Here is a 144,179-nt window from a genome sequence, read left to right as displayed (position 1 = left end):
AGGTCCCCAGCCTATTTAATCTAAGTTGTAGCCATTACTTTGCATTTAGATTTCCCTGTTTGAATAATGGGGTGATCTTGCCAACTTGCAAAAATCCAATTATATACCACAGATAGAGATCACTCCTCCAGAGCCCAGCCAATTAATGCTGGGAAAACTTCGGCACCTGTTTAAATAGCAGGTCATTCGGGCAGCCCAGGGCTGCCGGGACTGCTCAAATGAGGTGAGCTGCTTTAATTCCTTCAGACAAGAGGAGGGAAAGCTGACCAGCAGCAATGCCTCCTGTCAAAGAATTGGGTTGGAATAAGCTTCAGTGCTGTCTGAATGAAGCAAGATAAGCACAGAGTTTTAAAGTAATGCTCAAAACTGGCCTGACCTCGGTTATTATTACATCGGTACCAGCCAATCAGACGTGTCTGCTCACTAGACCTCCTTCACATCAAAGCACATTGTACCTTGGTTGCTGCAAGCTGCTTGGAGAGGTGAACAAATGATATGGTTGTGGGCAGCAAGAAGACCAAGTCAATCTCACTGGAAACCAGCAAGGGAGGGGCAGAGAGGCGCGAAAGGGCCATAGACACAGAGGTGAGAAGGTGGGGAAACAATCTGGGAAAAAATTCTTACACAAAAAAGGATTTTACAATGTTTGCCATGTGCTACAGCTGGTGGGTAGTGGGGCAAAAGTCTGTAGGCTGGACCACTCATGCAGAGGTGAAGTTGAGGTGCACATTTGTGCTATGGAAGAACTGATAAGCCATGTCTGTATGCAGAGTTCATGTATAAATGTTCCTGTCCCCTGTAGGACTTGAACCAAGACAAGACTGGTGAGGACTCATCGCTCTGTGTGATTTGCCTGCAGAAGGGCCCAGGTTCAATCCCTGATGCTTCCAAGTAGGGCTGGGGAAAGCTGCAGCTGGTCAGTCAGTACTGGCAATACTGAGGTAGTGGGCCCAAGGGTCTGACTCAGTCTCAGGTAGTTTCATAGGCAACCCATGCATGTGTAGCCCAGCCTGGTGTATAACTGCAATGTGCTGCAAGGGGTTGGTCAGAATGGGTGCTGGTCAAGGTTTGCCCTGAACCCCAATGCTGGGGGCACTGGTAGCACTTAATGTGCCATCAGAGAGGCTGTGGGGGACCCAGTGAAGGGCTTTGCCCCAGTGCAACCTGGCACAGTGTGCTGTCAGGCACCTGCACCATTCTTTGGAAACCAAGGGTGATTGATGGCTCTCACCACTCTGTCAAGCATCTCAGTTGCTAGTGACGTCTCTTGCAGGATCCCTTTCCACTGGGCGTTATTATGCAATGCAAATTAATTTGCAAGACCCTGTAAAGAATGACTCTTGAGTGTCCCCTTCGATGCGTGTGGATGCTGTAGGGTGTCTTTTCTCACTGCAGACTCATTTTACATTAGCACTTCTAATAGTACATACTCTCAGAAGTGATTCTACGCATTCTGCACTGGAAGGCTGCAGGGCTTTTATTATTCTTGTCCGTTACTGTGGATTGCTGAAGCTCTACCTGCAAATTGGCTCTTGATTAAGATTTTCTGAAACAAGGTCAAGTGACTGGCTAACCAAAGCCTCTATTTTTTTTCCCTGTGGACTTTCTTCCAGCAGCCGTCAGCATTTGAGCCCTCGCTTATTGAATCTGAACTGTGCCCCCTCAATTCTTATCTTCACACTTGCTAAGATTCTACACTTCCTATGACTAAAGGTGTTTGTTTCCAGTAAGATAGGATTACAGCCTCTTACTGAACACAATGGGCTTACTTCTAGTATAATAATATCACCTTTTTCAAACAGCTCTACGTCATTGAATTACCAGCCCTCCTGTTAGGGCCATGCAGCTTCCATGGCACATGGGTGCAGGAGTGGCGTGCTAAGCAGGGGCAAGCAGCCAGGGCCTCTGAGAAGAATTTTACCAGGAGGGACAAAGTTTCTTCTGGGCCCCTTTGCTAAGGGGGAGGGGTGAAACAGATGGGGAGGGTGGTGACAGGCAAGCAGAATGGGGGCAGAGGGGCAAAACAGGGGGGAGGGTAGAGACAGCTGGATAAGTCTTTGGAGCCCAGGCAGGTCTACCCACCATGTGGCACTGGCAGCAAGATACAGTAATACAGAAAACCAAACTCACCCCTAAAATCTCTCTAAAATCACCCCTAAAGTCCTCTAAAATCTTTTAAATATAGGAAATCATCACAGAAAATTATCATCATATTTAAGCTCACATGAGAATGGAAAGTGCCCTGTGCATACAAAAACTTGCTTCTGCAGCAGCTGTAATCTTGCAGCTGTGTCCCTGATATCCTATACACTTCATGGTAAGTACAAGCCAAAGAGCTACTGTAGCAGGCCAGTTTCCTCCCAGATTTGAAACTGTGTTAAGGAGTGTCATGTATGCATTACTCAGCCTAGTATATACAGCTTGCCAGTAGCTGCAGCCACACACTCAGGGTAGTGTCCCCAGCATCATGTGTAGGCAATAAGTCTGAGTAGACAGGAAAATAGAAGATCCCAGGGTGCCCTCATTTGGCTCCTGGGCCCCCTTTTTGACCCTGGGCCTGGGTACAAATTATCCTCTTTACCCCCCCCCCTCCGGCCCTGCAAGCGGCCACCATTTGCACTGTGCATCAACCTCTGCCACTGGAAGCAGGAAGTTCTGTTCAAAAACTGAGGTTTTAGGCAGCCTCGCTCCAGCACCATGTGTGAATGAGTGAGCCACAGAGGAAAAACTCTACCTCTTTGCACTCAGTTTCAGAACAGAATTTCCTGCCTCCAGCTGTGGAGACTGGAGTTTACTATTGGGGCCTAGGAATTCTGTGAACTGAACTGGGTGGCCTACTGCTGGGGCTAGTACCTGGTCTGAAGGTGTAAGATTCACTTTCCCACATTAGAATTGTACTAGTACATTTGATGGTTGTGGAGAAGACCTGGGCTACATTTCCACTACAGCTTTAATCCACTTTCAGTGCACTTCTGTTCCCCCAAAGCATTCTGGGGGGATTGCAGTTTGTTAAGGAATCTGAGAACTGTTAGAGTCACCCTTAACCAACTATAGTCTCCAGAATGCTTTGGGATAACAGAAGAACATTGAAAGTAGATGAAAGCTGTAGTGGAAATGTAGCCCTGGATAGGCTGAGATTGAAGTACCCAAATTTATTTTGTAATAAATGTGTTTTGTAGTATATACTGTAGTTTTTTTGTCATGGCCCAGGCCCCCAGAAGCCCAGGCCCCAGGGATTTCGCCCTCCCCACCCCCTCTCCTCAGGCCTGTCCATGCCCTGGTGGTCTGCCTCACGTTCCCCCACCTCACTCCATAGGACTATCTAGCCTCTAGCCCTTTGCCTCCGAACCAATCAGACTGACTGACCTATTTAGTGCTTTCATTGCCGGGGCTGTTCATAGCCAGCAGTTGTAGACAGTTGTTAATCATGCATGTTCTTAAGCCATTTTCTTCAAAAACAACAAAAAAGCCCCTCTTTTGGGTCAGCATTTTGAGTGTGAAACTTTTCACTATCCCCTTTCCTTTTCTGGTATCAGTCTATAGGTTGCATGCACCACTAGACATGATCCAAAGATCCAAAAACATGCCTATTAGGTGAACTGCATACACATGTCCCCTGGAGCATCCATGACAACCGTTGTGATCGTTGATAATCTTGCTCTATAGATTAGTATTTTTAGTACTTAAAACTGAACTCTATATATTTTCAGTATTTAAAATTTAATCTTTTTGTCCATTATATATCACTGTTGACATGTTGAGGCAGGTGGTTCTCTTCTTCAGTCCCACACTTAACTTCTGTGTGCCAATGTGATGTATTGAAAGAGATCGGAAGCATACATACAACCAAATTCAGCAACCTGCATTAATTCACGGGAGGAACTATTTTGCCAGAGCAACAACTTAGTGATGTTGTAGCTAAGATGCAGTTGAGAGCATCTGTTTGCATTCAATTCAGGTTGATTGAGTGAGCCAGACGGAAGCTCTGTATATACCAGAAAGTCTTGTGCCAGCATGCACCTATTGATTGGATGCCTATTGTGGTTGGTTGTTGAGTAAAGTGTCCTGGAAAGGTAACTAATTTCTGGAACAAGCATGTACAAACAAGCCCTGTAAGGGATGTTATGCATGAGCAAACACCACCCCACGCGCTCCAAAGGGTGGTTAATTAGCAACATAGAGGGGGAGAAATGCACATTAACAGTATCTCAGCTGCTCATTTATATTAAGCTGCTGGTTCAGTCCACGAGCTCAGCTGCCCTAGATTTGTTGAGCCCTACTTGATACAGTGGAGGCCTGAGCCACGACCACCACCACTACTCCAGTAATACAGTATAAACACAAATCGAATGTGTTGCAAGAAACAGCAACCGATAAAAGCACCAGGCTATTTCAGGAAGTTGCTGAACAAAAGCAACCCTCACTTTCCATTTAGCATCTAGCTGCGAGATCACTTTTCTTCTTGCATACTGATCTGGAAGGGGGAAGAAAGGTAAGAGCAGTTTTGTTTTGTTTGTGAGAGCTGTGGGTAGAGAATCAGAGATTAGATGAGACATATGCAGTATCATTCTGAAGGCCTCCCGTAGGGCCATTTTAGAACAGGCCCTACATAGCTTGCTCTGCATTACACTGTCTGTGCCAATGGCTGAGCATTCAAAGGATTTCATCTCTCCTCTCCCCCTGCATTCAAAGCCTGCTGTCTTCAAAATGGGAGCATTCATTTTCCCCAGTTCTGCTTCTCACCCTTTAGAACACGCAAACACACACAGAGAGAAATTCTGAATGAAGAGACTGGAAAGGGTTTGTATAACCTTAAGGCTATTGGGGAATTGGAGGAAGGAACTTTACAAACAGTATGATACTGGAAAGGGCCTATTCAGGACCAATATATTAAAACCCACTTCTGCCCAACCACAGGTGTGCACATTTGATTCCTGTTGCATATATGCAACGTTGGGAAGAAATAGTTTTATTTCATAATCTCAAAACTCTCGTCATATTATGTTAGCTTTGTGACAAGTTAACATGTTTTTCTGGCCCTTTCCGGTCTTGCCATTTTTCCATACTGGTCCATTCTCATCTGCTCTCAGACTAGCACTGGGCATTTGCATGAGCTGCTGCTCTTAGTTCAGCACCTTAGGACTCAACTGGAAGGGCATGAAGCATCCTGGGAAGAGGCAAGGTCATCTTTCCCTGGGACACTCATAGTGTAGGTAGCTGGAAACTGGATGTAGGTGCTGTACAAGTCCACACTGATTGATAGGGGCTGAAGAAGCCCATGTTCACCTGCTCTGTGGAGTTTTGATGCACATCCTTTCGCCTTTCAGGCTGCTGTGTAAACTGGTCCTCTATTTGGGCACTCATAAACCCAGGGAAATTCGTATTAAAAGGACTTTAGACCCTAGTTCTTACAACTGAGCAACTTTTGAGGGGAACAAGTTAACCCACTGACATTGAAAGGCCTTTAAAACCCATATATCCAAAAGAGCCCACTGCCCACAATCTCTAGAAGTGGAGATTAACCTGGCATCTTGTGAACATAGCCCAGGCTATCTGTAATCTGGCTGCACCCATTTTGGCTTCCCTTCCATACGAGGGCTTGTTTAAACATTTAGAACAGCGATTCAAATCAAATTCTCTGTCGTTGGTCTCTACAAGGAAAAAGTAGCCTTCCAGTTTGGAAAGTGGGTAACTAGCAGAAAGAGTGTTCTTAGTGGGAAGCAGGAGAAGGGAAGGTTGAAATTACTCTTTTGGCAGCAAGGCTTGATTACAACATCATTGCCATGACTTTTGCCACCAGCAGATAGGAATAAAGCTAATATCACACTGTAATCCACTGAAACCTCTAATAGGCTTAAAGCATAACAGAGGTTTGCAGTCTCATTAGTGTTCAGTGCTAAGTAGCAGAAGTAAAGTACCAAAAGGAAAGTTTTTAAGAAAAGCATGTACCACGTGACTCTAGCCTATTTCCTTGGTGAGCTTATTTCGTTAGAACTAGGAACAAAATGGAAGAGCAGCTTTCAGCTAAATGAAAGAGAAACTGGTAAGTTCAGATGGCGTAGAAAATTTGGACACAATAAACACAAAAAATTTAGATTCAAAATTCAAGGTTGGTGCTTTTTTTCTGTACTGCAGGAAACTCACATCTACACCGAAACAAAATATCCAATGTTGTGTCTCTTATGTTAGCAAACTCACTAGGTCTCCAATCCTTGACATGGTTTCCTGGGAGTAAGCCCCACTGAACTCCATAGGACTTATTTGAGTAGATATGCATAGGATTGGATTATAGATGATGTTCTCTAAATCAGGGCCTCTGAAATGAATTTTATCAGGGAGTATAAAGTTTCTTTTGGGCCCCTTCCCCTAGGGGGATGGGGGCAATGTGGACAGATAGAGCAGGGGCCAAAATAAGACAGGGGGAGGGTGCTGACAGTCAGAATAATCTTTGAAGTCCTGGTGTATCAGGCTTCTTGACATGGAGCCCAGGTCTACCTGGCCATGCAGCACTGGCATTTAAATAAAGTATTATGGAAAACCAAGCACATTCCCAAGTCTTTCTAAAATCTTTGAAATATAGAAATATAGAAAATCCATTAGCATCACTGTATTTAGGTTCATACTAAGATGGAAAGTGTCCTGAGTGCACCAAAATTAATTTCTGCAGCAGCTATAGCCCCATAGCTGGGTCCCTGAGCTCCTATACCAGGGGTCAGCAACCTGCGGCTCTAGAGCCGCATGTGGCTCTTTCAGCTGTCTGCTGAGACTCCTCCGGGTGAGAGTGGCAAAGGGGGTAACAGGAGGCACCCTGTGTTAGAAGGGCAGGCTGCTTCCCTCCACTCCCTGAGCTCACTGCCCTCCTCTCCCTTCACCCCCACCTGCCCTGCATTGGTTTCGCTTTTCAATTTTGCCCACTCTGCAGGCTGAAGCTCCCTGTTTTTCCCTTCCCCAACTCTCCAGCAGGATGCCCTCCTCCTCAGCCATTGCGAGCCCTTGCAGCCCGCCTTTCCCTGAGCAGGTCCCCACTCAGTGCAAGGAGAGGCTGTGCCTCCACAGCACAGGAGACATCCTGTGTGTCTACTCAGTAGTAAGCCCCAATACAGCGGATGAAGCTTACTCCCAGGAAAGCGTGCCAGGGATGGCAGCCTTGGAGCCTGCTCAAGGCCAAGGCAAGGATGGGTGAGTGGGAGCCCGTGCAGATCTGTTTGAGAGTAAGCCCCGATGTAGTCCCTGGGCTACTCCCAGGAAGGTGTGGAGGGCTGTAGCCTCAGCCTCCTCCTGTGCAGGTCTACTCACAAGTAAGCCCCACTGTAGTCAGTGGGACTTCCTCCCAGCAAGGTGTGGAGTGCTGCAGCCTCAGCCCCCTCCTATGCAGGTCTACTCACAAGTAGTCAGTGAGGCTTCCTCCCAGGAAAGTGTGGAGAGGATTTCAACCTGAGAGCTCCTACCAACTTGTCTGCTCTGAAGTCCCATTGTAGTCAGTGGGGCTTACTCCCAGGATAGTGTGGAAAGGGTTGCAGCCTGAGTGAGGGAGGGCAGGCTGGCAGGGCAGAAGCTGGCCTGTGGCTTCTTCTCTTCCCCACCTCTGGAGTCTGTGTCCTTTTTTCCTTCCAGCAGGGTGCCTCTGGAAGATGGGGGGGGGGGGGTTCTTTAGTATCCATGTAAGATAAGCAGATGTCATAACGGCCATATGTATTGGAATCCTGGAAGATCTGGTGAGGAGGTAGATGTGGTGTCAGCAGTGGCCCCTTTAAGGGTAAGGCCTGGGCATCCAGCAGAGTGTGCTGCACAGCTGCAGCCACTTGAAGGCAATAGGGCCCTCAGGAGCACCTGAGGCAGGAAGGGGTGTGTGGGTTGGAGAAGGAGTGCAGGTTGGAGGGGAGACTGACTTGGCTTATTGACTTTGGACTCTGCCCTGGATACTCTGACTGACTTTGTGTCTAATGGACTGCTGGAGAAACTGGAGTTTGAAGTGTGGCTGCTGTGCCCAAGACCTGCTGAGGACCCAGGGTCTGCTGTAGTGGTGGGAGGCTGCTGGCAGGAGGGAGGACCTCTGCAGGTTGAACAGGCGAGCTACCCTGGAGGTGGGGTCCAGCAGGAGTGCAGGGCAGAACCAGGGTCTTTTGTTGGGGGAAAGAAGGGGAGCTAATTTGCTTAAAGCTAATTTGCAGTGGCCTGTATGGTCACTGGAGCTAGGTGGTTTGACTCTGTCAACCCGCTTCTCCAGGGGCTGCATTGGCTGCCCATTCATTTCTGGGCCCAATTCAAAGTGCTGGTTTTGACCTTTAAAGCCCTATACTGCTCTGGGCCAGGGTATCTCAGAGATCGCCTACTTCCATACAATCCGGCTCATCCTCTTAGGTCATCAGAGAAGGCCTTTTTACAAGTGCCGCCGCCTAAGGAGGTATGTGGGACAGTGGCAAGAAATAGGGCCTTCTCAGTAGTGGCACCAACATTATGGAACTCCCTTCCCCTTGACTTGAGAATGGCTCCCTCTCTTGAGACTTTTCGGCGAGGCCTGAAGACATTTTTGTTTAAAGAAGCCTTTTGAGTGCATGGCCTTTTTAAACATCTTTTCTGTATCTTTTAGTATTTTTACAGGCCTGATTCCTCTGATTTGCTACGTTTTGCTCTTTTTATCTGAATATGGTTTTTATGGGTATATGTTAATGTGTTTTTAATATGTTTTTATTTGTGGTTAAATTATGTTTTTAATATGTTGTGAGCTGCCCTGGGTCCCTTTGGGGAGAAGGGTGGGATATAAATAAAGTTTATTATTATTATTATAAAGTGGACGTAATTCTCCAGGCAGAGAATGGCCTTGGAATCAGGCAAAACACCATAGAGGACCAGGCCTCTGAAAACACAGGACAAGAATGTATGACAAAACTAACTAAAAGCTACAAGAGGGGGCTATATTATAAAAATGGGACCTATAAGAGCATAAAGGTAAAAAAAAAAACTATATACGCAGTATTATCTTCATTTTAGATGTCAAACGTATCGGACATTTTAGATGTCCGACGTATTCTCGGCATCACCTGGCAGGACAAAGTTTCAAACAACACAGTCCTGGAACGTGCTGGAATCCCTAGCACGTATGCACTACTGAAACAGAGACGCCTGCGTTGGCTCGGTCATGTCGTGAGAATGGATGATGGCCGGATCCCAAAGGATCTCCTCTATGGAGAACTCGTGCAAGGAAAGCGCCCTACAGGTAGACCACAGCTGCAATACAAGGACATCTGCAAGAGGGATCTGAAGGCCTTAGGAGTGGACCTCAACAAGTGGGAAACCCTGGCCTCTGAGCGGCCTGCTTGGAGGCAGGCTGTGCAACATGGCCTTTCCCAGTTTGAAGAGACACTTTGCCAACAGTCTGAGGCTAAGAGGCAAAGAAGGAAGGCCCATAGCCAGGGAGACAGGCCAGGGACAGACTGCACTTGCTCCCAGTGTGGAAGGGATTGTCACTCCCGGATTGGCCTTTTCAGCCACACTAGACGCTGTTCCAGAACCACCTTTCAGAGCGCGATACCATAGTCTTTCGAGACTGAAGGTTGCCAACTAACTAACAGATGTCAAAAGGGTTTTGTGGATCCTGAGGTTTTTTTTCCTCTGGAAAATGGGTCCAAATGGCTCTTTGAGTGTTTAAGGTTGCTGACCCCTGTCCTATACACTCCTTCATGGTAAGTGGATCCACAAGCCAAAGAGCTACTGTGGCAGGTCAGTTTCCTCCCAGATGTGACACTGTTAAGGAATGTATGCATTCCTGGCCTGGTGTGTTTGGCTTGTGGCAGTAGTCGTCACCATGTACCCATGGTAATGCCTCCAGCATCCCACGTGGACAGTGAGTCTGGGTGAGATTGGAAAATGGAAGATCCCAGGAAGTTTCTGGGCTGGCCCCCTCCTTTGGCTCCTGTGCCCCCTTTCTGACCCTGGGCCTGGGTACAAATTACCCTCTTTACCCCTCTCTCCTAGGCCCTGCTCTCAATAGCAATACAGCCAGGGTAGCTATGGGCACTTAGGATCCTACAACATATTGCATGTAGAATCCTGTACATGTTTACTTAGAAGGAAATTTAAATCAATAGGACTCCCTCCCAGAAAGTGTGCATACAATTACAGTCTAAGTGAGGTTTTGCTAGCCTTTGGTGGCACTGTGAAATGGGGCAGGGCACAGCAGAAGGAAGAAAAACAAGATATTTGCACGTCCTGCTGCTTTCAGCTGCAGCCTACTTTGGCTTTATGTACACACACACACCTTGCAAACAAGTGCCAAAGTGGTAGAGGCAGAAGCCAAAGTGGTGATGCTTGGTTTTGCTGTAGTGTGTAGCTTGATTTACATTTAATATATTTCAATGATTTTGTGCTTTGTCTATTTCACTTTTATTTAGTGCCTTTTCATGCACCATAAACTCATGAATCTTGCTGTCTCTACCGCCAATCAATAAACTATTTCATGCATTTCAGTTACAACAAGTGTTGCCGTGGTCAGATGGGTGCAGCCATTCTAGGCACAGGCAGGTAAAGTGGAAGAATTATTGAAGCTGGGACATCATGGAACCTTCTTTATTGCAAACCACTTGCTCTACTTCAGCCATTTTCAACCACTGTGCTGGAGCACACTGGTGTGCCATGGGAGTTTGGGGGAGGGTCATTTATTAGTAGGGCCACTGGGGGATGTGGCCCCCCCACCAGCAGCATGGTGTGCCCTGTCAATTGTCAAAAAACTGATGGTGTGTCTTGACAATTTTAGTACCTTGTCAGTGTGCCGTGAGATGAAAAAGATTGAAAATCACTGCTCTACACCATTGGGTCATGGTGCCATGTTCAAACCCTCACATCTCCAGCAATTGGAAAGACCTAGTTCCTAGTCCTAAAAAAGGACTAGGAAAGATCTTCTTTGTAGCCCTGGATAGTCACTACCAGTCAGTGAGGGATTAACGGTCTGACTCCAGAGAAGGCAGCTTCATAATATGATCTTTGGCCCAAAACAAAGTCCTGTACTGCTGCTGTTCCTGGCACCAGTTTCTTAGTCAAACTTTCATCCAATCACCTTTAAAAAATGTGTTTAAGCAACTGTTCAAGCAACTCTTCGGTTGCTTGAACAGGAGTCTTGTGGGACTGCTTTGTGGCTTTGTAGAAGAAAAATACAAAGGCAATTTGGAGCAAAATAAGAAAGCTGCTGACTGGTATACATGTAGAGCAAAGCTTCAGGACAGGCTCATGCCTCCATTTCTACTGGCAACTGACTAGGAACTGCCAGCTGGGATAATGGCCAGAGGACTGATTGCTTTTTCCATTCTAGTCTTTTTACACCAAGTAGTGTGCTTTTTCCTAACAAGCAGGCAGTTGCTTTGGTGGGAGACTCCTGAAAATTTTATGTGATGGGTGAACTACAGATAAATGCCCATTGCTTCTAAAGTTATGCACCAATTCACTGAAAGGGCTAGGAAAGAACACCTCATGTCTTGACCAAAACCTTTGTTTTAATATACAATGACTGTATCTAGCTACCATTATCTTAACAATGCAATCCACAAGGAGTTAATAAACCTATCCTTAAACAAGCACAGTTTCTTTTTTGAAGTCAAATGGCACTGAGTGTGGCTACATCAGCTTAAGCATCCTGAGATACAGATGCATTGAACATGACCAAGGAGGAGCTTTTGACATAGATTGCTTAAGGGGCTAGTTGAAGCCTTGGACATTATAACCATCCTTTGATAAACAACTTTGGCTTAGCATTTGCTTTGACACCATCAGTACACTCATTAACTTGTGTCCATCTATGCTTTATTTTTCCTTAAGGGAATGACCTTGCCAGTGAATCCATACTGTGGAAAACTGCGCTGTGCTTAACTATAGATTTAACACACCAGTTTTCTATGTGTATTTCAGGTATTTCTAACACAAAAGCACATACCGTTTAGTTCCTGAAACTATTAAGACATGCTGATTTGCAGAAAGGAACCTTTACTACTGCTTAGGAAGGCAATCCAAACTTAGCTGACACGGCCTATTCATGGCACAGTATTTTGAGATGGGGGACAATTATGAAATGGTAGGTGTCTGTTTTTCTTCATTTATACATATAGCAAGAACCCCAAGCAAGTCTATTTCAAGGTTCAGCCCCCAATACCTTTGTAAACCAAGTTAGTTGATGGGCAAATTTGTGAGTTCCAGACTCACAAAGAGAATCTGGTCCAACAAGAAGCTGACAGAACATACCAAGATCCAGGTCTACAGAGCTTGTGTCCTGAGTACACTTCTGTACTGCAGCGAGTCATGGACTCTTCACTCACAACAGGAGAGGAAACTGAACGCTTTCCACATGCGCTGCCTCCGACGCATTCTCGGCATCACCTGGCAGGACAAAGTTCCAAACAACACAGTCCTGGAACCCCCAGCTTGTATGCACTGCTGAAACAGATGTCTGCGTTGGCTTCGTCATGATGTGAGAATGGATGATGGCTGGATCCCAAAGGAGTTCTCCTCTATGGAGAACTTGTCCAGGGAAAGCGCCCTACAGGTAGACCACAGCTGCAATACAAGGACATCTGTAAGAGGGATCTGAAGGCCTTAGGAATGGACCTAAGCAGGTGGGAAACCTTGGCCTCTGAGCGGCCCGCATGGAGGCAGGCTGTGCAGCATGGCCTCTTCCAGTTTGAAGAGACACTTGGCCAACAGTCTGAGGCAAAGAAGGAAGGCCCATAGCCAGGGAGACAGACCAGGGACAGACTGCACTTGCTCCCAGTGTGGAAGGATTGTCACTCCCGAATCGGCCTTTTCAGCCACACTAGACGCTGTTCCAGAACCACCATTCAGAGCGCGATACCATAGTCTTTTGAGACTGAAGGTTGCCAACTGACGGGCAAATCCATGTTTTACTGCGAGATGAAATCAAAAGGAAGGTAGGGTCAAATTCATGTAGTCCCTGACTTATGGACCCCCTAACTTTTGGACAGCTGCATTGGCATTTTTGCACAGGTTTTGTCTAGGCCAGGGGTCGGCAACCCGCGGCTCTGGAGGCGCATGCGGCTCTTTCAGCTGTCTGCTGCGGCTCCTCCAGGTGAGAGTGGCAAAGGGGGTGACAGGAGGCACCTGTGTTGGAAGGGCAGGCTGCTTCCCTCCACCCCCTGAGCTCACTGCCCTCCTCTCCCTTCACCCCCACCTGCCCTGCATTGGTTTCCCTTTTCAATTTTGCCCACTCTGCAGGCTGAAGCTCCCTGTTTTTCCCTTCCCCAACTCTCCAGCAGGATGCCCTCCTCCTCAGCCATTGCGAGCCCTTGCAGCCCGCCTTTCCCTGAGCAGGTCCCCACTCAGTGCAAGGAGAGGCTTTTCCTCCACAGCAGAGGAGACATCCTGTGTGTCTACTCAGTAGTAAGCCCCATTACAGTGGATGAAGCTTACTCCCAGGAAAGGGTGCCTGGGATTGCAGCCTTGGAGCCTGCTCCTATGCGTGTCTACTCAGTTGTAAGCCCCATTACAGGGGATGAAGCTTACTCCCAGGAAAGGGTGCCTGGGATGGCAGCCTTGGAGCCTGCTCCTATGCGTGTCTACTCAGTTGTAAGCCTCATTACAGCAGATGAAGTTTACTCCCAGGAAAGCGTGCCTGGGATGGCAGCCTTGGAGCCTGCTCCTGTGCATGTCTACTCAGTTGTAAGCCCCATTACAGCAGATGAGGCTTACTCCCAGGAAAGGGTGCCTGGGATTGCAGCCTTGGAGCCTGCTCAAGGCCAAGGCAAGGACGGGTGAGTGGGAGCCCACTGTAGTCAGTGGGGCTTCCTCCCAGGAAGGTATGGAGGGCTACAGCCTCAGCCCCCTCCTATGCAGGTCTACTCACAAGTAGTCAGTGAGGCTTCCTCCCAGGAAAGTGTGGAGAGGACTGCAACCTGAGAGCTCCAACCAACTTGTCTGCTCAGAAGTCCCATTGTAGTCAATGGGGCTTACTCCCAGGATAGTGTGGAGAGGGTTGTAGCCTAAGTGAGGGAGGGCAGGCAGGGCAGAAGCTGGCCTGTGGCTGCCCCCCCACTGCCCCCCCAGCTGGCTCCTTCTCTTCCCCACCTCTGGAGTCTGTGTCCTTTTTTCCTTCCAGCAGGATGCCTCTGGAAGATGGGGGGGGGGGGAGTTCTTTAGTATCCATGTAAGATAAGCAGATGTCATAATCGCCATATGTATTGGAATCCTGGAAGATCTGGTGAGGAGGTAGATGTGGTGTCAGCAGTGGCCCCTTTGAGGGTAAGGCCTGGGCATCTAGCAGAGTGTGCTGCACAGCTGCAGCCACTTGAAGGCAATAGGGCCCTCAGGGATATAAGGAGCATCTGAGGCAGGAAGGGGGTGTGAGTTGGAGAGGAGACTGACTGACTTGGCTTTGACTTGGATACTCTGACTGGCTTACTTTGGAATCTGACCTTGAATTGTGACTTGGCTTATTGACTTTGGACTCTACCCTGGATACTCTGATTTTGTGACTAAGGGACTGCTGGAGACACTGGAGTTTGAAGTGTGGCTGCTGTGCCCAAGACCTGCTGAGTACCAAGGGGCTGCTGTAGTGGTGGGAGGCTGCGGACAGGAGAGAGGACCTCTGCAGGTTGAACAGGCGAGCTACCCTGGAGGTGGGGTCCAGCGGGACTACAGGGCAGAACCAGGGTCATTTGTTGGGGGAAAGAAGGGGAGCTAATTTGCGTAAAGTGGGCCTAATTCTCCAGGCAGAGAATGGCCTTGGAATCAGGCAAAACACCATAGAGGACCAGGCCTCTGAAAACACAGGACAAGAATGTATGACCAAACTAACTAAAAGCTACAAGAGGGGGCTACATTATAAAAATGGGACCTATAAGAGCATAAAGGTAAAAAAAACTATATATGCAGTGTTATCTTCATTTTAGATGTCAAAAGGGTTTTGTGGTTCCCGAGGTTTTTTTTTCCTCTGGAAAATGGGTCCAAATGGCTCTTTGAGTGTTTAAGGTTGCTGACCCCCAGTCTAGGCTTCTGCTTCTTCACAGGTGCAATACGACTGTTCCGACTTATGTCAGTTCTGACTTCCAGAGTGGAACCAGGAACAGAAGTGATTGTGAGGAGCTCCAGAAGGATCTCTCAAATGGGCAGAATGGGCAGCAAAATGGCAGATGCGCTTCAATGTCAGTAAGTGTAAAGTCATGCACATTGGGGCAAAAAATCAAAACTTTAGATATAGGCTGATGGGTTCTGAGCTGTCTGTGACAGATCAGGAGAGAGATCTTGGGGTGGTGGTGCACAGCTCAATGAAAGTGTTGACCCAATGTGCGGCAGCAGTGAAGAAGGCCAATTCTATGCTTAGGATAGGAGAAAAGGTATTGAGAACAAAACAGCTAATATTCTATTATTCTGTACAAATTCTGTTAGATATATTCTAAATAAAATTAAAATATATTCTATTCTATTCTAAAATCTATTAGAATATATTCTAATATTCTGTACAATATTCTAATATTCTAATAGAATATTCTGTAATATTCTGTACAATATTCTAATATTCTGTACAATATTATAGAATTTGTAATATTCTAATTACATTCTAATTTAGAATAATAGAATTTATAATAGAATATAATAGAATTTATAAATTTATAATAGAATTTAGAATTTATAATATAATTTAATTAATTAGAATATAATTATTATATTGTAATATTCTAATCTGTACAATATTACAGAATTTGTAATTTGTAATATTACAGAATTTGTAATTCTGTACAATTACAAATTACAGAATTTGTAATTCTGTACAAATTAATGGTAAGGCCACACCTGGAGTATTGTGTCCAGTTCTGGTTGCCACATCTCAAAAAGGACATAATGAAAATGGAAAAGGTGCAAAAGAGTGACTAAAATGATTACGGGGCTAGGGCACCTTCTTTATGAGGAAGGTGCCCTACAGCGTTTGGGGCTCTTCAGTCTAGAAAAGAAGCGTCTGATGGGAAACATGATTGAGACATACAAAATTATGCACAGGAAGGATAGAGTGGATAGAGAGATGCTCTTTTCCCTCTCACACAACAGCAGAACCAGGGGACATTCACTAAAGTTGAGTGTTGGGAGAGTTAGGACAGACAAAAGAAAATATTTCTTTACTCAGCATGTAGTTAATCTGTGGAACTCTTTGCCACAGGATGTGGTGATGGCATCAGGCCTAGATGCATTTAAAAGGGGATTGGACAAATTTTTGGAGGAAAAATCCATCACGTGTCACAAGCCATGATGTGTATGTACAGCCTCCTGCTTTTAGAAATGAGCTACATCAGAATGCCAGATGCAAGGGAGGGCACCAGAATGCAGGTCTCTTGTTGCCTTGTGTGCTCCCTGAGGCATTTGGTGGGCCACTGTGAGATACGGGAAACTGGATTAGATGGGCCTATGGCCTGATCCAGCGGGGCTGTTAAATGAAATCATCTAAGGGGGCTCAGTGAATGGTCCTCATGAGATCAGGAATAGCATCGCCTGAAGTCAAGGACTGGATTCCAATAGTTCAGTATCAAGCTCACTGTAAAATACATCACCTATTGTGTTACAAGCATAATGCTGAGCTCAATAGGCAGATTCCTTTTTTAACCCATAGGTTCTCTTTTCATATGGAAAAGCAGCATTCCGCTTAAATTGCACTAGGTCCATAGGCCTGGCTTCAGACTATTGTGTGCATTTGCATGGAAGTGTTTCTATCATAGTCACCATTTAAAACCACTTCAATTTTAAGAGAAAAATAATTAAGATAAATTTTTTTTAAACAAATTAAAAAATTGGTTTTAGAAAAGTAGCCTATTTTGCATCAATCTTGCAAATGTATTGTGTCAGATATCTTTCACCAAAAAGCTATCAAGAGGGCTGCCTTCCCATACTGAAGCACTATTGTCTTCTATCACCAACTGTTAAATGACATTTTCAAGAATTGGTGTATAGTAACTCATCATTGAAAAAGATCTTTTTGAAGTACTTCTCCTGAGGATATGGCTTTTCGTCTCTAACCTACCCATCCCACCCTCAGTTTTGTAATAACTCATGCAGCTCCTGGGATTTGCCTACCTCTTTCAGAGGAGGCAAAGTCAATTCCAATGCAGACTATATAAAATTACAAAAAGAGAAAGTCAATAATCCTCATTGGAACCAGAACTGGGTGTCTGGAGATACATGAAAATGCTGATTCCCCCAACAAAATGCTGGAACAAAGACCCCTATTGCTCATGTTTAAAATGTCATATCTTGGATGGGAGACTGCCTGGGAATACTAGGTGCTGTAGGCTTATACCATAGTCTTTTGTGACTTTTAGCTGCCCTGGGTCCCGTTAGGGAGAAGGGCGGGATAAAAATAAAGTTTTATTATTATTATTTTATTAAGGTTGCCGACCAAAACGTCGTATTTTAATGAGGAGATTCATTCTGTAGTATTTGCTTTTTAAAGAAGTCAGAATCAACTAGGAAGATCATTAAAAAGGACAATGTGCATCCTGCCTGAATAACGTGGTAAATCCACTCCCAACAATTCACTCCCATGTCATCAAACTCGCCATCCATGTCGCATTACAGACTAGAAGCATTTTAAAATGCATATAGAATATTTATATACAACGTAAACCACCTGCAAGACATGTCCAATCTACTTACGATACATATAAAGGGATTCTTACTGCAGTCTCAAACAGGAAACCAAATAAGTAAACCAAAGTTGCACAATTCTAGGGTCATAACCAGCTGAAATGCGCAATGCATGCACACACGATACCTTCGCTTGGTTGCTGCTTGTAGCATTCTGTTCTCATGTCTCTGGTTTTTGGAATGACATTTAGGCAGCCACAGGGGTCAAAGGGAACTCATTACAGTTAGGGCCTCCTCCATTCCAATCAAAGGCTTTGACAAGACGACTCCTTCAGCTTACAGGATGTTATGTAATAACACTGCTGATCACAATATGGTAGGCTTTGCAAAAGCTGTTCATCTTGTTTGTACAATATCCTGGAAGGTCTTATCGAGCACCTTGGAGATATTAGCTCCTTCTCAATTTATTGAAGTTATTTCACTGCTAGAGAAGAGATTGGCAGACAAGCACAGTAACTTTGCACCCATTGTCAATGCTGAGTGAGAGTAGGGATGAAAGGAAGAAGAGATGGTATTTTTGCCAGTAACTGCCAGAGATGCATTGATTTTTCTTAAATGAATTGATTTGACTTAGCAAGCAAAACTATGAAAGCCTGAGTGCTTACAAACAGGCTGAACAAATTCATGGGAAGCAACTGTTCGGTTTCAACATCTTCTCTTCAGTAGATTGGTCTCAGATCCAGGGTGGTGGGGACTTGGCATCAATGGCAGGGAAGAAAGTACAGGTGGAACGTTTTTATGCATGGGGGTTACGTTCCCTGAACCTCCGCAATTGGAAAAATTCGCATGTTGCCAAATCAAAACTGGAAACAATGTGATTTTACACAAATTCCATAGTTACACAAATTGCGTACAGTTAAGCAAACAGCACTATAGCCTGACACTTAGGAATGGAAGAAAACGAAGGCAGTGGTTCTCAATTGCCTCCCCGATCCATACTCATCCCATGCCTGTTGCTTGCTGCCCCTGCTTGTTTCACAGATGGGATACTGAGCCTTTAAGAGCCCAGTCCTATGCCTGCCTATTCAGAAGTAAGCCCCATTGTAGTGATTGGGGCTTACTCCCAGGAAAGTGTGGAGAGGATTGCAGCCTCAGAGCCCACTCCCATGCATACTCATACTTACTCAGAATATTCCACATACATTCTTTTGAACAGATTTCATATATTCTACATCCATCAGTGTACCCAATCAGTAGAGCACTTAAAGCCTTTAGAAGTGGGTCAAGATGCTGGAAAGTCTCTGGAGAACTAGACTTTGCATGCCAGATTCATAGACATGTGTTTAACTGTAGCCTAATGGACATTAAGAGCAACTTCAAAAAGTGGTGATGGAGAAACAATGGGAGGTAGGGGGCATATTCTTTTCCTTGCCCATTCCTCTGCTTCAAGTTGTACCTCCAAGTGACTTCTCTTTCAAGTCACATTTTGGAACCTGCAAGAGAAAGTGCCACTCAGAGGGGGCCAACTTGGAGCTAAGAAATATTGTTGGCAACCTTCAGTCTCGAGAGTCTATGGTATCGCGCTCTGAAAGGTGGTTTTGGAACATCGTCTAGTGTGGCTGAAAAGGCCCATTTGGGAGTGACAATCCCTTCCACAATGGGAGCAAGTGCAGTCTGACCCTGGTCTGTCTCCCTGGCTATGGGCCTTCCTTCTTTGCCTCTTAGCCTCAGACTGTTGGCAAAGTGTCTCTTCAAACTGGGAAAGGCCATGCTGCACAGCCTGCCTCCAAGTGGGCCACTCAGAGGCCAGGGTTTCCCATTTGTTGAGGTCCACTCCTAAGGCCTTCAGATCCCTCTTGCAGATGTCCTTGTATCGCAGCTGTGGTCTACCTGTAGGGCGCTTTCCTTGCACGAGTTCTCCATAGAGGAGATCCTTTGGGATCCGGCCATCATCCATTCTCACAACATGACCGAGCCAACGCAGGCGTCTCTGTTTCAGCAGTGCATACATGCTAGGGATTCCAGCACGTTCCAGGACTGTGTTGTTTGGAACTTTGTCCTGCCAGGTGATGCCGAGAATGCGTTGGAGGCAGCGCATGTGGAAAGCGTTCAGTTTCCTCTCCTGCTGTGAGCGAAGAGTCCATGACTCGCTGCAGTACAGAAGTGTACTCAGGACACAAGCTCTGTAGACCTGGATCTTGGTATGTTCCGTCAGCTTCTTGTTGGACCAGACTCTCTTTGTGAGTCTGGAAAACGTGGTAGCTGCTTTACCTATGCGTTTGTTTAGTTCCGTATCGAGAGAAAGAGTGTCAGAGATCGTTGAGCTAAGGTACACAAAGTCATGGACAACCTCCAGTTCATGCGCAGAGATTGTAATGCAGGGAGGTGAGTCCACATCCTGAACCATGACCTGTGTTTTCTTCAGGCTGATTGTCAGTCCAAAATCTTGGCAGGCCTTGCTAAAACGATCCATGAGCTGCTGGAGATCTTTGGCAGAGTGGGTAGTGACAGCTGCATCGTCGGCAAAGAGGAAGTCACGCAGACATTTCAGCTGGACTTTGCTCTCAGTCTGGAGAGGTTGAAGAGCTTTCCGTCTGATCTGGTCCGGAGATAGATGCCTTCTGTTGCGGTTCCAAAGGCATGCTTCAGCAGGACAGCGAAGAAAATCCCAAACAAGGTTGGTGCAAGAACACAGCCCTGCTTCACTCCGCTTTGGATGTCAAAGGGGTCTGATGTGGAGCCATCGAAGACAACAGTGCCCTTCATGTCCTTGTGGAAGGAGCTGATGATGCTGAGGAGCCTGGGTGGACATCCAATCTTGGGGAGAATCTTGAAGAGGCCGTCCCTGCTGACCAGGTCGAAAGCCTTCGTGAAATCTGTGAAGGCTATAAAGAGTGGCTGTCGTTGTTCCCTGCATTTCTCCTGCAGTTGTCTAAGGGAGAATACCATATCAGTGGTAGACCTGTTGGCTCGGAATCGGCACTGTGATTCTGGATAAATGCTCTCTGCAAGTACCTGGAGCCTCTTTAGTACAACTCGGGCAAACAACTTTCCTACAACGCTAAGGAGAGAGATGCCACGGTAGTTGTTGCAGTCACCCCTGTCGCCCTTGTTCTTGTACAGCGTGATGATGTTTGCATCCCTCATGTCTTGAGGTACTCCACCTTCTCTCCAGCAGAGACAGAGGATTTCATGCAGCTCAGTGACGATGATCTCTTTGCAGCACTTTAGGACTTCAGCAGGGATGCTGTCTTTTCCAGGTGCCTTGCCAAAGGCAAGGGAGTCCAGGGCCACGTGAAGTTCTTCTAGGGTTGGTTCACTGTCAAGCTCCTCCAGCACAGGCAGGCACTCAATGTTGTTCAGCGCTTCTTCGGTGACTACATTTTCTCTGGAATATAGCTCAGAGTAGTGCTGCACCCAGCGTTCCATCTGCTGCATCCGATCCTGGATGACCTCGCCTGTGGCAGACTTCAGAGGGGCAATTTTCTTCTGTGTTGGACCTAGGGCCTGCTTGATACCATCAAGAAACCTTAGAAATAGCAAACTGCTTTTTCCATTTCCTTCTAAAGAAGCTTTTTGATGCAATTTTAAAACAGACTACAGTTAGATGTGCAACACATACTTGGACTCCTAATCACTAGGTCACTTTGACTTGCTTGGTATCAAGTGCTGAAAAGGTAATAGCATATCATGGATTAAGTACCAGCTGATAAGTTGATCCACTTATTCATCCCTTAAGTGCTCAGTGTCATGGGAAGAATACTTGCCCAGAGTGGTCAGCTTCTGGTTTTAATCTGCAGAAAACACACCTTGCCTACAGCCAGTCTATGCTACCTGTAGAGCCAATCATATGACAGGGAGCATCTGAATAGACTTCAATGATTTATCCTGATTGGAGAAGGGAAGAGAGTGGTTGTCAAGTGAAAATAAAAACATAGTCAAAGAACAGAGATCATTACACTCAACTTTTCAGAGACAAAAATGCAAGTTGCACCTCACAAGAGCCAAAACCTCTGAGGGATGCTTTAAGCAAAAAGAGAAGATTGTCTCCCAAAGTTTATTTGTTCTCATGATCTAGCTTTTGGCACTGGGGCAAGGCAAAGAAACTATCAAGACACCCAAGGTGACAAAGCAGCTGTAATTGAATCACTTTAATCAAGTGAACATACAGGGATGCAGAGACTCAAAGCAGGTTCCATGGTGCTAGCTGCCTGCACCACTCACTCCTGGGATGCTATAAAACATACATTAACTCATATGAAGAGATACAGAACTAAAGATGGTGTTATACCTGTGCAATGAAAAACTCATGCATTAATTGGTGCCTGTCTGTACTCTGCATAAGAGATGTGCACTGGGATGAGTCTATAGAGGGAGTGCTTCCTATTTGCAAAGTCCTTTGCTTTCATTGCAGTGACACAGATTTCATGACAGATTCTTGCAAAGCATGGAAAACTTGTTAGCCCATGTAAACTACACAAGCACTGTTCTCTCTGAGCTCAGAATAACCAATTTCTGCCCAGCTCACAGGTGTACGTATTTAATCCCTGTTGTGTATATGCAACATTGGGCAGAAATGGCTTAAGATAGCCTATGGGGCAGATTCCAAGAAAGAAGCCTAAGGGAAGAAGATCCTCTCAGGTATAACTAATTTTCTTCTTTTATAATTTATGTATGCTCCATTTTGTCACATGATTTAGTGAGATCAGGACACTGTATGCATCATCCATTCCCTGTTACATTATTCTTGTTACTTCACCACTCAAGCTAGTAGCAGTTATGTCTAAATGACAACTACAAAAATCTGTAGGTTAAAACATGATCAAGCCAATCTAAACACAGCCACAACCCCCCAGTATGTGGCTAAGATGGATTCACCTTTGAAAAAGAACTGTCAGGACTGTGTGATGGGAGATACAACCAACTCTAATTCACATCTAACTCAGAAGTCACAGCAGATTTACAAACTCATTCATTGTTTTACGGCCTGTGCTAAAGGAACTAAGAATTGTTGGACTGTCCTGTTTACCATGCTGCAGACCAAGTTGAATGTCCAATGCTTCCCTAAAATTCTACCCTAGAGGAGGACATCATTTTGGAAGGGGCAGCAGAGACAAGAGTGTTTTGCTTCCCTAGAAAAGGTGGATTAGTCCCAGCTCAAACTGGGACTCCCAATGCTCAAACGTTATGCTCCCAATAAAGAATTCTAGGGCATTCTATCCACATACACTGGAGACTGGCCATGCCAAATGGAAGAGTGCCAGAAACTGTTAACAGCCCAGGTGCAACTGGAATGCCTGGGAATTGTGCCACCCTAAGCAATAAGCTTACCCACTCATATCTCCAAGCTGGCCTGAGGTAGGGAGCAGTCAAAGGAGGTACAGGGAAAGAAGGCTTTGAGGTCAACGGCTTTATGTAGTTTCAGGTACCAACTCCTGCATCATATGTCCCAAAGTTACAACAGGTGAGCTGTGTAAAACAGCAATCTAGTGTTTTGCTGTATACTCTGACCTTTCATAAAGCACACTCACCGGCAGAAAGACACTGAACACAGAAATGCTGCCAAACAGAAACAGTGGTTCTCCAAGGACTACATTTATTTCACACTATGAAAATACAAATCCCTTTCCAATTATTTTTTTAAACATTTTGTTTAAAAACAGGGCTGTTCACTAGTCCCAGACAGTGACTCCCAAATAATGTTTTGCTCATCTGCCTGAAACCGCTGGGCCAATGCCAAGGGTTCCCTGCATGGATCTGGTTCACATTATGCTCAGAGGCTATACAAATATTTCCAGTTTTTATTTAAGCTACTTCTACACCAGAGGTTGCAAAGCTCTTGTTTACCTATTGCAAAGCACTTTTGCAGCGTGCATGCTTATTAAGATATTACAGACCCGTATTAGTACGTAAGCCTGTCTGAAAGATCCACATGGGAAAGTGGGCAAACTCATTTTGCTAGAGGCCTGAAGGAATTAGACAAAAAAAAAAAAGGTGTTCTCCCAACTTGTGCATATTAAGGAGCAGAACTATCAGACATTGGGCTTAAAGCAGCCTTCAGGACATGAAAAAGGTAAAGCTAGGCAAAACCAATTGCTGCTAAGCTCAAGGCAAGTAACACCCCGAGGCTGAAAAAGGGTATTGTGAGCTGCTTTCTACAAATGCGCAAGTCTTTGTCTGTGCAGTGCCAGAGGCAACAAGGCCAGCACACAGCCAACAACAGCTTTCATAGAGGACACCATAGCGATGAGTCTAAGCAGCAGGTCTTTTAAAGGATCCTCATTCTTCTGCTGGTGCAATGTGCAAGAAATTCAAGTTTAAATGCCACTACGAAAAGCAGTTACAAAGCAGGTGTTGGCTTACTTAGACTACTTCTTTGAAAGGTGGGTTAGCTATAACCCACATTATCAAGCAGTGGGTGAAAAAGGACCAAACATCTCACTGGACAGAGTATTAAGAGCAGCAAGCACCTTTCTTGCTAGGACTTAGCATATTGGCACTAGATGCAGCAGACAAGTTGTTACAAAAAGCTTCTACCAAACACTAGCCTACTCCACTTGGTAGCTGCAGGGCAAGAAATGGATGCTTATGACAGAGACCTCTTGCTTTGGGTTCCTAGACATAGCTCAAAGACACTCAGATCCAAGCTCTGTCTTCTTTCAGTGCAAAGGGACCAGAGACATGATAAATGGATTCTCCTACTCTTGTCAAAACATGTAATCTGCACATGACTGACAATTTCCCCTTCCTCTGCAACCTTTTTTTTCCTTCCCTAGGAGTAGACACATACAGGACGTCTTTAAATGTTCCTTTCATTGGCTTGCATTAACTGCTGAAACTTCTGTAGGGCCTCCTAGTACACCACTTAAACCTTAGGCCTCACTTGAAGGGATAACAAGATATGAGCAGTACTGTAAAGGGATGGGAAGGAGACATCCAAAGGAGGCATTTTGATTCCAAACAGTTCTCTCCCTGGGCCAGTTAGCTGGCTCCAGGAGATATTTCTGGGAACTCTTTGTAGATCTCACAGATGATCACTCTGTCCATCTGGCACTGCTGACCCTCCTCCTCTTCCATCATAATGCGCTGCAAGGTGCCCTGCAAGTCAGTGAAACGGTGCTTATGCTGCAAGTAGGGTGTGGACCGAATAATGGCATGCATCAGAGACAAGTACTCCATCCGCAGCTGGAGAAACAGAACACATGGAAATAGCATTAAACATTAGGTAATGCAACAGTAGCTGCTTTCTGGAAACATACACTCTGGAACACAACAACTATTTGGCAAGTGCAACAAATAGTGCAACAACTTTGTCCAGAAGCTGCACAAAACCTGCTTTGGTTTCAGAAGGCTTTTAACACTGCAGAGAACTGATTTTACATGTCTTATGTCTGTTACTGCAGCGTCACTTTTAATGTGCTGTTCCACCGTCCCTTGTTTTTGTGTTAACTTTCTCTCTAAATTGCTTTGTTTTACAACATGAAAAGCAGGGTATAAATATGGTGAATACATACATTCCTGAACAATTCCTAAACAGCTTGAACCCTAGTTATCCAAGAGATACCTGCTCCTGTGTGCGGGGGGGGGGGGGGGAGATGTGGGGAGAAGAGGAGGAAAAGAAGCTCACTGAGTGTTTGCATTCATTTATGGTTTTATATTTTGCTTTTTGCTATATTGTTAGCCACTTCAGGGCTTTGAAGCACTTGGTCTCCAAATTAAAAAAGGAAGATTTAAACATGTGCGCGCACACCGCCCCCTCATATTCCCACAGGAGCCCCCCCTTCAGAGTAGTTTTTGGAAGCCATTTGGCCAACCAATTGAATGGAATGACTTTCAAATAGTCACCTGTACACCCAGCTGCCTTGGGTGCCCTTCCGGGAGAAAGGCGGAACACAAATCTAATAAATAAATAAAATACTCTGAGCTGAGCAACAAGCACCCCAAAGCTAGATAGCCTCTTTTACTACAAGCAGATATAAGGCTATCCATGCACACAGTTATTACCTGCTACAAAAAGATGAATGCAAGCTCCAGAACAAAGTGTCAGCAAGATCTTGTTTTATATTGTGGAGAGTATATTATGACACTGGAGTTAAATGTATAGAGTCAAGCTGTAAGTGTTATACTAGAGTCAAGCTGTAAGTGTAAGTTTCAAGCTCAGTATGATAGCCAAAGGGAAAGATGCTATAAAACCCAACCTTTCTTTGCCACAGGCCGATTACCACATGAACTGGGAAGAGCTCCCCTCAAAAGAAGGCCAAGATATTTATTAGGTTCTGACCTACAAAATTTGAGACTGGTAATAGCATTACTAACAAATACTCTCAGCAGATATACAACATTAAAAATACTTATCCAAAAATAATCTTATTATGCTCGTATAGTGCAGTCAATTGCTTGCTTCTGGAAAGTGTTCAGGAACTGGTTGATCGGCAGGATCAGCATCTCAACAACTGAGAGACTGGAACCAAAACACATTCCTCTGCACTACCCATGCCACACTAGCTATTGATAAACAGGTGTTCTCAAGTAATTTCAAAATGCAGTACTGTAAATTTTTTAGGGCCCAGGCTCCTTAGGGGTGTAGCCTGTAGAATGGAAACCAGGAAGCAGTGCAGGCTCCAGACAGAGCACTGACACTACATGCTTCTAGTATAACATTACTACCAGGAAATGCACCCCTATGTTAGGACAGCAAAATATACACAGGATAGTAAAATTCCATGGGGCACAGGAAAAGGTGCCAAATAGGATAATGGCTGCAGAAGTCAGCTGAGAATCTCAGTTTTTCTAGAGCTTATGGATGAGAGGGTACACTTCTCAGAAGCCAAGGCAACATCCAGCCCTCTCAGACAGAGTCCAGGAAACCTCCACCTCCTCGCTTACACTAAGTTCTCCTCTCTTTTTCAAACTCCCAAAAATTTCTTTCCAAACTCCCAAAAAGTTCAAAAAACGTTCTTTCAGTACCTTTTCTCCAGGGGAGAGATCTGCAATCTGCCGCACAATTATGTCGATCATTACCATCATGTCTGTGTGGTAAAAGATATTTGCTGTATCCTTGCTAGCAAAGATGTCCTGCAGAAATTTCAACACTGAATGTGGTGGCTGAGGCTGGTGCTTGAAAATGCACACTGGATCGTCTAGTCACAGGGTAGAGAGGGAATGATGCTGTGTTTAGCAATATATAGGTCTAGCTCACTTGATCTGAAAGCAACAATTTACATACATTCATATAAATTAGCACACACACTTTCGCAGCATTTGTTCACATCAAAGTAGGAATGTGCAGATGCATAATGTCATATGCATGAGGTTCACTGTGCGCAAAGTAAATGCCAAATGAAGATTTAAGGGCGATTTAGAGGAAAGCTGTTTCAGACAGTTGGAATCTCTATGTAGAGTTAAACATTGTGTGCTTACTGGATTCACACACGCAAACACAATGACTGCAAATTCACAATTTGGGTTTCTGGATCAATATGGGGCAGATTCTGTGTGTTATTACTTGAAGTTCACGTGTAATTTAGAAGGTGATGCAGCTCTTCCATCTCCAGGGTTCTCTAACGGAAGAAGTGACATTTAACCAAAGTATCCTCCTTTTACATAGTTTTTTTTTGGTGGCATGGCTATGCCTTCTACTGAGAAAGCCCGCTGTCAAGCATACAGATGGTCATCCTCTACAGCAGGGTTTCTCAACCTTTTTCACTCATGGTCCCTTTCTGAGTCTTGCTTTTGCGGCTCCTCTCACAGATGCTGGCTGTTGCAAAAACAAAAGGTACTGACCATTTGCGTTGTTTATTCTAATAAGTGGTACTTTATTTCCAAACCAAGAAAATTCTTAAGACATAAAAGGTGTAGCAGCAGCAGCAATAAAGCCTACATAACAAAAATATTCTAATAATTGACACTTTATTCAGTATGATACTTGGGACAAATTCATCATGTGCCTGGCAGTTGAGTCTGGAGGGCCCCTTAGAAACTTGGTGTGCCCCCCTAATGTTTTTGTTTTTTTCCTACGTGGCCCCTAGAAGTATGAGGTTGCCCTCTGGAGGCCATATTGCTGATGGTGAGAACCACTGCCCAAGAGCATACAACTGAGTAATAGGAGACAGCATTGCCCACCATCATTTCCAGCATTGGTGAACTGGAGGCTATGACTACAAGAATCCTCAAATATGTATGAAATCAGGCAAGGCACAACATGAGATCTAGTTCAAGGTTCTGCAACATGACCCGGTCACTTAAAGCACATAGGGAGAGCAAAAATAACAAATAGTACATTATAGTGGACCCTTAAGCTTAAAGGAACATCTAAAAAGTGAAGCATGAACGTAAAAATCACGTTTGCAAACACCTGTGTAAGCAGGTGGGCTTGCCAAGCAACAGTGATTGGCTGAAGCTCCTGGTTAAGTCTATACTCTGTGGATATGCACTATATCCATGTTTCCTCATGTAAAACAGAGACATGACGTGGTCTACTAAAGTGTCGGGGGAAGGGCTCTGCAGCCTCCTCTCCTCAGTGCTTTACTCTAGATCTTCCTGCTCCCCCAGTTTATGCAAAAATTGGCATGAGCTGTATTCTGACAGGTGGGTGATGCTGCTGTCAACATTTTGTCTTTTCAAGTTTTCCACTTTTGAGCAGGCCACTTGGTTCCTGCTCTCCATGTGAAAACATGTGGATGCCGTGCCTGTACCCTATGGGGCTCTGTAAGGAACAGTGGCCCTCTTTTTCCTAGGGGAAGGAGAGAAGGGCTGTAGGTAAGCCCATGAGGATGGCCTTGCTTAAGGGTTACTGTTTGAAACAGTCCCTGAAAGCAAGGGACTATCAGTAGGCATTCTGGCAATGAGTGAGTTAAGGGGTTTGGAAGGCAGCCAAGCTGAAGAATACAAAAGCTATAAGCAGTTCTTGGCTTGTTAAGACCACAATTTTCAGTCTTGAAAAGGACTTAAACCAAGAGTAAAGAACTACAAGTACCAAACACAGGAAGAGTTATTTAACAGCAAATCAACAAACTAAAGCAGAGGGGGAGAAAGAAGGGCCCTCATGTTCCAAAAGGCATTATCCAGCATAACACTTTGTTAGAAAGCACAGGTGGAATACTTTGGCATTAGAATGTCTGGGAATACAGCTCTCCAGCTTTAAAAATGAAGTGCTTTACAAATATAGCAGGCTTAACATGATGCTCAAGGCTGGCAAAAGTAATCCTCAGGTTGATTGCGCAAACAGGGTGGTGAGTAGTGGTGCATGGAAATAACAGGATTCTCTACAAAGTTCGACTCTGGAGGACCCAATGAGTAATAAGTGCCACTGGGGTGAAAAGACAATGCTGAGCAACACATGCACACAAAAACTGGGAGTTCAGAATTCCAGGAAGGTTGGGCACAAAGACTCAGCCGTAGCTTCAAAGCCAGTGGCAAGACCACTCTGCTGAGCCATAAGTCTTTAGGAAAGAGGAAAGCAAAATGCAAAAAAAGAGGTGGTACTCCCTTGGGTTTGCTACAACAACCGTGAAGGCTAGAGGCATGCTTTTCATGGAAAAAAGGGGGAGGATATCAGGATTTATCAGTAGGTTCTTTATTCAAAACCGTATTCCCTGGCTATGTAGATTATCAAGACCCTAGGAAGTTGTTGCACAGAGACTTGCACTAAATATTTATTATACTTTTATCCTGTTTTGCAACCAAAACGGTTCTCAAGCAGCTACAGATATCTATTAAAATTTCATTTACAGAAACAGTTCTGAAGACGTCCTCCTCTCAGCCATCTGCCTGAGGAACTGCAGTACAAAATGTGGATACCTCTTATGTATCCTGAATATGGCTCCAAGATCAAATAGTCCTGGCATGTGATACTGCCACTAACCTACTGCTCACATTTTAGCAGGTTATTGAAAAGATCACTGCATTTGTGAGCAACTGTCCAGCTTCTCACACATTTCAGTAGGTCAGTCTTTGTATTACAAATGCAGAACTGATTTGCTCGGCCCAGAAATTTTAAAAGGCAGAAAACAGCATTTGAAGAGTTAGTGCTTGTCTCTCAAATACTGCCTCTCCACCATGACAGCAGGCACCTCTCCTCAAATCTACTCTAGCATTAGCTCTGCTACATTCTGGGAAAGTAATAGAACTGCCAGCAAACTCACCTCCCCGATTCAGAAGTAGCAGCACCTTTTCAGTGAAGGTTTTGACATTGGGATGCTTGCTCATAGTTACCATGATCACATTATGCTCAGGAACTAAGAAATAAGAATAGGCTTTATTAAAAATGACTGACTGCCTCATAATTATAATTTATAAACATCACAAATTAATGACAAGAGAGTATTATTCGGCTAAAAGAGCATATTGTAAATGTAATATCAAAACCCACCTTGATCCCTGAGTGACTTAACAGCTCTGAGCAATCTCAGTTCTTCATCTGCAAAATGGTTCTGATCTACCAACACAGGGTTGTTGTGAACAACAAACTACTGTAAAGCACCTGAACTTCAGGAGTGTGCAGTGTTATATATATAAAAAAGTATATATAATTTATATATATTTTTCTTTTGCAGAGAACAAATCACGTTAGTAACCTTTGCACTCGTTCATTTTGGATAACTCTTTCCTGACTGCAAAAACCATTAGTACCTCTTTAAAAAGAAGTATGCTTTGAAGGATACAAGACTTCTGGATTTGCTATTAAGTATTATCAGGTAAGCCTGTATGGAAATCAAATCAAGGATCACAAAACAAGCCCTCCTTTTGAATAATGTGCACATTGGTATTTCTGGAACCAGGTTTGTGTCTCATCTCCAAGTCACAACCAGCTCTCTGTTGAGAGTTTATGCCATGGAAGTCCATAGGAAGATTTAGGCTGTGCAACATGAATCACCCCTGTCCTCCAGCCAGCAGATACCTTGGATGTAACTCAGAAGGAAAGGAAAGAACATTCAGGTGAACTATATTTTTCAACCAGTGTACCATGAATGGTCTGCAGATGTGGAGCAGAAATTTGGGGAAGGGTCATTTATTAGTAAGGCCATCGGGGAATGTTAGCCCTCCACCAGCAGCACGGTGTGCCTTGTAAATTACAAAAAAACCTGATGGTGTGCCTTGACAATTTTAGCACATTGTTAGTGTGCCCTGCAATGAAAAAGGTTGAAAATCGCTGATAATTGGGAGTGGCAAGAAGTGAAACCAAGGTTGACCCAATATCACACAAGGATGGCCCACTGGCATCCATGCACATCCTGTAATCAATGACACTGTGCCACACAATATGGAAATGATGAGGTTACAGTCAAAGTTAGTAGGACTACCACAACGGCCCTATCTTCCCTATGCATTCATTCATTTTATTGATTTATTTATATTACTCTTTGGAAAAATTTTTGGGACATCAACATATGAATATTTCATTTGAGTGAAACATGCTCAAACCAAGATGCTATTGTCCCTGCCTGGCCAGGGCTACAACTGGACCAGCACAGACAACTGACTTTGCTCCATATCTTCCCTGATTCACGGTTTTTATCACCGGGAAAATGAAGGTTTTGGGGGGTTTTGTTTGAAAAGTATACATAAAGAAGAAATGTCCTTACCTGGCCATGGCTAATAGCAAGGAATGCAAAGACAGCAATAGTGCAGGAACACTTAAAACATAGGAGGGCCCCTGTATCCACAGATTAGGTTCGCAGCCCTCCCACACACATGCTCTCCGGAGTCAAGCGGAGCTATGCTGCTCTCACCTCCAGTGGGTTGTCTGAGCCCAGCAGAGGCCACTGACACCTGTCCATGGCATCTGACAGGCTCAGACAGAACCTTTGAGGCAAAAACACATGACTTCTGGTTTTTCCAAAAAACCAGAATTTATATGCTTTTGCCTCTGAGGCTCAGTGTGAGCCCAGCAGAGGCCGCAGATAGACATCAGCGGTCTTTGTGGGATCAAACGACCCTCCGGAGGCAAGGGCAGCAGAGTTCCCCTCCTCCCTGGAGGGGGTGCGCGTTTGTCCATATCCGCAGTTTCACTTAACCATGGGGGGTTCCAGAACGGAACCCTCATACATTTGGGGGCATACCTGTATACTGGTAAAATATTTACTCTGCTTCCACCAATGCCTCAGCAACACCTACTGCTTGCTCCACTGAAGGTGGTGGGTGCTCTTAGGACCATCAGAGAGCAAAATTCACATTTCAAGAAAGAGCACAGACACCCTGTACATGAAGGGAAATTTATAAAGCATTTCAGAAAGCACATGCTAAAATGAAATGTTACATTCAGTTTCTGGTTCTTTCTGCAATAGAGACAGATATTTCAATAACTTGAAAAATTTGGGAATAAAAATTACAAAATGCCACCCCATACAGAGACTATTATTTAATGAATTCTTGAACAGAAGTTCCAGCATCCCACTCTACCCCAGGTGGGCAGACATAATTCACAGAAATGCAGTGCCCATTAGGCACAATTGTGAAATTCCTGCAGCCAGTCAGCACAGCAAGGAAGATGAAAAAAGAAGTGAATGGCAGGGTAGAGTAAATCAACTTAATCAGCTTCTGTGAGATTCTGTGCAGAAAGTAAAAAAAAATCACCACATCCTGCCTATTAATGACATTCTTCCCCTTCTTTTCTATGTGGCATGGTACTGCAAGTATTCAAAGCTGCTTTAGCCACATAACTCTTCCCCCCCCCACCCCAGAAGCCACATGGAATGACATCACAAGTTAAAGCAGCAAGCAATTAAGACACAATACCTACATTGTGGTAGCACAAGAACTTGTCAAGATATTCAGAATTAACAAGACGTACCCTGATACCACAGTGTGTTCTGACCCGCCTATGACTGCGTGTCTGCAATCATCATCAGCAAAAATAAGTTAATCTGCTTCCCAGAAGGCTCAGCATGGCAAATATTCCAGGCAAAAATGCTGCCCAGCAGAATACCCTTATCAGACATGACTTCCAATGCTTCCACAACTAATGAGATTCACAAAGCACAGAAAGGGATAAGCAGAAGATCTGCCAGTCACTGGAAGAAGAAAGATGCCCAATAAACTGAAGAATTGTACTGATAAGGGCCCAAGTGAAGAACCATCTCCCTCAAATTAGGTGTTCTTAAAGGACTGAAACCCATGTAGCCAAGAAACTCTTGACACTAAGTCAGCATCCATAAGTGGTATATGAAATGGAAAGTGGTTCTGTTAAGTGTTGGTTGGTGTTGGATTAGAATTTTCCCCAGCAACTTCCCTTTCAAAACAAAAGGAATGAATTGTCACAAAAGCACTTGGAAATACACTAAGGCTGCGGTTTTCAAACTCGCCAGGAGTTTGAAAACCGCAGTAAGTCCTTGAAGGGGAGGGAGGCAGCAACGTGAAACCCAGGATCATGTTGCTCAGGGGGCTGCACGGACTGGGATTTGCTCACCAGTCCCTGCAGCAGCCTTCCTGGATTGCAGGGAACCCTGCACGCGCGTCTGTAGGGCTCCCTAGGCTTCGAAAAGTGGAAGTGGAGCAATTGCGCTTCACCTTCACTTTTCGAAGCCTGGGGAGCTGTGCAGGGCTCCCCGCACCCCGGGAGGCTGCTGCAGGCACTGGTGAGTGCATCCTAGTCCCTGCAGCCCCCTGATCCTGGGGACTACGTCATGCCTCCCCCCCTGCCCCTTAAGGGGGCAGAGGCCAGGGCCTTCAAGCTGGGGCATCATGATGTCCCAGTCTGAATACCACTGCACCAGGGATTTTTTTAAAACAGGATCTTCTCTATCTTTGTTGTTCATCAAATAATGGTGAAAAACAGTTTCTACTTTCCTGCCACCAATTCAGTGGCTAAAGATCAGGCCTGGCCAAGGAAAAATCTCCCCTGGAATGTTATAATGCTGCCCACATTCATGAAGGTGGCAGAACATCCCTTCTCCTTCAGTCCTGGGGGCATAAGGGAGAACAAAACAGCAGGAGATCAGAAAGGAGAACAAAACTGCAAGTCAGAAAGGATCTCTTTCAAGCATCCTTCCTAAGCATCCTTCGCAAAATCTGGCCTTGCACTTTCAGAACTGTGACCCTTTATCCATAGAATTTTCCTTCACCTGCAAAGAATGGCAAGTGTTCCATTTAAATCTCTGTCCTGCCCATCCCAAAAGCAGGTACTGCATTTTTTTTTTATCATCTCACTTAGGAAAAAAAAAAAAAAACATTCACCACTGACCTGGAATGTGAAGATTAAAAGCCAGAAGAACATTAATGAACAAGTCAGGTAGCTGGTCTGTGGTATCTGATGGCAACCCATCTTCAATTACATCCAACAGAAACTGCACAAACTGGGAATTGAGATGCTCTGAGTGAAATGAAAGGTGGTTAGAAATAGTAACTTTTGAAAATTACTCCACAATGGATTCTTCCTCTCCAATATCTAGAGCAAAAGGGAGCTGTAAATGCAGCTTCTAAATTTACAAACATGGGAAACGTCACATGAGGTTAATGCTACATGACTAATAGGACTGGTTAAGAAAAGCTACACTTGGATCATAGACATTGTTAGATTGAGGGACATCCACCCCCCAGGGCCAAATTTAACATCTGGCAGCAGACCAGGGTCTGTGAACCTACTGAAGAGCTGCAAAATAGCAGAGGACATGGCACAATTTGTATAAGAGAGGCCCTTAATATTTTCTCCAACTATCACTTTTACCTGGCCATCCTTGTTCTCAGCCAAATTTCTGGCAATGGATTTGCTGAGTTGCAGAGGAAAAACAGCTTGAGAAAGGTTAAGCACCCCACCCCTGCTACTTTTCCAATGCAAGCTGCATCTTCTCCACTTTATAGCTGTTTGGCAGAGACATGGGTTCCTAGGCACAGGTCTAGCCACAAATGTGTAGTCTCACCCAAAGTCACTGCTACTGAGGTCTTTCCCTTGAATCTTGTTCTTGTTCTTGGGAACAAGAACACAGCAGGCAGAAGGAGACAGACACTGCTATCTCCAATAGGTCGTTTAGTTAAAATTAACCCTGAATGAATTCAAGTAAAAGACCAAACAACTGCCCATTTTTTAGAAAAGAGTAATCAAGTTGCTCTTTTTCTACTTATTTTATAGGTTCCTTTGCTTGGGCTGATTTCTATAAAATCTAATGAAACAAGTTCAGAAAATTTTCCACTTTTGTCCTGTGGAAAAACCAACAGGAAAAACTTTCCAGAAGTTAAAATGCAAATCATATGCCATGAGCTATATTTAAACATTTACAAAAAACCCCAAACAGATGTGATTTCAGAGCTGCAGTAATATGACAATATCAAAGAATTTCAAGAGATGTCTGGAAGATCTTTTGTATACATTTGGTACTGTTCTGCTGCATGGATAATTTATGACCATATTTATAGTTATTCAGAGTGTGAAAAATCTGGTTGTCACAGACCTAAAACTATTACTGAAGGTTAAATCATGAGTTTATTGAAACCAGAAGGTCTGTATCCAACATGCATTAAATGAATCGCATTATAGCCATATTAATAGGTGCAAGGTTTTTATCAGATGCATGGTTCATTTATTGTCTTGTATTGGCATTTAAAGATCACCACTAATTGACAGGCTCGCTCAGGATAAGGCAGAAAGAACATAGGCTTGCAATAATATATAGGGTAATATTATAAAGTCTGTTACAGGTTTCTGGTCTAATATTATCCTATACTTTATTACAAGCCTATGTTCTGCCTTATCCTGAGCAAGGGCCTCATTTAGTGGTGATCTTTAGATTTGTTGATTATTATTATTATTATTAAATAATAGATTAAATAGATTTGTTGCAAAAGTGAGAACACTGGGTTCTGCTGCTGAGGGATATCCCACTCTTAAAAATCCTGAATTTCTGTGAAAAGATGCCTCTTATTTCCACAACCCTGCCACAAACCTATGGTCTTATTATTATTATATTATTATTATTATTATTATTATTAACAGTATTTATATACCACTTTTCAACAAAAAGTTCACAAAGCGTTTACAGAGAAAATCAAACAACTAATGACTCCCTGTCCCAAAAGGGCTCACAATATAAAAGGATGTAAAAGAACACCGGCAGACAGCCACTAGAAAAGACAGTGCTGGGGTGAGGAGGGCCAGTTACTCTCCCCCCGCTAAATAAAAGAAGAGCACCCAGTGGCGTAGCTAATGATCATGTAGCCCAGTGCCAAGCTCAAAATGTTACCCCAGAAGTGATGTCACAACCGGAAGTGACATCATGCCCGGGCTTTTTAAAAAGTGAAAATTGGGAGGAACCCACCTCCTCCCCCCAGCAGCTCATCACCCACTTGCTCTGCTGCCTCCCCCTGTCAGTGGCATAGCTAAAGCATCTATCTGCTACCCAGGGTCAAAGAAGATTTTGTAGCCCCACCTGCATGATAAAATCAAATATAAGTAAATAAGTAAAAAGTTATTGGTTTCATGCTGTATCATAATAACATTTCACTGGCACTCATAGGTCTCATAGGTCAGTTTGAAGTTAAGCAAATTCACTTTTTGTTACACAAAACAGTTATGTTTTCATTTTCTGGTTAATTGGCCATAACTTTTGATTGTTGGCAACCTTCAGTCTCAAAAGACTATGGTATCGCACTCTGAATGGTGGTTCTGGAACAGTGTCTAGTGTGGCTGAAAAGGCCGATTCGGGAGTGACAATCCCTTCCACACTGGGAGCAAGTGCAGTCTGTCCCTGGTCTGTCTCCCTGGCTACGGGCCTTCCTTCTTTGCCTCTTTGCCTCAGACTGTTGGCCAAGTGTCTCTTCAAACTGGGAAAGGCCATGCTGCACAGCCTGTCTCCAAGCGGGCCGCTCAGAGGCCAGGGTTTCCCACCTGTTGAGGTCCACTTCTAAGGCCTTCAGATCCCTCTTGCAGATGTCCTTGTATCGCAGTTGTGGTCTACCTGTAGGGCGCTTTCCCTACACTTTTGATAGAATACAGATATTCCAGTGCAGTTTCATTGCACTCTGCATTAAATTATCATTTCATTGCACTCTGCATTAAATTATCTTTCCAATGATATATAACATGATGGTATTATTCATACACACCAAGATTTTCACAATTTTGGTCACTAGTGTCGAGCCCAGCTCGTTGCCCCCCTAAAGCTTGATGCCCGGTGCAACTGCTACCCCCTGCATCCCCATAGCTACGCCACTGAGAGCACTGACTTAAAAAGTGCCTCTTACCCAGTTAGCAGGGGTTTATAATGGTAAAAGTTTTTTTTGTCATTAAGAATTGAATTTTGGTGAACTAGAGAAGTGTTTAAGGTAGGCACAATTTAGGGAAGATGAAGGCACTTTTCCAACTGGTAAAAAATATTTGGCAATTTTAGTAGATGATCCAACTGGTCTTAAGAAAAGTTAAATGGAACAGATTGTCCTGAAGAGATGGACAAGATAGATTTCACTGACCTTGACTCCCATCCAGTTACACCCATCTCTCTTAAGCATTTTGGTTAGTCATTTCTCCTGATTGTGGAAGACCAGTTTCTGAGCAGGCTGTCTCTCCTTAATTACATGGTGAATATATTTGCAAAAAGCCCCTACCCAGAACCAGTTGCCATCTACCTTCCCCTCCCCTGTGGTTGCATTTATTCTTACCATAGTGATGATATGGCAGTGGTTCTCCCATAGAGAATATCATGGCCAGCACCAATGCAGAGTAGCACATCTTCTGATGGTCTGAAAAAGAAATCCATTGCTTAAGTCACACAAATGCCAAAATGCAATCCTACATCATCTCTGTGTAAAAAGTCATCTAGGGAAACCAAAAATAAAGATAGTAAACACATGGCAATTTAAAGAAATATAAATTATGCCAATTAAAAAGGTGATTATATAATAAACGCAGCTGATCTAAATGCAGGTGGAGCCTACTTATCTGTGTTAGTTCCATTCCATGACTCATTGCAATTAACAAAAAATGCATTGTGCTAAATTCCATAGAGTTACGCAAATACACTGCAGCCTGAAACTTCCGGATGTAAGGAAACTAAGGCAGCTGTTATCAATCCGCTCCCCTCCGTACTCAGCCCACCCTGTTGCCAGCTGCCCGGCTTCTTTCACATGGGATGTAGATCTTTTAAGAGTCCAGCCCTATGCATTTCTACTCAGAAGTAAGCCCCATTGTGGGGCTTACTCCCAGAAAAGTGTGGACAGGATTGTAGGCTAAATCTCATGCTCTGCTTGGCGGGAAGGTTTGCTTGCGTTAGTGATTGCCTGCACCATGGGGGGGGGGGGTTGCTTGTGTCTGTGCTTGCCTGCACTGTCTCAATGGAGGGGGAAATTTGGCAAACACTCCCTGGGTTTTTTAAAGCAATCCCCTCTGTTGCTACCACACCTGCCCGTGTGAGTGAGTGAGTGAGTTCCACCTTGCTGCACGTGCTCTGGCTACAGAGATTTTCAGCTCCCCCATCCCCTCTTCAGCCTCTTTGCTGGCTCAGGGGCTCCAGGAGTGTTACTATTCCTTTGCAAGGAGAACCTCTTCAGGTCTCCAGGGCTATTTCCCTGCCTGGGCAAGGCAGAGCCTTTCTGCAGTGTTTTGGGCTGCCTGGAAATGGAGCGAGATGCCAGTGCAGGGCAAAGGAGGCAAAGGTGTGTGTAACTTTCAGTACCCCCACCTATACATGCTACATCTAATTTGACATCCTGCATGCCAGTTTTTGAGCACAGACTCATTTCTCTTTATTTAACAGCACCGACCACAAGGAGACACTGAGTCCACATTTGCAACACTTGAAGAGTACTATGCTGCTGAACTGAATAAGTCAAGGTTCAAGTCACTGTTTCTATAGAGATGGCCATCTGGTGAAGGCTCAGCACAGAATATTTCTGGAAAGCAACATAAATGACTTACGCACTGCTAGTAACAAGAGAAACTTTTAAGGCCAACTCTTTTAAAAAGAAAAAGTTCTTGTAAGTTCTAGAGAGGAAGAGCAAATACTGTTGAGATGTAATTGGATTTTGAAAAATAAGAAATTATTGGAACAGCAGGGAACTGCTATAGAGAAATAGTAACCCAAACTCTGCAGGAAGCCTGTTTTGGTAATTATCTACATGTCTTGAGAAATATGCAAGCTATCTGTAAAGGCATTCTAGAACCAATTCCTCAGTATAATGGGAACAGGTATGCTTTTACTACTGCTAATATTTTCTGAAGGATTTTGGAGCAAGACTGAATGCAATTGTAAGCAGTATGGTCCAATTTTTCAGATTATGGCACTAGGTTCTTTTACTTCATCAAGGCATATCAGTAAGACACAACTCTTGCTCCTATTTCTAATGAATCCATGTTGCATACTCAGTTCAGTATTTTACAATAACGAAAGCTGGATTAAAACTTTTTTCATTAAATATTGAAAAATCATATCCTTTAACAAATTGTTGTTCCTATACAACAAATTTTTTTTTCCTGATAGATCAACAATGGTTCAGTCTGATTGTAAATCCTCTGAGATTCAGAAACTTTCCAGGTGTGAATTTTTGTTGCCTTTCCAGTGCACATTTGTAGCTCATGCATCAATCTGTCCCACAGCCTGCTAGTACAGCACAATTTTCACTGGCAGCTTCCTTACATGAATGCACCACAGAACCACAGCAGCTACCTTTTCTGCATCTTAATTAGTTGACATGTTTCAACAGGGGCTTACATAAGAAATACCACATGACAGGGCATATGGCTGCAATGAAATGCTTTATACTATTTAATACAGATCACTAAAGCACAGCAAGACTCAAAGCTTAGATATTGTATGTAGTGATGAACAGAAGATGAATAAGGTTCTCTTGAACCCAAGAGAAACTGGCTCATTCTTTTCTATATAGGCTTTAATACAGGCTACATATTTTATGAGATGATTAGGAGAGAAGTACTTGGTCTTCAAAAGGATTGATTTGTCAATTTCTCTCCCCAGTGTATTTTTACTGATTAGGGTCAGTGCTAGTACATTGCTCTGATCTAGTACAACTATTCTCCTTTCAGAGTCTGTTGCTACCAGTCAAGCAGATAAACTTTACAGCTTCTAATATGGTTGCGTCCATGTTCTTTTGAAGCCCTCAAGTGTGAAGACACTCCATGCTTCAGGTGCATCCCCCTCCACTCTCCTATTGGCAGATACATCAACACAGGGTAAAACCTAGTGGTGAGCCTAGATCACCTCAGCTATGCTTATGGTTTAGTTGACTAAGGCAGTGCCTTTGTCTGGAAAAGGTGCCAGTATGGAAACCCCAAATAGCGGGGAAAAGATATAGTGATATGTAAGCTGCTGCTTGGGACAGACTGGATCTCTGGACCCTATCAAACCACTGCTGTAGCAGATAGATTTATGGATGTGAGACTTTGGTGAGTGATAGTGTTAGTGCTAGGAGTTAGCTTTTATTGTTTTAAGTTGTGTGTTCTATGCTCCCTAAAAGTCACTTCAAATGACTTTTGAAGTGCCTGTCCTTTTGCTGTCTAATTTACTTCAATCCTACAGTAAACTTTTATCTATTTATAGCTTTGTGGATTATTGGGTCAACTAGAAGGGATCTGGTTGTATCTGAATTCAGTGACTCAGTTCTGCTCTGCTAAGTTTGGTGCCTTACCCCCTGTGTAAAGCCGAGTGGAGATTCAGACTGGGAGGATGACTATTCTGGGCCCTACAAACTGACCTGTTGTATGGTCTGAGGACTTCTGGTGTTAAGAGAGCAATTTGGAAAGTAAACAGAAGCCTGCCAGGCTTAGTGAGGACTGATGGGTTTATGGTCATGCAAATTCCTGACTGAGATGTTCTTCAACACACTGCTCAAAGGACTGGCACCTTTCTGTAATGTGCCAGTGGTCTCAAGCTAGGGACACATTTTTATACTGCCCTTCCTCCAAAGAGCTCAGGGCGGTGTACACAGCTACTCCCCTCCTTTTGTCCTCACCCTGTGAGGTAGGTGAAGCTGAGAGAAAGTGACTGGCCCAAGGTCACTCAGGAAGCTTCATGGATGAGAGGGGATTTGAACCTGGATCTTCCAGGTCTAAGTTCACCTCCCAAACCACTACACCACCCTGGCTCTCTCTTATTCTCTGCACTACAGCTCCATTTATAATGGCCAACACCAGTATTGCCACTCTTTGGCCCAGGTACCTTAAGGAATAGTAGGAGCCTGACTCGTCCCATATAAAGGTTCTCTGGGTTTGGTCCCCTAGTCTGAGCAAGGTCACCTGGCAGAGCTTTGCCCTGCCTCCATTACTGGTACTTGATCACCTTCCCACCCCGATCACACTGTCTCTGGCCTTTTTGACCCACATTCATCTAGCCTGGCACTTGCCAACAGGCTGCCCTGACATCTGCTTCCTTTGGTCCTTTTGATCATCATATGCTTGCTCTGTGCCTGAACCCTTCCCCAAATTCAGTCTGCATTGAAGCCAGAGCCAGACTTGGGCCTGAAATTTCCCAAAGTAATTTTACTAAAGTGGTGCTGGCTGCTCTTCTTCTTGCTGGTCTGGCAGTTCCCAGAAGAATGGAGTTCACTTACCAAAAGCAGCATGAGAGGCACCACCTTCTCACTTGAGTTGTGGGAACCTCTCCCATCAGGAGAACAGAGGCTTCACAGACAGTCTCCTACTTTTAGTTTGATAAGTGACCAGCCTTAGCCAATGGAGTCAAATTTTCCCAGGCTAAGCTGCTTGGTCTTAGTGATCTTGTCATAACTGGAAGGGAGGCTGCTTCTAGCAGCATTGGTAGGGATAATCAAACCACACAAACTAAAAGGAGCTAGACCTTAGCGGTAGTTTCAGGCATACTGTCATTAACAAAAAATAGATCACTCCAGTGGATAATACACTAACTTAAATGGCTTGGAGGATGTTCTGTTGCAATGTTTCATCTACAAGAGATCTTACTTGCTACAGAGAGTAATGGCAATTCATGATTTGTAAGAAATCTTTCCAGAATGCTAAAATTTAGAGAAATGAAATCTAAAATGAAATATGTTTTTACCTTGTTTTAAATTATGTTTTAAATGTGTTTTTAATTATTGTTGCAAGCCGCCTTAGGTCCCTTCGAGGAGAAAGGCGGGATATAAAGTAAATAATAATAATAAGCCAACATAATTATTCATATTACATTAATTTAATTAACACTAAATTGAGAGTTGTTTCATTTGACTAGTTTCTTCCTCTCAAGTACTGCTGAAGTGGTGGTATTTTCTTAGCAAACACTTCTATGATGCAATAGTCTACCTTTGTAACACAAATATATTAAAAAACAAGGGTGGGGAAGAGGTTACTAGAAGTTCTAGGAAGAATAAAAAGCCAGGAGAAACCCAATTCATTTTGAAGGTACATCCCTGTGATTCACTAGGGGGACTTGGCTGATAACTGACAATATACACACACAGCCGAGTCCTGTTTATGAAGGGCAGAGGTGTCTAAAAACTGCATTTTCTACAATTTTGAGTTAACAAGAACATTTTCTGAGCTGAACCGTAAAACTAGTTCTCTTGACCAAGAATGCAGCAAAGAAAGACTCTGAAAAAAACAGGATGAAAAGACATGACTGGGCAGGAGGTCTGGTCTAGAGGGTAGAGCCTCCGTCTGCCTGAAGATAACATCCACAAGGTCGCCAGTTCGAGGCCACCGGTACCGTGCGACCTTGGAGCAGCTGACAAGCTGAAGCCAAGCAATTCCATCTGCTCTGAGCGTGGGAGGATGGAGGCCAGAATGTGAAGCCAGATCGGAATGAAACACCTTGAATGTAGTCATTCTTGAAAGAAAGAACCTTCTTTGAAATTGTAAAAATCCCTATTTAATAGGGATTTAATAAAGCCTGCCTATGTAAACCGCCTTGAATAAAGTCTTGAATAAAGACCAAGAAAGGCAGTATATAAATACCTGTTATTATTATTATTATTATGACTGGCAGTGGAGTTATGGCTATGTTTAACAGGAACCTGGGACAGTTGATTACAGAGTGAATTATAACAGAACTGTTCTAGTTAATTCCGTCTTGCAACATCTTATAATAAGTTTCCCTAAAAAAACACCATGTTGAAAAGATTTGCAGGCCAGAAGCATCACAGGAAAGTTACTATCTGTCCATGGGTAGTAAAAAACAAAGCATCTAGCAAAAAAAGCTGGATAGCAGCCAAGGTGTCTGCATCAACACAAGGGTAAAGCATTAGTATTTCATCAAAAGAATCCAGAATTCATGCAGAGAGTGTTATCTCCCAGTGTTCCTCTTTAACGTCAGGCATGATCCCGAGGAAGGCTTGCATCTGGTCCGACAACAATTCCCAGTCATCTGACAGTTGGCATGGATTGCTCTGGTCTCTGCCATCCGCAAAAGGGATTAGATACTTTGCAGCCTATCAGAAGATGGATCAGCCTCAACTCCCAAGTTCCTAGCACCAAAATAAGCTGCTATCACTTCAAGACTCAAGGTCATTTTTCATGAGAGATTCTGTTTACAGTTCTGTGACAGCAACAGAAAAAAAAATTCAAGCACTGCATTACAAAATGGCCCTTAGAAAGCAAGAGAAGGCTAAAAGCCAGAGCAGTGGCAAGGTGCAAACAGCTCCCTGCCACTTAATCACCATCTCTAGGGCAGCAGTTCCTCACTTTCTTGTGAGCAGTTTCTTTCAAATGAACTGCCTCACTGACACAAATAGTAGGCCACATGCACTGGGCATTTTGGGACTACCAGAAAAACACACGCCTGTCAAGGTTCATGTGTTTATTAAGTGGTCCAGATGTGGGGGAAGTCAAAGTTAAATGCAGTATCTTTACTCAGAACTAAAAAGCAAACAAAAGGCACACAACTGTAATGCTTCATAGTTGCCTCTGCTAACACAACTTATGGTGTACATACCAGTTGAAGGAATCTCAACATAAAAGAAAGATTCCATTTGAAATAGGGCAGACATACCTTTTCATGCATGCAACAAGCTAATGAAAGGTTCCAGTATATTTACACTGACTTTATGGCTCCCTCCCCTAACACTTTTATTCTATTTGAATTCATCTGAGCTGCACAGTACTTAATATCACACTGAATGAAAGCAATTACCAGTCGCAGGGCTGCTGTGAAATGTTCTATGCTGTTCCAAAGCACTGAAATGTTCTATTAACAGAGAGATCATGAAAGGCAATCCTAAGGACTACTCCCACCACAACTTGACCTGCACATTGAGAGTGCTAGACTATACTTCCAGGTTTCGGAAGTATCACATAGATCTTGTGGGGAGAGATGGAAGAAAGGCAAGACTGAAGTTAAACCTTTCTAAAGTCATCCAATAGAATTTTTTTTTTTGAAAAGGGCATCTACGTTATTGTTGATCATCCAAAGCAAGGGGTGAAGGAAGGAATTCCCTTTGTGAGAAGTATTGACTACAAGATGAAAATATCTGCCTGGAGACCAACATACACATTAATGATGGGATGCAACTTTCCATTTAATTTTAGATGGCAGAAAGTCAGAACTAATCTTGAAATTCAGGCAAGCGTCCTGCTAGAACTACCATCTTAATCAGCAGAAAGAAACTGCCTACAGAGACTTCAGATGCCAAGATAAAAATGCTAACGCTTCAGACACTGTGGACAATCGATAAACCACTGAGATAAAGCCCATACGTATATAAGCATAACAAATCACAACTACTGTATTTGCATTGTAAGTATGACAGGGAAGAAAGGAATGCCCCACAGAGTACAGCCAGGTGGTTGCGTGAGAAACCAAACACCATCTCCCACATTACAATGCCATCTACTCAAGCAGACTCCTATGCAAGCTCTGTTCCACAGTACAGTTGTTTTCCCACCTCATTTGTGGGAAGTGAGGCTGCCAGTTATTTTGGCTTTCAGGGAAAAACAATCTGATTCATCTGCATACAGATAACCACTGCTTGGCATTCTCTGCCATTCCCTTGCAGCTCAGCAGGGCTTTTGAGTTGTATTTGATCTAAGGCAGAACCTTGTTGTTTTCTAGCTTGGCCGACACTTCTGTCAACTTCAATTAATCCCCTCCATGTCTGCTGTGTCTTGCTGCTTGCTCTTAGGAAAGGCCACCTAATTGTAAGTTCATCCCAATCCATAGCACCGACAGTGATCCTAGGCACCTTTGAGTAAGACAAGTATTACAAAACAGAATTGTGGTTTTCTATAGGAAAGCAAATGAATTCTCTTGGAAGACATCCATCTTCATCCTTCAAGAAACTGAATGGATAGCAGCTTAATCAGATTTATACAGATTGTTTTGCATCCTATGCAGAAACGCCACTCATTGCCACAACTATGTTGTATCTTTTTGGTAAATGTACACCTACGTCTTTTAAAAGTAGTAATAAGAACTATCACCGACTTAGCTCCACAGGGCAATGCAAGCTCCAAAGAAAGGCTGTGTATGGTAGAAGACAGCGGATTTTGGTTTAAAAGATTATGGAGTACAGTGTAGACCTTTTAATATGGCTGTATTAAAATTCAGATTTAATTTTGAATGTAGTTATTTTTTAGGGATACTTCCAATAATTGAATTTTTTTTTAATATTTTGACTTCAAAATTTTTTTTTTTTAATCCTTTCACCTGGTTGCAATATGGCAACAACAGGTGGAATAGTTAACTCAAGAATGGCAATTCTTTCTCACCTTTCCATGTCTTCCTTAATTACTGTACATGCACATCAGAAGCAGAACACAATGTACCATGGGATTCTTTCTCCTGGATATGTATCCATTGCCCATCAAAGTTAGAGAATTGATAGGAAGCCAAGAGATTTAAAATCAGCACTTTGCAGCAATAAACAAACTGCAGAATTAATTTATTCAGTCTACTCTACTGCATATTTTATATACCGGAGAGCAAAACTGGCTAGCTCTGCTAAGTTTATTTAAGAAAAAATTCCTTCCAAACTTTTCCTTCTATAGAATTTTGTTTTCAAAATTAATGTCTCACAAGAGGTCACCCAGGAGATAGGGATCTACTGTTTTGTGTTAAAACTGCCTCAGGCTTTCCCACACATCCCCTATACCAAAACCTTGGCTTCCTTTTCTTTATTAATTGCCTGAACCCAGCAAGTTCCCTTCTTGCCACATGCACACTTCTTGCCCTCCCTTCCTCTTTTGATCACAAGTATAGACTACTCTCCAGAGACACACATACTTCCCTCAAAATTACTATCTTTTGCCTCTACCAAAAAGCTTTATGAACTGTTTCCAAAGTTGCCCTGGTCTGTGTAATCTTGGACACTCGGGACTTACCGGGAGTCAGTAAACCCACTTGAAGAAATGCTGGTTAAGTAAAATGCTTGGAACAAATGTCAGCTTTAAAATATACAATTTAGCTACAACTTGCATCCATGAGAGCTGCTGAGTTGACAAATCACAATGAGCAAGTACTACAAAGTTAGGCTGACAAACTGGGAAACAGGAGCTATTTAAAGGACTTCTTAGAACTAAGCAGGTTGAATTCAAGACCAACAACCCCTACACAGTTTTATCCAGGAGACGTTCATCAAATGAAAGCTAAAACTCAGCACTGACCATCACTGTTTCCCCTCAACAGTGAAGCTTAGTACAAGACCCTTGAGAAAGTAGAAGCATGCAAGATACTGGACAACCAAAAGAGTACACACCCAGATTTACTCCCTTCTTCCTCTCCCCTTTTCTCATTTATATTCCAGCACTGACCATGGCCCACTTCTACTTCCTGGCATGTCTCCACCCTGCTCAATGATCTCAATTTCTTCCTGCAACAATGGATCAGATCACTGTTCAAGTATCAACCTCCACTCTCTGGCAGTGACTTTGAATACCAAACTTTAAGCATTCACAACTTCTTGACACATCCATGGCAATAATCAGAAGAGCTGTACCTCAGACAAGGTCTCTCTTATAAACATGTCTCACCTTGTGTATGAGTCTGCATGTCTCGGGCTAGCTCCATTGGCAAGACAGAATTCACCAGAGCAGATATAATGGCAGCATCCAAATTGCACATTGCTCCAAAACACTTCAAAAGCAGCAGTCGTAATGGGACTCTGTGCTCCTAAGCAGAAAGAATTATTTTAAGTGACAAAACACTGAATATTTTCAGTTCTGTTGGTTACAGATAATTGCGTTCACATAACTAAGTACTGGTTTACTATTGTCTTATTATGTAAGCCAGCTTGAGCTCTTGAAAAGGTGGAAATACCTTATTTAAATAAATTAAGTATTCAGTTCAAGAAATGAGCTCAGTATATTACACGTAACTGTATGAACTAATTGCTTTAAGTGAACAAGCCAACATACGAGCAGTTTCAGGATACAGTAATATTGCTTAACAGTGTGGGTATGTTCCTGGAAATGGAGTACTGTGTGAAACAGAACAGTATTTCATTATTTTCTATAGCACTAGTGTAGAAGTGTTCACAGTACTTTATTCAAAAGTGCTTAAAATCAGAGCCTGAATGGTGTCCAAAATGGAACACAGTATTCTAAATGAGGTCTGACCAGTGCAGAATAGAGTGAAATGCTTACTTCTTGTGATCTGGACAGTGTGCCTATGCTAATGCGGCCCAGCAAATAGCTGATCTTTGTTCATGAATTTCAGTGCCTAAACCCAAGTATTTCCCAAAGGATTTTTTGACACAGTTGAGAAGGGCAATACTAGCATTTTCCAACTGGGTATGATGGTCCCCTTAATAAAACCTAAAATGATATTGGCCTTTTGTATAACAGTATCACATTCTTAGGTCATGCTTAGATTGTTACCCAACATCAGTGCCTTTTTCCTTCTTAGTGTAACATTCTCAGTTTTTATCTGTGAATTTGATATACTCTCTCAATTCCTGTACTTAAATCGTTAATGAAAATGGCACTGAAACTAGCTGACTGCTACAGAACATAGTTGGACATTTCCATCTAACATTATGCTGAGATCACTACCCTCTGCACTAATTCACAGCACCTCAAGTCATGCAATAGACTTACATGACACCACAAAAATGCAAAATCAATGCCTGGTTTGGGATACAGGGAAAGGAGAACTATGCCTCCCAAAGAGAGGCACCTAATTCAAACTCGCAAGAAACAGATTCCTTCAGACTGATGCATCTGAAAACCAATTTTCTTAAAAGAAATATTAGCATGATCGGCCACATTAACACTGTCTTGCAGAAAGCTGAACATGTCTGCTTCCATTAACATTCTGTCAGAGCCCAAGTCACCTTTTCAAGCTTCTTCACAAACAAGACAAGTAATCCACATCTTTATATTACCACCTTTCTGTACCATTCTTCTCGAACTCTGCATCAGAGACACACCAAGTCATACTTGGAAAAACCTGCTAATTTCTTCCTCACCCAAGTGGGCTCTCAAACACACTGCCAGCCCTTCCACCATTCCCATTCTGGATGTTTAATGAAGAAATACTTAAGTAAAGGGTAAAAATTTCTGGGAGCCAGGGTATCTAATTGCAAGGGGGAGGAAGATCATGGAAGAGAAGATTTTCTAGGCCAAACTGCTACAGAAAAGAATGCAGCAGAGAAGTATTTCTGTAGGCACCAAAGGCAACTCCCACATGTTCCTCTGCATACTTGATTTCCTTCCTTTGTCCCAGGGAAGTCTCTTCATAACCTAATTTTCAACCAAAAGCTGTTTACCAATGCACAGATGTGGCTCAATTAAAAGAAGAGCAGGAACAGCCTGTCTCTGCTCCCAAGGCATTCCCGGAAATCCTTCCTCTAGATGACAGCAAAGCTGCTACTGCTATTCCTCCGTGAAGTATTTTTTATGAAGGGCAGCTAGCTTTACCCTTCAAAGGCTAGCTGACGCTTATTCCTTATTTCTTCTATGCAAGTAAGTGCCTGTGACCCAGATAAAAGCATTGTTTTCATGCAGCCTTTTCTGAGCTACGATGTTCAAAGAATACACTTTTTGGGGGTGGAGCAGTGGATTGCTTTGGATTTATTTATGCCTTTCTAGTTTTACCTCAACAAGCTCATAGTCCCCACATCTCTCCCCCCTCTGGTCAATTTGATCACACTGTAGAATGTTGCTGTCCTTGGTTGCCTGCTTGTGTCACCAGCAAGACAGACCAAAAGGAAAAGGAATTTGGGGGTTGGGGAATCAGAACTTCCTGGTAGAATTCTGTCACACTCTTGTCCAGAAAAATTATTCAAACGTTTGTGAAAAGTTATGCTAATTATTAGGATTTTTTTATTTGAATCCAACTTTTCTTCCATCACAGAACTCAAGGCACGTACATAGAGATCTCTGGCAGTTTCCATCCAGGCAATGACAACAGCTAGACTTGCTTACCCACAGTAAGGTAGCAGGTACCCTCAGACTATTCCCTGGGACAATCTTAATAAGACCTGAGTATTCCAACACTTAGTTCCTTGAGTTCAAAGAACATGGAATTGGGTCTCATACCATCTGATAATATGCAACAAGGGACAAAACCGATTCAAATTCGTTCTTCCGGCACATCTTCTTGCAAACTTCAGGATCTGCATCTGACTGGAAATACAAATGGAAATGTTTATTTTCTGTAGTGCCAGGAGTGAGGAATTCTTTCCGATAGTAACAAAGACTAAGTGTGAACTTTAAATTCCAAATCTCAGCCTCTCTTTTCCTAAAACTAATGATCCAATAGCACTGAGAAGATATTCGCATCAAACATCAAAAGACATCAAAACAAGACTCTATCCATAGGAACATATGTTCTAGAAATATACCTAACAATGAACATATGCAGCTCCTCAAGAGCTTCTTAAACCACTGAAAGACCAATGACTACCATAAATGATTACTGAAAAACATGTTTCAGAAAACTGTACATCTAAGCCCATGTCATATGAAAAAAATGTTACATCTAAGAGTCCTACAGTAACTACCATGCCTTTATTACATTAAAAATAAGACTGAACCAAATGTAAGATGAAATTATTTACCACTGAGTGCATTAGGAAAATGGTACAACACATTTTACAATTCTTATCCTATGTATTTTTCCAGGTCTTAGAGAAGACAATTTAGACAGAAACACAATAATTACCATTTTGGTTACTTAAAAGGTAGTAGAGCTGGAGTACAACAGAAGTTTTGGGATCTAAGTTAAGACACATGCATGAACATGCAACGTCATCTGATCTGGTGTTACCAAGTGTGGGGGAGGACTGTGAAACTTCAATGGGGCATGGGGGCTTCAATAGTTTGTTGCCGATTCTACAAAATTACCAGAATACGAAGCAGTTCCTCCAAGTAACAACAAATGACATTTTCATCTTCATAGAGGGCCCAGCTACGTTGCTGAGCATCATCCTTATGCCTGGCCAGATCTGCAAATATCACCTTCAACCTCTGTTCATCATGGCAGATCTGCCCGGATGGCAGCCCTGAACACAAATCCTGCAAGAACAAAACAATGCATGACTTTTAATGGCAACCAATTAAAGAGCTCTAGTTTTCCACTATAATCTGCCTTCTAGTAGGCAAGCTGCTTTGGCAACACCTAGTTCGTACTGACATACACAGTATATCATCTTCTTGGAAGAACTAGTTTACTTTGTGTTTAAAAAATATATATATCTAGATTTCTCATTGAATAGAGTTTCCAAACATTGATCTGAGAGAAGAAAGGACACAAGGCCTTTTGACTTTTAGCAAGTGGCTCTTGCTTTTAAAGACCGGGCAAATTCATGATGGATAGGTTTATCAATAGCTATCAGTCAGGAGAGCCAGGGCTGGAACTTTCAGAGGCAGTACTTCTTAAGTTTATTTATTAAGGCATTTTCATTCTGCTTTAACCCAAACAGGTCTCTAAAGTGGCTTACAAGATATAAAAACCAATCACCAGATAATCAATAAAACAGAATAAAAAAGCTGATCACAAAAAATCCTAAATATAACACATCTGAAATAAAACTTAATGTCTAAAAACTAAGAGGAAGGGTAAGATGAACCTTTTGAATTTCTATAAACCTCAGTGCTGCCACCAAGGAATCTCTGCCCCCTGCCCCTCACCCCAGTAAGCAGAACTTCTGTGCCTGGTGTATGAACAAGTATGCATTGAAGCCTCTAACCATGGTTGGCACTAAAGTCCAGGGCATCAAAAAATTTTGGACTCCTGTGCATGCATCCCCCACTGGTTGTGCCCCCCAACTCACACCCTCCCCCCACGCTTAGAGGGCAGGCAGGTACAGCAGCTGAAGGTATGCAATTCCTCCCCACCCCCCAAATATGAGACCAGTATCTGGTCTTCCTCCTACCTTGCACATCAATAAGGATATTCCCAGGGGCAATTAGAGGGTTCATGGAAAAGTCCCACTAGTTGTTGCAGGAATTGCAACAGCCTCAGAGTTCAATTAGGAAAATCTACTTCAAGGCGACTGTGACTGCTGTAGAGGGGTGGGGCCCTATGGGAGCTGTTGACATGTGCCGAGGTAGGCCTGGAGGTGAATGATCATGAACATCCATAGTGCACCATTTTTCTTCTGCTGGTTCCCATACCATTCCTTTTAAATCAGTTGACACCACAGAAGATATCCAGATGCTATGCTTTTGATAGTGTTTACAGTTAACACATTTATTTCAGCAAAGGTTTTTGCTAGTTACAGTTCACCAGAGGTAAGAAGTAGAATACAGCCCACCAGTACTTATGCTACAACAAGTCTTTAAAGATGGTACAGAATATTTCTGTATTTTCTGCAATTAACTGCATTCTCTACCTTTCTGGAAACTGATGCTTATCCAGGTCAAGACTTGTCAGGTCAAGACTTGACCAAAATTAGCACCATCAAGCTTTAAAAAGCTAAAGTAAATCCACCTTCCAAAGTGGGCCATCAAATAAATGGTCTTTTCTACATCATGTGGTCATCCACAGGGACTAAATGAGGTTGATATATATAAGAATCTTCTCAAAAGCATCAATTAGTACTCTGAAAACTGAAACACCTTTTCCATGTCATTGTCTTAGGGAACTGAAGGCAAACAGCTTTAACAATTAGCTAATTCAGTTGATACACAGAAAATCATATTCCTCAACGATGCATATATTCTGGGGAGCATTAGTGTCAACACTAACCAACACTGTTTACTGAGCACAATCACACCTGTAAAGAGGCTATTTGGGACTCTTACAAGCAGTAGGGTTTTGCACCTGTCAGTTATGTCATTAACTTGATTATACCTTCTCTACAAATGAAATTTCATCTGTTTAAAAGTCATTGTCAATCCCTTCTGGACTAGAACATACAGAAATCCATTCCTCCTCATTTGTGCAACTTCTGTTATCTCTACATTATCTCCACCCCATTTGATGAGAATGAGATCTTGCACAACTGGAATGGCAACAAAAATAGCTCAGGTTTTGTGCCAAAGATAAATGCTCTATTGTCCCTTGTTTAAACCTGATCAGGCAAACAGGCCCTGAAAAGATAGATGCTTGATCTAGTCAGGAGTTCCTTAGTTGGCTAATTGGCACCCTGGACAGTGATCACCTCAGAAGAATCATTCAAGTTAGAAAGCACCACTGGGCTGCAGTTAAGACAATTTGTTTCTGCACGGTCCAATGAACACTCGAGACAACAGATATGGGAGAAAGGGAAACTTTATTTCATGTTACCAAGAGAAGCAGAGGCTGAGACCTGCAGCATCCGAGGCAGCAAAAGCCCCTGTGGTGCGGGGAGGGACCTCTGGGCGGTACCAGAAACCTCTGCCCCCAGGCGGGCATGCACCCGACTCAAAGTTGCGCCCTGCTGCTGGGACAGCGCGTCTCATCCATGTCTATCCCTTAAGGGGAAGGCAGCCGGACCGCAGACTGCACCACCTCGAGCCGCTGAGCCTCTGAGGTGTGCCTCGCGGTCCCGGCCAGGGCCCCGTCTACGTCCTCGTGCCGCCAAGCCCCTGAGGACTGAAATAGGGTTCTGCCCTGCCTATGCCGCCTGAAGGTGCATGCCAAAGTCCCATTCACGCCTCCTAACCCGCACCACCTGCCACAAGGAGGGGTCAGCCTAGCGCTTGACCCCCCCGCTCCCAAACAGGGGCAGAAGTGACTTAAGGCCGTCCTGCAGGTCCTTAAGAAAGATGCCTGCGCCTTTCTCCGACAAATGAACACACATCGCCCTTGTACAGGTAAGGTAGTGACAACACAATTGCAAGATGCATTACCACGCTGCCACCAGCGCGAGACACCAAGCCACCAATGCCCTTGGTGATTTTCCTGCGCATCCTTTCAATCTTAGTGCAGCAGAAGGCCCTTCACCATCCACAACGCTGCAAGAGGTCCGACCAGACCAAGGCGGTACCAGGCAGCCAATGCATAAGGGTGCTGATGTCCTCACAGGCTCTGCTCATCAGAGCCAGACCAGACCTCCTGAAAAGGTCATTCTCGCCCAGGTGGAGCACAGGCAGCTTTCAAAGCGGCTCCCACATAGATGGAGTGTATGCTGTAAGCAATCCGAGATGGCCAGGGGCTCCCCATATGCCTCTAAATATCCTCCAAAACGGATGAAGTATTAACAAGGAGGAGGTCAGGTGCCTGGAAGGAGATTGTTGCAGGTGGTTGGGCTGGTGTATCTGTACTGGCTTGCACTCATTGGAGCTCATTTTATGCCTGTATACTCATCATTAAGTCCCATTAAAATCAATGGAATACACTCCCAGGAAAGTGTGTACAGGATTGTAGCCTTAAGTCCAGCTATGTCTACCCGGATACAAGACCCCTTATACTCCTGGGAATTATTCCTTGGAAGCTGGAGCCAGGATCTGAGCCCTATGCTCCAAGCTTCTGCATGCCCCATCAGAAGCAAGCCCCCATTATCACCCAGGGGCTTACTCCCCATAAAGTGGGCGAGGACTGCAACCCTATGACCGAGTCTCTGTGTGCCTGTTCAGAATTGTCATGAATATGTACAGTCATGAATATGTACAGTTTAGGCCTAGTAGCATTGCAAAGCCTGAACCACAGTAACCTAGTAACAAAGAAGGGGCTTGCAGTCCTAGCTGCCAGGATTTACAATTCAATGGAAGGTGATAATGTAGCACCTAGGCAGCCAGAAAGATGCCCATCAAGGATGGAATGCAGCTGTAGATCTGGGGGGGGGGGAGAAGAGCTGAGAGGGCGAGCTTCAGGGTTTTTGTTCCTTGTCTCTAGTGAGAGAGGTGGTGGGAGCACATCCTGCCCCACCAGGACCATGTGGCCTCTTAGGTAACTGAGGATCTACAAAAGAAGCTGACACAGGTGAGAGTCAGAGATTAATAGAGTTAGCCAGTTAGCTTTGTTGTTTTATGCTTATGTTTCCTAGAAGTTTTTATGCCTCTAGCATTTACCGCCTTTGTAACCTTTTTGTAACCCTATGTATTTAATAAAGTAGAAAATCTTTTTACCATGTTGGTTCATTGTCTGTTGGGGACAAAGGTTCAGAATCCTGCCTAGCCGTTCAGCAAGCTACCAAAAATCCTCATTGTGGACTAGAAACTTGAGGACTGAGACTTTAAGTAAAGGAAGTGCTCAGTGCCTACAAGGGATATAGTTAAGCCTAGAGGGTCTCGGTTTCCCCGGACTGAGGCACTGGCTCTTACAGGGTGGTGGCAGTACTACCGAACAGAGATCTTTGAGGGCTCTAGGGTTCAGAACCAACAACTCTGAGCACCCAAAACCCTGGGAGTGAGACCCAAATGTATGACAAGAATCAAGCTCCCTTATAGCCCAAGGAGCTTACTCCTTGGAAAGTGGGGCGAGAACTGCGGCCCTATGATCCGGAAGCAAGGCCCATTATAGACTATGGGGCTTACTCTCAGCAAAGTTTGTCTAGGATTGCAGCCAGAGTCCAAGGCTCTGCCTGCCTCCTCAGAAGCAAGGCCCATTATAGTGCAAAGGGCTTACTCCCTGGAAAGTGGGGCGAGGACTGCAGTTCTATGGTCCAAGCCTCTGCATGCCTACTCAGAAGCAAGTCCCATTATAGTCCAAGGGGCTTCCTCCCTGGAAATTGTGGTTGGGGTTGCAGCCCCAGCATTTAAGCCTCTGCCTGGCTCCTCAGAGGCAAGCCCCATTATGGTCTCTGGGGCTTACTCGCATGAAAGTGGGTGATGTGGAGGTGCTGAGCTGGCGCCCGCCTCCCATGGCGACTCCCCATGTGTGTGATCCTGCATGCAGCAGGGATCCGGGCTCGGCGGGACACCTCCTGGAGCCCCATGCTGGCCTGCAGCCGCATGCAGGGAGCTGCAGCAGTCCTGCAGCTTGAGCCACGTGCGGCCAGGTGCCTGCTCCTTGCCATGCAGATCCTGCTCCCACGTGGAGCGCACTGGGAGCCCTGGGCTTGCCTTCCCCCTCCGCCCACCAGGCCAGGGACTGAGCGCACACTCCAAGCATGTCTGCTTGGAGCAAGTCCCCCGCACTCCCTGGGGCTTACTCCCAGAAAAGCAAGACCCTCTGCCCTCCCCAGGGCTTACTCCCAGGAAGGTGTGCCTGGACTGCACCTGATCCTTCCTTGGGCAGAGCCTGTCCAAACCCCCATCCCCACCTTACAGATCAAAGACGCTGCACATGAGATCCAGCGCAGGAGTCCTCCTTGGGAGTTGCACTGGTCCTAAGGTGGCTGGATGGGGTCAGGTCCACTCTGTTCCCATGGTGCCCACGTGCACAAGGAGGAAGAGGGCTGGGTCTTGTCCCCTTTTACAAGGTCCACCATGGCTGCCAGATCCCGCCCCCTTCACCTCCCCCTTGGGGAGGGGCTGGACTCTCGTGTCCCGGCCAGGCCAAACAAACTCCGACCACCTCTTTAATTGGGTGATCGGGATTTTCTGAAAACCTCAATTCTTTGCAAAACATGCCCTAGAATCTGCATGTACATGATCTAAAGACCTGAAATATCATCAAACGACCTAACTACTTGCAATGACACATAATCCGTATAACAATGGATTCCAAATTTATTCAAGCAAGTTTTTCAAAATACTACTGGCTCATTATTTGTTTGATGTTCAAAGAAAGGGCTAAAGATCAGTAGTAGAACCCTGCTCCACATATAGAAGGTCCTAGGCTCAATCCTTGGCATCTCAACATAGGCCACAGCAAAATTCCTGCCTGAATTCATGGAGAGTCACTGTCAGTCAGTGATCTCAATATTGAGATAGATTGAAGAATATTCTGAAAGTTAAATCAAAAATAGACACATATCCAAGTAAATTACAAAGTGCACTGGTATTGCATAGAGTCAGTCCCCTTAACACAATTTATTTACACAGTCACTGTGGGATTATTTAGAGAATCAGACTTCTTGCCTATGTTTAATCCTAATGCTCCTACAGCTTCATTTCCTTTAGAATTCTTCTGGGGTGCTTGACACTCAGTAAACAAAGCAAATGATCAGGCTTTGATGAAGTTATATGAAAAAGAATATCCTGATAGAGCTTATTTCAAAGCTCATTTGTCTTCATTTGCACATGCTCAAAGTGGTCTTCTGCTCAATCACACATGTGTCGAAGATAGCTCTGAAGACTGCAGAGTCAATTCAGGTTAGGTTAGGTATACCTAACTCCTTGCTGTCAGCATGGGGGTATTGCACAGGACAAGTATTGTTTTTCACCCAAGGTCTCCTCTTGGCCCAAGGATTAAAAGAACACAAGACTGTCTAAGGGTGCTAAGCACCTCACTATATCACTTGAGCTCTGCAGACTTGATTCAGCTGGGCCTTGCCCACCACAAAGTTTGTGAAGGCTGTGTTCACATTAGCAGTTCTTCACACAATTTGTGGCTGGTACTGCTGTAAGGAGATAGTGGTGCAATAAACTGTCACCATTTCCATTTCAAATCCGGCTCCTTCATGCACCTCATTTTAACACAAGCATTTTGTACAACTGGGAAGGCCAAATGGTATTCGGCTACACTCATTATTGCCCTTTCCTCCTCCATTGGTGCCTTCGCACCTTTCTGAATGAACTTTTGCCACTGTATCCACTCACCTCCACAAGACAGAAATTTCTATACTTTCTCCTAGCCAAAAACCATGTACAACTACCAAATCATCAGAACAGTTAAAATAATTATAAATATAAAAATATGAAAGCGCTTGTATTGGAATCTGGAAGAACTGGTGAGGAGGTAGATGTGGTGTCAGCAGTGGCCCCTTTAAGGGTAAGGCCTGGGCATCCAGCAGAGTGTGCTGCACAGCTGCAGCCACTGGAAGGCAATAGGGCCCTCAGGGATATAAGGAGCACCTGAGGCAGAAAGGGTTGGTGGGTTTTGAAGGAGTGCAGGTTGGAGAGGAGACTGACTTGGCTTATTGAATTTGGAATCTGACTGGACTTTGGCTTTGGACTTAGATACCCTACAGATTTGACTGACCTACCTGGAACCTGACCTTGGACTGTAACTTGGCTTAATGGCTCTGGACTCTGATTTGGCAACTCTAATTGATTGGACTGGTTTACTTGGCATCTGTGGACTAGAACTGGACTCTGACTTTCGCTTACTGCACTGGTGAGTTGCACAAGGGGGACTGAACAGCCTTAAGCGGGCACGAGGCCCAGTGGATTGGGATTTGGCAGAACAGCACTACAGAGGGATAAACACAAAAATGTGAAAATTTAAGAATGAAACTGTTAGAATTCACAAGTTGCTGAAGGTGGACAAAAACAAATTAGCTGAATCCTTTAAAACAGAAGATAAGAGACTGCCAGGCATCTCTTAGAAAAGTGTTTAAAAACAGTGCTGCCACCATGGGAGAGTCACTGTTCTGTATGTCTACTAATTGGATCTTGGTTGTGGGAAGCTCAACGGCACAGAGCCAAAGTTTGCTAAGGCCCTTTTAAGGGAGTGGCAAAAGCAAATCCTTTAAGGACATGGCCACTTCATAATCCTGCTTCACAATCTAGCTAAAGGTTCCCTACCACCACCTCACTACACAAAACATACTGAACAGTGTTTGGGTACACAAATTAAACATTATTAAAATCAAACATCCCAGCATGAAATTGCAGGAATGGAAACCATGCATGTACAAGAAAAGCATAAAATTTGGTGTCAACAAGGGTCAAAGAAAAAACTAAATTGGCACAAAGTCTTTAAAAAGCCTCATTCTTTATAGTCTTTATCAATTACTCCCAAGTTCTTTTTTCATGACTGAACACTCAAATAATTTTCTTACCATCCCCCCCAGCATCCAGAAGCTTCCCACCATGCACCAAGCTGCTAATGGACCTGAACAAGATCAATCTATTAGCCAGGCTCTCTAATCTGACTAACTTCTTGACATATCATGTGGTATCTTAATGTAATTTCAGCACCAGCTCCATTTCTTTCACTCCCACTGCCAGGGTCAGATCAGTGGTTATTAAGAAAACTGGCAGCTATTACAACTGTACAGTCACCCCATACTGCTGTTTCCAGGAACCAGACAATGCCTCCGGAAGGCAGCAGACACTATAATATTTGCAAGGTTTGCCTTAAGCTCATTTGTGCTTGTCATTCTGCATTTGGAGGACAAAATTATATTCAGGAAACAACATCCACAGTGTTTTTATTTCTGCTGGAGAGAACATGATTATTTTGGGAAGCTTCTCTCCTATCACTTCGCCTCCACTGCTAACAGATGGGTTGCTGATTCTGGTGAGCAAACTTGGCTGCATTTCTGCAAGAGCTGTTCTTCCCTCACCCCCTTTTACTAGATGCTCTGCAGAGACAATGGTACCCTGAACACAGGCACCCTTCCAGTTTTCTTTAAGTATACACAAAATTTAGAACTGGGGCAGGGTATTAAAAAAGGAAACATGATATGTTACCGTCTGCTGAGGAGCACCAAATAAACCCCAGTACAGGCCTACCATTAATGCAAGAGAAGGGGCCGTCCTCTCAACAACATACCCCAGGAGAATCTAGCCCAGATTAACAGTGCCGAGCAAGACAGACACTTAATTCAATTTACTGAGCCACTCTCTAGGGTAGCCCATTTGAAAACTTGGTGTTTCATTTAGGAGCAAGCTCAGCTCCCTGGCTGAGTGTGTAGTAATTACAGGGTTTTTTCCCATCCCTAAAGCTGTAATTCTGTTATAAAGAGCAGGCCTGTTTTCACAGAGCCATGAAGGCAGGCAGTTGCAGATGTGCAATAGTGTCAAACAGGAAGAGGGGTGTCTTGGACTTTGCTGTTGCATAATTTATGCTTCTTAGTCTTCACCCATCAGGTATACCAGCTATTTGAAGGCTAGCAAACCAAGCACGCCCTCCACAAATTTATTAGGCAGTAAATGATCCTGGTTGACTAATCTCTCATCAAGGGCTTAAGGAATACCTAACTGTCCTCATTCCCTGAAAATCCAACCATCTACAAGACATCAGCACTCCAATTGGGCATGCCATATTCCAAATCTAACTGTAAAAATCATCACACACATCACTCTTTGTCCAAATGCAAGAGTAGTGGACAGTATCACACAGTTTGTGATGGTAACCCAAAACAGATATTTTGGCTCTCTATTATTAGAGAAGGCAATATCTGGAAGCATGACCTCACACTAATAGAACTGAGCTTGAGCTCCATCTGGAAAAGCAAACCCTGCAGTAACTTTTGATCAAACACAATGGATACTAATCAATACAAAAACATGTAAAAGCAAATTAAACCTCTCTTTTCAGAAGTAGGCATTTAATGCAGCTTTCAGATGACTAAGTTGGTGGCCCAATGCTGAAAGGGACAAATGTTTGTGGGAAGTGATCTCCCAGCTTCACAAGACTGTAAATAATGCAAGTGTCACTGAAGCTGAACATCTGGCCTTGCCATTCAAGTCTATCTGGAGAACAAACGAGCTCTTGTGATGGTATAAGGAGCTTCAAAGCAAAATGTCTGCAATGACAGTATGGAAGAACAATTACTATTGTATTTAACAAATAGAGCAATCTCCCATATTAAGAATATTTTTATCCTGTTTTTCAATTAAAAAGCATTTTACATGGCAAAATAAATGGTTTCCTGTCCCTAAAGATCTCCTCCAAAAAGAGGCAGAAAAAAACTAGCAAACAGCTATTAATAGAGTCATTATGTGCTGGGGTGAACAGGGATAGGTCTCTCCCCTGGCTACATGTATGGAAAGTACCACTTTAAAAAGTGTCTCTTTGCCAAGTTAGCACTGTGAAAAATGGAGGTATGGGATGGGGGCATCCGTGCAGGGTTACAGACTTGTGGCCATCAAGTGTCTAGTTGACTGAATGCATGAACAGACCTCAGTGCTATTCTTCACAACATGTTCACCTACATTTCCCAACTGGCTGATATATAAAAAGGCAATTTCAAGAAGAAAATGGAAGCTCAAAATCTGGGGGAAGATAGCTTAGTCAGTTCCAAGTTTTATTTTTTTATAAAGCCCCCCCCCCCCATCAGAGCAATTCATGATCATCTTTGGCTACATTCTCCCCTACCATCTTCCTCCCCACTCCCCAATGATATGCAGGTGAATTACAACTTCCCAGTTGTAATTCACCTGCAATATCAGTGGGAGGAAGATGGTGTACCAGTTCCCATTTTATGAAATTTCTACTGCCAAATATTTGCTAGGACTTCCCAGCAGACTGCGCAACATCAGAGGTATGAGAAGGTATTTCTTCTCCTTTGATCCTTGTTTTGCATGAACAGAACAGCACGGTAGACCTGAATGAAAAATACCACAAGCAATTCATCCTTCAAAAGAGCAGACTGGGAATATGTCTGTGGTAATAGATTCTAAAATTGATTTAGTAAAGTAGTGTTTTGACTTTTAATTTAAAGTAGAAGGACAGAAGAAAGGATACAGCTAATTAAAGAATGTAATATGAAGCATGGAAAAAAGGGGTGAGATTTAGTATTGAGCATCTGGAAGTTTTAATCAATGATGATCTCTTACTCCACTGAAGAAAAAAGGCATTTAGAAACCTTTCCTCTCCAGTTCTCGCTTTGCCCAGACATACTACATGCAGAGAACTGATACTACGTACATACAGTACAGAGAGAAACTCAAATATACTTTATTCTTCTCATGACACTGAAGCTGACCAAGGGATTTATCACCTCTGTCTGGAACAAACTGGACCAGGTGAACTTGAAAGTACAGTCTTTAGTAGTCAGGAGTTTCAAAACCTATGGGTGACCCACCAAATCAATCTGTCTTTTCTCTCTTCAAGCTGTCAGATTTAAACCTTATGTCTAGTTTTTCCACTAAATTCTAGTGCATTTCTTGATCCTTTGGTCAGCCTTTCAACTTATGCATGAATGTCCCTTGTCACTTACCAAAGCTTTTCTTAATTCCTGTTCTGCCCTGGTTGCTTGATTACCTGCACCTTCATTTTTCCTCTTATATTTGCTGCTCAAGTCAGATGTATTTCCTAGAAGAATTTACCCTGACACTATCTCACCTTGCCATTTGGTCATGCCCAAAATAAAACACTGACCTTTGTCTATATCATAAAAAGACTGGTCCCATTCTACAATGGACTTACCTTCACCAGTATAACACTGCTTAGAGTTCGCTTTGGTACTTTCAAACAACAATAGTTTGCTGTAGTTTATTCCTCCTGAAAGTTTATTCCTCCTGAAATCTGGGGAGGCTCTGCTCCAACTTCCTGTGCCAAGTAAGGTGGGTCATGGAGGAGAGCTTCCTCTGTAGCTTCTGCGATCTAGGGACACTCTTCCCAATGAAGTCCAACTGGCCCTTATCGCCACCACCTCCTCTTGGAGATTTCCAAAAACCACTGTCTTAAGCCAGGCACTTGGGTTGGTGTAACTGGATTTGGGTTTCCTACCTTCTACTGCTTCTTCTTGTGATCTACAGTTTTTATTCCATTTTGGGCAAGTTTGATTTTTTTAATTTACAATTTATGCTGTAACTGGCCTTGACTGCCTTTTTAAACTGCAGAAAAGAGACATAAAAGACATCAATTCTCTGCTGCCAACTTGCAGCAGTAACCTGCCATCTTGGTTTATTCTGCATCAAATATGCACCATATAGAAATGAAGTAAATCAGTGCTAAAGTGGCTACTGACATAAACTACTGCTGTTTGAGAAAGTGCATGCAAAATAAGCTTGCTTCAATCATCCTGTGTGTTTGCTGAATGTTTTACCCTGTTCTTCAGCCAACAAGGCTCCCAGAGAATTTAATAGAAGACAAAAATGGGAATAAAAGCAGAGCAGATAATATGTGGTAAAACCGCATTAAGCACTTTATTCTGCAGGCACTTGGCATGGTGCACTTTATGTGCATCTGCTCCCTTAGTGTGCCCCACCCTACAGTCTGGTTTAGGAAGATTAACCTATGAAACATTTGCCTCAAGCTAAGGAAGCTCAGTGTTAGTCTGCTGGTGATTTCAATCATTATAAACCTATGAAGATATAAGATGCTGCCACTTCCAAATAGAAAAGTGACAGTCCCATTTTCTTCTAGAAGACTAGGGCCACAAAGAAAAAAGTTGGATGTTTTAAAGTTATCCTTGCACGAAGAGTTAGTGAAGAGGTTTCACACTTTTCAGACTTCAAATTAAACATTAGTTTAACATTAGATATTAAGCAATAGACATTTAAACATTAGTGTTGGAAATGGAAGCCTGTTTATCAGGATATGGCCAGGCCAAGGTATTTTAGACTCCATTTGGGCCCCAAGTCCCAGGATAGAGATCAGAAATCAACAGTTTAAAGACAAATTTTGGTTGGCTTGCAGGGAGCAAAGGCTACAGAATAAACTGCTTATTTGCTAAATGTTGATGCCAGATATTATGAACATGCTGTGAACGATTCAATCTGGAAGTGGAGAGTTCTACAAGTTGCCTGTAGAACAATTATTGTAAAAACCAATTTGTAAAAATGAGTTTAGTATAGCCTGTCTGAAGCACCTTGAGTCTGTAAGACTCGATGTGTTGTGAGAAGTGACAGTGATGCTGTTTGATTAGAACGTTATGCTGGAGTGTACATCACAAGGCACAGGTTGATTCCAACATCTTGAGTGTGTAGCAGAAATTCTTTGACTCCCCATGTCCAGGGAACTCCACTGCTCCCCAAGTTCTGCCTTCTTGTAAAGGTTTCTTAAGCCTTTGACAGTTTAACAATTTATTCCATGGGCATCAGCAGCAGTGTCTGCCAAACCCCAGAGCTCTTCAGAAGAATTAGAAAAACAACCCTACTTCAATACAGTTCAATATCTTCCAGTATTGACCACCCCACTCCTTAATTGCACAGTACCTTTATCCCAGTTACACTGGAGAAAAAATTGTGGAATATGCACATTGCAGGAAGAATAAAAATGCTTTTAGGCTATAGCTAGACTTTCAGTTCAGTACTTTCTGATGAACTAGCACTGGTGTCCAGTTCTATTCTGCATTTAGGCTTATGTCTACTGCAGTCAGAATAGTACAAACAAAATGTAACCTCAAATCTGGTTTTACTCTAGCTCAGGTCTTGCGCTTTTCACAGCTCCTTTAAGGGTAGTTCCTTTTATTAAACCCTCTTAATAGATTTCTACTGTCAACATGATTCTATCAGTATAATCTAGTTTTCCACCATTTCAGTACCATAATAATAATAATAATAATAATAATAATAATAATAATTTATTATACAGAGAAACATTATTATAATGCAAATCTAAGAGCTAATGGCTCCTTTTCTGAAAGAGGCTCAACATTATGCATCAAAGTCTTCGCTTTGGAGGGGGGGTTGTGGATTGCTAGATGAGAAAGGAATGGATTTAATCCAGCCACTGAAATTGAAACTGCTTCCTTGGCAGGTTTTTTTGGAACAATAAATCACCCTTGAGGAGTCTGCTGTATCTTTAAGAGTATGAAAGGAGCTAATAAACCTTGTCAGGCAATGATCTACACCTCCCAGCCACATAACACACTGTTAACCTCTCCTCCCCAAAACACACCTTTCATGTACAAAAAGTTCATCAGCCATGGAAAATGGCTTTTAAAGTTCATTTTATAAGAGCCTTAAAAGTCTGAAGACTTGTCCAGAATTGGGTAGAAGTCACATTTGCCATTATAACTAATTACGGTTACTTGAACCTTTTCCACTGTGCTAGTAATTTCATTTCACCTGTGAGAATTTGTGGTTTCCTTCCTCTTGGATGCACCTTCAGCCCATGAAATGAGACTATAAACAAACTCACTGCCTCAATTCACCATGTTCCTCCTTGATTTGTCACCCTGTGATCCTATATGAACAGCATGCTTATTTACCCAAGCATTTGATTTTCCCAAGATTTTGGGCCATCAAGTTAAAATCAAAACTGCAACAAACACAATTTTTACATAACACATTCATTTTCTGCCTAGTCCATAGAGGTAGTATTAAGGATTTTATTCTACCTTGCTTTCCACCAGTGAGATGAGAATCTGCTCCATAATGCTCCCAGTGGCAGGAACAGAAGTCTGAATGTGGCCAATTACCACACCTATGGCAACCCGGGAAAGCTCGTAGCTGAGATTTGTGTTCCTGCGGACTAGTTCAATCAATTCGGCACCTATTGTCTTTGGCACAGATATGACTCTGCCCGATGATTCCTCTTCCACCTCCTCCAGACCAGCTACCTTCTTATCTTCCAGGCAGAGAGAGTCAAAATCTTCTACTCCTGCAGAAGCAGCCGGCACAGTCTCCTTGGGTTGTATGCTCTTTTCATCATTCACACTGGGAATCTCTGCTTGCATGGGAGGTTGTGGGGCAGCCCTTTTGGTCTGAGGTGACTTGCTTGCGCTCTCATGCTTTCGTTGCATGACAGGACTAACATCCAAGCTCTGTGATACCATTGTGTGGGCACTTCTGCTAGGGACAGGGGGAGGGGTGTTGCAAGGGCTGGGAGTTGCAGTTGGTAGACCTGACTCTGTAGAGCCAGTGTACAAGGTATCCAGTGAAGTTGTGCTTACAGAAGAGGCACTGGAGACTGACCCAGAGGTTATTTCAGCTGTATCTGAAAAAGGAACAATTAAAATATCTTAGCAACAGCATCAAAAGAAAAGGGGAGAAAAGCCAAATTGCAACAGCAGAGTCCATTAAAAAGCTCATTGTGCATGCTTCCAAAGTAGTTTAACTCCTCTTTCCCAGCTCACTTATCTCCAAGCAAAATTGTATTATCTCTCTCTTGAGTATTCCGGATCAGTAACCTCTTTTCAGCAAGGGAGAAAAGGCTGTTCTACAGAGATGAATTTTCTTCAAAGTTCTCACTGTTTTTACAGAAAAGCACTAACTTGGGGGGGGGGGAGTAGGAAGGGTGGAAATATTTTTCCCCATAGGTTTAGACAATAATTTTTGTTTAAAGGCACATATCCTATTTTTGAATAATGTTTCTCAACTGCAAAGAAAAAAATTGCCCATTAGTCAAGCCTCATCCCTTTTTCCTTTCTGCAGCTACTTGCCTGCACCAAAAAAAGAGTACATACAGTAAAGGTAGAGCGCATCAAGAGTCAGATCACACTTGGTTGAAAAGTATAGATTGCCACCCATCTACAGCTTACAGATGACGGGATGTTGGCTCATATAAGATCACTCAAAAGTCTTCCTTCTACAGAGATGCTTTGTGAGAATACAGAAGCTTGGAATTCAGGGATTTTAAATACAAAAGTCCTAGTTTGTAATATGCAAGTCAGTTGGAAGCCTAACCCCTTCCTTCTGAACTGGCTCAGCATGAGCCCTGATACCACCCATTCCAACTCCCTTCCTTATCCACTCACTTAACCCTGGTGCTGGGGCCTCCATTATGCCCAAGAGGAAACCTTTAAGGACTCCAGAGACCAGGGAAACTAACATGGAAGCATTCTTTGGCATAATGGTGGCTTTGGCACCGGACTCTCTTCCTGATGCTGCCCCAACAGGAGAAAGATTTGAAAAAATGAACAACACAGAATGCTTAAGAGAAAAGGTTGAGGAAAAGGTGCTTGGGCTCCTCTGAGCTCCAGACTGCAACACTAGAAGTGCAACCAGGTCCAAACTATGGAATGACTTTTGAAATAGTTAAGACATCTTCCAATCTGGGGAAGCAAATATGTTTTAGCTAAACCCATTCATAATCAAGGTGGAGGGGTATCCGTCACTGGTTTTTCCTGCCTTAAACCAGAATAATTACTATTTGCTAATGAGATGTTTCCACCATTTAGGAGAACAACTTGGGTGATTACACAGCAGTGATTACACTGAACTGCTGAATCCAGCTTGGCATCTGGTGTTCCAAATACACTGGCAACAATCCAACTTTTCATTAAAGTTTAAACCAAAACTAAAGTTTTAACCAACACACTTCTGTATTAAACTTTGAAATAAATGTGAGCTTTCTGGTTGGCAACCTTCAGTCTTGAAAGAGTATGGTATAAGCCTACAGCACCCGGTATTCCCAGGCGGTCTCCCATCCAAGTACTAACCAGGCCTGACCCTGCTTAACTTCCAAGATCAGACAAGATCAGGCATGTGCAGGGTAACAGTTCTGGGCCAGAGAAAACCCATGCAGATATGGGGGGGGAGGGTGACATGGAAACTCCATACAGACAGTGGCCCTAGCCAGGAATCGATAGTTTTTCTCAACAACTTTAAAATGAAACAACATAAAACAACTTTAAGTGAGAACTTGCTGTATTATTGGTCTATATTGCAATTAGGGTCAACACATCACCACTAGCCATGCTAGGTTAGGTAACTAGTGGTACATCAGTTTCAGCTTTTGTTGATAATGAAAAGGGTTTACAACCAATAAATCCAAATGTAATGAATGTATGAGACCAGAGACTTGTACACAATTTATTCTTGCAGAATCTGATTTCTCTAGCATTATGCCAATTTTTCATTTTGACTGTCTGAACTAAGACACCTGCCCAAACCAATACTCAAGATAAAGCCTAGTTTATTTGTGCTAGCAGTCTAACGGCCAGAATGTCAAGATTCCTCCAGCATTTCCTCTATTCAGTTTTATACCTTATCTTCCAAAAATAGGGTACTACAGAGAAGGACCAGGCTGTCTTTCATAGTTAGAACAAGGAAGATTATATATGGAAGACAATGACACTGATAAGCTTATCAAAAAAATGGTGCAAGAGAAAATAAGAACTTTCAAAATAGCAGCAATGCCAATTCTAGTACTTGATCACCCTTACTCCTCTTTCACTTTACCCACCAAAAGCCCTGGAGCAAACCAAAAGGAAAGAGATTATCTTCCTTTCTGAAAGAATCAGTACTTTCCCTGTGCCTTGCACTCAAGTCACAAGCCAACAGCAATACTGCACTTAGAAGCTTGCCTTCTTTATGAACACTGAAAATCTCTATGCCTTCTGATCCATTTTCTATGCACAGGTTTCATCATGGGGCTCTTGTCAGGTCTATGTTCTGGGTAAGACAGAAACACAGCCAACAAGGTGGTTCAGGAACAGGTGTAGATTGCTGGAGTCAGCAGGATCAGCAACACCTGTGACTGCCACACCCTGGGTGTGGCATAGCCTGCACCGACTGGCCACTCCAACTACTTAATGTTTGGTCTGTTGGGCCTCCAGTGCAGCAGTAGGAGTGTAGTAGGAGACTACGGAACTGCTGCCAGTAACATGGGAGGCTGGATGTGAGTATGTACATGTTGTTACTGACCATGTATCTTGGAAAACTGATTTGGATTTGTGTTTATGGACTGACTGCTCATCGTGCTGACTAGGAATGTTTACTGATTATTCTACTTGTGATAACCCTTGCTCTGAAATATAACCACTGCATTCAAAGAACTTTGCTGGTGTATGCATTTTTGTGTGCTTGCTCATCCAAGGTTCCATATATCTCTTTACCAGCTAAAGGGTTTCAGCTTTATCAGCTCTCAGCACAGTTTTCTTCCCTTTGGTCTTAAGACATATGCTTAACCACTGCTTTAACCACATGTTGCTTTAAATCCAGTTTGCAGATTACCAGTCACACGGTCACCTCAGGGGAGTAGAGGAGTGCCCCAGCATCCATGGGGGTTCCGTTCTGGAACCCTGCATGGATAACCGAGTCCATGGATACTGGAAATGCCCACCACCCTCCAGAGGTGAGGGAATAGTTATTTCATACTCTGAGTTTCCAGATTTGTCTGAAGAGGAAACAAAAAAATGCTTTTTGGACACAGTTCATTCCCAGTCTCCCCATCACCAGCTATGCTGGGGTTAGTTGTGGTAATGAAAGATTTTCAACAAGCTGAGTCAATTGGGCAGGATGTCTGGTCTAGAGGATAGAGCCCGTTAGCCCAAAGATAACATCAGAAGGTCGCCAGTTCGAGGACACCAGCAGCTCCCTGAACAGCTGAGAATGGCGAGATCTTGAAGCAGCTGACAAGCCCAGCTGAGTGATTCCACCTGCTCTTGGTGTGAGCAAGAAGCATCTTGGTTGCCCTCCATGTGAGAGATGGAGCTGCTTGTCAGCCTGCGTGGGAGAACTGGAGGCCAGAAGTGAGGCCAAAGCGGGAAGATCCATTCTGAAATGTTGTTGGTTCTTGAAAGAAAGAACCTCTATGATTGTAAAAATCCCCTTGAGGGATTTAGAAATGCCTGCCTATGTAAACTGCCTTGAATAAAGTCAGAGGAGTAATCCGATGACCAGAAAGGCAGTATATAAATACCAAATGATTATTATTATTACTACACATGTGAGTACAGGGGACAAGCAACACCAACTACAAAGCTCTATCACAAACAATTACTGGAAGTAAAAAGTAAATTAGAGTGCAACTCTATGCATATTAGTATGCTGAACATAGTGGGACTTAATTTCCACTAGAATTAATACCCAAGTACATATGTATAGGATTGACCCTCAAATTTTAAAGGAATTTTTGATACCATCACTTCAACAATAGATTAATCCACACACATGCAGACTACCAACGTCTGTGAATTTGTAACATGTTACATTGTAATATTTAAACCACAGCTAAGTATTGGTTCAAACCTAGAACCCTAGATTGAACTGACTATGCATGCATGACAGAGAGAATTTGAGAACCGCAGATAAGTGAAACCACTGATATAGGACCCACAGATATGGGGGGACCACTGAATAAGATGGAGGACACATCCCTGAGCAGTGGTACATATGAAAAAGATTAGGTTTTTTAACAGAGGATAAGCAAAAAGCAGCCAGCGGTGTGATGCAAAGAAGGCAAACAACTGGCTACATCAACAACACATACAGTGCTGAGACAGAGCAGTAATGATACAGTACAAGCTGTTTGGTAGTGGAACTAACTGCCTTGGATATCTCCATTGCTGGAGATATTTAAACAGAGATTGGGTAGCCATCACGGATGTTGCAGTTGTGGACAACATGCACTGACAGGGGGTTGGACTTTGGCTTGAAGGTCCCTTCCAACTCTGATTTCTATTATTCCAATATCAACAGTCCAGACCTAGTTGTATAGTGCTTGGTAGTGGAACACCCTCCTGGTAGCAGCTGAAAGAAGACCACTTCTACAACATTCAAATCTGACAAAGAGAACAATGAACTATTCCCCAAAACTCAGTCTTAATTGAGCCCTGCAGCATTGTATTATTAGTGGGCTCCCCCTGGTGATGTATTAAATTATCACATCAGTCAGGAGAAAGCTAAAATTTTCACTCCAGTTGCGGTACTCCAGGCAGCTGGAAGGCATTCATGCTAAGATACAGGCAACTGACTACTCAAAGAGTAATCTACCAGGTCTTTTCTACCAGGTCTTTCAAATCACTCATGAAAAACCCAACACTGCTGCTCAGTTTCTCCAAAATCAATTGGAAGGAAAATCTCAAAGCCTGTCTTCTTGATAAAACGTGTCATGCCAAAGAGTGTTCCGTTATGCCAAGGAGTGTTCAAAGTTATTTCCAATAGCTAAATTACTAAGGTATGACTAACAGGCACACATCAAAAAGACAATACAGGAGCACAGAGAGAATCTAGCAGTATTCAACATGCTCATTATTGACTCAGAAGTGGACAAAAGGTACACTACAGAGCTTTCTGCAATGCCCATGTCTCTCTTGTGATGGACACACAAGCCTTCCCAGGTTGACAACTTCAGTCATGGAAATGGCTTGCATCAGAAAACTCAAGACTAAAAAGTCGTAAAGTATAAGACCTCAATCTTCAGCTAACATAACTCATTCTTGAAGATTTGAGAACGACTGGAAACATTGGTTTGTATCTTACAGTTAGTCATGATTAAGTCCCACTGATTTCACCTTAGTCAAATCAGTCAAGACCACCCAAGTTTAGGGTACAATTCACTGTTTCAAGATTAAGCATGCATACTAGGACATGTCATGGAAAAAAATCACAATGCAAATGTTTAGCATAAATCTCATCTATTAACTTTTTTGCTTCCATCATACAGAGCACAAGGAGGCAGGAGTCAGTTTGTTTATGCAACAATACCTGATCCTCAACATTATACACATGGAAAAAAATTTCCTTACTTTTAATAGAGGCAGTTGGTGGTATATTCTTGCGTTTCTCTAGTGGTGGGGGCATTACGGGAACAGCACGGCGGGGCTGTGGTGGGATCTAGAGGAAAACATATTAAAACGATCAAAGGAAGCCAACTCTTGTCAGACGATATAGCACTTTTGTATGTTTTTTTCATGTGTGCACAAATTTGTCCCAATATTGCTCTCATCATTCCTTAAAGATGCCCCAGGAGAACAACAATGTTAATAATCAGTTTCCTCCAAGGGCAAAGCAGAAATTTTGAACGTGTCGCTTTCCTCCCTCCCAATGACAGAAAAAGCAGCGTGTTTAATTATTATGTTCAGGAGTGCACTGCACTTGTGTTGCACAGACCTGTCAAACATACACTTTGTGCTGCTCTCAGTTCTTCCACAGAGGCAGCAAAGCATGTGCTTATTAGAAGCATTTGGAGCAATCCATGCAACAAATTGTTGTCATGAAGGGATAAAGACAAAGACTAGATGCATGAAGGTGTTTGTCACATTAATGCATTCAGAGTAATTTCTACTTAGGCAGGAAAATGTTTCAAGCTAGACGGGGCCATTTACAATGCTTTTCATTCCCTGCAGAGGCTCCTGCCAGGAAAAGCTTCAACTAGCACACAGCACTAAGCTTCCTACAGCTCATACATGTCCAATATAGTACACTTCCCCTGTGAACAGATATTGTTGGAATAATGATTGCATTGCTAAACCTGTAGGTGGGGGTAGGCAAGCTAACATTTCACAAGGGCCAGATTAGCTAACTGTGACACAAGGCAATTCCAAAACAAAAAGACCCTTTGCTTTGGACTTCTCTTTATAGGACCTGGGACACTGCAACATTCACCAGCAATAGGGATAGGTCTCTTAGAAAAAGATTAATCACTGCATTTGTGGAAGGAACTACTAATCCATACCATTCACATAAAGTACCATTAGACCACAAGAATATTTCTCCTTTCTGGGAGCTGAAGTTTTACTGCAGACATGCTAGCTAGGATGGTTTCCTTTTACTCTATGGATGTTGGTGCTTACTAAAACAAACAGGACTTAAATCAAGGCAAACCTAAGTCCACTGAAAGTCATACCTATTTGCCTTGTGACTCTGAAGGGCAAGAATGTTGGAGGAAATTAAAAATAGTTTCCTCTTTGGGGGGAAGCAGAGTAGCTTAAGCAGCGGACCCCCTTTTGGGTATCACCCAAGGGAACCTCCCTCACCCGCCTGACTGCTAATCAATAAAAAAAGACAAAGAGGCAATGGCTTGTTAAAGTTGCAAAAATGAAGTTATTTACTTACAGTTCCATTGAGTGTATATTTACAGCATCTGATTAGGATCAGAGGTTCAGCTATTACTTAGAGATAAGCAAGGCCCTAGAGCTGCCTTGCCCTGCATGCCTTGTGCTCAAGATGGCCTGGACATCAGAGCCCTGGTGTGTGCCATCTCAAGAGGTAGGTGGTCAGAGGACAAGAGGAAGTGCTCAGAGAAGGGAAGGATAAAGGGTTAGGGCCACACCCCACAAGGATCACAGAGAAAACAGGTAGAAAGGTCAGAATCACTGGGTCATAGCTTGATCCCTTCTGGACAGCATCCTGCCCCCTCTGGACAGCAGACGGTGTTGCACCAACTCCAACAAAGAAAACCTGAATGGAAGCAGGCTTCTGTAATTACATATGGGGTGGGAAATACAGAAACGAATGGAAAGAACCCTTTCTAGTCTGGAAGAGTCACTTTCACCTTCTATCTTGCAGGGCTTTAACTCATATGGAACAAATGAAATAATAAAAAAAACTCTGGCAAAATAAATGTAGGCTGACACTAAGGAATGCAAAGAAAAAGAAATGAGGCATATGTGACTGAAAATGTCAAGGCAAACAAACGCTTTTTCCAAACACATTAAAAGCAGGAAACCTGACAGGAAGACTATGGAACTGTTAGACAATAAAGGAATAAAAGTGACCTTAAAAAAAGATACAGATATTGTAGAGCTGTCATAAGAACATAAGAACAGCCCCACTGGATCAGGCCATAGGCCCATCTAGTCCAGCTTCCTGTATCTCACAGCGGCCCACCAAATGCCCCAGGGAGCACACCAGATAACAAGAGACCTGCATCCTGGTGCCCTCCCTTGCATTGGCATTCTGACATAGCCCATTTCTAGAACCAGGAGGTTGCACATACACATCATGGCTTGTAACCCATAATGGATTTTTCCTCCAGAAACTTGTCCAATCCCCTTTTAAAGGCAGCCAGGCCAGATGCCGTCACCACATCCTGCGGCAAGGAGTTCCACAGACCAACCCCATACTGAATAAAGAAATATTTTCTTTTGCCTATCCTAACCCTCCCAACACTCAATTTTAGTGGATGTCCCCTGGTTCTGGTGTTATGTGAGTGAATTCTTTGCATCTGTTCTCACCACAGAAGACACAGATACCCAGGCCTGAAATCACCTTCTCAGGGATGGTGTCAAATAGAGTGGACAAGGAATTACATTCTACAGCAGGCCCATGGAAACGCCTTATCCTGTGGTTCAATTATGCAGATTGGGGTCCCCAAAATCTCAAAATCATACATATACACTGATGATCTGAGCTGTCTGTGACAAACCAAGGAAGAGATCTTAAGGGTCGTGGTGGGTAGCTCAATGAAAATGCAGCGTGGGGCAATGATGAAGGCAACAAGTGTCATGTTGGAGTCTTAGAAAAGGTATTGAGAATAAGACTGTGAATATAATAATGCCCTTGTTAAAATCAATAGTGTACCACATTTGGAATACTGTGTACCGTTGGATCACCACACTTCAAGAATAATATTCTAGAGATGGAAAAGGTACACAGGAGGGCAACCAAAATGAGCAGAGGACTGGAACATCTTCCTTAGGAAGAATGGATATTATGTTTGGAACTTTTTAGCAAGGGGAGGGAAGGGTGCTGAAATCAGGACATGGCTGAGATTTCATACAATGTTGCATGGATAATTATAAACAGTTAAATCCTACATGAAAAGATGACTGTGTGCAATTTCTAAGTTCAGGGGCATACTGCCACTCAATAAAAACTGCAGGGAAGTAATGTGGGAAGAGAAATTTGTCCTCTCCTACATTGGGTTGATTATTTTGCCTGATCCAGTAGGGCTTTTCCTACACGGCTGAACTCCACATTAGGAATTTGAGGCATTTTCCTTCCCACATGCATTCCAAACAAAATAAATGCTTGATGGCTTTGGTTATTTTGAAAGATAGTCACATATCCTTTCTGTGGACTTGGCAGATCCAAGGCTATAACTCACTGGATATTTTAAATTTGCTACAGGTAGACAGCAATGCAAGGCCAAGCATGTAAACAGAAAAAAATATAGTTTTAAAACATGATGAGCTCATTCTACATTTTATTTATTTTTTCTAGAAAATCTGCAATTCAAATGTTTATAAAAGTCAAAGCAACCTTATGAGGAGTTAGTGTTTTAATAGTTTTGCATATTTTACATGACACCTTGCTTCCAAGTCCTTTACACTTTTAGCTACCAAAACGGGCAACTCATTTCTGAAATTTAAAAGGGGCAAATTTTTAATTTAAAGCTGGAACTTAGAATTTTAATTGAATGTCACCCCACACACTACAAAGGAGTGTCTTGATGACACGAGTTCTATGTGCTTGTCTTCTTATCTTTTTTGCTTCCTACAACCATCTTTTATCACTAACCTAAACTGTTAGATTACAGTTAATGGATACATTTTCACTAAAGTGCTCAAACTAGGACACTTTATGAAAACTGCAGCTCTCTCCTGCAATTCCAGCTAAATCCTGAACATATAGAAAAGTGTAAGTATGAAGTGATTATGCTCATTCAGGATTTAGCTAAAACTGACAACAATGGAGCCACTTGTTCATTGAAAGGTTTGACAGTCCCCAGTTTCCCAAAAATATCACAGCTGGGGAAAAATAAGTACAGAGAATGTATTTTCAAAATACTGGCAAAATGCCTTTTCCGTTCCCCCACAAGCTTCTGTAAGTGCAGCTGCAAGTCTAAATCAAAATTCCTCTATATTCAGCAAACCCTACTGGCTCAGCAGACAGCTTGAAATAGCCAGGGGCAGCAGGATCTAGCCTTCTTCATTGTAATTTCACCTGAAGTTAGAAAGGAATTCTCAGTGCTTCACTGGTTCTAATGAAGTTTCTCAACTCAACCCCTATTTGCCTTGTCTGAGATTAAAATATGTACAGTAGTTCTGAGTGGAATTCAGGAAATAAGTTCTGACACTGAGTATTTGTATTATAAAAATTTATATCCTGCTTTCTAAAAAGAAAATCGAAGTGTCTAACATTTACATGAGATCAAATTTTCTTAAAGTACTAAAATAAATAAAACATGGAAGGGAGTGGTAGAGTGCCACATAAAATTCTTCATACAGCATCTGCCAGCCTAACCATTTGCAGCAAAAGTGTCCCCAACTAAGCAGCTAACTGAAACAAGTCTTCAACCCTGCTGGCATCCCAACAACATGAAAGATGTCCTAAAGTGCATAAAGAAGAGAGTAACAAAGAAGCTGTACCACCACTGAAAATGCCCTGCCTCTGGCCACCATTCCCAACACCTTCTTCAGAGGCAGCACTCAAAACAAGGACCCCTTGGATGATTTTAAGGCAACAGCCTACTTTCCAAATATGTGCTTGCCGGTTAATGAGAATGTTGTGATGGTAAGGGAGCTTCACCATTTCTGTTGACTTTCACCTGTAAATGTGTGTTCTCCCCATCAATGTCCCACAGAGCTGGACTATTTCCCTAGATGGGTTCCGAGTTGAAGAATTTAATAAATATTCCACAGCAGTTCCCCAATTTAGCAGGGTCATGGCACCCTTCTTTTGCAGTGGCGTCTTTTTCAGTGCTCTTCTGGGCGCAGCCATCCTGGATTGCACGAAATCACTTGAGATCTCATGCAATCCAAGAAGGCAGCACCCATCTTCCCAGCTCTCCCAGGCACCACAAAAGACGATGCCAACAGAGACATCCCATGGCACCCCTGTGAGATCACCAGTGCTACATCCTCAGACACCATGGCACACAGCTTGAGAACCACTGTCCTAGGAAGGGAAGGGCATTTTCAGGGAAGAATCTGTGGTCACAGAAAGAGTTAAGAGTTTCTGCTTCCATCTGCCTGTTTCTCATTTATTTAATGCACAAATACCCTGCCTTTCCCCTGCACTGTATTCTCCCCTGAAAATGCTCTCTAACCTCTGTATTAGCATTACAATGCACACGAACGCCTCTCTTAATATACAATACTATTCTCATTAATTGAATCAACCTGAGTTTTCTGTTACCACAATTAAGCCCTGGTTTTCTGGACAACAAAAATAGCTCTGTGTTAACCTCTCCTTTTTTTGCTACTGCTTTCTGGACACTGACCAAGTGAAAGCTGGTGAAGTTGAAAAGAATCAGATCAATTTCATGCTGCTAGTGCTTACCAACTCTCCCCTACCACCCACAAAACACACTGGCAACATAATACTAGAGAAACCTAGACGGGAAACAGCATCAAAAGAAAAATTTTCCTCTTCTCTCACTTCTGCTTTACTAGCATGAACAAACAACATGCAACAAACACCATATCAACAGTCACTCCCATAAATTAGGTCAAAAAATCACCCAATTCAGGTTTATCCACATATCTGTCAGCCATAGAGACTTTATTTTTACACAAAGAGCATCCAAAGATATCCAGACACTTCCCCAATCCAGGGGCTGAAGTGGTTTAAAAGAGCCTAATTTTATCCCCCAAAGAAAACCTTTCAGCAGATACGACTGCCCCAGGTCACCCAAAAAAAAACCAGAGGACAGGGAGAATTTGCCGTAGATGTGTGCCCTGTAAAGAATGTGCCCATCCCAACATCAACCTGGCCCAAAAAGATCCCTTTTGCAGTGACTGAAGTTTGTGAAACCTTAAATTTTGCACAGTTACTTGTTTAATGCTATCACTGCTTAGGAAATAATTTTGCTCTGTTTCGCATTACCATCAGTCTCAAAGCTAGCAAATGACTTTTCAAAGTGGAGGGAATAAAATCAGCCTCAACAATCTGGAAAGCTGGCAAATTAGTGCATTCTTCAGTTGGATGTTTCTAAGAATACGAAGATTTTTTCTTCTTCATTGCTTCCAAGTTCATCTGTTTATCACACAGCCACAGACATTCTACGAGGAGTGCACTCCAAGGAGATTGGTCATAAATCCTTCAGTTACTACATACAGGAAACTTGCCGTCCTATTAGTCGAAGCACTTGCATCTCACTAGAGCTTCACTGACACAAGAGGATCACGATGGGAAATATAGATGGAGAAAGGATTTGTGTTGCTCATTGTTCTGCCCAGAGACACTTCGACTTTCTCCTTTTCTTTAGAAGAGATTTAATGAGTTTGTTCCTGTTGACTACAGATGCAAACAAAACACCACAAGATACAGCAGGTGACATGCATTACTCTATTCCAGGCATGTCCAACAGGTAGATCGCGATCTACCTGTAGATCGCGGAGGGGTCAGAGGTAGATCGCCAGCCCCACTTGGCTCCATCTCTCCAGCAGTTCGCCCCATCGCTAGGGAGAGCTCGTGCTGGCAGGTCATCTGCAGAGGGCTTGCTGCCGCTGCTAATCCTTTGCCTGTCTTTTTTCCCTGTCTGTGGGAATCTTTCCTGCAGGTATATTGTTTGGCACTAGTTTTTGTGCCAATAGTTTGTGGGTACCCCAGGGGACTGCTGCCTGCGTCCCCGCAACGAGACGCCACAGGACCGGCGTCATACCTGGTCTCCTGCCTCTCAGAATCACCCACTCCTGCTCCCGTCCCAGCACCCCTTTGAAGTGTGTTATATACCGGGCTATATCCATTCGCCCAGGCTTTAACTGAATACAGTTACTGTATTAGTTGTGTCATGTGCTGGTCATTGGTTGCTTTATAGTTTGCTTTCATTAAACGTTTTCGGGCAGACACAACAAAGTGTCAAGAATTTGATGATTTTGGCGGGCTTTTCCAATTTTGGTCTAACTTGCCTATGCCTTGCTTTCAAATTGGTTCAAACCACTGTGACTTTTACTTGCCTCTGCAATTTTAGTTTGCCTAGCCTTTGCGTTGATTCTACACTGTGTGCAGAATTTATTAAATCGCGTGTGGTGGTATTTGAACTTGTTTGGCAGTATTTGATTTTATCTGGTTTGCTGGACAGGTGTTTGAGTTTTTTTGATGACTGTTTGGTGGTATTTGATTATTGGTGCCAGTATGATGAATTCTTATTTTAGAACTGCATGTGTGGTTTTGGCATCTCCAGACCTTGTATTGCACATCATCCAGAGGTCTTCAGTTCCTGTTGATCTTTAATACTTTGGGACAGTGACAGTTTTGGACCAGATTCAGCCAGTGTTTATACTAACTTAGCAGATTTGGCCTTCTTACGAGGGTCGCCCAGAAAGTAATGCACCACATTTTTTTTCTTCAACAATTATTTATTGAACACAATGAAACTTACACACAAGAAAGAATGATGTTTCTTCTACACTCCCTATTTTTCCACGTAATCTCCGTCCAGTTCTATGGCCTTCCTCCAGCGAGACACAAGGGCATGTATGCCCTGTCAGTACCACTCCTTGTTCTGGTCACGAAGCCATTTCTGCACTGTGCGAATCACCTCTTCGTCATCCTCAAAATGTCTTCCGCGAATGGCATCTTTTAATGGCCCAAACAAGTGGAAGTCTGAGGGAGCTAGGTCAGGGCTGTAGGGTGGATGGGGTAACACAGTCCAACCCTGTTTAGTGATGTGTTCCGAAGTCCTCAAACTTGTGTGAGGCCGAGCGTTATCATGTTGAATCAAACATTCACCTGGGTTGTTATGGCGCCGAAGTCACTGGAAGCGCTTCTTGAGTTTGGTTAATGTCTTCACATAAGCTTCAGAATTAATGGTGCTGCCTCTTGGCATCACATCAATGAGTATGACGCCCTCACAGTCCCAAAACACAGTGATCATGACCTTACTGGCGGAAGCAGTTGCTTTGAATTTTTTCTTCTGTGGAGATTGAGGATGACGCCATTCCATCGACTGTCTTTTTGTTTTGGGCTCAAAATGGTGAACCCAGATTTCATCACCTGTCACAATCCTGGACAAGAACGCTTCCCCCTCATCTTCAAAACGTTTCAGCAACTCAGAAGAAATGTTTTTTCTGAGAGATTTGTGGTCCACCGTAAGAGCGCAGAACCCATCGTGCACACACTTTTGAGTAATCAAGAGCATGGATTATTGCATCCACACTTCCTTTGCTGTTTGACAGCTTCAGCGCCAAACAGTCGTTATGCGTCGGTCCTCGCGAATGAGCACATCAGCAAGCTGCATCTTGTCAGGTGTGACAGCCGTGGATGGCCACCCCGAACGCTGCAAATCTTGGAGCTCTGCTGAACCACCTTCTAATGGCCTCACCCTCTGTGCCCAGTGACTAACCATACTTCTGTCGACTACAGATTCTCCATAAACTGTACACAAACGTTAGTGAATGTTCCCAACAGTTTTTCTCCGCAGTGAGAAATTCAATGACGACACGCTGCTTGTAACGTACATCACTTACAGAAGCCATTTCGAAACACTGCTGCAGCTACGCTATCTGTCTGAAGAAACCAAAAATTTGTGTGCGCACTCCTGAAAATTCAAATAATCTATATGTAAAGTTTCACATTCGTACCATTACTGTAGGCTGAGAAAAAAAATGTGGTGCATTACTTTCTGGGCGACCCTTGTACATCCAGCCACCCCAGTATAACGAAGATGAGTGTTCCAAAGAGCAAAACCTACCACTTTCATGATGACTGGGATATGGACTACTTCTTCATCATGGTGAAAGACAAGTGTTGTTGTCGAATTTGTAACGCCCCATTATCCTTGCCCAAAAAGGGTAATCTGGAACGTCATTATAAGGCTCTGCATAGCAATAATTTTCCACCCAAAAGTGAAATTTGTAAACTGAAGCTCAAGGAACTTAAATCAAAATTGGATACTCAGCAACAGTTGATGGCGAAGCCAAGGTCACATTCGCTCAATGCAACTATAGCATCCTTCAAGGTCAGCAACCTGATCACAAAGAAATGCAAGCCTTTCACTGAAGGGGAATTTGTAAAAGATTGTTTTCCTGAAGCAGCTGACAATCTTTTTGAAGGATTTAAAAATAAGAGATCATAGCTGCTATTCAAGATGTACAATTGTCAAGAAACACCATCGGGAAGCAAATAGAAAAGACGTGTGGACACACAACTGAACAATTGTTGGACGTTGTTTCAAATTGTGTGCTCTCTCACTCCAACTCGATGAATCCACAGACATAAGAGACATAGCCCAGTTAGTAGTCTATCTGGATGGTTTTTGAAGACTTCAGTGTTGAAGAAGAACTACTTGGAATGATTTCTTTAAAAGGGAGAACTACTGATCAGGAAATGTTCAGTTCTTTCCATTCTTCTGTGACAAAGTGTAATCTTCCATTGCATAGACTTGTTTCCATCACTACTGATGGAGCAATGACAGGTGAGGTTAACGGTTTCATAGCCCTCTGTAGACAGCATGACGACTTCCCAGATTTCCTTTCTTACCACTGCATCATTCACCAGCAAGTTTTGGCAAGCAAGAGACTCAATACAAAGACTGTCATGGACATCACTTTCAAAATTGTAAATTCAGTTCGTGGAAGATCACTCCAAAGACGGCTTTTCAATCTTACTCTTGATGAAGGGGCAGTGGAAATCATTTTGCACACAGATGTAAGGTGGCTAAGTAGGCACAAATTTCTGCAAAGATTTCGTGATTTGCTGAATGAAATAAGAAGTTTTTTTGAAGGAGAGGGGAGATGACCAAGCAGAGTTGGAAGATGAAGAGTGGTTATGTGATCTGGCATTTCTTGCTGACTTTACAGGCAAACTAAGTGATATGAACCTTGAACTACAAGGTAAAAAGAAATGTATTGGCGAGATGGTGAGTACAGTTTCATCCTACAAGAGCAAATTTGAGCTAATGATGACTGACCTTGCAAACAACACTTTTGATCATTTTCCTAATACGCAGGACCATCTGGGACAATATCCAAATTTTGTTTTTCAGAATGAGAAGTATGTGACAGAAATCTGTTCTGTTATCCAGGAATCTGAAAATAGATTCTGTGACTTCCAAAAAATTGGAACAGTTGTGGAGTATTTGTCATACCCATTCAAAGTAGATGTGGACATTAAAGAAACTGCAGCTGCTATCCGTAAAAACTACTCACTGAACAAGCCATCTCTTGAAAACGAAATATTAACCCTTAAAAATGACATTTTTCTCAAGACACGTGCTGAGCAAGAATCGTTTTGGAAGCTAGTGCCTAGAGACAAATTTCCCAACTTGAGAAGATGCAGTGAAGCTGTACACTCCTGTTTCAGTTCAACTTATTTGTGTGAATCTGCGTTTTCCCATCTGAAAATGACAAAGAGTACACAACGTTCCAACATGACAGATGAACATCTCCAGGATTCCCTGAGACTGGCCCTCACGCAATATTCACCCAACTTCAAAAAGCTGGTGGATGAAATGCAGGTTCAGACGTCTCACTAATGAGCAAGAGCGAAATATTAAAGATTGTGCAAGATCAGCTTGGATCAATACTCGACCTAAATTTAACACAAATTACTCAATAAAAGTTAAAGTTATTAAGACAGTTAAAGAAAGTTATTACTCAATAAAACTTTAAGCAAAAATGTACTTTCCATTTCCTCTCGCAGTTCTTACTGGATCTTCCTCTGTTTTGTTTTTGCTTAATTTGCTTAACAGCTGATCACATCCAAGTAAATGACAGAAGGACAGCAACCCACTCTGCAGGCATCTGCAGACCCAGAATAGCCCTCCAAAGGTTTCAGAAGCCACTTCCAGTTTTTGAAAGCCACTACTAGTTTGCCTCTAAAAACCAGAAGTGGCTTACAGAGGTTTTGGAGGATCATTCCGAGGTCTGCAGAGTGGGTTGCTGGCCAGGAGAGGACTCCAGTACCACTAGGAGCATCATGAACCCATCACAGAGAATGAGGTGGATCGCGGTGCTGCAAAATTTGGGAAACCCTGCGCTAGACAGAAACAGTCAACTTGGAAACCTCCTTCTCTAATCTGTACACAGGTTCCCAAAATCTGGAAGACCCCTCGGTTGAGCAAATGCCAAAATGAAGGTCAAGCATCTGGGAAACCATGACAATCTGATGACCAATCTCACTCTGATGAATTTAGAGCAACCAGGCAATAAACAATAGAAAGGAGCTTAACAAGAGATTAAAGGGAAAAGAGAAAATAAAGAAACAGGGAGGGGATGGAGGTGATCAAATACACATGACACAGATCAAAAGAAAAAGCAAGGCTGCTCCAAAGCAGGGTCTGGCAAAGTTGACAGAGCTGAAGATAAAGACACTGATGCAAGATAGTTAGATATTCCCCGGTTCTTAGCCTACACACTTTGTCAGAAGAAAGGGGGAAGGGATCTGGGTCCTGAACTCTATCAAGTAGCTGAGCCCTTTCATTAATGCATAGCAATAAACAAAAACCACAGCAACTGTGCATGACTCTAGAAAACATACATTCGCCAGTATCATAGGGTCAGCTTATAGGAGGAGTGAGGGCCACCTAGATCCAGCCACACCTTTCCTTTAACCTTGCCAGGTGGGCTTGACTGTCAGTGGGCAAATGCTACTTTCAGAAGAGGACTAGCCAGTATCCTTTGATTCTAGGAAAACCCAGGCAATGACACAGCAAATCCACAGAGCAGTTATCTGGAATACCATGGGCCCATTCTATAATGACCCTGGACTCCTGCATGGAGATGTCTCAGCTGCTTATTTGTAGTAGTTGGGACATCACAACAGCTTCTAGGGGGTTAGAAAAGTCCACAAAATAGGCAAATGCAAGGGTTTTTGCAACGATTGCATTAAAGACAAAGGCTCACCTTACTCAGTTTCTCTCTAAAATGTTTAAGCCCAAGAGCTCTGAGTTCAATATTTTCATAACCAAAATTTTTCATCAGCCTTAAATCGATAAATTAAAATGTGTCAATATATGATGTAACGGTACTTCTCAGAACCAAAAGGCAGAGGAATGCCTAAAAGGCTATTTTAATCTTTGTATATTTTTATCCCCTGCATAGCTTCTGAAGGAATTAAAGACTTTGTCACAAATTGCTCTTTTCTGCTATATTCCATGTGTTAGAAAAAAAAGACACTTCTAATTTCCTCCCCTTACACATGAAGGGAGGGGAGAAGCATGCGAGTGTAAGGCTCACCAAGTTTTGTTCTTGTCTTTACTATGATTTGTTTGGATAACCGAGCCAAAGAGGTATCACCTGCACCAGGTAAAGATAACCTGAACCTGCCACAGAATTAACCTCACTTGATCTACCATCTTGTGTTCTCAGAGCAGAGTACAGAGGAAGCAGAGAGAGCCAGGAGGTGACATGTCACATTTTTAACAACTATGCCTGATAAAGAATCAATAGACTTTGACAACTTAAAGAAACTAAGTGGCATGTTGGACTAATAAACAGCTTTTTACTTGTTCTGTGTAGAACCAACATCTACAACCAATTACAAAGGCCGAGTGTAAGAAATGCAAACCATCTCCCTAAAAGATAAAATTCCAGTATGAACAGCACATACAGAAGTACTTTGCGTGATAAAGATTTTAATATGCCAAAGATACTACCTGGTAAAGGCCACCTTCATCCTCTTGGGGCTCAGTGTTGGGCAAACTGTGGTGTCGCTCATATCCCATCCGGCAGACACCATTGGGTTGCCTGGCTAGGTCCAGATGATGATCACTGGAGGATGGAGTCATCCCTTGAGTGGATGGCAAGTTAGCTTTGCGGGAAACCGTTTCCTTCCGATGATGGATTAACTTCCTGTCGATAGACCAAAACCATCATATACAAGACTTCTCATTAGCCACGACAACTATCCCTTTTCACTCCACTGCAATGTCTTTTCTAGTGGCTTTTGATGCTTTTTCTTCTGAATCTTTTGAAATTGTGAGCCTTTTTAGGACAGAAAACTAATTAGTTATTTGATTTTCCCTGTAAACGGCTTTGTGAACATTTTTAAAAGTGGTATATAAATATTCTTAATAAGATATTGTACTGTATATTTGCGCCCTAACCTTATATTAAAATATCTTAATAAGATATTGTACTGAATATTTGCGAATTGACTATCTGGCTAGTCAATGGGGGGGGAAGAGAGTGAAACAGGGTTCAGAGTGTGACAACATCATATCCTATGTTGTTCCTATTTAGTGTCACATTGTTCCTATGTTCCTATTTAGTGTCACAAGGAAGTCAGAATATAGAAACTGCCATGGCAGTTCCATCTCTCTTATCTGGTCATAAATGGAAACTGCAGGCAGTAAACCCATTTGCATTCTAATAATGCATCTCATTTAAAGTGGCTCAGTCCATACTCTCCTAACACTGGTTCCCAAACTGTGGGTCGAGACAGACCAGGATTTTGGGTGGGTCACTGACAAGTTAACAGCTGACAAAGGAAAATATACTGTGCCTTATGAAAACTGAAACAGAGCAGCACTTGCACATTTACTATTGAGTAGGTGACTGTGCCTCGAAGGGCAGCCCAATGGGGAACACAACGCCATCAGAGTAGTCCCAATCCATGAACATGGAGCTCAACATTCCAGAAGGTGGCCCGCGCCTCCACCATAGTAAAAAGGCTGCTTGAGCTGCTAGTAAAGTGAAACTTTTTATAAAGTCTCATAAACCTAGGTGGGTCACAAAAGACTATTGTTTTAAAAAGCGAGTTCCAGCGCTAAAAAGTTTGGGAACCACTGGTCTTGACTATTCCTGTTTGCTACTAGCTATACTTACTGAAGGACATCTCTCTGCTCCAAGTTGTATCTTCCCCCATTCTTCATTGCTGCATTATGAATTGCTTCAATAGCTCTGTCAATAGATTGTAGAACCACATCTTGTTCAAGTACCTGAGGAATAGAACATGCTACCTGTTAAGCACCTTCATTTTCATCTTCCCAAAGTTTCTAAACAATATGAAATTGACAAGCATAGCCATCTTAATCCTCTTTTATAGACAACCTTTGAAACTCATTGTTTAGTACTCTCATAACCACAGTTGATGCTTATAATAGAAATCAATTTCCCAATTCTATCTTATGGGTATTTGATAAAAGTTCCTTTAAAAAATAGAGACACAGAACACTAAAGTTTGCTTTTTTTTTTTTAAAGTAACATACAAAATGGATTCTGTCTGTGCAAGATTTATCAGCCAAATAGAAAAGCATTTGTTTGGAAGCTGTAGGGGATACATCACAGCTCCACTCACCCATCCTGGGCCCTGGAGTCCCAACAATTCATTACAGGAAGATCAATTGCAAAACTTCAGAGGCGCAATGCAGCTCTTCAGATCAATTTCACATTCAGATAGCCACAGTGACTCTTTCACTATTCACTGCAAGTTGTGACAATTTTAAGTTTATGTCCTTCTGCTGTCTTTGCTTGCCTCTGAATAGAATAAGGAGCTGGATTCCTCCCTACCCCGCCCCCCCCAAAAAATCTAAAAGCCAACGTAGAGTCTATACGTTTAGGCAACCAGGCACCTGAAAACAAACACAGGAAGTCACTGAAGGAGCCAAGCCACTGACAGAAATTATGGATCACGACCTTTATTTTGTTTCTTAAATAGGTAACCTAGATTCCACAGATAAGCAAATCTGTAGAAAGGGGGGCCCACCTGTACCTATTTTTCTAATGTCAGGAATTCTCAGTGTCATTTTGAATATGCACAATTTTAGCTTTGTGTGTTGATATTGAAAGTAATCCTCACGTAAGATGAGGGGTGACTGTACTATGTATTGGGCCCAGTGCAGTTACTGCAATGATGGTTTATAATGTTCTTATCTCCCCACTGCTGCAAAGGGGTGACAAATGACATTCGCCTTAAAACCATATTCAAGGCAGCCCCAGGCAGAGAGACATTAGCTGAACTTCAAGGTTACATGGGCATGATCACTGGTGTCAGAATTGTTGCATTTTAGGGAAGAACACCTGACCTTTCCATTACTGTCAAAAGATACTCCAAGCCATAACATTTACATGTTTTTCAAGCAGCTAAGAGGAGACCAAAAACACCCCTGCATCACAAACCTACTCTTTTTAGGGTACCCCATTAAAAAAATAGAAAATCTCCCTCTATAAAGACCACAATCACCTATCAACACCACTTCTAGGATGGATTAAAAACTCAATGATTTTTTAAAACCAGTTTTTTTTAAGCTTTCAGTTATACTTTGCTTTTTTAAAAAATTGGTGGTAATAGATTTACAGCTAAAAAGATCACCCACAGACAATTTGGAAGTCCCTGAACATAGATAATTCTTTAGAGCAGCAATTTTCAGCCTTTCATCACATAGCAACTAACAAGGTGTAAAAATTGTCAATGCATACCATCATTTTTTTACAATTGACAGGGCATACCCATTGACAGCAGGGGCTTGCATCCCCCAGTTACCTCCCCCTCGATTCCAAACTCTCATAGCACACTAGTAGACCACCCACAGCACACCAGTGTGCCATGGCATAGTGGCTGAAAAAGGTTGCCAAGTCTCAGCAGCCTATTAGTTTGATCCAGAACAAGCGTACTCTGAAAGATTGAAACAAATAAAGAAAGACTACAAAGGTACAGAGAGAAAGAAGGAAGGGACACAAACAGACAAGGAAGCGTATTAAGGGAGAAGCAAAACTGGAAACCAACAGGAAAACAAAGACAAAAAAGTAGTGACAGACTAAAGAGAGGAAAAAAGTACTGGAGGTCAAGATGAACAGAAACAGATAGGGCACACACAAGATTTGTTCTATATCCTCCCCAATTCATAAAAGCAAATACATCACCCTGGTTCAATTTTGCAACACATTGCTGCTGCATATCAAGCTCTTTTAACCACTTCTCACTAGATTTGGTTTTCCAGGTCCTTCACCATCTTTGTTTTCCTCCTATGAACCAGTTCAAGCTTGTCAATCTCTCTTAAAATGCCCAGCACTGGGTGCAATATCCCAAATAAATGTTGAACAGGGCATATGTATTACTTCTCATGAACTATATTCAATGCCTCAATTAATGGAGTCTAATACATCAATACCTTGCACTTTCAGCTGGTTACTGACCAGAGCATGGACGAAAGTAAAAATGAATGAATGTCAAAGCATAGCCTTATTTAGCTTGCAAATTTATTCAGGCTGGCAAAAAAACATATTTGTATAAAACATGGGGATGCGTGTGAAACCTAAAAAATAGAGGGAAGACAAACATACTGTACAAACTGGATGAAATCAGACGAAAGGAAAGCACATGGACAAAAATTTGAAATGTCGTTATAATTGAAAACAGTCAAAAGAGCAAAACGATTAAAGTCAAAGTACTGCTGTATTGCATTAGCTTTATTTGCAGCTGCATCACTCTGCTGGCTCATGTTCAGCTTGTGGTTCACACATCACTAGAAATAAATAAATAATAATACTGTTAATAAATAAATACTGTTAATAACTAGAACCTTTTTACACATGCTGCTGCCACGTTATGTCTCCCCAGCTCATACCACTTTTTCTTATTCTTTCAGAGACCTGGTATAGGTATGCTACATTTAGTTTCCATCTTGTTGCTTCTGGAAAGTTAACATAAGAACAGTCCCACTGGATCAGGCCATAGGCCCACCTAGTCCAGCTTCCTGTATCTCACAGTGGCCCACCAAATGCCCCAGGGAGCACACCAGATAACAAGAGACCTGCATCCTGGTGCCCTCCCTTGCACTGGCATTCTGACATAGCCCATTTCTAAAATCAGGACGTTGCACATACACATCATGGCTTGTAAACCATAATGGATTTTTCCTCCAGAAACTTGTCCAATCCCCTTTTAAAAGCATCCAGGCTACATGCCGTCACCACATCCTGCGGCAAGGAGTTCCACAGACCGACCACACAGCGAGTAAAGAAATATTTTCTTTTGTCTGTCCTAACCCTCCCACCACTCGATTTTAGTGGATGTCCCCTGGTTCTGGTGTTATGTGAGAGTGTAAAGAGCATCTCTGTCCACTTTATCCTTCCCATGGATAATTTTGTATGTCTCAATCATGTCCCCCCTCAGGTGTCTCTTTTCTAGGCTGAAGAGGCCAAACGCCATAGCCTTTCCTCATAAGGAAACATATATTCTTATGTTCTTAAGGAAGGTGCCCCAGCCCAGTAATCATCTTAGTCGCTCTCTTTTGCACCTTTTCCATTTCCACTATGTCCTTTATGAGATGTGGCGACCAGAACCGGACACAATACTCCAGGTGTGGCCTTACCATCGATTTCTACAACGGCATTATAATATTAGCCGTTTTGTTCTTAATACCTTTTCTAATGATCCCAAGCATAGAATTGGCCTTCTTCATTGCCGCTGCACATTGGGTCAACACTTTTATCGACCTTTCCATCACCACACCAAGATCTCTGTCCTGATCTGTCACAGACAGCTCAGAACCCATTAGCCTATATGTGAGGTTTTGATTTTTTGCCCCAATGTGCATGACTTTACACTTACTGACATTGAAGCGCATCTGCCATTTTGCTGCCCATTCTGCCAGTCTGGAGAGATCCTTCTGGAGCTGCTCACAATCACGTCTGGTCTTCACCACTTGGAAAAGTTTGATGTTGTCTGCAAACTTTGCAACCCCACTGCTCATCCCTGTCTCCAGGTCATTTATGAAGAGGTTGAAGAGCTCCCAGGACAGATCCTTGGGGCACACCGAGTAAAGTTCTACTCACTTACCCTACAATCCAGTAGCACAATTTGCTCTATACTGGATTGCAATACTTCTCCTCAAGTAAACTATCATGCTTGGTTTCCTGGTGTATGTACAGAAAGCCAAACGAAAACCCATTAGTCAAACAACTGCTCAGGCATTCACACTTGTCTAAGCCACTATAATTGTGTAGTGCCAATCATACAAACTGCCAGAGAGAAAAAGTTTTAGGATTATTCTCCTCCAGAGTATACAGTGTTTTTTGTTTTTTTTAAAAAAACCCAATCAATGTGTCTTAATTGGTATAGCAAACCAATTAATGGTTGGCAACCTTCAGTCTTGAAAGACTATGGTATAAGCCTATAGCACCCAATATTCCCAGGCGGTCTCCCATCCAAGTACTAACCAGGCCTGACCCTACTTAGCTTCCAAGATCAGACAAGATCAGGCATGTGCAGTAGTGACTCTGGTTCAGCAAATGCATGAATTTAAATGGGAAATACGATTTAATTAGACCCCATTTTTTTCTAAGTAATTTAAATCATTTAAAACTCAAAGTCTTAGTCTGATATTAAGTCAGTTTGATTTTATTTTTACAATGTATCTCATGCTTTTTTGCACATGATTCATTCTTTACAATTGTCACAGATTCTTGGTTTATTTAAGTAATCTAAAATTGCCCCAGTGCAACACAAGATAGGAGGAAAATCAACTTACACTCACTAGCCTGGTGCAACAAAATCACATCCCTGAAAATCTATCATTTAGGCATGATGAACATTAGATCCTTTTTAGTAGGAAAGCATGCCTCCTATAACTGAATTAAATACTTCATGTTATCACAAGCACACTTCCCATCCCTATGCCAGAAGGTTTATGAGGGCATTAATAAGGTCTTTGCATAACAGAATGAATTCTCAAATGGGGAAGGAATATGAACATAAACTTTCCTGGATACTGGAGGATGTCTCAAATGAGACAAAAAACAGGTACACATACTACTTAAGTAAAATGAAAGCCATCTGAAAAAGCTTCTGCAAGGCAACTTCTCCCCACAGCAGGCATAACATGCAAGAGTGACTCCTTACACGGAGCATGCCACTATCAGAGGTCCACAGCAGATGCTGGTTGATGAAAGACTAATCAAAGTTTTATTGCACATAGGATACCATATTTATATTTTAGCAGGGCATAATCTTAGAACTAAATCCAGACACTGATATTTCTAATCTTTGTTAATAATATGAGTAAATAAAAAATTTAATCACTCTATCCCATGGGCCTCCTTATTTCTCCTTCTCTGGATTAACACCACAAATACAATCAATTTTTTTCTTCCAAAGCTCCACCAAACCTGCTTATGTCTATGCTTTAGACTCAGAGTCAGAGAAGAAAATGCTTTCTCCCCCCAACAACTGAGAGAGATTTCTTTACATTTCTGAAATGTTTTTCTCTAAACTCACTCACAGAACATCTGCACAAAGCATTCAGTGTGCTTAATGGCATTTCCCAAAGTTATTGCCTTTTCTCCTTCCCTCTAAAATTCTGTTCTGCTCCACAATCTTGGCTACAGAGGATTTTAAGCCAATTCAGGTCACTGTACTATTCAGAAAAATGCAACATGACCATATGATCCTTTCTACAGCCCATCCCCCAACCACTTTTCTATTTTCCATTTGACGCCCTCCAGTACACTTACAAAAAAATCACTCCTGCAGAGTACTTCTTTAAGTGTCAGTCTGCAAAACGCCACAGCTGTTTAAATGCCAGTCACATAGGAGAACTTGTTCAGCAGTCTAGAATAATCATACCTTTCAGAAAAAACATTCTTCTAGACAAATGGGATCTTATAGGGTATGCTGACAGAGCCAAAGACGAACTGTAGGCATACACTGAGCACAAAATTTACATATTTATGGAAAGAGGACTATTACACATATGACAAGTCCCTGAAAAATGTGTGTTTCTGGCCCAGTTTTCCCTTTCCTTTGGGAAGGTTAGATTAACCACAATAATATTCCTCGCCTTCCTTGTCTCTCCCAATTTAAAGGAAAGCACTGCAAACCTGTACCAATTTCATTCCATGAGTCATGCTAAATTAGATGCAAGATGCTTTCTACATTCTGCTTAGAGATTGGATTCATATGCAGTAGCTATATGCTACATTCAAGCAATGTTCCCTGCTACCTAACAGAAGAAATAAGAAATAACGAAAATGCTGTTTAGTATCTACCATCAGAGTAATCCTATGTAGGCAAAATGCTTAACCATTGTTAGTGCTCACCCTAGTTTGCTGCCTTAACCCTGGTTAAAGTTGAACTGAAAAATTTATTCAAGTTTTCAGCTCAATATGGACTCACCTTTTTCACCACAGCCATCTGAACACATGTCCTGGCAGCAGCAGTCATTGGCTGGCATCAGAGGATGTTGGAGCAAGGGCAGGACACATTGCTTCTTGCACTTGTTTTTAATCCAATTTGACTTCAGTGACACCATGTTAACAGTGCACAGCAGCAGCAGAGAGCTTGAAAGCCATTTATAAGTGGGGAGAACACTTTGCACATCCAAACTACAAAATTCTCCCTCAAGCCCTGTAGACCTCCAGAAGCTGTAGGGGGAGCAATCCATTTTATCTTTTTGTTAAACGTAATGCTGAGCTAAAACGGGGGACCAAGATATAGGAAAATGTTCATGCTCCCTTTGTCATTTTTCAGGGGGAGAGGGGCAAAAGGACATAAATATGTTCCAGTGAGTGGAGAGATGCAAATTTGTCATCATGCTGCCAAGACAACAATGCCAACCCTTCCTATAATCCCATGCTGCTACAACACTTTTCCCATAGACACCACCCCAAATAGCAAGCTTCTCCCCGTTTTAAAATTAGTTAGATTGCAAGTCATGATGATATCAAATAGGGTTTCTACTTTTAAAACCAAGAGATGCCTAATTAAAAGTATAATGGATACAACATAACAAGGTCACTCCCCCTATCAGACTGTGTGAACCATTCTGCAACCACACTATTAGGAACATCTGCCACATAAAGGCAACACAGCAAAGACACCATCCGATGCTCAAAAATCATATATTAAAAGACTGATGCATGCATTTCCGTCTCTGAGATGCTATAAGACTGCTGAACGTGCTGCAACACACTAACATGGGCACTGCTCTGAAAGTGGTCACCCATGCTCAATCTGCAGTACAGCTTAGCTTCCTACCAGAAAAATACCTGTGCTCTGATTAAAACTAGCATGTGATGAATGGGACCACTACAGCAGTGTTCCCTATGCCTGCGGTTTTCAAACTCTCAGGGAGTTTGAAACCCACAATAAGTCTTGGTGGGGGGAGGCGGCAGGGGCGGGGGGAAGGCAGGATCCCCAGGATCGCATTGCTCAGGGGGCTGCAGGGACTGGGGTGCACCCTGCAGTCCCTGCAGCAGCCGTCCCTGGGTTCAGGGAGCTGTGCACGAGCACCTGCAGGACTCCCCAGGTCAGGAAAAGTGAGAGTGGAGAGATCGCGCTCTGCCTCCGCTAAACCAGAAGCGGAGCTCAATCTCTCCACTCTCACTTTCCCTGACCTGGGGAGCCCTGCAGGTGCTCCCCACACCCACGAACGGCTGCTGCAGGAACTGCAGGATGCACCCCAGTCCCTGCAGCCCCATCAGAAGGGAAAGTGGAGCGATCACGCTCCGCTTCCTGTTTAGCGGAGGCGAGGTGCGATCGCCCCACTCACTTTCCCGGACCTGGACGCGCAGGGCTTCCCACACTCCCAGGAGGGAGTGCCCAAGCCCCTGCAGCCCCCCTGAGCTGCATGATCCTGGGGATCCCTTAAGGGGAAAGACAACAGGGTCCTCAGGCTGAGGCGTCACAATATCCCAGTTTGAATACCACTGCTATAAGCAAACAGCTTATAGCAAGACAAGGAGGGAGGCAGCCTGCAGGTTAGAGAAGGACTAACAGTGAAGAGGAAGCAGCAAGTTAACATTCAGTTTCCACTCTAGTCTGCAGGCTGCTTGCCTGCCTTGTTATAAACTTTCTGCTTATAGCGTTTGGTTAAAGACGAACATGTTCTTACTTTGTGCAAATGTAACAAAGACAAACAAAGGTATTGATGCACGATAGAGGGCATGATGGCTGCTTTTTAAATAATTGCTTTTATACTGCTCCTTTTAATGCTGCTGGCCTTGCTGTTCTACTATTTATTTTATTATTGTATTATAATTTTATGTATTTTTATTTATTTTATGGTTTTTAAGTGCTGTTAGCCGCCTTGGGTGCCCTTTGGGGAGTAAGGCAGTTTACAAGTCCAGTGAAATAAATATTGGGTGTGGGGGCTGTAAATGGGCATGGTGAACTGTAGAGAAAGGATTCCCCCTTATCCACAATTTCTGGTATCTGCAGAGGGCAGGAACAGAACATATCCCCTACGAATACCGGGGGAGGGGGTACACACCTGTACTTCTACAGTACATGTAGAAGAGTGTGACATGTTCTACAGACATGTACTTCTACATGTCTTGGACCACAGCAGAAATGTACTGTCCCTGTGTCTCCTACAGATCACTCAAGCTAATAGTATAACATCGTGTATACAGGTGCACAGGAGCTGGGTTTGGCTCCCTCACTTGGCTCCCTGGGTGCGTTTACAGCAACTGGTTTGCATGCTGAGAGAACATCAATTGGTCTTTTTTGAGACAGCAGAAGCGCATGCTACCCTTTTAATGGTTTCTTTTCTTGCAGATGGCAGCAGCTACACTTTCAGGAACTACATCAGGATGATGCATGTCACACTCACCCCAAATAGAACCTGGGAAGGTCAGGTACACAGGTTGCATACCTTACCTCCTCTCCCATTTCAGCCAATGGGCTGTGGCAGCCCCAGCAGATCACCATATAGGGACACACAAAACAATATTCAGGTAGTTCACTTGGTTTTCATCCTCAACCCATCTTCCTCCCCCTACCCCCACCCACCAAAAACCAAGACAATAAGACATACAAACTAGAACAGCAAGGATACATTAAGAAGAATGTTGCCTTAATTTCTTTGGGGGAGGAAAGGAAGAATGTTATATTCCTCCAAATAATACCATATTGATAGTACTCCTTACCAGAGGCACGGTATTAGCCACATGTCTGCAGCTTTACTGCTTAAGAAGGGTGTTCTACTGCACTGATTTGACGGGAACGAGAAAGTGGGGAAGTATAAACTAACCTCACTCCCCTGAGCTGAAGCTTAACTTGCTTGATCAATAGCTAACATCAGCAAGCAGTTATTAAAGGGAAGCTGCCAGTAGCTGCACAGCCCTGCTGTCAACTGCTGAGCTGGTCAGCCGCAAAGCAGAAGAGAAGGCAGTGGCTGTGGAGCAAGGGATCAATGAAAGCGGTGGGGAAGCTGTGGATTTAAACCATGCAAAAATCCCACCCGCTGCATGAGAGCAAAACAAAACGTTGCTTTCAGGTATCAGCTACATAAGCAAAGTCACATGTATTTTAATAAAGCTGCTAATGAGGGAAAAGGCACTCCTCTTATGCTCATGGGACAGACTGGAGAGAAAAAGTGACACTAGTTACATTTTTCTTCCTGCACAGATGTGAGAAGCACTGAACAAGGAACAGTAAACTAGGGGCACAAATCCCAAGGATCTTTTCAACAGCAATCGGAAGAGAACCCAGGGGCTTGACAGAACAGCCTGCATTCCGTCCTACAAAGCTGTTGTTGTGAAGTGTAAAAGCATCAGTACAAACTTTGAAGAGACCTTGAGATGTTCTCTGAACACACTTTATTCTGATCTAAAAGGCAAAGGCTCTGCCTGCTACAGGACATGCTTATATTAAAAAGGTCATTCACATGGTTCTCCTCCTAAAATGGGCTTCATAAGCAGAAGCTATATACAGGTGTGCACCACTGAATGACAGGGATACATTCACCAATCTCCGTTATGCTATTGGGTTGTTAAGCAAACATTCCACCCAATCTAGTGCTTTTGTTGTGTAAACAAAAGCTCCCTGCTGGACACTTGCTGGCTGCACAGGCTACTGGAGATAGATTGCCTCTTCTTTGCATTAAGAGTCTACTTGTTGTGTAAACAGACACTCTGCTGCAGGCTATGGGAGACTTGATTGCCTTATTAAGAACCTCTTTGTTGTGCTTTGACCACCATCATATATGTGGCTTGTCATTAAGCGGTCCGTTAAGCGGTTCGTTAAGTGGCACACGCCTGTAAATTATTGAGAATGAATTCAAAATGATCCCTACTGCATCTAATTATGTGAATTTCAATCACATGAGAAAGTGGCTTCCTTATGAGAAAAAAAAATATTGTGAATGCAAGAGGTCTTGCTATCTGTTTAGAACCACATGCATCTATTTGGGGGACTTGCTCTGACCACTCAACTGGAAGTATTGTTCTTCCCACTAGGATACAGATGTTAGAACCTTAGAGTTATTTTTCAGACTGTATTTCAGTAAAAGTGCTAGAAGATTCCCACAAGCTAACCCTCAGCCAGGAGCTGAATGCATATGCACACATGGCCGGAATAAGTAATACATGCAGATCACCTTCTGCAAACAGAACCATAAACTGACATCCTGTAAGCATTGCTGCAGTTTAAGGGGCTGCCTAGATTCATGTCACACATATTATTCATTCAGAAAAGGATGCTGCACTTGGATTCAGTCACAGGAGTTAACCTGGCATATTATTCCAGATCTGAAAAATATACAGTAAGGAGGAGGAAGGTGAAACAGAATGATTCTTCCTGATAGGCAAATGCAGCAATAAACGAAGATGTAGCGATCTGGGCAACACACACCTTTATAGAGGCTTGTAATTAGAGATGAAACAGCACCATGGTTGGTGTATGCAGCTTTCCACTAAACAGATCTGAGGGGATTCTCAAAAGTAAACCAATGAAGAGGTTCTGCAAAATTAGAACAGCGTCAGGAAGAAGGAAGTGTCATACATCACACTGAACTAGAACCACAGCTTTTATGACATCGTAAATCCTTCATGGTCATTTCTCAATTTTTGAAACACATGCAAAATCCCTCATTTTTAAGAAGTAGGGAAGATCTTTTATGGTGTGATTAGAAACAGGAGACAGCTCAAATAATTCATCTGAAGACAGAAGAAAAGTGTCTTTTCCTATTAACTGCTTCGAGCTGACCAATCTGTTTTTTAACAGCTTGAAAAAGTAGCTTCCTTCCCATCCATTTTCCTTATTGATTTCTCCAGTCTGTCTTCCAGAGCCTTGTGCTTCAGAGCTGACTGCACATTCTCCCACTTCAGTTACTCATATTCTTTGAACACACCAGATGTACCAAGTGTGATCTGCCTGCCCCATTCCTTTAAAGTCATGCCTGAAAACCAATTCATTACTAGTTGTGGAGGCTTCTGTACACTTCAGGCTTTAGACAGACTTTTTCCTCCTCTCTGCAGATTATAGCATTTTTCCTGTGAACACTGAAAAAAGAAGCTGCCACCCTTGGTAAGTATCGGCCATACAAGAATTTGCCACTGCATACTTGAATAGCAATGGGGCTGCTATTCAAGTACTATTAAGATGCCTTGAGTTAATTATGATAATTCTGTTTTCTCTCCACATATTCCTACAAATGACACCCCAGCTTTTGATCAAGTTCTTCAACACCACCAACACACTGGCTCTACACACTGAGAGACCAAGAAGAGAGTTCTTTTGGGAGCGGTCCCTAACTGCTCATCCATTATCCTATTATGAACTAATCGGATGGGTGCTCCAACACCAAAAAGTTCATCTATTCATAAAAAATTCCTACCCTGAAAAACCCTTCTCAACAATATCATATTGCCCTAAGGGGCATGTGCAGCAGCACTATTTTCCTAAGGGAGTCTTGTCAAATTGCATGTGCCAGTCTTAAAGTAAAAACGCCCAATCTCATTCACACATTGCAAGAGGGCATCCCCTTCAAAACAACAAACTTATCCAACAGAACAAAGATTCATAAAATAGTGAGGCATTCTTACAATGGTGTGCACGTGCGAGTATCCACATTTTTGTCATAAATAAGGCTGAGTATTCTACATGAGCAATATAGCAAGAGGTTGCAAAGTCTTTAACAGCCCAATCCTAATCAATGCTAGAGCAGTGCAAAGGCAGGAGGGCAACCTAGGCCATATGCTATGCTTCCAGCACCACCATATCCTAAGCGCAGTTACAAGGCTGGAGCAGACAGAGTCGGAATGCCCAGACTTTGGCACAGAAGGGGCAGGCACCGGGACCTAGCAGCACATGCACTCAGTCAGCCAGCCAGTGACCACAGCACACCTGCACAATGCCAGCCAAGCACACCTTGCATTGCCTGGTGACTGCAGCACGCCTACGCAGCACTGGCTAGGCACGCTAGGCTTGTGTTGCCTGGCAACCATGGTGCATCACTATGTGGAGAATAACCTCTTGCCAACACCTCCCAAACCAACAACAACCCCTTAAAGATTTACAGACATATGAACATGCCAGTGAAGTCCCCTGCTCAGACTGGCATGGACAGATACCCCATGCCCAGGTCTTGGCAGCTCATGTGCTGTGAGCCCATAAGGACACCGGCAGGGCACGTCCCCCACAAATGCCATTCCCATGCCCTCATGCACACACTCGCCTTAGACTGCAGCGGCTGCATCCATGGCCAGCTGCCACAACTGGCCCTGCTCCACATGCCTGCCAGATCTGCAGGGAGCTGGTGGGCAGGGCATAGGCACTGGGTGTGATCCCAGCAGGGTGCTCGTGGTCTCTCGCTGCCTCTTGGGCAGGCAGGGCGTACGCCCTAGGCATGAGATGTGAGACCAGCAGGGTGTTCATGGGCTCTTGTTGCCCCTTGGGCAACCAGAGTGGCACAGGTGGATAGTCTCTGGATGAGAGGCTCATTTTTTACAATGAAGATGTTCACAATGTGGCATTAACAGTGAGGGAAGTAGAGTTGTCCTTATCCCTAGCGATGTTTCAGGTTCAATCCAACCGGGGCCCATGAAAGTGACATCTACATTCCATACGATACTCACAACTGAAAGTAACATGCTACCTGAAAGAAAAACAATGCTTCCCAGCAACAATCACTGCTGACATAAGAGATAACCACACAATAAAGTACTATCTTGAGAAAAAGCAGCTAGAACTCCACATGAATGGAATATTAATGGCCAATTTTTGCCCAAACAGCAGCCAAGAAACAATCTATATGTGCGACACAAGACTGATTATAGTAACTGCTGCATACACATTTTTCTAAATGGAGACCTACTGTGATAGGAAGTCTCCTCTAACAGCAAGAAAGTGAGCATTAAACAGTTTCTGCTTAGGAAGGCAATATACCAAGCAACCAATATTCCCCCCTCTTCAAACTCTAATTCACAACAATAAGAAGCTTTATGAAATCAAACTTCACTGGGACTGTTCCACAGAGCCCTTCAATGTGCAGGGTCTTGCCAAGAGATTCACTTATTCACACAATCACAAAACCAGAAAACAGCATGCAATAGGGTAGTGAAGCTAGTGGCAACAGCTACTGAGGAGCAGCTACACACAAATTTTCAGGCATGGAGGACTCCACTGGATTTCAAGCAGCTACTACAGAACTGATAGCTGGTGAGAATCAGGTGACCATCTTTGCAGTTGAAAAGGATTCTCCTCTAGGCATGGATGAAGTAACAGATAATACCTACAATACTGCTATTCTTGTACAAAAGGACCCCAAATACATTGTATGATAAATGTGGAATTTGTAATAATGAATTTATACACAAACAGTACAAATGTCATTTAACATTGGTCTGAAGACATCATGTAATTTAGTAGCTACACTGTCTAGTGAGGACTATCAGAAAATACAAACAACCAGGATATGACCCAGTTTTACAATTACAACTGGCAAGCAGGGGGTGTTGGGAGAAACTGAATATACCACTGTATATTCAGTATAGCAAGTTAACAGGCAGCTGATGAGTAAATAAAACTTGAGAACATCAACCCATTCTCATTCACATAAGATTACAATTTAACAGAGTAAATGTAATACAAACCAACTCTATTATCTATAGGTAATACAGCCAACAGAACACAATCACAGATACATGATTAAGAATGTTTGATAAAAGATGGAGCCTTTTGTACAGTCCCTGCCAACACCTCTGGCTCATTTGCCCATTCAAGTTTCTTCCACCTCACCAACCCCACTTTGAGAAGAAGCAGACATTTGCTTTTCCCCTAGGCTTATACATATTAAATTATACCCAGCTAATGCAGTCCCTCCATATGCATAGGCAGAATTTACTTGCCTTTGCAACCCACTTTTTAAAAAACAAATCCCTGTTTAAAAAACTCAAGACACTGCCCACTCACGCAATACCAAAACACCATTACTGTATATGCAGTAAGTGCAGGAGAAAGTGTACATTAGTAAGCAAAGAAAAACAAAAAGCCTTCTCTGAAAAACTATTAAGTGCATCCAGACTCAATTCCACCCACAGCTAACACAAAAACAGGCAGATGGCAACAGTATCTAGGCAAAAAGACACATTTGTTTACTCAGTGGCGTTTAAGTCTCCTCTCAGACTTACAATGAAGTACTCAGTTTGGTTTTAACAGCAACGTGATAGATTAAAAATAGGCAAACGATAATGCTTGTCAGTGATTTAGGAAGGAACTGAATTTGTCACAGATCAGACCAATTTCTTTTTCTCTCTTTACAATACGAGATGCACTACTACATTTGTTTCACGTACAGAATCTTGTATAGAGGAAGATGTTTAGCATATCATGCCAGCAATTGCACTCCACAGCAATGAAATAAACCAGAGCAGAAGTAGTTTTCCTGTACAGCGGGATGTCTCAAACACGTACAAAAATGATGAGATGCCTGGGCAGAAAAAATATCCAAGGATTTGGCATGAATTTGTTCGAATCAGTGTTGTTCAAAACTGATTTCTTGGCATTTGCCACAATTTATTAAAAATGCATGTGGTGGCAAAGCTAACTGTGTAACTGACCCAAGTACAGTGGTGCCTCGCATAACGAAATTAATTCGTTCCGCGAGTCCTTTCGTTATGCGAGTTTTTTGTTTTGCGAAGCGCGTTTTCCCATAGGAATGCATTGAAATTTAATTAATGCATTCCTATTGGCAAGAAAAGTCAGAACAAAGTCAAATTTGGTTACAAAGTGTTTATTAAGTGCTCTTTAAAGGCATACATACTGTACTGAGGATTTCAAAAATGGGGGGATGCTGAGTGGGGAGCTTGAAGGCTGTATTCCTGTGCATACTTTCCTGGGAGCAAGCACAATGGGACTTACTTCTGAGGAGACACGCACAGGATTGTGCTCTAAGCTGGGGAGGAGGACAGAGCAGCTGCACTCAATTGCTTGGTTTTGCCATGATCATGGGGGGAACGTGAAGGAAATGGGGCAGTGAGAGGGTGAATGAGCCATGGGGGGATGCTGAGTAGGGAGTTTGAAGGCTGTAATCCTGAGCACACTTTCCTGGGGGCAAGCACAATGGGAATTACTTACATAAACTGACATGAAGATCCTCCCCTTACTAGGGTGGATGGGATCAGGCTTGCGGGGGGGGGGGGAGGCTGCGATGGCAGGTTGCTGGGGGGGCTTACATTCAGATGCTGGATGAGGTGAGTGAAGGTACCCCTCCCCTGCTGTGTGAGTGGGGGGGGGCAGAGCATCTGTGTGTGTAAGAGAAGGGGGCAGCCTGTGTGAGTGAGAGAGGGGGGAAGTGTTTGTGTTGCAGAGAAGTTGTGAGGCTTGGGGTGGGGGGAGAGAGAGGCTGCAATGCTCCAGGCTTGCGGGGGGCACAAAAACGGGCGGGAGCAAGAACGTGCAACCCCTGACAGGAACACAGGAGCCTGGCCCTGTGAGTGAGTGAGTGAGGGGTGGTGAAGAGAGCGTAAGTGTGTGTGTGAGAGGGAGGAAGGGATGCTGACTGACCCGCTGCTGCACGAGGAAACCCCAAGAACTCATCATCCTTCCTTAGGGTGAACGTGAGCATAAACTGGCATGACGATCCTCCCCCTTCCTTAGGGTGAATGTGAGCATAAACCGGCATGAAGATCCCCCCTTAAAACAAACCAAAACAAAAAAAATTCATCTTGCGAAGCACAGGTCATAAAAATTCATTGTGCGAGTCACCAAAAATTGCAAAACGCTTTCGTTCTGCGAGTTTTTTGGTGCGTGAGGCATTCGTTATGCGAGGCACCACTGTACAATAATGAAGAGACGCTTAAATTATAACCTCTGGAACTACGGTATAGTACATGTATCTAAATTTTTAAAATCTCCCACACTTTGCTCCTTCAGAACCTGGTAGTTATATAATGTGGGTTCCACTACTGACCACAACACTTCAGAATGTCTGCCAATTAGGGACACTGAATGTTGTGGGCAGGCTGCAATGTATTGTTGCATAAGAAGGCTATTTTGTTTTTCTTTTCAAAACCCCTTCAGGAATTTATCCTTTCGCTGGTACCCAGAATGACAGCTCACTTGCTGAATACCTAATCTTGGCTAGGAACAGGATGAAGCTCAAATCCTTCAACTGGGAACTGAGCCAAGACATTATTAAAAATTCTGCTTAGTTTTATTTACACTGAAACTACCAGGAGAGGGAAAGAAAAGAAGGTCAGGTTCTGTAAGTGAAAGAGACCTAACAACAGTGTTAATGGTCAGATTCACTGTTTTCCTCCAGCTTTCAGGAACTGGCACACTTTTGAAAGAAAGGATAGCTCAGGAGCACTAGAAAATAGGCAAGAACAAATATTTACATTTAAGAAACTATTTACCACTTATCAATGCCTTGTTAAAAATTATTTCAAGCCATGGCTTTCTGACCAAGTGGTTACTGGAAGTAGGCTGTTTGAACCACTGCTTCAGCAACTGCACTGGTTGCCCACTCATTTCTGGGCCCAACTCAAGGTGCTGGTACTAAATCTTTAAAGCCCTTCACAGTTTGGGTCCAGGTTATCCGAGGGACTGCCTTCTTCCATACATTCAGGTCCAATCTTTTGGTCATCTAAGGGGGCTCTCCTTCAAGTGCCGCCTTTATCCCAAGTTAGAGGGATGTCGGCATGGGGCAAGTCTTAGCCATAGTGGCACCCCAATGATGCAGGGGAACTAAGAATTATCGCCTCCCTCATGGTTTTTCTGCAAGAGCTCAAAAACGTTTGTTTCATCTCGTGAGTGTGATGTGTCATCTGTCTGCTGCCTGTATGCCCTTATGCTTTTATTTACTATTTTATTGTTGTATATATTGTGCAGTTTTTTTAGTTTGTTTTCTTATATCTGAAACAGTAAGCCGCCTTGGGCATTTGTTCTGACAGAGAAAAGGCAGGGTATAAACCTTTTAAATAATAAATATGGATGGTGCACTCAGGGGATCCAAGTTCTCCTTCTGATTCATACAACGCCTTTCCTTCTCAAGAGTGAGAGAGCAAGTCCACAACTGTAATACATACTGGTCTTGCAGGCAGTGTCAATATTGGTTTTCAAGCACACACAGTGATCAGCTATGCAGCCGCAAAAAAACACCACAGACACCCGAGCATAAGTTGATCTCACAGATAAGTCGAGGGCAGGGTTTGAGCCAAAATCATGGAATTTTCTATGACTCTCATATAAGTCAGGGTTAAACTTAGTGGGGTGTCTGATTATAATTTTGTCTATAATTTACTTGTGGCCAGATCCTGAAAACTAACCCACTAGGAATTGTTACCTAAGAACTGCACAGTCTCAAATTTATTAAAAATATAGTAGAAAATCATAAGATACATTTTTATCCATTAACTTTTAAAATTCTGGTCTTCACAACATTTTTGTAAACACTATCAGAGTGTTTACAGAGTATGCACTGTAAACAATATACCAGTAAAACCATGAATCAAATCTTTCTTTAAGGTGCCTGGTGTGTTAAGTCAGAGGTTCTACATCAGTGGTTCTCAAACTTTGAGGGAGCTTTACTCCCTCAGTAAGTTCTTATGGTGGAGGGGCTAGGGCAGCAATGAGATCCCCAGGATCGCATCGCTAAGGGAGGCGAGGGGGGTGCTTTGCACTTTAAGAAGGCAGGGCTGCAGCAGGTGCAGGGAGCCCTGTGCAGTGCTCCCTGAGACTTGGAACTTTCACTAAAAGCTGCGCAAAGCACCTCCTGTAAAACAGAAGTGCTTTGCGCCTGCTTTTAGTGCCTCGGGGAGCATTGTGCAGGGCTGTGCAGGGCTCCCTGTGTCTCCTGCAGCCTGCTGCAGCCCTGCCTTCTGAAAGTGCAAAGCACCCACCCTCGCCCCCCCTTAGCGACACGATGCCCCAGGATTCCCCTTCAAGGGACAGGGGAAGCGTTACACGAACTGGTGGGTCGCGCCTCATCAGTTTGAGACCACTGCTCTACATATAACATACAACTTAACACATAACTGGGAGTGTGAAATTCAATTCACAGTGGGGAGACAAGGAATAAGGAGTGAGCATGAGCAAGCACAGTTACATATAGTTGCAACCCAATTTAAGCAGAATTAGACTCATTGCTTTTCATGGGTGTTATTCCTAAGAAACAGTGCACTGAATTGTAGCCTGGGACTTTGTTTCAAATGGAAATGAGAATTACATCCTGGTGTTTTAAAAATCAGAACTCTGCCAAACATTTGCAAAACGGAAGGAGGGTGCAGAAGGGTCAGTGTGATCCTGCCAAAGAAAAGGAGGCTTGCTTGATTTAAATGGAAGTGTTGAGTCCTGGCTTACTTTTTCTTATTAGAACTGAAAAGGTTAACTTTGGCTGCAGGTTGCCCTGGAGCCCATCACCATGGAAACTGATTGCCCTGCAATTATCTCTGCATTGTCCTGGGCTTCTGGCTGCCAAGATGTGTTTGAACAGACCTGACCCCTGAATGACCCACAGATAAGGTGAGGAGATGAGTTATACAGGTCCAACTTTGTTATAAACGGATTTGACTCAACACAAATGGCCACTGCAAATGAGAAGGAATGTGCTGATCCCTGAAGAAGGGGAAAAATGCATCCCTTTAAAATCACAGTTTAAAAAACTGCTTTTATTATGTTGTAGAGCAGGGGTCTCCAATCTTTTTGGTCAGAGGGCCACTTCAAATATCTGGCACTGTGTTGAGGGCCGGAAAAAAAACTTAAATATAAAATAAATACAAATAAATCAGAGATGGAACTTAGATGAGTGAATAAATGAATGAATGGGCTAATTCATTTAACCTCTTTGACCCTTCAGACCAGACACAACCCTCCAGACGCAACCAGAGCACAGTTCCAGTCATGTTAAGCCAAGTGGGCCAGAGGCTGCCAGGGAACAAAAGGCTGGCCGTGGGCCAGAAAGGGGCTTGCTGCGGGCTGCATCTGGCCCCCAGGCTTGGGTTTGGAGACCCCTGTTGTAGAGAGACAGTCATGCAAGCGATAATTCCATTCTTCTGCTGAGCCAGGCAAAGGTTGGGGACCTTTGCATTTCTAATTGCCGACTGCCTCTCTACAACAGTAAGAAAAGTTGTTTTTAAACCATAACTGTAAAGGGACACTTTTTAATTTTTAAACTGCTTTTATTTTACACATTCTATGGTATCAGCAGGGAGTCCAGAATCAAATCCCTGCGGATGTTGAGGCACAACCATTAGGAGCAATGGAGGGGCAAGAAACCCGGAAGTGGGTTCTTAAATCTATTTCTCCACTTTTTTTTTTAATCAATGGCTTTTTTTTATCCACTAGGACTGCAGTTTTTAAACTCTCCCCAAGTTTGAAACCCACAGTAAGTCCTTGCAGGGGTGGGGGGAGGCAGCGGAGGCAGGGGGAGGCAGCGACACAATACCCAGGATGGCGCCACTCAGGGGAGCTGCCGGGACTGGGGTACACTCACCAGTCCCTCCAGCAGCCATCCCTGGGTGCGGGGAGTCCTGCACGAGATTCTGCAGGGCTCCCCAGGTCAGCAGCAGTGAAACTGAGTGATCACGCTCTGCCTCCACAAAACCGGAAGTGGAGTGTAATCGCTCACTTTCACTGCTGCTGACCTGGGGAGCCCTGCAGACACTCACACAGGACTCCCTGCACCCAGGGACAGCTGCTGCAGGGACTGCAGAGTGCAGCCCAGTCCCTGCAGCCCTGTCAGAAGTGAAAATGGAGCGAACGCACTCTTCCGGTTTAGCGGAGGCGGGGCGTGATCGCCCCACTTTCACCTTGGAAGCCTGGGGATCCCTGAAGACAGCCGTGCAGGGCTCCCCGCACCCCCAGGTGGCTGCAAGAGGCTGTGGTAAGTACAGCCAAGCCCCTGCATGGCGCAATCCTGGGGATTGCGCCACTGCTTCCTCCTTGCCTCCTGGCTGCCCCTGCCCCTTAAGGGCAAAGAGGCCCAGGGCCCTCAGGCTGGGGCATCGCTACGCCCCAGTCTGAAAACCTCCACACTAGGGGTTCTGGAATGAAACCCCCGTGGATAAGGAGGGACAACCTGTACTTGATTTATTGGAAGAAATTTCTTGCCCTATAGGCAAGTATCTATGGTACTCCCTCCATAGCAGCTGTTTTCTACAAATTTGTGCCAAAACTAGTGAGATGGTATGTTGCTCAAAAACAACTTTTAAAAAAACCCAAACTCTTCTCTATCTGCACCAACCTTCTCCCTAGCATGGTATAAAACCTGCAGACAAGTAAAAAATGTATCTGAAACTAGCTCATACCAACTCATACCACTGGTCTACTGGCCTGGTCAAGCTTACTCTGAGAGCATCTCCCCAAGGCCTCAGGGCAGGCTTCACCCTAGACTTGCTACCTGATACCCTTTAACACAAGACTCTAGAGACTGAATGTGTTCTACCACCAAGTTTATGCAGCAGAAATGGAGAAACTACCATACTCACCTAATTTTTGCCAAGTAATCAAGCTCCAATTCTCATTTCGCCTTATCTCCAGGTCAATCAGACAGCAGAGCCTTTCAACTCTGAACAATTTAGTTTCTTGGCTCAGAAAAGTTTCTTTTTCTTCACTCAGCTCAGGCAGGCACCTTGTAAATTGCTATAGTAATTTTCCTGGGACATTCCAGCCAAAGTTAACCTTTTAATCTCCTTCCTTCTGCTGCAGCCTGGTTCTGCTTTGCAAATGCTTGCAAAGCAGGTCTGTTTTTTGAAACACTAGGATGGGATCCTCCTACCCAGGCTACAATTCAGTGCACCATGACTTCAGAATAACACCCATGGAAAGCAGCGGGTCTACTTTTGAGTAAAAAGGGTTGCAACTATATGCAGCTCATCTCTCTGCTGTGAACTGAACTGCACACTCTCAGTTATGTGTTATGGGTTGTATGTAGAGCTTTGGGCTTAAAGGTGGACTTGATTCATGGATCTCCTGCAGTGGTTTCCAACCTTTTTCACTTGCATATCCCTTGGCAGCCTATTTCCATAAATTGTACCCTTCATGTTAGCAAAATGTTTGTAATTAATACAAGCCCTCATCTCCTCTATATGAAAGCCCAGACTTCATGTTTTCTCTTTTTATCTGTTTGAAGAACAGAAGACTCTGCCATTGCACTGTTTTGCACCAGAAGTGTGCTGAGAAATTCTGGGTGATTGATCACTTTACATATTATGTTTCAGTTTTTTTACTGTGCTGGTTTTCAATCACTGGTTCACAGATGAATTGACCAGCGGAGGGCTCCTCTGCCAAATCCTACCCTGTGTCGGGCTCAGAAGTCCAACATGGGACTTCTCAAATCTGCACCAGTGAAATAGCTGGCACAGGGTTGAGAAGCCCCATTGAGCAGGCTGGGGCTTTACTTGGGCTAAGGGGATGAATGAACCTCCAGCCTGCTTGGATTCAGCAGTAGCTGTTTAGCATGTCAGCTTCTGTGCTGGATAGGATTGGGCCATTAATCTAATTCAGCAGGACTAATTTCAAGCACAAACTCCTCAACACCAAAGTTCTACATGAATGTACCACACCCTCTTTTTTCCTGCATGTATTTCCTCTTCCAGAACTGCCTACAAGGTTTGCTTCCCTGATTGTACCACCCTCAAAAGTTTCTTGGCCCCTCTAAATGACTCTGCCCATTTTCCCTTATTGGTGTTGATCCTAGAAAGCATCCTAGGGGAGAAGCAAACGGGCTGGGTCTTCATGTGAGGGACTTGTGAGTTTCAGAAGACTGCTCACTGCTGGCAACAGAATACTGGACCATCTACCAGGGCTCCTGGCACCTTAAATCTAGACACAGAACAATTCTGAAATTAAACAGCAGCATAGAAGAGATTTAGAGAAACTCTTGTGCTTGGGAAACATCGAAGCAGGCATTCACAAAAACAACCATTTATCTTTGCAATCTCATTAGAGCAACAGTGTTATTCCTATATATATCCACAACAGTATGCTGTGGGTGTGAATTTCACAGATTGCTTGTTGGCAGAGTATTTACTCTCGATTCATCGCATGCCAGGTTATTCTTGTATGAGCAGGATAGAAATGGAGCCTCAGACTATTCTGGCCTAGAATATTTTAGCTCCTCTGTACATCTCTCTTTTCCCAACTATGCCACCCCAACTGTTAGAATTTGTTGACATATTTTCTACATTTGCTACTACTTAGACATTTTAGGCTGTTACTATTAACCTTGAAGATTTCAAAACCTATGGGTAACCTGGATCACTATGTATTTTGCTCTCATTCTCCAATTGCTTAGTCTTTTCAAGCCAGTTTATTTATTTAAAAAATAAGCAGAGATAAATGCTAATACTTTCAGAAGATCCATCTCTACCCCAATCCGATGTTTTTATCATTCTAGTAACAGGAGACCCATTGCTATGGTTAAGCTTCTTATAGCTATATATAATACAGTATTTACTATTATTTACTTCCAAGGGTGGAAGAGATCTACAACAGCTGCACAAAACTCCTAGTAAACCAATGGAAACTGCATTTTAAAAGCCAGTTCAAAAACAAAAGAAGCCTTCTTAAGACATAATTAGGTTTAGACATTTGATCAGTCAAAATAAATTAAACTTGCCAGTTGACCAGTCAATTACTGTTCAAAGGCAATGAAATTGATTAACATGCTAATTCATTTGCAACACATTAAGAACAGTGAAGCTTTAATTTAGGAGCTTACATTTAGAGATCTTGACAAAAATCTCCAAACTTGGACTTGGAATAGAACTTAAGAGCATAAAAACCCACTTCAGAAGGAGATGCAAGCAAGTTGTTGAAGCTCTAGGATTCTTCTCTGGTTCTGTTTTAAACCCAAACTGGAGGACTGCTGGCTTAATTCTCCTCTCCATCACCATCCTTCGGCCCACAAATACACTCTCCTTGCCTTCCCCTGGCAACCCTAACCAAATTTAAGGGTTACACTACACAGACATTAACCATGGTTCACACTAGTTAGGATTCTCAGTATGTCCTGAATTTAACAAACCATTTTTAAGAAGCAACTTGCTTTGCATAAACCAGCTCTCAAACTACAACATGGAGGCCAGATCCAGTATTAGGTGAGAGTCCCCCTCCCGTGAGCAGCACTTTCTGTCCTGTTATGCTGCAGTTTGGTTTTCCACTTGATCTGGGCACAGGGATGCTCTGGGTAGTTGAGTCTTCCCAAGACATCCAGTTGTAAAGCCTGCTGGTATGTTGGGCAATATACACAACTGCCCATAGTGTCCCTGTGCCCAGATCAAGCAGAAAACAAAGAGGCTGCACAGAGGAATGGTAAGCATTGGTCAGGACGGGGAGGGCTTTTTCAGACTGCAACAGTCTCCCATTTGGAGACCACTAGTATAAACCAAAGCCAGTGAGAATGTAAATCTTAACCATGGTTGAAAGTACGGAGGAAAAACTGGTGTATATGAGAGATGGGAAAGGGACAGGCAGTGCATCATCTCACTGATCACTCCCTATCTTTTAATTGTGATTAGGAACATTACAGCTATACTGCGCTAAAGAGTAGAGATAATGATTCTGCTTTGATTCTCTTCCCCACCCCGCCCCAAGTACTTTTTTCCCAGTCTGGGGATAGGATTTTTAATTGCCTGGGTTCACTCTTGTGTGATTAACAGTGGGTTATTTTAAGTCATGTACAATGAATTAACACTTCTTGCCTCAGTGGACGAGAGGATTTCTGTGACTAAGAAGGTACCATGGTAAAGCCCATTTAAGAGGGAGCTGCAACTCATAGTTTATTAGTCTAATTTCAAGTCTTTTCTTCTTTGAAAATGAAGTCATTGCCCGTGGATTATAGCAGCGTTTGTAGCTCTTGCCTTCCTCTGATCCTCTGCCTTAATCAAAGTCTCCAAGGATGCAGCTCATCTCTGACAGCTCTATTATACTGGCAGTTAAAACCTTTGGTGCTTTTAAGTGCAAAATAAAAGCCTGAACACTGGCAGCTCCTATAGTTGGGAAGACACACAACATATTTTGACCAGGTCAGAGAGAGAACCTTTGCTGTCAGAAATTGGGTGCTCGTTCCTTTCTCCTTTTGATCCCATGGAACCGTCATGATAAAAACCACACTTGTGGGATTTTCCATGGTGAACTTCCTTTCATTTCTGCATAGTTCTCTAGTATTCTGTGATTGTCCTCTTGAACAGGATTTTATTGGGAGGCAAACACAACATTGTAAAACCCTCAGTGCTATGTTTGTGTTCACTGTTTCTTAATGAACCCCGAGAGCTGCACCACAGTTAAAGTGTCTTGATTTTGCAGTGTTCCATCCTTATAAACCCTGAAAAGTCTATTGTTCACAAAGTCAGACATTTCTGGTCTTATTCTAGAATTACAAAATCTGGCATACAGAATTTACTTGGTGAGGGGTATAATCTGGTCAAATTCCAGTGAACACAGATGAAGACCAGCAGATCTAGAGCAATTTAATAATTTTGCACTTAAGAACGATAGCACAGGCCAACACACATTTTGCTTAAACGTTAAACCAATTCCTGGGTATATTTGGGGTGCTGATTCCAAAAATGGCATCCATTTTGCCCTATCACATCTAGTTTTGGAGACACAGCATAGCCTCTTTAGTGAATGGTTCAAGCAGCTTCCTCATGAGGAAGACTACACCATAGCTTCCTCTTGAGGAAGCTGCTTCAACCATTCACTAATGAGGCTATACTATATCTCCAAAACTAGATGTGATAGGGCAAAAAGGATGCCATTTTTGGAATCAGCACCCCAAATTCATATCAAACCACCATAAAGTTTGGAAAAAACTTTTTTGACCCTCAATTTTGTAGACCTGTGTCAGTGTTCAATCTTTTTGTGCCCCCCCAGCCCAACATATCTTAGAGCTCTATTTTTAGCATTTCAGACAGTGTCATACATTCAGGCATGTTGTAGGAATCTCCCTTTTACTAGTATGATAGTACATGGTATTAAACAGGGGCTTAAAAACTTTCTGAGCATGTCAGGGTGGTATGCAGCAGTTAATACCTGTGAATTCTAGTGCCAAACTAGCTTTTAACATACTTAACACTCAAAGCTCTATTATATACCTCATTTTCAACAAATATATATATAAATTTGGCTTATATATATATATATATATATATATTTGCTCAAAAAAAAACACTAGGTCTTATTTTCGGGGTAGGTCTGATTTTTTTTTTTAATGTACAACAAACCATAGTCATTCATGTAAAAAAATATACATTACAAAAACATCCCCTCAGCCCCCAGGAGGATGCCTGCCTGCCTATCTACTCAGAAGTCAGTCCCTTTATAGTTAATGGGACTTACTCCCTGGAAGGTGTGGAGAACCTCAGAGCCTGGCAGGCAGGGTTGCCACGCTTGCTGCTTCCTGCCTCAGCGTCCTCTGCCCAAGGAAGCACAGCAGGTGCTTTCTAGGTGGTGGGCACGGGGGATGCCTGCCTACCTACTCAGAAGTCAGTCCCTTTATAGTTAATGGGACTTACTCCCTGGACAGTGTGGAGAGCCTCGGAGCCCAGTAGGCAGGGTTGCCTCGCTTGCTGCTTCCCGCCTCAGCGTCCTCTGACCAAGGCAGCACAGCAGGCGCTTTCTAGGTGGCGGGTGGGGGACTGCAGAGTTCCTGGCCATGTTGTCCACCCGCCCGAGGACCCCTTCCACCCCCTCCCCATCCTGGCCCTGATCACAACTAGGTCTTATATTTCAGCAATTCTCAGAAAACACACTAGGTCTTATTTTCGGGGAAACATGGTAAGCCTGACCTTCTAGGTTAATCACACATTTTTAAAAGGATCCTATCTGCAAGTCAAGAAAACAGTCATTAATTGTTATCACCTGATGAAATCATTAGGCTCTGAATTAATGTATCACTTCTACAATCTAAGTTGTTATCCTGCAGGTTGTGACCAAAGGGTGGGGATTTAAAGCTCTCACAGATTCAATATGGTTGATAAACCCTGATGCTGAGGACAACCATTTTACTAAACACCAACATCTGATGTGCAGTAATTTTCTCCCTAACACTTGACAGGAGTATACAGGCAACCAAGCTACCTTGGAATAATCTGGTCACCTACACAAGCTTTAGGTGGCTCCTCAAAGATAAAAAAACTTCTGATGCTGCTACATAATTGCTCAAATGGTTTGCAGTACAAGTTAAAAAATTGCAATACATAAAAATACATAATGCATATATCATTTAAAAATAACAGTACTGTATCAATTCTGCATGATAAATAGCTCATTAAGATAACTTAATCTAAAAGAGAGGGTAAGAACAAACAATCAAGCAGCCAGCAGAGAGAGAGCACACAATCATAACTTATAACATGGGGAAGGCCATAAAATTTAATTAATTAAACCCAGAAACCTAACTAAAAGTCAATTGAAATAAATGCATCTTGATCCTTTGCTGGAATACAAGCAAAGAAGTAGTAGTTCACAAATCCTCAGGAAGGGAATTCCAAAGCCTTGGTTCCATCACAGAGAAAGTCCTTCCCCCATCCATAACCTCCTCTACCCACAACCCCCCTCACCTGTGAAAGGGGCAGCACCCACAAAAACACTATCTGCTTACCTAAGGGGGTGGGTCAGATTGTGTGAAAGAAGGTAGTTCTTCAGATAACCTGGTTTGTTGGACTGAACACTCAACCTGAAACTTTTATTTTTCTTGGCTTGGTTTATTTTTCTGGCATGGAGCTCTGCCAGTACAGCTGTGCAAAATGGATCTCAAAACAAACAAATATATCACTGGGCATTCCCCTGGCTGAATAAGGAAGATGCTATGAAAGCTAAACCAGCTTTTCCTTCCTCTCGTTCTTGAAGGATAGAGAAATCAGTTCAACGGACAGTAGGGGATGTCATTTCTTGTCTTGCTCTCAATAGCCAAGAAAGAGGGCCAATATTGCTTGTACTATCATCTTTATAAATATTCTGGGCAGCTATGAGTGCAACCCACACCTTCATCGACTAAAAGCTGAAACTTGGAACAGATCCAGATTCCCATTAAGTGATTACATGTTTCACTATTAAGATAACATATGGATTTTTAACCTGACCACAAGACCCTCATTTGTTACGCTGAGTTTTCTTCCCTATTCAGCAACTATTCACTTCCTTGACACAAAAATAAATCCCTTTCTCCTGAGGAAGCTTTTAAATTGAGTTTTCTTTACTACTTCATATAAAACTTGAATCTTCCACAATAAATTATTCTCTGTCTCAGGTGAAAAACCTCCATTGGAGTCACTATACTTTTCTGCTGTTCACAACCTATTTAAAACATCACTCTCACCCATAGCTATCTTCCAACAACTTGTACGCACACAGGTACATGCACACTCACAATCCATTTAACAAGAAGCTGTGAATTTCTTAGCTGGGTTTGCTGCCACAACACCTGCCTTGCATTAAGCTATTAGCAGAATTTGCAATGAAAAATTTACCAGATGCTGTCAGATACACACTGCTCATGCTTCTCAGCTGTAACACCTGTTAGCTCCATTGTTCCCGCCAAAGGAGTAATCCTAAAACACTGGGTCCAAAACTCTAGCTAAACACAAGGGCTTGTTTGCACTACAAACGCCACTCATTTTGCTATAACAATACAGGTGGCAGCTGACCATTCTCTTATGGCATTTACACAACTATTTCAAGGGCTTAAGTACTTGTTGGTGACCAGATGGCAAACATTTACACTGGAACACAATTTTTTGTTAACTTGCTACATAATACATTAAAAATATTATGATATGCTGAGAAGGGCATCTATGTGCAAACATACTGACATACAGCCAGTAATGTAACTCCTATAAGAGAGGGTTTCCTCCATCAAGGCACTGTATTTTCATACCTGCAGCCATGCAGTTTGCCACTTATTGGGGCAAGAACATTTTTTCCTTGAGTAACCTTGAGTACAGACCTAATGATCCGTACCTACTCCACCAGGCATCCTGGGACAGGAAAATGCAGCAGCGCACTAGGGTGGCTACGCTCACAGTTCTGAACCCTAGACTTCTCAACTAAGAAGCAGAACAGTATTATGGCAGCTGAAAACCTGCCAAGTGTTAATATCAGGAGCAGGGGAATCTCACTATGGTAGTGAGGGGAGAGATGTGATGGAAAGACAAATGTATCAGAGTTATGTCATCATGTTCACCTAACTGCTTTTTGTCAAACAAAACTATAACGTCAATGGGTTTCCTGCTCCTTAGACATACAAATATTGTAATTCAAGAGGGGTACCCATCACTGATGCAATTACCCATCATAGATATTACCTGGTTTTGTATACAAGATAAAAGACAGAGCTCTTCCTACTTCTTTATCTCAGTACCAAGTACAGAATGTGGCATATCAAACGATTTGCCCATCCCTCATCTGATGTACTATAGAATAATAATGGCAAATGCAACCAAGTCTTGCTTTGAGATAAGCACCCTTTTTTATTATAGACAGGGCACCAAGATTAAATTACCATGAATTGTTTTAGATAGCTCTATAGGTGGTAAAATGGTTATGACACCTTAGATCATTTTATGTAATCTTTACTATACAACTGATCTTTTAAAAAGTCATTCATGTTAAATGTATACAATTCTGAGGTTATCAGGTGAGTGGTAAGGCTTCTATGCATTTCTTACATCGTTTAATTTTCCTGGATATACAGCTCAAATGATTTGTGGATGCTTGGTTCTAAACCAATCAAGTTTGCAAGGAATGTATCCCCTCCCAGCTTTCAAGGAATGCATTCCTGGCCCTCCAGCAAGACAACCCAGCAGCACATAAGAACCCCTTTTCCCAAACTCTTACTTGCAATGTGGTCTGGAGATGGTAAGAAGCAGCAAAAGTTTCTTCCACCATTTCTTATTTTATCCATATCCTAACGTGAGCGAGATACAATTCCTGCCTCAAGCTCTGCATGCTCCAGGAGGCTCAAAGGAGAGTCTGGTCTTCTCTTATTGGTGCTAAAGGATCTGGAGAAGGTGAGATCAGAATCACATCCACTGCACCTATTCAAATTGTTAGATGGTTGTGGCTGAAAATGTTGCAAGCCTAAATACCATGGGGAGCAAAGCATTAAGGTTGAGAGTTTTCCAGCCCTAAGAACATAAGAACAGCCCCGCTGGATCAGGCCATAGGCGCATCTCGTCCAGCTTCCTGTATCTCACAGTGGCCCACCAAATGCCCTAGGGCAGGGGTGCTCACACTTTTTTGGCTCGAGAGCTACTTTGAAACCCAGCAAGGCCCGGAGATCTACCTGGGGGAAGGAAGCGTCTGACAGACACCCCCTTTAATGTATGGAGCCCCTGCTGGAGTCTAGTCAGTTTCGTCAGTTTTGTTGCTGCATGCCTGAAGAGCAGCTAAAGTGTCTGTTTCAGTGTCCGTTTCAGTGTCAGTTTAGTGTCAGCTAAATATGTCAGTTTCGTCTAGTCACTAGACAAAACTGACATATTAACAGTTTGGAGAGACAGGGCTCCACGATCTACTCATTTTGCCTCGCGATCTACCGGTAGATCGCGATCCACCTATTGAGCACCCCTGCCCTCCTTCACAGAGCTTCAATACACATTCAGAAAGAAATATATTCTAGGAATGTTTGCTACAGAGCAGAGAGAAGGCTGCAATGAGGGTATGTGAATTCTTTTCAGAGATCTAAGTTTTGTACTAGGGCAACTTAAAATCTGTACTGGAGAAACATACCAAACAGGCAAAGTTGGAAGTGACCAAAGAGGCCATCCATCAGTTCACCACCTTCTACATCAGCATTCACAAGTAAACAGAGAGCAGTTGAAATCCCTAAAGAAACTAGCTAAGGGTGATAGAAGCTGAAAGCTGTGGGAGGAAGGACCCAGGATAACTGCCATCTTTATCATTACCAAATACGGCAATCAGTCATATTCTGCAAAACGGATATAGTAAAAAGGAAAATGTATTGAGGCGTGTGCATAATTTTTTGCCTAAGGTTCAATTTAAAAACTTTGACCGTCTTGCCAAGGAATAAGGTGACAGAGAATAAGGAAAAATCAGGAAGAATGGAGATCTGATGCAGAACATCTGTAAGGACAGGCAAAAGCTACCATGGGAAAGGGATAAATAGGAGCAAAAGCCACTGAGCTCACAAGTCATACAAGCAGTAGTGAGCAACCTTTTCGTTCGCAATCCTTCAGAGCCTGCCCTCAAATTCTTGCACCACCTAACTCTAGGGATATCCAGTTTTCTACTGAAAGGTACTGAACTCCACAGCACCACAAAAATGTGAAAATCTCTCAGGCTAAAATGAAACAAAACAGGCTTCAACTAGAGAGAAGTACAGTACTATGCTAGAGAACAATGTCTAAAAAAATGCAAAACTAACTATTGTGCATTTTTTTCCTAATGAAACCAGGATGTGAGGGACAAATCAGGAAACTGTAGCTCAGCATTAAAGGAAATGTGCAGGTGGAACAAGCAGGTGTAATACCTTAACTTAAGCCAGGGATCCCACTTTAAGTGACATTACTTCAATTGCCCTGCTGTGATCTCAGTTCATCACTCCCGCTGGGCAGTTCTATCAATGAAGAAGGTTTTCTTCCTCTGACTGTAGCTCTTGCAACATGTGCCGTTTACCTGGAACCTGAATGCATTATTAATGAAATTTCACTGCTGTGTTATTTTTTAAGCAATAGTGACTCACTGGCAATACACACACATTCTCTTTTCTCCTGTCTCTGTACAGTGTCACTTATCATTAGATGTAGTGAGTGTCAACATAAATTGCCTCTTAGTATTTTGCCTCTAACTGGTATCAATATTCTTATTAAATGGAGGGAGCCATATGAACAGACAGCTCTTGAACTCTTAAAACCATCCTTTGGTTAGGAACAGGTCAAAAAAGAGTTATTTATATAGCTCCATCAAAATTACATAGGACAAAAAGACCGGCCTCCAAGACAAAGAGATTCAGCTTATTTTCAATTATTGGTATCTTAGATCATCAACATCTCCAAAATGAAAACAGATGAACATTTAGACGCTATAAAAAGGCTGGAAATTATTCCACATCAGTGCAACAATCCTAACAGGAATACTCACATTCATTTCAAATCATGTCTACAAATATTTCTATATAGTTATAGCCTCATCCACTTCCTTGGAATTCTAAGATATCAAATGATTTTTTGACAACAGTTGCACCAATGTACGCAGCAAACATGGATCCAATCATCAAGATGGGCCCATCTATGCGAGTACAGGGATACACACACTGGTAGTTCACAGGAATGTACACAGGTTGGTTTCAGTCCCAACTTTTTACTCTACCACTTTATTACTGCACTGATCTTTTCTTTCATATGATTTCTGAAATGTACACAGAATTTGTTTCTGCCTTTAAAAGATATTAATAGAGTCATAGGCTATTGCAGAAAAGCTTGATTTTAGTTTACCCCATTTATAGAAGTGTTTGAAAACAGTATTATTTATTTTACTCATAAGTAAGCCCATTGTGTTCATTATGACTTAGGCTGTAATCCTATCTTATTCACTGGAAACTAAAACCTCTACCTATTTCTCATTTGAGCAATGAGCAGCCACTCTTTCAACTTCAGAAGATTTTCTGCTACACAGCAGCACCTGAAAAGCCAAACTTAGTTTTGAAATTCCAGGTCAAAATGGGATATTCCAGTTGAATCATACATGTATTCTTTTGAACCAAAATGGAATAAGCACAAGCCACCAAACATCCTCCTTAAGGAGGATTGCCTCCTTAATGTTGCCTATTGTAATTATTATTATATGGCCTATCAGACTGAAAGCAATATAAATAAATAAAAAGCAAAATAAGAAATGAACACACTTTAAAGAACAAGTCAACATATTCAAATTACCAGAAGTAACTACTATGAAAATCTAGTCTGATTTTTCCAATATCAGAAGACTAGGCACCGCCACCTAGCAACCCATGTCTTAGAGACCCATAAGATCTAACTCTATCACAGCACGTTTTTAAGAATGGCATCTTGATTGGATGTAAAATCAATGAATTGATAGCATATCATTGAAATTAGCAGTTAATTATCCTGCAACACAAGACTATGTATTAGCCCAGCTAAATTCCACCACGTGTACTTACTAGAATGGCCTCTTGGGAGAAATGACTTCAAGCTAGCAAGGAAAACAATCGCAACTAAATTTACCATCTAGAGCAGCAAGCCAATTAAACACAGAGCCACTACACAATTAAACCATGCATTCAAAAAGCCAGAAGACAGAAAGATCTCTGGAGCTGGAACACATACAAAGAATAGTTATGTTGGATATGTAAGAGTTTGTGACGATCAGACCATGGAAATTCAATCAGTGTGGAGTGGAACTGTTTAAAAGAAGCACAACCAATCTTTTAAAAGTTCTCTATTCTGGCTTCTCAGAGCATATGCTCTCAAAATGCAAAACAGAGTATCCTTACATCAAAAAGAAAACTGTTCAAGATGGTCCCACCACATAGTGGCAGCCTTCTGACTGAAGATTAAAAGATTACAAGAAATAGAGCCAAAATACGTTATTAGATAAGGGGGAGGTAACATTGATAAAGATGACTTGATACACTGATCCCAAATCAAAATGTGATTCAGGGAATGTTCCCAAATCAAAATACGCTCAGGGAATGTTTTGTTTGATTTTCCATTGTGAATACCAACAGGGGATGAGCTGGCATCCAATTTCAAGCTAGGTGGGGTTAGGGAAGAGTGCTCCCTCCCAGGAACTCTGAGCCTCCCTATGGAAGCTCCCCTCCCCTTCCCATTTTCTTACACAATGGCATGACAGCCAGAAGTTCAGGTGAGAAGGCTGGCACTGGCGCCTTCCCACTGGTGATGGCAGACACAGAGATCCCCGCTGGAGCAGTTAAGTCTAATGCAGAGGAGGATGGAGAATGAATGAAACAAGGTGAGGGAAGGGCGGCAACAGTGGTGCCCAGGAAGGAACAGGATTGGTGGCATGCACGCTATCCTATGCCACTTCCCAGGCCTAATCTGCCAACACGGAAGGGAGACAGGCATATGTTCGAGCTGACCCATTGCAACTGCTGAGGTTTACCCCAAAAAGACCTCCAGCAGCCGAACCAAGTGTCCCCTTACGCCAGAGAGACCTCTGGCAGCTGACATTCCTCTGTGGGATATAGTGGAGCATACACTTGCACCACTGTGCAGAAACTTTGTTTGGATGGAATGTAAGAGTATCCATTTGATGCAAAGTTGCAGAACTCCAAAGGGAGATGTATATGAGACAAATACAGTTGGAGGCAGAGCCAAGGAGAAGCTGGCATACAACAGCAATGCCAATAACAGTTTGAGGGAAACCCTCCAAGCACCCATCATGGGGAAAGTTCATTATTCAGCAATACCTTGCATATTTGTCTGGTTAGTTAAAGCATAGCTTTAGTTAGCTTGCAAATTTATTTTGGATGGCAGAAAACGTAGATAACTATGCATACAAATGCATACAAAACCTAAATAAACAGAAAAGAAAAATAAACATACAAACGAAGATGAACTTCGCGGAAGGTTGGATGAAATTGGACAAAAGAGGAAGGCATGTGGATGCAATTTGAAGTGTGGTTGTACAGTTATGCGTTGCTTAACGGGGATAGGAACTGAAATCTCCGTCGTTATATGGTCCCGTCATTAGGCAAGCTTTTAAACAGAGGCAAGGATGCGCTTGCTGGCAACAGGAGCCCCATCTGAATGTCGGGAGGGTGCAATCCCCTGCCTACTTTCCTGGGAGAAAGCCCCACTCCTTGTAATGGGGCTTACTTCTGAGTAGGCTTTGCCTTCCCATTTGCCAGCAACTGGATTGCCTCCTGAGCTCATTAGGATTTTAAGCACAGTCACATGCTGGCAACAGGAGCCTCAACCTGAGCATCCGAAGACTGTTATCCCTGCCTACTTTCCTGGGAGTAAACCTTAATCACTGTAATGGGGCTTACTTTTGAGTAGGCTTTGCTTTCCTGTTTGTATGCACATTCATGCCAGCAACCGGATTGTCTCCTGAACTCATTAGGCTTTTAAGCAGAGATGCCGAGGCAGGCACTGGCAATGGGAGCCCTGATCTGAGTATCTGGAGGCTGCAATCCCTGCTTACTTTCCTGGGAGTAAGCCTCACTTGTTGCCTTCCCATTTTTGCAGAGTGTGTGGAGGTGGTTTGGCACTAAAGCCTATTAGGCTTTCATCTCAGGTGACCACCATCACATATGCGGTCAGTCGTTAGGCGGAACATCGCTAAACGGCGCACACCTGTAATTGAAAATGGCTGAAGGAGCAAAGCAGCAAATGTTAAGTGGATGAAAGTCAAGCTATTGCTACATATCATCCATCCTTAAATGTGCAGCCCCGTAACTCTCATGGACAGGAAAAACAAAGAGGAAAAACACAAGTCCAGGGGGTAAACAGAATCTGGCCCAGCAAGGAAAGAAGAGAACTGAACAAGAATCTGTGCATGAGACTGTGAAACATCCCATCCAATCACTGATGACTGATAGCCCAATCCTGTGCTCCTGGCACCCAGGGCTGCAGCAGCACCAAAAATGACTGGCAGCGCCACCAGCTCTTCGGGCAGCTCCCGAAGCAGCGCCAGCTCCCGCAGGCAGCGCCACCAGCTCTTCGGGAGAAGGGGACTTCCATCCCCTTCCCCCAGGTAAGCCAAGTAGCCCTACAATGGGGTTACTCAATTCAACATTGACCCAAGGGTCAGTGTAGAATTGTGAGCCTCCCTGTCAGGCCAGTGGCCCAATACAGAGGCTCAGAATCTGGTGAAGCAAAGCTCCACTAATCCCATCTCCCTCCTGCCCCTTGGCACACCTCATCTCCCCGCCCTGGAACACCTCCTCCCCGTCTCCCTCCAAACCCCCAGCTATTTCTCCGCTACCAAGCGCCTGGTGCTAGCCCAGCGCTGGGTTTAGCACTGGCACTTCACCGGTGCTAGGGCCCGCAAACATGCCATGGCATGTTTGCAACAGTGCGTGCCAGCAGTAAGCTGGCGTGCGCTGTACTAGGATTGGGCCCTGAACCTCTTTAAACTAATAGAACCCTACTCCACCTCCCTTGGATAAGCTTAGAACAGACACAAAAGGTGATTTCCTTAAAAAAAAATCTTGAGCAATACACCTTCATAGACAGCTTCAACATCGGATCAACATTTTTAAAAATCTCATGTATCTACCCATCCTTCATTTTTCACGCTACACCTCTCTTTCACTTTAAAATATACTAAACATGGAAAGAAAAAATGGTGGGAGCAACACTTATGTGCCCCACATTAGATCAGGGTGACAGCCAGTTTGTCGCAGACTACTAATGGAAGATCAGAAAGTCACCTAGAACTATTTATAAGGTTACAGTATTGACTCCTATGGAATTTCCCAAAATGTGCGAAGATGATTGTTCCAGAAACTTTCAACACAAGCCACAGTAGCCTGTTGACGGACTATGTCTGTCTAAAGTCCCTTCTCCACCTATGCCACAGTGCTTCACCATTTCCACTTCGATATTCCCAACACAAGTCAGGAATAATAAGTATTTTTAAGTAATAAGTAATTACCCCTGCTAATTGGGTAAGAGGCACTTTTTCAAGTGGGTGCTCCTCTTTTTAGCAGGGGGAGAGTAACTGGCCCTCCTCACCCCAGCAGTGTCTTTTCTAGTGGCTGTCTGCTGGTGTTCTTTTTGCATCTTTTTAGATTGTGAGCCCTTTTGGGACAGGGAGCCATTAGTTATTAGATTTTTCTCTGTAAACCGCTTTGTGAGCTTTTAGTTGAAAAGCGGTAGATAAATACTGTTGTTAATAATGTTAATAATGTTAATAATAATAATAATAATAATAATAATAATAATAATAATAATAATAATAATTGATTTCTTTCAAGTACAGGCATGCCTGGGAGTTCTGGTCCAGAACCATCTGCAGTTAAGTGAAACCATGGATATGAGTGAATACCTCCCCCTCTGGAGCCAAGGGGAGTTGGGCTCCCCTCATCTCCAGAGGAGTCTCTGAGCCCAGTAGAGGCCGCTGATGTCGATTCACAGCCTCTGCTTGGCTCAGACTGAGCCTTAAGGTTAAAAAAAAAGCAACTTCTGATTTATCCATGAAACTGGAAGTGATGTTTTTAATGCCTTATAAGGCAGCAGTTCCCAAATTCTCAAGGAGTCTGGAAGCCACAGTAAGTCTATTCAGGGGAGGGGAGAATGCAGCTGAGTGATCTTTAGGAACCCACCACTGCCGGGGTGACAGGGGCTTTGTTTTACTCCCCAGCAGCAGCCATCTCCCAGGGGTGCGGGGAGCCCCACAGAAGCCTCCACAGGGCTCCCTCAGAAAATCTAAAAATAAAGATCGCAACCCAAAAGCGGAAGTAGGTTGTCTGGCAGCTGTGTGATCCTGAGGATCGCATAGCTGCATTCCCCCTCCCTGACCTTTAAAGGGGCAAAGAGCTCCTCAGGCTGGGGCACTGAGGTGCCAGAGTTGGAGAATCAGGAGGCCTGAGGAAGTCCTCAGGAGAAACCAGAAACCACTTTTTTTACCTTAAGCCTCTGTCTGAGCCCTGAAGAGGCCACAGACAGTGGAGCTCCCCTCATCTCTGGAGAGGGCACGCAGGGGCCCTGCAGACCCAATACACAGTACATAAGACAGTGTATAAATACAATTATATAAGTGTAATTATAACTATTATATAAACACACAAGTACACTTTCTTTATGTTACTATTTCAGGCACCGTTTCAAATTTCTAGCATTAGAGAAAGGCACTTTGATCCAAACTATGCCTGTTGCAAAGCACGTTCTCAATTCAGAACTGTCCCTAGGAATTCTCCACTAAATATACCCTTAGATGAGAAAGGAGAGTGTTTGCACTGATCACTCTGATTCCTATTTGGGCTGAAGCAATCTGTTTTTTCACTTTCCATAATTGCTAACATGTCAGACTTGACTGTAATTACTGCCATTATTGTTACATTTGTTCAGGGTTGGCCGTCTGGCCCCCTCATCAGTAGTTGGACAGCCCTGTTATTAGCCCGTTATATTCCACATAAGTAGAAGGTTTGCAACCATAACTGCTCTCTTCTGTGTTCTCATTTCACAGCAGTGTTTACAACAGACACAGAAAGCTGGCCTCAGAGACACTTTTCAAGCAGCTGCCTTATTTTAACTTTATATAGACATGCATGTACATATAAAAGAGTTCATGGCAGCAGAATCAAATAATACACGTTAATGATCAAACTCTTGTAACAGCTACTATCCACCCTAGAGACCCTCAGTGAATAACTTCCATGTTGCTCTTTTGCTTCTCATGAACCTTCACAACTCACCCACACCAATGCACTTTGGCTTAGACAAGCTATATATTTCACACATGGGGTACAGACATGCTAGTGGTACCACTGACAGGAGCCACATGAACACTAGATATGGCAGGGCACTAGTTTCTTCCACATGACTTGTTGCAGATCAAGATTTGTATAATCCCCCCCTCACGCAGGTTCCTGCCCATATTCAAGCTTCCCTCGGAAAATTATTACCTCATCAGACACAGAATGTCTCTTGTGCAATGAGATGTTGAGTAAGGACAAAACCAGATTAATGTGGGAGTTCCATGATTGGAAGTTCCAACATGTGTTTTTGTTTTTCAAAAATCAGACCTACAGGAACTGACTTGGTTCAGGGCTCTGGTGAAGGGGAGTTTAAGCCATCTGCACCTGCACCAGTTCCCCAACTAAGCTTCCCCTATGGGAATATCTGCACAATTTTTGAACTCAAATGTATCATCACAGATTTAAAAGGGTTCAAGTTCCTTCCCCTCTATTGCTAAAAGCTGCTTTGGGGAGGTCTATTTGAATCAGGAATAAGGTACTACAGGGAGAAAGGGCTGTATCCCCTCCTCTCATATCATAACCCCAAACCAAAACTCCTTCCACATTACTGCTTTTAAAAAATTCCCATTGAGTTCCATCATCTGGAACACTGTCCCATCATTTATCCTCCACTCCTCACTTTTGCTGCTGCTTAAAGTACTTCTGAATATTTGCATTTCTACCTACGTGTCCCCTGCCAAACAATAGTATTTAGTTTTCCATTCACATTATACTATTTAGTGTTCCACACAGATTATAACATCTGGAAATAGCTAGACATTCCCTCATCCCCCTCTCTCATTCTTTTGTGCATGCACGCTAGCAAAGTTACTTGTGCACATGCAGCATTTTTGCAAAATATTTATTCAACTACTTTAAAACCAAAAACGCACAGTTCAAAGAGCAGTACATAGCTACTAAGGGACAACCAAGGACAAACCCCAACAAAAGAAGCCTGAAGGCAGAGAAGTTGTCGCTTCTCCAAGGGCAACTTACATTTGTACAGCTCTAGATACAGATTTAATGACCCTACATCACTGATGTAGGGTTTGAAGGTGACCAGATGGGAGGCACACTGTCTTACAAGTCTGGTCCATTGACCATATCCTATGAAATAGAACACATCCTTTTTCCAACATGTGTCCTGTTGACATTTGACACACACAGAGCAAATCCCATGTTGTTGCTTAAGAAAGAGACCAGCACGCAGGTTACCCAACTTCTCCCAAACACCACTAATACTGCTGAAAGGTCAAGGTGCACACACCTTTGCAGGTTTTCAAAGGCAAGGCCTCACCATTCCTTTTTCCTAGGACATCACAGGCACTTTGGTAAGAGGCAGCATAAAAAAGCATCCCCAAAAAGCAGCATCCTTGTGCACTGGCCACACATGCCTCAAGGAGCACTGTGGAGACAGGCTGCAATCCTATCTATGCTTTCCTGGGAGTAAGCCCCACTGACTCTAATGGGACTTACTTCTGAGCAGACATGCCTAGGATTAGGCTGTAATCTCATCCACACTTTCCTGGGGGTAAGCCCCATTGATTCTAGTGGGACTTACTTTGAGTAGACAGGCAGAGGCCTGGGCTCTAGGGCTGCAATCCCACCCACACTTTCCGGGGAGTAAGGCCCACTGACTCTAATGGTACCTACTTCTGAGTAGACACGCACAGGCTGGGGCTCATAGCGTGCACAGACGCAGGGAAGACACGAGCGAGGACCCCTGCTTCCCACTTCACACGTGCAGGACAAACACGTGCGCTGCCACAGCCGCCCGACTGCCAGGCTGCCCACCCCCTCCTGAGGGGCTGCCCTCCGCTCACCCTGCCCGGCCCGGCCCCGCAGAGGAGCCTCGCCCGCCTGCCCCCGCCCGGCGCAGCTGACCTGGAGGCGCTGCAGGTAGGAGGCCGGCGCGTAGCCCGTCTCCCCGGAGCCCGCGCGGGTCACCAGCCACCAGTGCTGGTTGCTGCGCTCCAGCAGCAGGAAGGTCTCGCCGGCGGCGAAGGCCAGGGAGCTGGGCTCGGCCGAGCGGAAGCCGTACAAGGCCCGGTACATGGCGGCGCGGAACTGCCCACGACCCTCAGGCCAGCTGCCTCCGCCGGCTCCTGATGTAAACACCGCTCGCCGCCCCGCCCCGCCCCGCCCCGCAGCCTCGCCACGTGACACGCCGCCCCGCCCCCTCGCCGTCCGCTGTCCTGCGGCGCCCTCTGCTGGCCGCAAGGGCTGCAACACCTGCGCTGCATCCAGGGATGTGACTGCACAGTGGTTCTCAAACTGTGGGTCGGGACCCACTCAGTGGGTCGCGAGCCAATTTCAGGTGGGTCCCCATTCATTTCAATATTTTATTTATAATGTATTAGACTGGTTGCTACCTTGGTATGTGACTGAACTGGGGGAAATGTCATACATCCATACTTTGAACAGGCCTGTAAGTATATGCTCTTCGGAGACTGAAGGTTGCCAACCAGTGAATGGGACTTACTCCTGGGTAAGTGTGGGTAGGACTGCAGCCTCGGATTGTGAAAAATGTTCCTGCTTGATGATGTCACTTCTGGTCATCACATCGCTTTCAGATCGGTTCTCATTCTAAAAAAGTGGGTCCCAGTACTCAAAGTTTGAGAACCATTGGTCTATGCTAATACGTTCTGGGGGAACAATGGAGGAGCAGGAAACCTGGAAGTAGGTCTTTAAGCCATTTCTGTCCCGCATTGCGTATATGCAACAGGGACCAAATGTGTAGACCTGTGGGCCAGGCAAAAATAGGTTAAAGCTATTTTTCCACTGATTTGGTATCCACTGATTTTTTTTAATCCACTGGAAGTTCTGGAACAGAACACCAGTGGATAACAAGGCACGACCTGTACTGTAGTACAGGGACATAATAACCCATGGCTGGATCCCTAGGTTTTCAGGAATTTCAGGCCGCCTACAGCACAGGGCACACTGACAAGGTGCTAAAATTGTCAAGGCACACCATCAGTTTTTTGATAATGCTGCTGGTAGGGGGCTCAATCCCCCAATGGCCATGGCACACTGGTTGAAAATTGCTGCTTTACAGCCCAGTCTTGAGCTGCCCAGCGCGGGGCTGCAGCAGTGCCAAAAATGGCTGCCACCACATCCAGCGCACTCTTGGCAGCAGCCTCCTCCTCCTCCTCAGGAGAAGGGAACTTTTGTCCCCTTCCCCCAGGTAAAGTGAGTAGTCCTGCAGTGGGGCTACTCGATTCTACATCAACCTGAAGGTGAGCATAGAATAAAGAGCCTCCATGTCAGGCAGCCAGCCTGACACGGAGGCTCTGGATCCAGTGGAGCAAAGCCCCATCGGTCCCACCTCCTTCCCACCCCGCTCCCTCCTTCAGAACGCCTTCTTTCCACCCTCTCCCCACCCTTCCTCCACCTCCCCAGAACGCCTCTTCCCCACCTCCACCTATGCCCCACCTACCTTTCCGTTGCTCGGTGGTCCAGGAGACCGCCAAGTGGCAGAGTTCCAGTGCTACACCAGTGCTAGCCCAGCACCTGCCAGCACTCCATAGGATTGGGCCCTTAACCATTGGCGCCCTAGGGCTCAATAACAGTACCTCAGAAAGTGATGGTAGTGAGTGACCATCATATGATGAGTCCCTAAGATATTTAATGCTTCTGTCCTCAGAACTCTTGATACAGAGACTCTGCCCCAAGAGAACTCCACTCACAAATACCCAGGTGGTCCTCCACTTTATTACCCCAACAAGGGGAGTAAGGACAATGCATCCTACACAGGTAAGCAAAGGAGGAGAGGGAATCTGCATATCTGTCTCATGTCTCCTCTCCCCCCCCCCAATACCAATCCTTCAGTTTTGTCAAATGTGTCTTTACGTTGCTTAATCATCCTTTTGCAGCAGCTAATAATGATTGCTGTATGCTCTCTCCTGGTGAATGTCAGCTACTCTAACCATTTGTCACTGCTAGCCAAACACTCCTCTGGAGACTTTTTTTTTCAGGACTACACCATTGCCACAAAAGGCAGAGCCGTCATTCCTCACAGAGTTCCAATGGGGGGGGGGGGAAGTAATGCTCTTTGCCAAGATTCCCCACCTTCCACGGTGCATCACTCACTGCATGTATGCTCTTGTGGCATTACTCTTATCACAAACACCAATTATGCATTGTGATCCAGAGAACGTGGGTTACTGGTGCTGCTGTCTATTCCTTGTTATTCTCTCTGTGTTTCTCCTTGCTCCTCATCTGCAGCTGTCCTACAGGCAAAGACATCATGCAAACTTCAAAAGAAGCCTATAGTGACCAATGTGAGCCCAGCTGTGTGGGTAGTGAGTGACCAGAGTGAGCTAAGCTGCTGCTGGAGGGGGTGGGGAGATTGCAGACCTATTCATTCCAGACAGGCCTCTGTGGCATTAAACTCCATAACAAACAGTGAGCCAACTGCTGCAGCCAGATCTCACTGGCACCTGGATAACTAGCAATGGCACAACATCCCTGCTCGAAGAGGATGACTGGCAACCCCACTTGTGTGTTTCCTTTTCAGATGCTGCTCCATCTTTGAGAGTGTGCCATAAAATATTGACCTGATCACACCTGCTGTCTCTTTGCTAGTAGACTGGGATCCTTTCATCCCACCACAGTTGTTTTTCACCACAGCCTTGGGCCTCAGGGTAGGGGCCGGGCTCCGCAGGGAAGGGAGGGGTCTGTCTGCTTGCAGGGTTTATAGTCTACAGTATCCTCATTCTCTGACTACATGGCCTTCAGGAGCGAGGGGGTGCTCCTTGACAGTCATCAGCCCCCTGTTCTTTGCTAACATGATCTATAAGATAAATAGTTGCAAAGGGGTGGGGAGGGCAACTCACTATAGCCATGCCAGGGCCACCATGCAACAGGTGCCACCAGTGATGCAAAAGATAGTCATGGGGTGGGTGTGGCTAGATGGCTAGGCTGCTGCAACAGAGGCCCTCTGTCAACCATGCCAGCCCAATGATTGGCCTATGCAGTGTTTTTTCTCATTGGTCTATGTCAGGAGTGCCCAAACCCCAACCGGGAGGCCACTTGCGGCCCTCAGGGACTCCCAATCCGGCCCAAGGAGAGCCCCCAGTCTCCAATGAGCCTCTGGCCCTCTGGAGACTTGCTGGAGCCTGTGCTGGCCCAACGCAACTGCTCTTAGCATGAGGATGACTGTTCAACCTCTCACCTGAGCTGTGGGATGAGGTCTCCCTCCACTACTTGCTGTTTGCTGTTGGCAGCAAAGAAAGGCTGGCCTTGCTTTGTGCAAGGCCTTTTATAGGCCTTGAACTATTGCAAGACCTTCATTCATTCATATAAGTTCCATTACTAATAAACTCATTTATGTAAATTTATTCAAATTTTAAATGTAAATTAATTCTTTTTTTCCCTGGCTCCCGACACAGTGTCAGAGAGATGATGTGGCCCTTTTGCCAAAATGCTTGGACACCCCTGGTCTATGTGGTAGACCTCCCAGCCAGCTGTGACTATTTGCAGTGATGTGGGATGTTAAACATTCGATGAGGTGCTCTTTTCTGTCTCCTGCTACAGCTGAGCTGTTAGAGAGCAGCTTTGTTGACTGGCCAATGTGGGTTGTAGATCTTCCTCAATCTTTTGTCCTTGCTCTGGGTGTTTCTGGCCACAAGGTGAGTGCCTTGATGGGTAGGGCAAGCCCCTTGACTGGGCTTGAAACTGTCTTGCCTGGTTCTTAGTCTGTGCCTCTGTACAGTGGGCTGTTATCATCCTGCCATGGTCCACTGTCTTCCTTAGAGATCAGTCTCACACTCTCCTGGTTCACTGGCCCAATGCCCCACCCCCCACCCCGTGAGTCAGAAATGCTTGTTTGCAGTTTGCTCTTGCATATACTATCATCTCAAAAATCTTAACACTCCATGAGATAGCACGGCACAGTTCCCAGGCAACTAAGCCTTACCTTGAGTACAAGTCGCTGCACACATCCACTTGACTGGTCAAATCTCCCATTCAGGTGGGCATACAAGTCCTCAGGGCATACAGCACAACAGTAGATGCCACCACTCCTTCTAAATAGCCAGTCCTTCAGGCAAGAGGAAGCTGAAGTCCTACAGCACAACTCACTCCCCCACCTCCAGGGACCCAGGCCTCAGAGCTCTTATTTTGATTCACAACAGCAGGCTGAGGCCCAGTTCTATTCAACTCTCTGGAACTGATGCAGACTTGAAGTAAACATTCTTTTACCTTGAGGAGGCCTCCATGACTGCTCCCTCCACTATAGGATGCAGCAGACACTAGAAAGTTGAATAGGATTGGGTCCTCAGTGGCCTAGGCCAGACTGAGATGAGCCCCGTTCCTTTGTACTCACACAGACACAAGCCTGTAATACTAGGATGAGGTATTTAAAGTGTAGAATTATGGTTACACATTACTTGAAAGGCATTTAGGTATTTAAGAAAATAAATACATACACAATGCTAAAACAATAAAACTAAGCTCTTAAGCTTACTTGTTCCTAGCATTCACCTGGATCTTAGGAACATAAGAACAGCCCCACTGCATCATTACGGGGCACAAGCCATGATGCGTATGCGCAACCTCCTGATTTTAGAAATGGGTTATGTCAGAAGGCCAGATGCAAGGGAGGGCACCAGGATGAGGTCTCTTGTTATCTGGTGTGCTCCCTGGGGCATTTGGTGGGCCGCTGTGAGATACAGGAAGCTGGACTAGATGGGCCTATGGCCTGATCCAGTGGGGCTGTTCTTATGTTCTTATCAGGCCATAGGCCCATCTAGTCCAGCGTAATAAGAAAATAGCAAGTGCCATTCCCTGTCCAGCACAGAGTGCTCAGCAGAGGGCGCTAAAAACTCACAAATCAAGAGTTTTAACTATTGGATGCCTCAATAAATTAACAAATATAGAAAATTCAAGGTGTGTTTTTTTTTGTTTAGTTTTTTTTTAAGTTCCATCCACTGCTTGCCCAGACAAGTAGTGGTGTTTAAATTAAAAAAAAACAACCTGTGATTTTGCATTACTCACTTCTAGCTAAAAATAGTATTTGAAAAATGCACAGATCTGGAAAAGTGCTGACATACCATGGCTTGAGCTTTTGTGAATAATGACCTGTGGGAATAATGACAATAATTTGTCAGAGCTGTGGGTGAATTTTTGCCAAAAACGGACTTGGAGATAAATCACTACAGAGGTGAAGAAATGAGAATTAATTAGGACAGAGTGTGTAGAGCTGGAGGAGAGCCTGGTATAAAATGACGACATAGAAGATCCCCTTGCCATAGGTAGTCCAACATCCTTTCCCCAATGCCCACAAAAAGGACTTGGAGAAGACAGTGGCATTCTCTGCTGTTCCTTCCCTCTAAAAGAACTCATAGTCAGTGGCATGCTGCTTCATAACACAATAGCCATTCTGGTTAATAGCCAAAATAGAGCTCTGCCCTGCCATGAATTGGTCTAATTACCTTTTAAAGCTATCTATGACTTGCTTAACACGTGCAAGAATATGTGATGGTACCATTTCAGGTTGATACAGTGGATTGTTCCACTCCAGACTAGAGGTACATAATACCAATTTTGACTGTTCCCTTCTATAAAACATAAACAAACAAATATTACACAAGTAGAAAACTGATATGTGAGGGAGAAAGACTCTTACTCAGCTTAACAGTCTGAGGTGGTACAATACATTCTACCACCTCAAGATCCAACTGCCTCATACTGTTGCATGTACAGACTTGGCCTCAGTTAGTAGTCATTACCCTATCTTGTGGCAAGGAATTCCTTGAGTTAATTATGGGTGGTGTGAAGGACTTTCTTTTTTCTCCCACCTGAATTCATGGCCTGTTAATTTCACTGGTGATCCCTGGTTTCAGTGTGATGAGAGAGGGAGGGCACAATCCTAACCAACTTTCTGGCACTGAGGTAAGGCAACAAACATTCCCTTACCTTGAGGAATTGGCATCCATGACTGCCACCCAACTGCAGGATGCAGCACACACCCCATTGGCACAGCTCTGCTAGTGCTGTAAAGTTGATTAGGATTTGGACCGGAGTGGTGTTGCTGCCCCCTTGCTCTCTGCCACTTGGCTGCAGCCACAGGGAGAGGCAAGGAAGGATGATCTCACCCCGACTTCCCCTTCCTTGCTATCTCCTTGCTTGTCCTTGCACAGGAGCAGCTGAGCATGCTGGGCATCCTATTTAATTTGAAGAAGACCCATGCAGAGTACACACAAGGGGCCAGTGTGGAAGGAGTCAGGGTTCGGGATTGCCATGCCCCACCTTTCCCTGTCCACACATCTGCAGCTACTTGAGCAGAGAGAGGGAGGAGGCAGTGACAGCCACACCTGCTGCATCTTTTTCCCCTCATCCCTTCAGTGGTGGGCATATTCATGTCACATTATCTGTGGGCTGGCCCTGCTCCTACAGAGGCAGGCATCCATTTCCTACCAAATGATAGCAAGAACGAAGGGTGCAATATACTGAATCAGGCTATTGATCCACTCTGCACTGACCAGAGTCGGCCCAAGACACCTGGGCTTCTGCTGTTCCTACTCCCTGGATTTGAAAAGGAAAATGGGGACAGAGTGAAAGAGGAAACATGGGGGAGAAGGGAGTGATGGACAAAAGTGTCAGATACTTTTCCAGGGAGTGGGAGGATGAGGAGGTGCAGTGGAGGCAAGTGGGCTGATGGAGATGGGCACCCCCACCAATCTGCTGCCTAAAGTGACTGTTTCAATTGAGCTCATGGACTTGTCACCCCTGGCTCTGACAAGCAGAGGATCTCCAGCCTTGCTGACAGATAACCTTGTAACTGAGATGTCAGGAACTGAACCTTTACATGCACATAATGTGCTGTACGACTGAGCTGTAGCCTCTCCCCAGTAAATGGCTGATAACTAAGGGCACATTTATACATTTCAAACTGCATAGTGCAGTAGTTCCCAAACTGTGGGTCGGGACCCACTGGTGAAGTGTGACCTGATTTTTGGTAGTTCCCATAGCAGCTGAGGAGTGCCTCCAATGAAAACAGGGGTGATGGAAAGATCACATAACGAATTGCCCCAAGCCCTGAGGCAGTGGCATAGCTAATCATGTAGCCCGGTACCAAGCTCAAAATGATGCCTCAGAAGTGATGTCACAACCATAAGTGACATCACACCCAGGCTTTTAAAGAAGTGAAAATGGGGGGGGAACCTGCCTCCCCCCCCAGCAGCTCACCACCCACTTGCTCTGCTGCCTCCCCCTAGTCAGTGGCATAGCTAAGGCATCTATCTACTACCTGGGGTCGAAGAAGATTTGTAGCTCCCCCAAGACAAAATCCAATTTAAGTAAATGAAAAAAAGTGTGCCCTTGATTGGTTTGAGACACTGTGCTGGGGTGAAGAGGAACAGTAATTCTCCCCCTGCCAAATATAAGAAGAGCACCACTTGAAGAATTGCATCTTGACCCAGTTAGCAGGGGTAACTGTATTATGATACATGGAAATGAGAGCTGACTCATATTAACACCTTATTGGTTTCATGCTGTAACATGATAACATGTCATTGCAACATGTCAATAACATAATAATATGTCACTGGCTCTCAGAACAATCAGTCTCATAGGTCAGTTTTGAGTTAAGAAAATCCACTTTTTGTTCTATAAGGCAGTTTTAACTTTCTGGATAATTGGTCATAACTTTAGATAGAATATAGATATTCCAATGTTTGTTTGTTTCATTGCACTCTGCATTAAATTACCTTTCCAATGATTATATAACATGATGGCATTATTCATACATGCCAAGATTTTCACAATTTTGGTCACTAGTGTCAAGCTCAACTTGTTGCCCCCCTAAAGCTTGATGCCCAGTGCAACTGCTACCCCCTGCATGCCCTTAGCAATGCTACTGCCCTGAGGCTATTCAAAAATCATATAGCAGCTAATTGCCCTGCAAAGAGCTCAGTTCCTTGCAAACTGAGCTCCTGCTGTTAGCAAGCATGTATAAATATAGGGAGATAAATGTTTGAGCATCTTTTTTCAGTTATTGTTACTTGCAAACAACTAAAGTTCTCTCTAAATCTCCTTTTTAAAAAAGTCTCATAAATCTAGGTGGGTCCTGATAAAGTGTAATTTTAAAAATGGGTCCCCATGCTAAAATGTTTGGGAACCACTGGCATGGTGCTTTTTACCATGCTGTCATCCGGGAGCACCCCTTCCCCATACTGCTTACAGGAGAGGAGGGGAGCAGGAAGGTGTTGGGCAGCCAGGCTTGGCAGGATCCAGCCCTGCAAGGCTCAAGATCTCATGAGAGCTTGGGCTGGGGGCGGAGCAGGAAAGGGTGGAGCCTAGCCACCCAACCAGCAGGCTCATACGGAGGCTGGCTGTTGAAGGGAGAGGAGGCTCTCCCCTGAGCTCTTTCCGAGGGAGCAAGGCAAAGGGGAATGCTGATGAACCTTCCCAAGTCGAGGGAGGTTAGACCTCCCAGGGGGAAGCCTTCCTCCTTGGTCACCAGAGGCCCTGGAACAGCAACCCTAGAGGGCCGGAGCAGGGGCAAATCCCCTCAGCCAGTAACAGCTACACCCTATTGCCTCCTGAATGCCCCTTTCACACCACAGGGAGCCAAAAATGGACAAAGAACCTACCTAATCTTCCCCCTTTGGGAATCATGTGGTTACCTGGACCCTGGCAACCAAACCCCTCTGGAACTAGGGCTACAAGACTCCCGTCAGAACCACAGAGTGGGAGAAAGTGACCCCTGGTGAACCAGAACCAAAGGGGATCGTGCTGATTGTCTGTATGCGCTAGGCCCTGTGCTGTAACAGGACCTAATGAATGTCAAACATATGACAAGAATAAAACAGTGGTGCTGACCTTGACCGAAGCCTCCTCGACTCATTCCGGGACCGGCTAAGTGCCAGATCCACCAAAACCTCTCCCCACTTGATTCTCCCCTTAGCCTCACTCCTCTCGGGGCCCAAACGGACATGACACATGCAAACAGGCACTTATTCAAATGGGCTAGATGAGGTAGCTCAGTACTAGGACACATGCTTTGCACACATTCAGTCCCTGGTTCAATCTCTGGCCTTTCTAGGTAGGGCTATAGAGGAGTAGCTGGAGAGCTACTGGCAGTCAGCGTAGAAGAGAACACTGGGCTGGATGGACGAATGATCTGACTCAGAAGGTAGCTTCTTGTGTTCATATAACCTCTCAAAACACTACATCAGCATAAAAACAGCTGCTTTTCACTAGCAGGATATCAAGAGATGTATATTGAAACCAGACTTATTGAACTTACCCATTCCCACGCTTTGGGTGTGTGTACCATTCTATTAAGAACATGGAAGTCCAGTTGAATCTGACCAAAAAGACATCTAGTTTAGCAGTGTGTTTCCAGAATTGGCTAATCTGATGTCTTGGAGATATTTATATTCCAAGGAATGAATGAGTGAATGAATTCACCCAGAAGATGAAAATATTTCTTCATGCGCACAGTAGAGCTATCCAACACTTGTTTGTGTTAACTGTAAATTTGGACACCCGTTTTCTCCAGGGTGATTGTCTTCCGCAAGTTATTAGAATGTACTTACATCAACTATTTCATTTGTAAAAGAAAAAAGATTTGCCTAGTATTTAGTCCTGCTTGATAAAAACAGCCAAGATTTTTGATGCCTAATTTTAATCTTGTTCCAGAGGCAGATTTTCCACTGTTCTCATTACTAGGCTAATGATGAAATCACAGTCTGAGGCACGTCAGCTCAACTCGGCCTCATGGGGCGAAATTAAACCTTATGAAGAGCAGGCACCAGGCAGGAAAAGAAGAGAACTCCCCAAAGATCTCTTCATGAGTTTGCTTTTCTTTTTCAATGACACAGGATTGACCTAAAACACCACTGTGCGTAAGACACTGTGTCACCTTGCCAGTCCCTTTTATTGTGTTACACTCCCTCCCCGTTCCACCTCTGTGCTGCACAGCATGGAACTCTCCTTCCATGGTATGTGCTGCTCCTGCCAGTATGTGCAAGCCAGTGTGGGCCTTCACGCCAGCACCGGCAACTGCTATGCCATCCTGAAGTGCTTTGTGACACTTTTGCAATGGCTAGCACCAGTGCAGCATGCACTGCACCAGCCTGTACTCTGTGGAGGACTGTGCTTTAAGGATTAAGTTCTCAGCAAAGGGAAGATCAAATCAACCTTTGCCCATCAGGCAGAGGATTAAGGGTTGCTGGTTCCATGCAATAAGGACATCGGCCATCCAGAAAGCAGAGGCTACATTTACCAGACCACTATGGCCCTGTGGAGCGTGGAGGAACACAGCAGAGCAACAGGTTCATCTGGGACGGCTAGGGAGGAGTCTGAGCAACATAATGTCCCACGTTTGTCCTGTGGCTGCAGCCAGCACCAGAAGGAAGAGAAATGGGTCAGGAAACCATCAAGTCAAGTGGCCTTGCCTCTGAGAAAAATCGGTATCCATTTACAGGGTGACCCCCCCCCCCAAAAAAAACAGAACCCATAAAAATTTCATTAAATCCTACAAAGGTCCAGTAAATTTCAAGAAACTTACTGGACTCAAACTTATTGAGTTTGAGGAAGAGTATTGTTCCAATATTTTATGCACAAAGTCGACTTGTATACCCTGAAAGAAAAAAGAAGAAAAATTAAAATTAACAGTTTTATTCAAAGATTTGTGGGTTCTGTTTTTTTTTGGGGTCAGCCTGTATTTTCCTATTCTTTTCATGTGTTGTTCATTGTCTTAGCCACCTTGGGTTTGCTGTAACAAGGAAAGATAAGATACAAGTCCATCTGTTTGATAATTTAACACCCCCCTGCCCCCGATCAGCTTTCCTGTGTTTGTTTTAAAATGTCACCAGCACCTAAGAATCAAAACCCAAAAGGCTGCATGATGGAATCACATAGTTTTCTGTATGGCACTCTGGACTGCAGTACCAAGCCTGGCCTGATTACACAATGGGAAGATGCTCAGATTACCTGGCTGTCTCTCTGTGGAGGAGGTAAATGGATATCAAGGGTTGTATTCCAGCAATGAAGGGAAAGGAACAGAGGCCTCACCTCAATAATATGGGCTGACTACCAACATGAGCACTTACATTTCAAAGGACAGGAAAAAAAGGCCAGAAGTCAAGGAATGGAGACCAAGATTATACTCCCAGTGCCGTATGAGAAAAAGCCGGGTCTCTTATAGCACAGTTCTAGGCCTGACTTCTTAGAACGAAACCCCATAGAGTGAAATATGGTTTACTCCCAGGCGAGTACATACAGGATTGCAGCCTCAATGAACAGAAGCTCAACAGGAGGTTTGTTATCAAAAACTGGAGGAGTCCAAAGAGCAAAGCACCTCAGCCTCTCCCAAGCACGTCCTGTCCTTTAGACAAGTTTCCATCCTGACAAGCTACAGACCTGACTCAGCAAAGAGGATTTTCTTGGCAGGCAATAGGCGAGAGATTATGGAAACAATTCCCTACATTGTGTTCAAAGTACATCCCCCCCACACACACACAGACACACACTGACACACAGAGCTGGTGTCAATCCTTAGGCATGACCAAGTGCCCAGGGCCCATTGCCAACCCCACATACACTCTTTGTGCCCTTAGCCTTCATGTGGGCTCAACCCTTAGGGCCCAGTCAGACAGCTGGACCATGGATGAGGGCTGTTTGCCAAGGGCCCCCTGAAACCTGGAGCCAACCCTGCTTAGTACTTGGGTACCTGTCACACATTCTTTATGTTGCACCAGCCCTTTGGCCTCATTCATTCCGCACATACAGCCATTTTCAACCACTGTGCCGTGGCACACTGGTGTGCTGTGAGTGATCCACAGGTGTGCCATAGGAATTTGTGGGAAGGTCATTTATCAGTAGGGCCAATGGGAGATGTGAGCCTCCCATTGGCATCATGGTGTGCCTCGTCAATGGTCAAAAACCTGATGGTGTGCCTTGACCATTTTAGTGCTTTGTTAGTGTGCCGTGAGATGTAAAAGGTTGAAAATCACTGCGCACCTATCACTGGACCTTGCAGTCTGTCTATGCTCCTCTACAACTACATAGGCCCCAATTCAATGTATCTTTCTAGAGCTGCCTCCATTACTCTCTCTCTCCTCCAACATGCCAAGCTGCTTGCTTAGCCGCAGGACTGACTCGTAATTCTAGCCCATGTTCCTACTAAAACAATGCCCCTTTTCATTCTCTCGTAGGCTGCAGGGAATCCACATGACCCAAGTCCCTCCCAATGCTGTTGTCTCACTGGGCCAATTGTCTTGACTTTAAACATCCGTTTTGTCTCCATTCTCTCCATGCCTAGATTGGTAAGGCCTGCTGCTGCCAGGTGTGCAGGCAACTCCTTTTGTTCCCTGGAATGTACTCAGCTGCTGTTTACACTCCTAACAACTACGGTAAGCCCTGTTTCCATGAAGTCAGCAGCACAGCGAGTGCCACAAGGTGAACACTGCGCACCCCTTCCATTCTGCTCAGCCAAAATTCTTTGCTTGGCACAGCACACTGCAGTTTGTGCTGAGAGGATCTCAAAGGTGGTCCCTGCAGACTCATTTCTCTGCTGGCTTCCAGTGCCTCTTCTCCCTGCTAGCCTGCGATGACCCAGCCGGTTTAGAAAGTTGCTGACTCAGAGCGACACTCATTTCTCCTCCAGAATTACTGGAGGAAATACAAAAACAGCAGAAGAGAAACAGGAGAAACTCACGAATGAACTTATTGCAAGTGAACACATAGTTTCTTAAAAAAAACCTGCCGGATACTTTAAAATTTCAGTTAACCCTTTGAGACCTGGCTCTGCAATTCTAACAACTTTTGGGCTTCCCTTTTCCTTAGCAATTTCTAATTTTGACCATTTATATCAGTGTTTCCCAAACGTTTTCATCCCAACCTTAAATGCAGTTTTCCTCTCAGTCTGGCAACCTACTGAGTTGGTACTGGGAGAGCAGCACCTATGTGGCATTGCTTGGGTGCTGGTGATACTGAGGACAAAAGAGAAGCTGTCCAGGGCTTCCATTCCAGCTGTGTGACCATGCAACTTAGAGGGAACACTGCTTTCAGTGACCCTTCTGTGCAGCCTTCATTTGAGTCGAGACCCTTAGTTTGGGAACTCCTTGGAGAAAAGCTGAAGCTCTAGATCTATTTAGGAGGTAGCAAACTCCTAACCTGCCATAGTGGCACTGTTTGAGAGTGCCTGTGTGCCAGTCCTGACTTGGTGACATGGCTTGGGGGCACCATCTTGTCCCCTTCATGCAGGAAAATGTCTTGGACCAGCTCTTTCTTTCTTTCTTTCTTTCTTTCTTTCTTTCTTTCTTTCTTTCTTTCTTTCTTTCTAATCGATTTCTGTACAGGTGTGCCCCAGTATCCACATGGTTACCTGAAACAGCGGGTACCAGGGATGCCCCATCCCCATCGGAGACTCTTCTGAGCCCTGCAGAGTCCCATGGCCTCTGCAGGCCTCAGAGTCATGAAAATAGTCATGGTTTTTGGGGGGGAGGCATTATGAGGGCTGGGGAAGCACAGAGACGAAGGGAGCACAGCTTCCCTCCCCTTTGGAGGGTAGGGGGGCACAGGGGGCTCTCCCGTATCCGCAGATAAGTGAATCCGTGGATATAGGATCTGTGGAGACAGGGGCTCCCCTGTACTGCTTTTCCTATGCTCAAAGTGGTATACAACATAAGGATTAAAAGACAACACAGTACTATTGATAAAAAGACTTGAATGGGAAAAAAATAAAGATAGATCCATTTAGGATATATCTGGGTTGTGGCTCCCTCTTGATTATATATTTGGTGATAAAACATGAGATAAATTGTCCTTAGTGCAAACAAAAACCAGGTACTAGTTATCCGTTTCTGGTAACCAGCTCCCTGAAACATCCCATATACATCCCAGTATCGTAAACATGGACTTGCAAGTTCTCTACAGTCGACCTTTATATAATCCTTGGAGTGCTTGCATAACAGATCGTATAGCACAAACAGATAAATCATTCTTCAGTCATAGCCTCAATAAAACCTGTTCTGCTCCACCTCGATTCAGCACCGAGCAAAAGAACTCTGACAGGATTTCATGGCCCTAGGGCTACAAGGGCACAAAACACCAACAATGTACTTTCCATTCTTGAACTAAACTAAACTTGACTGGATTCCACAGGGTAAAGATGCTGGAATGTGTTCAGAAGTAGCCATGCCACAAAGGAAGGTGAGGTAGAAAATTTGGGGTATAGTAAAGGGCAGCAAAGTTGGCAACAGACAAACCTGAGCTACAGTGTCCTATTTACTAAGGATTTCACCTATGCAAGTGTCTCGTCCAAATATCCCAACTCCCTTCTAATGCCCGCTTTTTGGCTAATTAACACCCTCCTTTTCCAAGAAACAACAGCTGTGGTGTGCAAAGGAATGAACACAGAACTCCTTATCTATAGCAGTTAACAAGAATTTATTGCTACAAACACAGACACTCCCTGCAAGTCCTCTTATCCAGAGGCTTTCCCTCCCCAAAACTCTGTGGGTGAAGGTCTGATGCCTCCAGTCCAAGTCCACAGTCTAATCTCCAAAGCCCAGTCCAGTCTTCCTGGTCCAGTCTTCTGCAGTAGGATCCCTCCTCTCCAGCAGTGTCCTCTCCAACAGAGTGTCTCTTCCAGCAGGGTCCTGGCAGTCCTCTCTTCTGTGTCCTCCAGCAGAGTCCTGGCAGTCCCCTTCTCCTGTAGGTCTGGGTCAGGTAGCCCTCTTGGTCTGGGTCAGCATCCCACTTCTGGCTCCGTCAGCGTCCTGCTTCCGGCTGGGTCAGCGTCCGACTCTGGTCAACCCTTTGCTCCTTCTGAAGCTGCCTTTTATCCTGCAGCACCCAAATTAAGCTCAGCTGAGCCATCTCTTCAGTCCATGTCCATTCAAAGTCCCATCAAGGTCAAATGAAGCTCAGGTGTCCATCAGAGTCCCATTGGCCTTGGTGGATTACAGCTGTGGAGCCAGCCCTGCCCTTCCCAGAGCTGTCAATCAGCTGTCAAAACATGGAATTGCTGTCAACACCACATCATCCACCTGATGATCTTCTGATCTTCCATTACAGCAAGCTCCAATGAAGTGAATGGGCTACCAGGGTGATGTCAGGGGTCCGTCAGGTTGGAAAGGCACTTGTTAAGGACCCATGCCCATCAGAGTATACACCTGGCTGAGCTGCCCTCTGAACCAGTTGAAGTGGTAATGTTCAATGCACCACCAGGGAGCTTGTAGATGATGCCAAGAAGGGCTCAGAGAGGACTTTGCCCCAGGGCTCCCACCAACCTTAGATACTAAAATGTCTTGAACATATTTCAGAGTTACAGAACAGTAGAAAATGAGGCCTATCTTGAACATTTAATTTGTGAGGGTCACTAGCTGACTCCTGTAAAAGTTTTTTTAAAGCTTTACTGTTTGGAAACACTCAGCAAAGAAGAGGTAAGCATTAGCAGGGATCTGCCTTCTGGGAGTTTACTGTGATAACACAAAGAACGGAAAGGGCCATCCACTTGAGCAAGAAGAAATATTTAACCACCCACCCCTGTCCACTTCAGAGTCTATGGGGTTTGCTAGCTATAGATTTATCTCTATCCTCAGTGTTGTTTTTTTTTAATCCATGATAGTTGGCACAATGTGCTCCATGGACAGGCAGTCATGTGGGAAAGGTCCGTCCTTGCAAACAAGCACACATGCCAAGCAGATGTGCTGGGTCAGCCTGAACCAACCAAAGTACCATAACATTCTTCTGCAGGGCTCTCTCCCACTATTGTGAAATTATATTTCTGCATCAGTATTATAGATAGGGAAACGGAAGCCATTGATATCAAGGATAAGGTACTTTTTGGATGCCAAACAATAGGCTAGCCTCAGAACTAGGAAGAGAATCCAGGCTCTCAGTTCTGCAACTTGCATTTGATCCACTGGATCATGCAGCAATTGGTTTGGCTTATCATGTAAGTTACCTTGAGTTCCTGCAAGGCTGGAAAAGGTGGGGTACAAGTTTTCTAAAGAAATAAATCATTATAGATAGGGAATAGATTCACAAAATCAGTGAATAGGTCCGTGGGCAGACATAATTATTTTGTATGATACGAAGAAGAGAAAGGAGCAGAAATACAAGTGAGTCATCATGTTCCTTCTCTTCACACTTCTGAGCTACCACACGCCTTTATGCACAGCCACATTTGAAATATTGTGTACCAGGGTTGGGAACTCAACTTGTGTGACTTGGACTAGAGTCGCGAAAATGCACATTTTTCACTGACTCATGGAGTTGTGAGTTGCACACATGGAAGACTCAGAAAAATACTCGAGTCAGGGGCCCACGACTCAGCACTCATCCCCACACATGCAAACTCAAGTCTGCTGTGTCTGGGTGTGCTTGCTTATTGTTTTCATGGTGTGAAAAACCTTGTGAGGCCATCATTCAGACCAGGTGAGTGGCAGGGAAGTTCCAGCCAGGAGGCAGGGAAGGGTTAATGTTTTCCTTTTGCATGGAGTGAGAGGGGAAGAGGCGGGAATGAGCTCTTTTCCCCATCTCTGATAGGAAGGAACCAGTGATCATTGGATGCAGGATGGGAGGCTTGATAGTTGGCTGAGGGAGGGCAGGTGGAGGAGCTCAAGGGGGCTCTTGCCTCCCTTTAGAAGCCCAGGGAGGGGAAGGAAGCAGGGGGGAGGGGGTTCATAGCAATCATGCTTTCCACTGCAAGGCACAGCTCCATTGTTAGTAACCCTCATTGAATGACTGGCTACAATGGGACTACTTCTGAGTAGAGCTGCCAAGGATTGGGTCAGCCTGGTAAGCCTTGTAGCTGCTGCACGTGACACTCTTCCCTCTTACCGCTTCTGTCCTCGCTCTCTCGCAGTCCCTCCCACCCTGTTTACACATGGGATGGGACAGCAGGGGAGTATTAAAGGAGTACTCTGACACACACACACACACACACACACACACACACACACACACGGCAGCAGCCTTTTTTTCCCCACAGTTGGCTTTTTAAAGGGAGTGACTTGACTTGAGTCCTTTAGAGTGGAAGGGCGATGGCAACTCAGAGAGTGCCCTGTTATGACTTGTTTTCGAGTTGAGTCACAGGGGAGCAGTGACTCTAGACTCAAGTCAAACCTTACTGGATTTTCCCATCCCTGCTGTGTACACTTCTGCTTGCCACATCTCAAAACAGATAGACCATTGGAAAAGGTACCGAAAAGAGCAACCAAAATGGATAAGGGGTTAGAGCACCTTCTCAATGCTCAAGCATTTAGGACTTCCTCATTTAGAAAAAAGAGAACTAAAGGGGGAGGAAGGACTTAGGTTTATAAACTGATGAGGATGCCTACTAGTTTACCAGTAGATAACTTTGAAAGGGGATTAGACCATTAGAGAGTTGGTGGAGCACTGCAACTGGGAGACTGGGCTGCAAATCAGGGTTTCCAAAGTTCAAATCTTGCCTCTGCCATTATTTCTCACTAGGTAGACCTTGGACAAGCTGTTACTTCTCAGCCTCATCTGAAGTATGGGAATAGTAAAACCTCACAGGGTTGTTGTAACTACTCAATCAAGAATAATACCAGTGAAGTTGTTGGTGCACTGATTAGGTGCTATACAAATGCCAAGGATTATTTTTGCCAGGAATAGACAGGTCTATCAAGAGATGTTAGCCATGATGGCTATGTTTATTATTAACAAGGAACACCCATGTTCCATATTATTGGAATATCAATTGTTGGGGCAGCAAGAGTGGGATATGGCTCTGATCCAGCAGGACTCTCTCCCTTTCTCATGGTCATATCTCCCTTGTGAAAAGGTGTAGGAGCTCCAGATGTGGAAACAGCTTATGAATCTCGCCACTGCATGTGCGGTTGGCTCCCCCTTTGTGCATTATTCCAAAGATGCAGAAACACACTCCAATGCTACTTTCTCATAATGTGCAAAGCCAGTCAGAACCCCACAGGCAGATAATTGCATGAAACAATAGACTTGTCTGGACCTCCAATGTGACTACTGACTGTATATCCTGGCTGGTATGTCTTGATCATTTCCAGAGGCCACCCAATGTCAATAAGCCAATGTAAATAAGAATACAGTGCTTCAGAATTTACTTTCCCTTATTTCTCTCTTTTCCCTTTCTCTTCTTACAGCACAAACACTGGTCCTGTTTCTTTGGCTAGTCCCTGTTTTGCTTCCTCTTGGAATTCAGCTGGCAAGCTCCAATTCATTTGTCTACACCGGGGGAACAAACACAAAAACAAATGTCTTCAGCCAGCAGCAGGGAAAGACAATCCCTGCACAGCTAGAATAAATCATCTCCACTGCCTCTGACTGAGGACACCAGGCTCCATTAACAGGGCAGAGTAAACACAGGGTCAGCCTGCTGCCAAGAAGGAGCGAGGGAAAGAAAGCATCTGAGCTGTAATTGAAAACACCAGCGCAGTTCTATTGAGCCTGGCTTACAGCGAGCGAGAAGTAAACAGAAACCCAAAGCAAAGGGCCCGTCTGCATCTGGGTGGCTCGCTGGAAGCATTTGTCCCTGCAGATACAGTGAGGTTTTGTTGCTGCCTCTCTCTCTCTCTCTCTCTCTCTCTCTCTCTCTCTCTCTCTCTCTCTCTCAAAAGTCTCAGTTACATAACCTGTTGTGCAGAGAATCTATAGACTCCTGGCAGCGTCCCAGGGCCCCTCCCTGGAGGCTGTGAAGAAGGAACATTCAGGCGCTGTCAACAGCTGGAATTCCTAGAAGTGAAAAAAGACAAAAGGTCGCACAAGGTCCAGGGAACAAGGAAGGCAGGCCAACAAAATAAAATAAAGTGAAGCCCATTCTCCTACAAAGCACGGGTGGGAGAGCATGAAGGAACCCTGCTGTCTGTGAATGTGCACACTGAGGGTTTCAAGACAAAACCGTCGCAAGACATTTAACTTGTTCTGCCTTTGTTTCTTGTTCCCAGGAAAAATAACACATCTGATGTAGTGACTGCCCCTTCTTGTCTGCTAAGCACACGCCATTCATCTTCTCCTCCAGGGACCCCAGGAATTCAACCAAATTTGAATGCTGCTTTCTCTTGCCTTGACAAACCTAAAGAAGGTACTGTCATTTCAGGCTGCATCAGGTTCATGCGTCACCTGATGGTGGAATGAAGGGAAAAGCATCCCATGTGCAAAGGCAAAACCCACAAGCAGCACCATAGGTAGGGTCTGGTGGGGTCCATGCCTGGTCAACCCCAAGGCAGCAGGGCTCTGCTGCCATCACTACTCCTCACCAGTGCCTGATAAGCCAGGGCCCTTGGGGACAGTTGAGCATTGCATCACCATCAACTCATAAGGCAACTCATAAGGCATAAGACCACAGGGCCCAATAGTGAGGCTTATGCAGAGACAGTGGGAAGCAGGCAACAGCACACAGAAGTTCCCTTTGCACTGCCCCATAACTGGCAGTGAAAGAGAACTAGCTCCCATCTGCTGCCCTGTTAGCTTTCCTGGCCTGTATGATCAATCACACCCAGCCCAGAAAGCTAACAGGGAACCAAGCATCAGACAAGTGGGAATGTCCTTCTTGAGCCCACAGATGGCAGCATGAAGAAGAATTTGCATCCACTTGCTACCTAGGCACCATGGTGTGTGCCATATGTGTGTGGGAGGTGGAGAGATTTCTTGTGGACATGCACGTTCCAAAGCAGGGAATGTACATGCACATTCCAAAGCACATCAGTGGGGATCCCTCTTAGGGCTCTTTTCCAGGGTTGGAACACTGATAGCACCAGGCACTGAAAGATCAGCTCTGAGCTTGGATTTCTTGCACAACAGTGGGACTGGATTGGGGTAGTGATTCCTCGATCACAGAGGCTGGGACCTGCCTGTGCAGCATAGGAATTGGAGGCGTTTCTTATCAGGCTTTCAGAAAGGTGGCTGAGCTGACAGATATTAGGTGAATTGTAGCAGGCACTGAAGGAACAAACTGCACCTGTGCAGACTGGCTTGCTACATGCTCCCCTAATACCAGAGGCAACTGCCAGGGTACCACTACAGAGGTTTACTACTGCATGTGCAGTGGGTGCAGTGTTTTGTAGGCCATGCTTGTTTCTGGTGAAGATCACAATGCAGCAGCTACATCCTACTCTGCCTAGGTGTGCTCTGCAGTCCTCTGGCCACAAGGAGCAACCAAGTTCATAGCAGGAAACACAGCTCTGAACAAGGCTTCTTCTAGATGTACACTGCTGTTCTAAGCACATCTGAGTTCTACAAAGAAGAAGGAATGAGAAAGTATTTGGGATCAGGCACTTGGAAGTGCTTTAGGATTAGGATCTTGGAAGGGACCCTTCAAAGATTTAGGGAAAGCATTTGGAAAACAACTTGGGGTCAAAAGGTGGGGAGAGCTATTTGAAATCCAACAGAACAAATGTACTTGGAAGCAGGCCACCTGAGCAAAATGGAACTAATTGCCAAGCAAGAGCTGTCAACCTTATTCCCCAACCAAGTTTGTATAGGAACAGGTAGGGCCAGTTTTGGAATTATGCCCACAATCCTCTATTCACTTGTTTAGGAACAAATTTCGTTGAACGCAATAGGGCATGCTTAGCATTGAGTTGAGTTTGATGGTCCTTAGAGTACAATCCTATGCATGTCTACTCAGAAGAAAGTCTCATTGTATTCAGCTGGGGTTACTCTCAGGAA

At 43.8% G+C, this 144,179-nt stretch overlaps 1 protein-coding gene and 1 pseudogene across 6 annotated transcripts; both read right to left on the bottom strand.

Annotated features, from left to right (window-relative positions):
- Positions 1-23,144: 23,144 nt before the first annotated feature.
- On the bottom strand, positions 23,145-123,642 carry NCKIPSD (NCK interacting protein with SH3 domain). Of its 6 annotated transcripts, none has more exons than XM_066617686.1 (14): positions 123,435-123,642; positions 83,809-83,921; positions 82,638-82,833; positions 69,901-69,988; positions 63,826-64,424; positions 49,739-49,909; positions 48,932-49,018; positions 46,424-46,562; positions 37,156-37,236; positions 33,749-33,877; positions 29,712-29,804; positions 26,536-26,708; positions 25,767-25,808; positions 23,145-24,753 (listed from the first exon to the last, which is right to left on the bottom strand). In XM_066617686.1, the coding sequence occupies exons 1-14, from the start codon at positions 123,603-123,605 to the stop codon at positions 24,550-24,552; spliced, it is 2,286 nt and encodes a 761-aa protein (XP_066473783.1). In that variant the 5' UTR covers positions 123,606-123,642; the 3' UTR covers positions 23,145-24,549. The 6 variants fall into 6 exon arrangements, 5 of the variants coding, with proteins under 5 accessions (XP_066473783.1, XP_066473787.1, XP_066473784.1 ...); XM_066617690.1 differs by lacking the exon at positions 123,435-123,642 and adding an exon at positions 94,556-94,602; XM_066617689.1 differs by having other exon boundaries at positions 24,669-24,753; positions 25,767-25,813.
- On the bottom strand, positions 65,820-65,936 carry LOC136642558 (5S ribosomal RNA; annotated as a pseudogene).
- Positions 123,643-144,179: the final 20,537 nt, after the last annotated feature.

Source organism: Tiliqua scincoides, chromosome 2 (assembly GCF_035046505.1).
Source record: "Tiliqua scincoides isolate rTilSci1 chromosome 2, rTilSci1.hap2, whole genome shotgun sequence".
Lineage (NCBI taxonomy): Eukaryota > Metazoa > Chordata > Lepidosauria > Squamata > Scincidae > Tiliqua > Tiliqua scincoides.
The sequence above is the reverse complement of the archived record's forward strand: the minus strand, read 5'-3'. Positions and strand labels throughout refer to the sequence as shown.

Bases quoted from the DNA above. Each gene is read 5' to 3' on its own strand.
- NCKIPSD (XM_066617686.1), bottom strand. From the start codon at position 123,605: ATGTACCGGGCCTTGTACGGCTTCCGCTCGGCCGAGCCCAGCTCCCTG. The intron at 37,237-46,423 runs GTGAGACATGTT...TTTCTTTTTCAG, and splicing joins CATGCAGACTCATACACAAG to ACCATCAGAAGATGTGCTAC. The intron at 29,805-33,748 runs GTCAGTGGTGAA...CTTATTTCTTAG, and splicing joins TTTTAATCTTCACATTCCAG to TTCCTGAGCATAATGTGATC.